We start from the raw sequence: 121,516 nt of genomic DNA, 5'->3' as shown, positions 1-121,516 counted from the left end.
CACAATGTAAAATGTGGATTTTATGATGTAATGTCCTTTATACCTTTCTATCCTGGGACCATTCCATTATCAACTCACCCACAGCAATTCTCCATAAATCTATTGCGCTTTATCCAGAATCCCATACCTTTACCACTGAGTGTATTAGACAATGTAAACACATGAATCTACCAGGAGGTGGCATAATATCTGTTTTATGCAGGAATTTAACAATTTAATTACACCGTTACATATATTCATGATTCATCTGATTACTTTTCTATTTTTCTATTGTACACGTTTGTAATAATTTTCCAGGAACTGTGTCCGAATAGGCCTTTTTAAAACACCGTTACTGCTGAAAGGCAGTTGAGACTCCCACAATTTAAACAAAGCATATACAGGTAGGCTCAAGTGAATGCTCTCACACAGTAGACAAAGGGAAATGTATACGACTATGATAATGCATATATGAAGTCATGTGACCGTTGAGCCCATAGGGCTCTATATCCTGAGCTGGGAGGGAGCAGGGCCCATATCCTGAGCTGGGAGGGAGCAGGGCCTATATCCTGAGCTGGGAGGGAGCAGGGCCCATATCCTGAGCTGGGAGGGAGCAGGGCCTATATCCTGAGCTGGGAGGGAGCAGGGCCTATATCCTGAGCTGGGAGGGAGCAGGGCCTATATCCTGTGCTGGGAGGGAGCAGGGCCCATATCCTGATCTGGGAGGGAGCAGGGCCTATATCCTGTGCTGGGAGGGAGCAGGGCCTATATCCTGTGCTGGGAGGGAGCAGGGCCCATATCCTGAGCTGGGAGGGAGCAGGGCCTATATCCTGAGCTGGGAGGGAGCAGGGCCTATATCCTGAGCTGGGAGGAAGCAGGGCCTATATCCTGTGCTGGGAGGGAGCAGGGACTACATCCTGTGCTGGGAGGGAGCAGGATCCATATCCTGTGTTACTTTACACCACTGCCTATATCCTGTGTTATGTGAAGAAGACAGAGACATATAGGATCATGTATGTAGGGCAGAGACTTTTGTTTCTCAATACACCACATAGATAGTTGGGTTTGTTGCTGGAAACTTATGCTATAAAACATTCATATCAACCACAGCAACCAACCTGCAATTGTCACTAACATTTCAAAACTGTCAGTGGAACGCACTACTCTGAGCAGACATAACCAAATGGTGACTGATGATATTATTGACCTTCCCTGTATTCACTGAGCGGGGACCAGGCAGTTTTGTTTAGTTGTTTGTCGGTTAATTTGTTTGTTTATTTATTTACTCTGAAACATCAAGCCAAAGGGAGAGCTGAAATCCCAGTGCCATAAGGAGGTTGCTAGGTTGTGAGAGAGAGATTGTGTGTTTAGACATAACCAGTCCCAGGGACCACCTTCTCCTCTCATATCCCCTTCTCCTCTCATCACATGCGAGTCACAGTCTCTAGATACTTTAGTCAATGCTCTTATGTAGGCTGGGGTAGTTACACTCTAATTATTTTGAATTTTTTAACCTTTATTTAACTAGGCAAGTCAGTTACGAACAAATTCTTATTTTCAATGACGTCCTAGGAACAGTGGGTTAACTGACTTGCTCAGGAGCAGAATGACAGATTTTTACTTTGTCAGCTCGGGGATTCGATGTTGCAACCTTTCGGTTACTAGTCCAACGCTCCAACCACTAGGCTACCTGCTGGTTACTAGTCCAACGCTCCAACCACTAGGCTACGTGCTGGTTACTAGTCGAACGCTCTAACCACTAGGCTACCTGCTGGTTACTAGTCCAACGCTCCAACCACTAGGCTACCTGCTGCCCCATTCAGAGGCAGTGTATAACATCCTCATAAGCACTGAATTATAAACGTTCATGAATATGTTATGAATATGATATAATGCTTGCACATGTGTTATGTACCCCTTCAATAGGTCTTACATATGTCCTAATGAAAGTGTTATCAAATCTCTGAATCTGGGAACACCTAAATGAAGCAGAACAAATGGGATTATTACGCACAGCTGATTGTAAGAGTGGATATCTCTGTTTCCCTTTGATTGAAGCCGAGTACGTAGAGAGATGTAAATGAAACGTAGATAATCAAATACGGGACATTTGTTAGTCTAGTTTTTGGGATGTTGATCTCAACTGGTGTGATTTTCATATCAGCCCTTTTGGGCTCCAACCTCACCTGCACATCGTTTTTACAGTTTTTTAAATTTATTTATCTGTATCGTTTTCTCTTTCACTTCTTTCCTTTGGTGTGAATAAATAAAACCTACAAACCTAATTTTGGTGAAACTACTACAGCACATACTAAGCCTGTATCTGTATGTACACAGCACGTGTATCTACATTCTGTACTCTACTGTATGTTCCTTTGAGTTTACATCCCCCAACGTACACAAGTAAATTAGAAGACAAAGCACAGTGAAATACCCTCAACCCTGAAACACTTTCTAATCTCCTATAGTGACTCAGTAAATCAATGCCCTCTCTCTCTCTCAATTCAATTTAATTTAAGGGCTTTATTGGCATGGGAAACATATGTTAACATTGCCAAAGCAAGTGAAGTAGATAAACAAAAGTGAAATAAACTCTCTCTCAATTACATTTTTCAATTTAAGGGGCTTTATTGGCATGGGAAACATGTTTACATTGCCAAAGCAAGTGAAATAGATAATTAACAATATCTCTCTCTGTGATTAATGACTGAGTAGTAACTAATAGTCAGAGCCTGCACCAGTACTGTAATGTGAGAGGTACCTACGGGCCGGGCAGGATAGCCCTGGTTGGTATGGTATGATTGACATTGGCTGTGTGCCAACCTGTGGCTGCAGTGCCATGGAAACCTCATCAAAACCAGCTATCTCTGTGTCTTATGTCTCTGCCACAGCACAGAAGCCCTTATTCCTTCATTATAAAACCATACCTGCTCTAATTCACTGACTGTTCCTAGGCCGTCATTGAAAATAAGAATTTGTTCTTAACTGACTTGCCTAGTTAAATAAAGGTAAAATAAAAAATAAAACAATTTATGATAGAAGTCCTTTCGGTGTAAGTTCAACTCATGCAGATCCTTAAAGAGGGGTTTGGATGGGCAGTGTGGGGTGATATTTGTTTAAATAGGTCATTAAGATTATATTATTCAGTCAACAGTAAAAAGATGCGCCCTCCAGTGTCCAACAGAAGTATTGTACTTTAATAAAGACCAAGTAACACGTTAGTAAGTTATTAGAAATATTTTTTATATGAGAATTAATTTTACAATTGAGAATATAAGGTAACAACATAAGGTGGTAAATATCAATACATTGCATACGCTATACTTGCCTAAATACAAGTGAACTACACTAAATTAAATATTTATGTGGAGACAAATATTTCCAAGGAGAATAAATGTCTAACAGATGTTGTAAGGCCACGAGACATAATAACAACATGAAATAACCAAACATACGACAAACAAATGCAAAAACTGAAATATTCATAATATATTGATGCTGAACTCTGCAACTGCCTGATGTCAGAGACCGTTGAAGAGTAAGCTTAACGAATAGATATATAGCAGGGGGTGGATTAGGGTGGCAAAATTCTGGGAACTTTCAATAAATTCCCAGGCTTTTCCCTGAAATCTCAGTTGGAGGATTCCCGGAATCAGGAAGGAATAAGCAGGAAATCTGGAATCCTCCAACAAGGATTTCTGGAAAACCAGGAAATGTATTGAAAGTTCCCGGAATTTTGCAACCATAGGGGTGATATATAATGTATACCCTTCCCTTTCTTTTATATCAACTTTGATACAAGGAACTTTATCAACATTTCAAGGCAGGCGCTTTGAAAACTTGACACCCATTATATTATAAATCAGCTTGGTGAAGCAAAAAGCATGAGAAAAGTTGCTAAATACAATTCAAAAGCAAAGCTAAATGTGAATACACCCAATACATATAACAGCTCCCTTTGATATGTGTAACTTCCTCTGCCTTATTGAGCTGAGAGAACTGAATCAGTGAGAGCAGTTTGGCAGGAGAGGCCCTCTAGTTGGCCGGGTTTAGTTTCTGCCATATTCCCCTCCCTGTCTTATCTTTTCATATGAGCAGAATTAGGAAATAGGTCAAGGGAAATAAAAGGTGGGCAGCCATATTGATTTAGCCTCAGATGCCTTTGAGGGAGGAGTCAAAGTGATGACGGGAGACTTCAGTGTCAAGGGGCCTTTACAACGGGAGGACCTGTCATGTTACTGTCAATCATAGACTGACATGGGACTAAATGGGAAGTTCCATTTGTCGAATATGCTGATGAACATGGTGGACTCGTGGGAAGTTCTACTTCCAGTCCCATGTCTATAGTAACCATGGTTACTACACTAGACTTCTAGGACCTACAGTGCCTAGTGAAAGTCTGCACACTCCTTCACATTAAAATGTTATCTAAAAATTGGATTACACATTTTTTCCTATTGATGTACACAACCTACGCCACGTTTTCAAATTGAAAAAAAAAAAATGATAGAAAATGTTCCTAATTAATTACAAATAAAAGAAAGATGTCTTGATTGCGTATGTCTTCACACCACAGAGTTGATCATTGTTGGAAGCACCTTTGCCAGCCATTAAAGCTGTGAATAATTTTGAATAAGACTCTACTATTAGGGCAACATACTGCATATCCATTGTTTTTGTCAAAATTGCTCAAGCACAGTACATTTGGTTGGGAATCATTGATGCGCAGCAATATTCAAATCTTGTTTCTGATTTGAGCAGATTTAAGTCAGGACTGAGACTGAACCATTCAGGACCACTCAACACCTATTGGAAAGGCATACTGGTGTGTCTTTGGCATTTGACTTTGTGTAATTGTCCGGCAGAAATGTAAAAATCTATCCCAGGGTTAGGTAAGAAGACTGAGGCTGGTTTTCCTCTAGATTTTTACCTGGGCTTTGCTCCTTTTATATTTATTTTGATCCTGACAAACTCCCCAGCCACTGCCATGACAAGCATACCCATAACATGATGCTACCACCACAATACTTGAAAATACAGAGGATCAACAACATTACATTCACTCCACATTACTGGCCTGTATGATAAGGTGAAAAGAAGGAAGCCTGTGTTAAAATATCCATTACAAATCATCAATTCTGGTTGCAACAAGGCTCTAAAGTAATACTGCAAGACAACACGGCAAATAAATCCCTTTTTGGCCTAAATAAAAAACTACAGGCTTTTGTCAAATCTAATCCAAACCGTCTGTATTTTCAAGTATTGTGGTGGAAGCATCATGTTATGGGTATGCTTGTCACTAGTAGGAACTGGGGAGTTTGTCAGGATCAAAAGAAAGATGAAAAGAGCAAAGGTAAAAAGTTAGAGGAAAACCCTGGAATAGAGTTTATTTTCAGCGGCACAGTTACTAAAATGTTAATGCCAAAGACACCAGAATGGCTTACCAATAGGTGCTGAGTGTTCTTGAGTGTTCCTTAGCCCTGACTTAAATTTGCTTGACAATCAGAGACAAGGTTTGAATATGGCTGCCGATCAATGATTCCTAAACAAATTTACAGACCTTAAGCAATTTTGACATAAACAATGAGTATATGTTTCTCTAAAAGTTGGTATAATCTTATTCAAAATAATTCACAGCTGTAATGATTATCAAAGGTGCTTCCACCGGGGCCTCCCAAGTGGTGCAGCGGTCTAAGGCACTGCATTGCAGTGGTGTCACTACAGCCTCGGTTTCGATCCCAGGCTGTGTCACAGCCGGCCGTGACCGGGAGACCCATGAAGCAGCGCACAATTTGCCTAGCGTCATCCAGGTTAGGGGAGGGTTTGGCCCAGCGTTGTCCGGGTTAGGAGAGGGTTTGGCCCAGCGTCGTCCGGGTTAGGAGAGGGTTTGGCCCAGCGTCGTCCGGGTTAGGGGAATGTTTGGCCGGCTGGGATTTCCTTGTCTCATCGTGCTCTACCGACTCCTTGAGACCGGCCGGGCACCTGCAAGCTGACATCGGTCGTCAGTTGGACGGTGTTTCCTCCGACACATTGGTGCAGCTGGCTTCCGGGTTAAGCGAGCAGTGTGTCAAGAAGCAGTGCGGCCTGGCAGGGTCGTGTTTGGAGGACGCATGGCTCTCAACCTTTGCCTTTCCCGAGTCCGTAGGGGAGTTGCAGCAACGAGACAAGATTATAACTACAAATTGGATACCACGAAATTGGGGAGAGAAACATTTTTTTTTAAAGTATTAAGTATTAACCCTCGGCTGCGAAGACATACGCAATCAAAACATCTTTGTTTTGTATTTCTTTTTTATACATTTTTCTTTCACTTTGAAAATGTGGAGTAGATTGTTTAGATCGGTAGGAAAAAAATGTGATGTAATCCCTTTTTAGATTTTAAGGTAGCAAAATGTGAAGACTGTGCAAGTGGTGTGTAGACTTTCACTTGCGACTGTATGTCTCCGGAGTGTCCTTAACATGCAGTACTAAGACCCACATTCCTCCACAAATGGTATTACGAACAAATAACTCAAGTAAAAAAATTACCACAAGTTAGCGTATGGCTCAGTGAAGTTTAGATAAAACAAAGAAACAACTAAAAATGGATTGAATACTATTGATATAGCATTATCAACGTACTATATCAGACTATTGTTAAATTGCAATGACATTTGGATACCAATAGCATTACAAGGAGTATAATCTGAAAGCACATAATTTGGTTCTTTATAGCCTACTCTGCAACCAATGCAGACATTTCAATGAAATACGTTGCTTTTTCCTCAGAAAGTCTATTTGTACACTGCTTCATTCATTCTTCAGAACAAGCAAACACAAACAGGAACACACCCATATACACACAGTCATATTCATCACAGCCATAACACACTCACATAATAAAAACAATAATATCTTTATAATAATATAGAGGCCATTTCTGTATTTACACTTCATTAGGGTTGCAAAATTCCAGGAACTTTCAATAAATTCCCTGGTTTTCCCTGGTTGGAGGATTCTGGATTTCCTGCTTATTCCCTCCTGATTCAAGGTATTCTCCAACCAGGATTTTGTGAAAATTAGGGAATTTATTGAAAGTTCATAGAATTTTGCAACCCTACACTCCATACATAAATTGAGGATGTTATGCCTTTATTTTTAATCTCTGAGTACAATATCAGTTTTTTGTATGTTTTTCCATGAGTTGAAACTTGAATGGTGTCCTGTCACCATCCAACTATAATGTAAGAAGAAACAAACGGAAAAAGAAATGAATACGGCCTGCTTCATTTATATATATATAAATCATTTTAGGAATTGGGCATGACTCTAAAAAGCCATTACAACACAAGCCAAATTCACCAGTGAGGATTCATACTTCATTCCTATCATTGAAGTTGTGACAGATACTGTTTTTCCACAGTAATAAAACCAAAGACAAGGCAACAACAAACAAAACAGAAGACAAAAAATAAAAAAGTTCCATGTAAAGTTGCTGCTTTTTGTTCCATTGCTGACAGAAGTGACAAGTGCTTAATCAAAAGAGTCCTTGTATTTCCTGCAAACACTGATATGGGGAGATGAATGGTGTGTTTGACGAGGAGATGGCTTGTCTTCACGACACCCTCCCTGAGACAGCTCTTAAGGCAGAGTGTTGTCTTTGAATGTGTACGGATGGATGGATGGATGGATGGATGGATGAATGAATAGATGCATGGATGGCTTCCTCCTCATTTGTCCATCATTTTTACACCGTAACATGTGACTCATGTTTAGAAGTCGCAATAGTTGGTTTGGTTGTGGTCTGTAAAGCACATGGTTCCATTGACAAGGGGGGCTGAGGAGAATGTTCCATTGACAAGTGGGGGTGAGGAGAATGTTCCATTGACAAGCGGGGGTGAGGAGAATGTTCCATTGCTGTCTACAACACAGAGGCTTGGAATCTGTTGGGGAAAAAGTATGACAAATAGAGCCTGGCTTGTTTCATAAAGTAACAATTATTAATATCAATAAATGACTTCATAACTAGTTAGGGCCCTGAGTTTTCCTAACCACGTGACATGACCAGTAGAACCAGGTTATGTGGTAAGGAAAAAGTAATTGCTCCATCCACAACAGAGAGAGGGGGCATAGTTACCTGTGTCTGTCCGACTCTGTTGCGTCCAGCCAGGTACTGCTGCATGGCCAGTAGGTTCTCAGGGGTGGTGATGTTGGCCACCAGCGGGCGAGACGGAAAGCTGATTCCGGTGTTGTCCTGGAAGATGGCTGACGTGCCCACCACTGGTTCACTGGGGCCCCACTGGAAGTAGCTCTGGTCCTGGGGGTCCACCATCCTCCTCTGGCATACAGACAAGGGGGGGGGCAGCCTGGTGCCATCTATGTGACTGTTTCCGTTGGGGAGGGGGGGTGAGACGTTCTTAAACATGCAGCTGCCGGTTGGAGCAGGCTGGCCGTTGGCCAATCGCCCCTGCTGGGGTTGGTGGTACAGTCCGTTGGTGTTCTGTGGCCAAAGGCCTGTGAGAGGGACTCTTTGGGTCTCTGTGGCTTGACTGTGACAGTCTGGGATGAATTGGTGTCCATTCTTCATTGTGCTGGCGGGGGGTGGTAGCTGATGCTGCTGGTTCTGGGGCCACTGCGGCGCTTTCTGGGTTTTTAGTGACTGAAATGGTGCACTGCAGGCAATCTGGGGTGAAACAAAGCCATTACTGGGAATCAAAGATGCCCAAGCATCCACCAGAATAGGTGGTAGATGGTTGGACTGTGGAACAGAGATCTCCGCTGGTCCGTTTGGTGCTATTGCAGCTGGCAAGCCATTATGAGGGAAACACTGTGGAGGTGGCTGGTTAGATTGGACCTGGCCAGCGATGATCTGAGGGCTTCCAATGTGGTTGTTTGGTGCATGAGCACAGGATCCAGACATGCTAGTGCTAAATGTGACAGACTCATTCTGGCCTGAGCTATGTGGGTTACTGAGCTCGGGGAGCTCCAGAGAGGGGGTGAAGATGTCGTTGAGCTGTAGCTGCTGCAGGATGGGGATGTTCAGGCCCGTCTGAGGAATCTGGGGGATCTGGGGGCCGAAGTGGGAGAGCCTCTGGGTGCTCTTGAACACCTGCTGAGGTCCTGCCTGGTTCTGTCCTGCCTGGATCTGTCCTGCCTGGTTCTGTCCTGCCTGGTTCTGTCCTGCCAAACCAACTGCTCTGTTGCCTGTTACCTGACTGTGGCTGATACCATTTAGATCATTCACTGCGGAGCCATTGTGGACAAAGCTGAATTTGTCAAGCAACCCGGGCTTGCACTGTCCGGCACCTGTAGGGCTGACCCCTCCTGTGAATGGTCCACCCTGGTTGTTGTTGTCAAGCACCGCTGTGAACAGGTTAGGGTTGTGGTTGATCATGGTGGAGCAGTTGGGCTGGTTACCGCTCCCCTCACTGCTCTCCTTGAACAAGGCTTCCTCCACGTAAGAGAAGATGTCGTTGGTCATGATGTCATCCAGGTCTAGCGAGGTGTCCCCGCTCCCGGTCCCATTGGAGTCCTGGCTCAGCCTGAGGAGGGTGCTCTCCCACTCCATCAGCTCCGCCGTACCCACGTCCATTCCCTGCAGTGCCGCACACAGGTCCCCATCCTGCGCCATCCTCTCCAGGGCATCGATCATGGCCACCAACGCCCCCTCCTGCTTGACCTCCCTGGGGCTATCACCATCATCATCCCCGTCGGGCCCCTGGGGCTCCATGCTAGTCTGCCAGGAGTTACAAGCCACGTTGGTGAGCGCTCGGCTGTCCATGAATACCTGGTCTATGGGTAGCTGAGGCTCCTGGGGCTGGGTGTAGATGGACTCATCCTGCTTTAGTAAAGAGCCCAGTAGAGACTGGGGGTCCAGAGACTCCACCTTGCAGATTTTTGGGGGGTTGGTTTGGAACTCAGTGGCATCCAGAGTGGGGCCAGTCTCATACAGCAGGGCCTCCCCGGTGGTGAAGCTGAAGGGTAGTTGCATCTTCCTCTGGCGTAGATTCTCCTCTCCCTCAGAATTACTAAAGGGATACAGAGAGAGAAAATCATATGAATGAATGAATGAATGAATGAATGAATGATACAATCATATATTTTGAGACACAACGAAATGACAGTCAATGATGATGCAGACAGATTGTACTTTCAGATATTAATTACTCACAGTAAAGCTCTCTGGCGTGCGATGATGAAGTCGGGCCTTCCTCCTTTGTAGACAAGCCTGGCATTGGCCTGGACCCAGACCCAGCACCCTGTCTTCTGCAGCAGTCTGAAAGTGGTCAGACCACTCTCTCCTGTCTTAATCACTGAGGGAAAAATATTCATATCATTAGATAAGCATACAAAAATAATGATCAAACAAATAATTGCTAGAGAGTTATTATGAACCCATTGTAAACGTACTTCTGACATGGTTATCTGCACAGTACATCATATCAGCTGCGTGGATGAACTGATACCCAGAGCCTCTCATACACAACTCAATCTCTGAGTATCCCAGGACAACCTTCCCCCTGTAGAGAGACAACAGGGCAAGCCACACCGTGTTAGCGTTAGTGGAAAGTACAGCACATTACACATAATGTTCACTTGTGAAGTCATCCCTCAAACATGTTGAATAGAAAAGTGAAATAGTGACATTTTAAAAACAGTTCCATTTTGATCAAGTCCTACATTTGATCAAGGCACTTAGATTAAATGTTAGCATACTTCCTTCCTAAATGTAAGCCTGCCAACTTTTTTTGAGACCCAGTGAGAATTAGTTTCAGGCCTTTAGAGTCACCTGGCATCGACACCTGTGGGGGTGAAGTCAAGCTTGTGTTTGGTCTGGAAGAAGATTGTCTTGGTTCTGATCTCCAATATGGACGGGGTGTGGACAGGGGTGGCGATGGTGAACAGGCCCAACCTGGGCTGGCTGCGCGTCCCGTCATCCCCCAGCATGCTCTGGCCATGGAGGAACTTCAGACGCCCCTGGAAGTTCAGAGCCTGGATATGAGGAGAACAAAGGTATGTTAGACTCTTAAACTTAGCTAGTGATTGATCTGAAACTTAGCTAGTGATTGATCTGAAATGTGGCTAGTGATTGATCTGAAACGTGGCTAGTGCTTGATCTGAAACGTGGCTAGTGATAGTGATTGATCTGAAACTTAGCCAGTGATTGATCTGAAATGTGGCTAGTGATTGATCTGAAACATGGCTAGTGATAGTGATTGATCTGAAACTTAGCTAGTGATTGATCTGAAATGTGGCTAGTGATTGATTGTATAAAAAGTTTTGCCAAACTTTGCCAAGATCCACCACTCACATCATACTGTCATATTCATCAACAGTGCTGGTGTGTGTTCTTTTGACACAATACATTGTACAAAGTACTTTCTGGTGACAATACAAAGTGGATGTTTTCTCTACAGCCCTATAGATGAGAGACTCACCAGGAAGCCAGAGGAGTTGTCCAGGAGGCAGCGGAAGCGACACACAAAGTTCCTCTCCAGGAAGGAGGAGTTCTCTGGTGGGAGCTGCTCAGGGTTATAGGTCACGATGTTCCTGGTGATGTCACTGCTGCTCGCCATGCCTGAACATAGAAATGTGGTGAAAGATCGTAAAATGAGAGCTTATCATCAAAAACATGGGCCAAATCTTAACTTGAAATAAACACACCTAGCTCGAACATGCTCCCATTGACATCAATCGATGACTTCCACTAAAATCCACTGAAAAAAAATGACCCAAACTGTCCACAACCTATTCCCTCCAGGTCACTCACCGTCTCCTCCCTGCTCTGGGTCAAAGGGCTTGGGGTTGAGGGCAAAGTGAAGCTGTCGTCTGAACGTGGCTCTGTCGTCTGTGTGGATTAGCTCAAACACACTCTGGTGGACCACGTCTGACTACAGACAGACAAAGAGAGAGGGAAAACTCAACGACTGAACTCCATCAAAGTTAAATCTAGTTTATGACTATGGCTGTAGCCTCCATTGTCATTGTAGAGGCATAATAATAATGGTGTCTACAAGCCGTATCAGGGCTTCTTAATGACATGGGTACTTCACTTGTAGTCTCCACTGGAATGGACAACTAATAGGACTTTAGTAGGACTTGCAACTGTGTTGCCCACCCCTGAAAAACTATACCGACAATGTAATGGACAATGTATGAAGTCTTACAAAAGCATGTCTGTTACTAAGCTAACAAACCCTGAAGCCACAAGTCTGAAGTGGGCAATGGACACTTTGTTCCTGGTTTCATGTGATTCACTTGTTACTTAGAAGTTTCTCTTAGAACAAAAGGAACTATGAGGTTTGTGGTCAAAGCCAAAGCGGACTCTTGGAAGTTGGAACCCGACAGAGTAACATCACATTGCCACATAGCCCATCAGTCAGACGGCACTCATACATTTTGCCTCGGTCAAACTGAATTAACTGAAACAATGCATTTCTACTGAAAAACGAATGTGAAAGGCTTTAAGCAAACCATAACCCTAACTATAATCCAACAACTATAAACACTGTTCGCCTTGTGATTTATGGCCTTAGTGGGAAACACAGTAAGCTCTGGGTGTGTCTGTTGTGCTGATCACCTGGTGGGGACAGTCCATGAGTGACAACTCATAAAGGGTCAAAGTAAACTACAAAGCAGGGTATTAAAGACACATTGAAAATACCCTATAGTGTATAACTATATCGTTGGGGAGAACAAATACTGATTATTCATCGTCTTTGATCTATTTTTGTTAAAAGACGTCGTCCCGGTTCTATGTACAGTATGTTTGGTTGCAAGTTACTTGGCTACTTAAGATTAGCCACATATTTTTCTAAATGTACGCCTCAGTACTGTGTTAAGGGTCTGGAATCATACTATATGGATCGTACTGTACGTACTATATATGTACTATATGCACACCTGCTACAGTAGATCATGTAGTTCAGTTTGGAGTGACCTAGTACATCCACAACAATGGCATCTCTCTTCCTCTGTGGAAGACAAGGTCATGACTACATAAGGAATTGTCAAACAATAATTACCTGGAGAAAGGCGAAGCGCAACTGCAAATTTGCTGCAAGACACTTCCTTCAACACCTTGCCTATTTTGGTTCGTTAACAGGTGGTTGAGTTGCACATTCGCTTTCTTTGATGATACATGGAAATGTGGATTCTTACCAAGTTATGCAGTGGGCTTAGCTCTCCACCAAAGATGGTGACTTGCCTTGCTCACACATGTTAACAACATGTTACTCTTGTCTCTCAGAAGGTTGATCTGGTTAACAACATGTTACTCTTGTCTCTCTGTCTCTTAGAAGGTTGATCTGGTTAACAACATGTTACTCTTGTCTCTCTGTCTCTTAGAAGGTTGATCTGGTTAACAACATGTTACTCTTGTCTCTCAGAAGGTTGATCTGGTTAACAACATGTTACTCTTGTCTCTCTGTCTCTTAGAAGGTTGATCTGGTTAACAACATTTTACTCTTGTCTCTCTGTCTCTTAGAAGGTTGATCTGGTTAACAACATGTTACTCTTGTCTCTCTGTCTCTTAGAAGGTTGATCTGGTTAACAACATGTTACTCTTGTCTCTCAGAAGGTTGATCTGGTTAACAACATGTTACTCTTGTCTCTCAGAAGGTTGATCTGGTTAACAACATGTTACTCTTGTCTCTCAGAAGGTTGATCTGGTTAACAACATGTTACTCTTGTCTCTCTGTCTCTTAGAAGGTTGATTCTCAAAAGGATTCAACTATCCAGAGCAGAGATTCAACAAAAGCCAATTTTATCCCCCTAATACCCAAATGTGCTGCTACGTTGTTCCCTGGTAATCTGTTTTCTCCATTCAAATGTCTTGTCTTTGTATCTCAATATCAATCTTCATGATGATTCTTTCTTTTTTCCAGCAGGGTTTTATTAAGAGAGATTATGCAGAGATGACGACCATGGTTTACAGATGTGATGTTGTTATACAGTGAGGGAAAAAAGTATTTGATCCCCTGCTGATTTTGTATGTTTGCCCACTGACAAAGAAATGATCAGTCTATAATTTTAATGGTAGGTCTATTTGAACAGTGAGAGACAGAATAACAACAAAAAAATCCAGAAAAACACATGTCAAAAATGTTATAAATTGATTTGCATTTTAATGAGGGAAATAAGTATTTGACCCCCTCTCAATCAGAAAGATTTCTGGCTCCCAGGTGTCTTTTATACAGGTAACGAGCTGAGATTAGGAGCATACTCTTAAAGGGAGTGCTCCTAATCTCAGCTTGTTACCTGTATAAAAGACACCTGTCCACAGAAGCAATCAATCAATCAGATTCCAAACTCTCCACCATGGCCAAGACCAAAGAGCTCTCCAAGGATGTCAGGGACAAGATTGTAGACCGACACAAGGCTGGAATGGGCTACAAGACCATCGCCAAGCAACTTGGTGAGAAGGTGACAACAGTTGGTGCGATTATTCGCAAATGGAAGAAACACAAAAGAACTGTTAACCTCCCTCGGCCTGGGGCTCCATGCAAGATCTCACCTCGTGGAGTTGCAATGATCATGAGAAGGGTGAGGAATCAGCCCAGAACTACACGGGAGGATCTTGTCAATGATCTCAAGGCAGCTGGGACCATAGTCACCAAGAACACAATTGGTAACACACTACGCCGTGAAGGACTGAAATCCTGCAGCGCCCGCAAGGTCCCCCTGCTCAAGAAAGCACATATACATGCCCGTCTGAAGTTTGCCAATGAACATCTGAATGATTCAGAGGACAACTGGGTGAAAGTGTTGTCGTCAGATGAGACCAATATAGAGCTCTTTGGCATCAACTCAACGTGTTTGGAGGAGGAGGAATGCTGCCTATGACCACAAGAACACCATCCCCACCGTCAAACATGGAGGTGGAAACATTATGCTTTGGGGTTGTTTTTCTACTGAGGGTACAGGACAACTTCACCGCATCAAAGGGACGATGGACGGGGCCATGTACCGTCAAAACTTGGGTGAGAACCTCCTTCCCTCAGCCAGGGCATTGAAAATGGGTCGTGGATGGGTGATCCAGCATGACAATGACCCAAAACACACGGCCAAGGCAACAAAGGAGTGGCTCAAGAAGAAGCACATTAAGGTCCTGGAGTGGCCTAGCCGGTCTCCAGACCTTAATCCCATAGAAAATCTGTGGAGCGAGCTGAAGGTTCGAGTTGCCAAACGTCAGCCTCGAAACCTTAATGACTTGGAGAAGATCTGCAAAGAGGAGTGGGACAAAATCCCTCCTGAAATGTGTGCAAACCTGGTGGCCAACTACAAGAAACGTCTGACCTCTGTGATTGCCAACAAGGGTTTTGCCACCAAGTACTAAGTCATGTTTTCCAGAGGGGTCAAATACTTATTTCCCTCATTAAAATGCAAATCAATTTATAAAATTTTTGACATGCGTTTTTCTGGATTTTTTTGTTGTTATTCTGTCTCTCACTGTTCAAGTAAACCTACCATTCAAATTATAGACTGATCATTTCTTTGTCAGTGGGCAAACGTACAAAATCAGCAGGGGATCAAATACTTTTTTCCCTCACTGTAGTTCTGTTATGTTACAAATGTGATGTTTCAGATGTGACGTGATGTTGTTATGTTACAGATATGATGTGATGTTACAGTGCCTTGCAAAATAATTCAACTCCTTGGCGTTTTTCCTATTTTGTTGCATTACAACCTGTAATTTAAATTTATTTTTATTTGGATTTTATGTAATGGACATACACAAAATAGTCTAAATTGGTGAAGTGAAATGAAAAAAACTACTTTTTTTCAAAAAATTTAAAATAAAAAATAAAAAAAGAGAAGTGGTGTGTGCATATGTATTCACCCCCTTTGCTATGAAGCCCCTAAATAAGATATGGTGCAACCAATTACCTTCGGAAGTCACATAATGTCATGTCCTGGCCAGTATAAGGGTTAATTGTTATTGTAGTTTGGTCAGGACGTGGCAGAGGGTATTTGTTTTATGTGGTTCAGGGTGGTGTTTTGAGAGAAGGGCGTTTGATTGAGTATTTCCGGGTTTTTGGGTTATGATCTATGTTTAGGTAATTCTATGTCTAGTCTAGGTAGTCTGTGTTTCTATGTTTGATTAATTGGGGTTGGGACTCTCAGTTGAAGGCAGGTGTTGTCTATCTGCCTTTGATTGAGAGTCCCATATATTAGGGTGTGTTTGTGTTTGGGATTTGTGGGAGATTGTTTTTGCATTGCGTGTTTTGTAGCCTGTAAAACTGTTGCACTATCGTTGTTTATTGTTTTGTTTTTTATCGTGTTCACGTTAGAGATTTATTAAATTCAAAGATGAACACGACCTCCGCTGCGTATTGGTCTACCTTTTCTGACGAGGACTTTTCTATTTCTTCTGAAGACGATGAATGCTGTGACAGAATCTCCCACCACTCCAGGACCAAGCAGCAGAGGAAGGAGCAGAGGGACTTCGAGTTGGACTGGCGGGAGAAGTGGACCTGGGAGGAAGTGCTGGACGGGGCCGGACCTTGGCACCAGGCTGGGGATTATTGCCGCCCGCAGTGGGAAATTGAGGCAGCCAAGGCAGAGACGCGGAGGTACGAGGCCATGGACGCGCTGAAGGAGAAGCACGAGAGGCACCCCCAATAATTTTTTGGGGGGGGGCACACGGGTAGTTTGGCTAGGCCTTGGAAGAGCCGGAAGCCAGCTACCTGTGGTTATATGGAGGAGCGTATGGGGTGGAGAGCGCCATGTTTCGCTGAGGAGCGCACTCTCTCACCCATACGCACGCACAGTCCGGTGCACGCTATTCCAGCCCCTCGCAGGTGCCGTGCTAGAGCGGGCATCCAGCCTGGTAGGAGGATGCCTGCGCAGCGCATCTGGTCGCCGGTACGCCTCCGAGGACCAGGCTACCCAACTCCCGCTCTACGCACGGCTACCATCAGGCCCCTGCACAGCCCAGTCTGCCCTGTACAAGCACCCCGCTCGTACAGGGCTTCTAGTTCCATCCAGCCAAGACGGGTTGTGCAGGAGGTAAGATCAAGACCGACTGTGCGCCTCCATAGCCCTGGGTTTCCAGCTCCTGTCTCTCGTGCGGACCCGGAAGTGCGTCAACCCAGTCCGACTCGTCCTGTTCCCGCTCCCCGCACTAGCCTTCAAGTGCGTAAACCCAGCCACACCAGTCAACAGTAGCCGGAGCTGCCAACCAGTCAACAGTCGCCGGAGCTGCCCACCAGTCAACAGTCGTCGGAGCTGCCGGAGCGGCCAGACTGCCCTGAACTGCCGGAGCGGCCAGACTGCCCTGAACTGCCGGAGCGGCCAGACTGCCCTGAACTGCCGGAGCGGCCAGACTGCCCTGAACTGCCGGAGCGGCCAGACTGCCCTGAACTGCCGGAGCGGCCAGACTGCCCAGACTGTCCCGAGTTGCCAGACTGTCCCGAGTTGCCAGACTGTCCCGAGTTGCCAGACTGCCCAGACTGTCCCGAGTTGCCAGACTGTCCCGAGTTGCCAGACTGTCCCGAGTTGCCAGACTGTCCCGAGTTGCCAGAATGCCCAGACTGTCCCGAGTTGCCAGACTGCCCAGACTGTCCCGAGTTGCCAGACTGCCCCGACTGTCCCGAGTTGCCAGACTGCCCCGACTGCCCCGAGTTGCCAGACTGTCCCGACTGCCCCGAGCTGCCAGACTGTCCCGACTGCCCCGAGCTGCCAGACTGTCCCGACTGCCCCGAGCTGCCAGACTGTCCCGACTGCCCCGAGCTGCCAGACTGCCCCGAGCTGCCAGACTGCCCCGAGCTGCCAGACTGCCCCGAGCTGCCAGACTGCCCCGAGCTGCCAGACTGCCCCGAGCTGCCAGACTGCCCCGAGCTGCCAGACTGCCCCGAGCTGCCAGACTGCCCCGAGCTGCCAGACTGCCCCGAGCTGCCAGACTGTCCCGAGCTGCCAGACTGTCCCGAGCTGCCCCGAGCTGCCAGACTGTCCCGACTGCCCCGAGCTGCCAGACTGTCCCGACTGCCCCGAGCTGCCAGACTGGCCAGACTGCCCCGACTGCCCTGAGCTGCCAGACTGGCCAGACTGCCCCGAACTGCCGGAGCGGCCAGACTGCCCTGAACTGCCGGAGCGGCCAGACTGCCCTGAACTGCCGGAGCGGCCAGACTGCCCTGAACTGCCGGAGCGGCCAGACTGCCCTGAACTGCCGGAGCGGCCAGACTGCCCTGAACTGCCGGAGCGGCCAGACTGCCCAGACTGTCCCGAGTTGCCAGACTGTCCCGAGTTGCCAGACTGTCCCGAGTTGCCAGACTGTCCCGAGTTGCCAGACTGCCCAGACTGTCCCGAGTTGCCAGACTGTCCCGAGTTGCCAGACTGTCCCGAGTTGCCAGAGCCCGCTGTCCCGAGTTGCCAGACTGCCCAGACTGTCCCGAGTTGCCAGACTGCCCAGACTGTCCCGAGTTGCCAGACTGTCCCGACTGCCCCGAGCTGCCAGACTGTCCCGACTGCCCCGAACTGCCAGACTGTCCCGAGCTGCCAGACTGTCCCGACTGCCCCGAGCTGCCAGACTGTCCCGACTGCCCCGAGCTGCCAGACTGTCCCGAGCTGCCAGACTGCCCCGAGCTGCCAGACTGCCCCGAGCTGCCAGACTGTCCCGAGCTGCCAGACTGTCCCGAGCTGCCCCGAGCTGCCAGACTGTCCCGAGCTGCCAGACTGTCCCGACTGCCCCGAGCTGCCAGACTGTCCCGACTGCCCCGAGCTGCCAGACTGTCCCGACTGCCCCGAGCTGCCAGACTGGCCAGACTGCCCCGACTGCCCCGAGCTGCCAGACTGGCCAGACTGCCCCGAGCTGCCAGAGTGGCCCGACTGCCTGGAACGGCCAGAACCGGAGCCACCTCCTGATATAGGTGGGTTGGGGAGGGGGGGTGTAGCACAGTGCCGTCGTTGACGGCAGCCACCCTCCCCCCCTCCCTTTAGTAGGGGGGAATTTTTCTGTTGGTGTTGTTTGGGGTTATTTTTGTTAAGGTGCTCCCGGGGTTAGCACCTTTAAGGGGGGGGTACTGTCACGTCCTGGCCAGTATAAGGGTTAATTGGTATTGTAGTTTGGTCAGGACGTGGCAGAGGGTATTTGTTTTATGTGGTTCAGGGTGAAGGGCGTTTGATTTAGTATTTCCGGGTTTTTGGGTTATGATCTATGTTTAGGTAATTCTATGTCTAGTCTAGGTAGTCTGTGTTTCTATGTTTGATTAATTGGGGTTGGGACTCTCAATTGAAGGCAGGTGTTTTCTCTTTGCCTTTGATTGAGAGTCCCATATATTAGGGTGTGTTTGTGTTTGGGATTTGTGGGAGATTGTTTTTGCATTGCGTGTTTTGTAGCCTGTAAAACTGTTGCACTATCGTTGTTTATTGTTTTTTTTTTTTATTGTGTTCACGTTAGAGATTTATTAAATTCAAAGATGAACACGACCTCCGCTGCGTATTGGTCTACCTTTTCTGACGAGGACTTTTCTATTTCTTCTGAAGACGATGAATGCTGTGACACTATGTTTATGTAATTCTATGTTTAGTCTAGGTAGTCTGTTTCTATGTAGAGTTAATTGGGGTGGCCTTCCAATTGAAGGCAGCTGTGTGGTGTTGCCTTTGATTGGAAGTCCTATATTAGTTGGGTGTGTTTGTCTGTGTGTTTGTGGGAGATTGTTCTGTGTTTAGCCTTGTGCCTTGCCAGACTGTCTGTTAATCGTTCGTTCTCTTGTTTTGTTATTTTGGTGTTCATTTTGGAAGTTAATAAACGTCAAGATGAGCTTACTGCGTTTTGGTCCTCCATAACCGACGAAAACCGTGACACATAATTAGTTAAATAAAGTCCACCTGTGTGCAATCTAAGTGTCACATGAGCTCAGTATACAGTTGAAGTCGGAAGTTTGCATACACTGAGGTTGGACTCATTAAAACTCATTTTTTGTTAACAAACTATAGTTTTGGAAAGTCGGTTAGGACATCTACTTTGTGCATGACAAGTAATTTTTCCAACAATTGTTTACAGACAGATTATTTCACTGTATCACAATTCCAGTGGGTCAGAGGTTTACATACACTAAATTGACTGTGCCTTTAAACAGCTTGTGAAATTCCAGAAAATTATGTCATGGCTTTAGAAGATTCTGATAGGCTAATTGACATAATTTGAGTCAATTGGAGGTGTACCTGTGGATGTATTTAAAGGCCTACCTTCAAACTCAGTGCCTCTTTGCTTGACATCATGGGAAAATCAAAATAAATCAGCCAAGACCTCAGAAAAACAATTGTAGACCTCCACAAGTTTGGTTCATCCTTGGGAGCAATTTCCAAACACCTAAAGTTACCACATTCATCTGTACAAACAATAGTACACAAGTATAAACACCATGGGCCACGTAGCCTTCATTCCGTTCAGGAAGGAGACGCGTTCTCTCTCCTAGAGATGAACGTACTTTGGTGTGAAAAGTGCAAATCAATCCCAGAACAACAGCAAAGGACCTTGTGAAGATGCTGGAGGAAACAGGTACAAAAGTATCTATATCCACAGTAAAACGAGTCCTATGTCGACATAAGCTGAAAGGCCGCTCAGCAAGGAAGAAGCCACTGCTACAAAACCGCCATAAAAAAGCCAGACAATGGTTTGCAACTGCACATGGGGACAAAGATAGTACTTTTTGGAGAAATGTCCTCTGTTCTGATGAAACAAAAATAAAACTGTTTGGCCATAATGACCATTGTTTGTTTGGAGGAAAAAGGAGGACGCTTGCAAGCTGAAGAACACCATCCCAACCGTGAAGTACGGGAGTGGCAGCATCATGTTGTGGGGGTGCTTTGCTGCAGGAGTGACTGGTGCACATCACAAAATAGATGTCATGAGGAGGGGAAAATGATGTGGATATATTGAAGCAACATCAAGACATCAGTCAGGAAGTTAAAGCTTGATGCAAATGGGTATTCCATATGGACAATGACCCCAAGCATACTGCCAAAGTTGTGGCAAAATGGCTTAAGGACAACAAAGTCAAGGTATTGGGGTGGCCATCACAAAGCCGACCTCAATCCTATAGAAAATTTGTGGGCAGAACTTAAAAAGCGTGTGCGAGCAAGGAGGCCTACAACCTGACTTAGTTACACCAGCTCTGTCAGGAGGAATGGGCCAAAATTCACCCAACTTATTGTGGGAAGCTTGTGGAAGGCTTCCCGAAACATTTGATACAAGTTAAACAATTTAAAGGCAATGCTACCAAATACTAATTGAGTGTATGTAAACTTCTGACCCACTGGGAATGTGATGAAGAAATAAAAGCTGAAATAGATAATTCTCTCTAGTATTATTCTGACATTTGACATTCTTAAAATAAAGTGGTGATCCTAACTGACCTAAGACAGGGAATTTCTACTCTGATTAAATGTCAGGAACTGTGAAGAACTTAGTTTAAATGTATTTGGCTAAGGTGTATGTAAACTTCCGACTTCAACTGTATATACACATGTTCTGAAAGGCCCCAGAGTCTGCAACACCACTAAGCAAGGGGGCACCACCAAGCAAGTGGCACTATGAAGACCAAGGAGCTCTCCAAACAGGTCAGGGACAAAGTTGTGGAGAACAGATTAGGGCTAGGTTATAAAAAAATATCAGAAACGTTGAACATCCCACAGAGCGCTATTAAATCCATTATTAAAATATTTAAAGAATATGGCACCACAACAAACCTGCCAAGAGAGTGCTGCCCACCAAAACTCACAGACCAGGCAAGAAGGGCATTAATCAGAGAGGCAACAAAGAGACCAAAGATAACCCTGAAAGCTCCACAGCAGAGATTGGAGTATCTGTCCATAGGACCACTTTAAGCTGTACACTCCACAGAGCTGGGATTTACGGAAGAGTGGCCAGAAAAAAGCCATTGCTTAAAGAAAAAAATAAGCAAACACATTCGGTGTTCGCCAAAAGGCACGTGGGAGACGTGCCTTTTGCTCAGTTGGTAGAGCATGGTGTTTGCAACGCCAGGGTTGTGGGTTCGATTCCCACGGGGGGCCAGCACAGAAAAAAAAAAAAAAAAAAAAAAAAAAATGTATGAAATTGTATGAAATGTATGCATTCACTACTGTAAGTCGCTCTGGATAAGAGCGTCTGCTAAATGACTAAAATGTAAAATGTAAAAAATGGAGACTCCCCAAACATATGGAAGAATGTACTCTGGTCAGATGAGACTAAAATTGAGCTTTTTGGCCATCAAGGAAAACGCTATGTCTGGTGCAAACCCAACATCTCCCATCACCCCGAGAACACCATCCGCAGCATCATGCTGTGGGGATGTTTTTCATCGGCAGGGACTGGGAAACTGGTCAGAATTGAAGGAATGATGGACGGCGCTAAATACGGAGAAATTCTTGAGAGTAAACTGTTTCAGTCTTCCAGAGATTTGAGACTGGGACGGAGGTTCACCTTCCAGCAGGACAATGACCCTAAGCATACTGCTAAAGCAACACTCGAGTGGTTTAAGGGGAAACATTTAAATGTCTTGGAATGGCCTAGTCAAATCCCAGGTCTCAATCCAATTGAGAATCTGTGGTATGACTTAAAGATTGCTGTACACCAGTGGAACCCATCCAACTTGAAGGAGCTGGAGCAGTTTTGCCTTGAAGAATGGGCAAAAATCCCAGTGGCTAGATGTGCCAAGTTTATAGAGACATACCCCAAGAAACTTGCAGCGGTAATTGCTGCAAAAGGTGGCTCTACAAAGTATTGACATGGGGGGGGGGGGGGGGGGGGTGAATAGTTATGTGCGCTCAAGTTCAGTTTTTTGGTTTTATTTCTTGTTTGTTTCACCCCCAAAAATATTTTGCATCTTCAAAGTGGTAGGCATGTTGTGTAAATCAAATGATACAAAATTCCAGGGTGCAAGGCAACAAAATAGGAAAAATGCCAAGGTGGTGAATACTTTCGCAAACCACTGTATGTTACAGATGCGATGTTGTTTTGTGTTATGTTACATATGTGATGTTGTTACAGTTGTGTTATGTTAGAGATGTGATGTTGTTACAGTTGTGATGTGATGTCCCATGTGGCTCAGTTGGTAGAGCATGGTGTTGGAGTTGGTAGAGCATGGAGCTGGGTTGTGGGTTCGATTCCCACAACCCTGGCGTATGCACTCACTACTAGTAGTTACCTGATGGAAGCCCAGGTAGTCTTGGATAGTAGGAGAGGCATAGAACACATGTCCCTCAGCTGTGACCACCAGCACAAAGCCATTCAGAGCCTGCAAGACCAGATACAGTGTTAATACAGTATACTCTCACTATATAACATTTCACCTTCACTGCTCCAGACGAGCTACAAAAACAAACGCATTAATGACAGGGTTGCATTAAAGAAGACATTTTGTTCATGTGGGGGTTTTATAATCTGGCAACCTGTTTACTACGGGGGTATTATAATCTGGCAACCTGTTTACTACGGGGTATTATAATCTGGCAACCTGTTTACGACGGGGGTATTATAATCTGACAACCTGTTTACTATGGGGGTATTATAATCTGGCAACCTGTTGACTACATGGGTATTATAATCTGGCAACCTGTTTACTATGGGGATATTATAATCTGGCAACCTGTTGACTACATGGGTATTATAATCTGGCAACCTGTTTACTATGGGGGTATTATAATCTGACAACCTGTTTACGACAGGGGTATTATAATCTGGCAACCTGTTATCTATGGGGTATTATAATCTGGCAACCTGTTTACTACAGGGGTATTGTAATCTGGCAACCTGTTTACTACAGGGGTATTGTAATCTGGCAACCTGTTTACTACAGGGGTATTGTAATCTGGCAACTGTTTACTATAGGGGGATTATAATCTAGCAACCTGTTTACTACAGGGGTATTGTAATCTGGCAACCTGTTTACTACAGGGGTATTATAATCTGGCAGCCTGTTTACTATGGGGGTATTATAATCTGGCAACCTGTTGACTACATGGGTATTATAATCTGGCAACCTGTTTACTATGGGGGTATTATAATCTGGCAACCTGTTATCTATGGGGTATTATAATCTGGCAACCTGTTTACTACAGGGGTATTGTAATCTGGCAACCTGTTTACTACAGGGGTATTGTAATCTGGCAACTGTTTACTATAGGGGGATTGTAATCTGGCAACCTGTTTACTACATGGGTATTGTAATCTGGCAACTTGTTTACTACAGGGGTATTGTAATCTGGCAACTGTTTACTATAGGGGGATTATAATCTAGCAACCTGTTTACTACAGGGGTATTGTAATCTGGCAACTGTTTACTATAGGGGGATTATAATCTAGCAACCTGTTTACTATAGGGGGATTGTAATCTAGCAACTTGTTTACTATGGGTGTCATGCCTGCTCCATCTCCCCGGCGCTTGAGGGTGCCAGGCTACCCAGCATTGTGCACTCCTGCCATCATCATTACACACACCTGCCTTCCCCCCGTCACGCGCATCAGTGAATATTGGACTCAATCACCTCTGTCATTACCTCCCCTATATCTGTCTGGTTCCCCTCTCTATTCCCTGCTTCTGCATTGACTGTCATGTGTCCTTGTTTACCCGTGTGCTGACGCTGTTCCTCATTAAAATGTTCAACTTCCCGTACCTGCTTCTCATCTCCGGCGTCGGTCCTTACAATGGGGGTATTATAATCTGGCAACCTGTTTACTGTCTATCACAGTTCCCTCTGCATTGACTGATGATCATACCAGCCTCCATCTTGAGAGAGGAATCCCAAACATGCCAGTAATCGCTGGTGTGAAAATGTACCTGACATCTGAGAATGAGAAAACAGCGTGCTAGAGCACTGGGGGAGCGTTCGCTTTGTTAAGCGTAGTAAACCGTGACCAGGCCTTGGCATGAAGTAACAGGAAAACCTATTTCACCTGTCAGACAACCTATTTCACCTGTCAAAACTTCCTGCGAAATGGATGGTCCTGGATTAAAACTCAATCCACCTGGATTAACAAACGCATGAACAATGTCTGGGTCTACCTACTCATCTGCCAGCCAGTAGTCTCTCATGACTTTTAACATTCAAAACTGGCCAGCGCCTGCAGAAGATTTGGTTCTGGGTGCTGAGATGTCTGTCAGTCAATCAAGACATTTAGACACTATGGGCCCATCCCAAACTGCTGTCTGTCTGTCTGTCTGTACGGTGCCATGTTGTACCTGGAGAAGTAGGTCCCCCTCGGAGAAGGTTGGGGTGTTCATCCCATTCATGTTCAGGCCACCCCCCCCAGGAAACAGGACACTGCTTTTCTTCATGGTTGCTGCAGACAGAGAGGGAAAACAACAAGCTCACATCAGCACGCTATCCTGAAAGCAATACAGGAATCTGGGGTCTGGATATTTGGAACTTTCACCTGCCCTCAGCCAACTCTTCTGAGTTTATGTTCCCATCTCTCTCTCTCACCCTTTTTCACTCTGTCTGCCCCTCATTCTGTCCTTCCACCATTCACTCACTCCCTCCCTCCCGAGAAACCTAGTCAGTTGCATAACTGAATGCATCTTCTGCATTTAACCCAATCCCTATGAACCAGAGAGGTGCGGGGGGCTGCCTTAATCCATGTCATCTGCACCCGGGAGCAGTTGTTGGGCTCACTCGCTCACTCACTCACTCACTCACTCACTCACTCACTCACTCACTCACTCACTCACTCACTCACTCACTCACTCACTCACTCACTCACTCACTCACTCACTCACTCACTCACTCACTCACTCACTCACTCACTCACTCACTCACTCACTCACTCACTCACTCACTCACTCTCTCTCTCTCACTCTCTCTCACTCTCTCTCACTGCCCAAACTCCCTCTCACTCACTCTCTCTCACTCACTCTCTCTCACTCTCTCTCACTGCCCAAACTCCCTCTCACTGCCCAAACTCCCTCTCACTGCCCAAACTCCCTCTCACTGCCCAAACTCCCTCTCACTGCCCAAACTCCCTCTAACCACTCCTCTCTCGCACTGCCAACTCCCTCTAACCACTCCTCTCTCTCACTGCCAACTCCCTCTCTCCCTCTCACTGCCCCAACTTCCTCTCTCCCTCCCTCTGCCCCAACTTCCTCTCTCCCTCCCTCCGGCCCAACTCCCTCTAACCACTCCTCCCTCTCACAATGTGCAAATGATTAAAGTACAAAAGAGAAAATAAATAAACAGAAATATGGGTTGTATCTACAATGGTGTTTGTTCTTCACTGCTTGCCCTTTTCTTGTGGCAACAGGTCACAAATGTTGCTGCTGTGATGGCACACTGTGGTATTTCACCCAGAAGATATGGGAGTTTATCAAAATCTGGTTTGTTTTCAAATTCTTTGTGGATCTGTGTAATCTGAGGGAAATATACTGCTCAAAAAAATAAAGGGAACACTTAAACAACACAATGTAACTCCAAGTCAATCACACTTCTGTGAAATCAAACTGTCCACTTGGGAAGCAACACTGATTGACAATACATTTCACATGCTGTTGTGCAAATGGAATAGACAACAGGTGGAAATTATAGGCAATTAGCAAGACACCCCCAATAAAGGAGTGGTTCTGCAGGTGGTAACCACAGACCACTTCTCAGTTCCTATGCTTCCTGGCTGATGTTTTGGTCACTTTTGAATGCTGGTGGTGCTTTCACTCTAGTGGTAGCATGAGACGGAGTCTACAACCCATACATGTGGCTCAGGTAGTGCAGCTCATCCAGGATGGCACATCAATGCGAGCTGTGGCAAGAAGGTTTGCTGTGTCTGTCAGCGTAGTGTCCAGAGCATGGAGGCGCTACCAGGAGACAGGCCAGTACATCAGGAGACGTGGAGGAGGCCGTAGGAGGGCAACAACCCAGCAGCAGGACCACTACCTCTGCCTTTGTGCAAGGAGGAGCAGGAGGAGCACTGCCAGAGCCCTGCAAAATGACCTCCAGCAGGCCACAAATGTGCATGTGTCTGCTCAAATGGTCAGAAACAGACTCCATGAGGGTGGTATGAGGGCCCGACATCCACAGGTGGGGGTTGTGCTTACAGCCCAACACCGTGCAGGACGTTTGGCATTTGGCAGAGAACACCAAGATTGGCAAATTCGCCACTAGCGCCCTGTGCTCTTCACAGATGAAAGCAAGTTTACACTGAGCACGTGACAGACGTGACAGAGTCTGGAGACGTCGTGGAGAACGTTCTGCTGCCTGCAACATCCTCCAGCATGACCGGTTTGGCGGTGTGTCAGTCATGGTGTGGGGTGGCATTTCTTTGGGGGGCCGCACAGCCCTCCATGTGCTCGCCAGAGGTAGCCTGACTGCCATTAGGTACCGAGATGAGATCCTCAGACCCCTTGTGAGACCATATGCTGGTGCGGTTGGCCCTGGGTTCCTCCTAATGCAAGACAATGCTAGACCTCATGTGGCTGGAGTGTGTCAGCAGTTCCTGCAAGAGGAAGGCAATGATGCTATGGACTGGCCCGCCCGTTCCCCAGACCTGAATCCAATTGAGCACATCTGGGACATCATGTCTCGCGCCATCCACCAACGCCACGTTGCACCACAGACTGTCCAGGAGTTGGCGGATGCTTTAGGGCAGGTCTGGGAGGAGATGCCTCAGGAGGCTATCCGCCACCTCATCAGGAGCATGCCCAGGCGTTGTAGGAAGGTCATACAGGCACGTGGAGGCCACACACACTACTGAGCCTCATTTTGACTTGTTTTAAGGACATTACATCAAAGTTGGATCAGCCTGTAGTGTGGTTTTCCACTTTAATTTTGAGTGTGACTCCAAATCCAGACCTCCATGGGTTGATACATTGGATTTCCATTGATTATTTTTGTGTGATTTTGTTGTCAGCACATTCAACTATGTAAAGAAAAAAGTATTTAATAAGATTATTTCATTCATTCAGATCTAGGATGTGTTATTTTAGTGTTCCCTTTATTTTATTGAGCAGTGTATGTGTCTTTAATATGGTCATACATTTGGCAGGAGGTTAGGAAGTGCAGCTCAGTTTCCACCTCATTGTGTGCACATAGCCTGTCTTCTCTTGAGAGCCATGTCTGCCTGTGGCAGCCTTTCTCAATAGCAAGGCTATGCTCACTGAGTCTGACCCAAACTTAAGGAGGCTTTGACTATGTACAGTCACAGTGGTCAGGTATTCTGCCACTGTGTACTCTCTGTTTAGGGCCAAATAGCATTCTAGTTTGCTATGTTTTTTTTGTTAATTCTTTCCAATGTGTCAAGAAATTATCTTTTTGTTTTCTCAGGAAATCATGCACAGAATGAGCAGTATGGCTGGTGGCATTGTCATGCTGGACAGTCATGTCAGGATGAGCCTGCAGGAAGGGTACCACATGTGGGAGGAGGATGTCTTCCCTGTAACGCACAGCGTTGAGATTGCCTGCAATGACAACAAGTTCAGTCCGATGACGCTGTGACACACCGCCCCAGACCATGACAAACCCTCCACCTCCAAATCGATCCCGTTCCAGAGTACAGGCCTCGGTTTAAAGGTCATTCCTTCGATGATAAACGCGAATCCGACCATCACCCATGGTGAGACAAAACCGTGACTCGTCAGTCTAGAGAACTTTTTGCCAGTCCTGTCTAGTCCAGCGACGGTGGGTATGTGCCCATAGGCGACGTTGTTGCGGTGATGTCTGGTGAGGACCTGCCTTACAACAGGCCTACAAGCCCTCAGTCCAGCCTCTCTCAGCCTATTGCGGACAGTCTGAGCACTGATGGAGGGATTGTGCATTCCTGGTGTAACTCGGGCAGTTGTTGTTGCCATCCTGTACCTGTCCCGCAGGTGTGATGTTTGGATGTACCGATCCTGTGCAGGTGTTGTTACACGTGGTCTGCCAATGTGACGACGATCAGCTGTCTGTCCTGTCTCCCTGTAGCGCTGTCTTAGGCGTCTCACAGTACGGACATTGCAATTTATTGCCCTGGCCACATCTGCAGTTCTCATGCCTCCTTGCAGCATGCCTTAGGCACGTTCACACAGATGAGCAGGGACCCTGGGCATCTTTCTTTTGGTGTTTTTCAGACTCAGTAGAAAGGCCTCTTTAGTGTCCTACGTTTCCATAACTGTGACCTTAATTGCCTACCGTCTGTAAGTCTTAATGACTGTTCCACAGGTGCATGTTCATAAATTGTTTATGGTTCATTGAACAAGCATGGGAAACAGTGTTTAAACACTTTACAATGAAGATCTGTGAAGTTATTTGTATTTTTACGAATTGTCTTTGAAAGACAGGGTCCTGAAAAAGGACGTTTCTTTTTTTGCTGAGTTTATATGTTTTTGCTGTTTGTTCTTTGTTATAGAGCCAAAAAGAGTGGAGAAGTGGTTTACCCATACATCTCCATTTTGGATAGATAATTCTTTGTGTTGTTGTTTGTTTAGTGTTTTCCAATCTTCCCAGAAGTGGTTAGAGTCTATGGATTCTTCAATTACATTGAGCTGATTTCTGACGTGCTGTTCCATATTTTTCCATAGTGTATTTCTGTATTGTTTTAGTGATTCACCATAGTGAAGGCGTAGACTCAGGTTTCCTGGCTCTATGTTTTTGGTTGGACAGGTTTCTCAATTCTTTCTTAGGTTTTTGCATTCTTCATCAAACCATTTGTCATTGTTGTTAATTTTCTTCAGTTTTCTGTTAGAATTTTTTTTATTTGATAGGGTAGCTGAGAGGTCAAATATACTGTTAAGATTTTCTACTGCCAAGTTTACACCTTCACTATTACAGTGGAACATTTTGTCCAGGAACTTGTCTAAAAAAGATTGAATTTGTTGTTGCCTAATTGTTTTTTTTTTTGGTAGGTTTCAACACTACATTCCTTCCATCTATAGCATTTCTTAATATTACTCAGTTCCTTTGGCTTTGATGCCTCATGATTGAGTTTTGCTCTGTTCAAGTAGACTGTGATTTTGCTGTGATCTGATAGGGGTGTCAGTGGGCTGACTCTGAACGCTCTGAGAGACTCTGGGTTGAGGTCAGTGATAAAGTAGTCTACAGTACTACTGCCAAGAGATGAGCTATAGGTGTACCTACCATAGGAGTCCCCTTGAAGCCTACCATTGACTATGTACATACCCAGCGTGCGACAGAGCTGCAGGAGTTGTGACCTGTTTTTGTTTGTTATGTTTTCATAGTTGTGCCTAGGGGAGCATATGGGGGAGGGAATGCTGTCACCTCCAGGCAGGTGTTTGTCCCCCTGTGTGCTGAGGATGTCAGGTTCTTGTCCGGTTCTGGCATTTAGGTCACCACAGACTAGTACATGTCCCTGGGCCTGGAACTGATCGATTTCCCCCTCCAGGTTGGAGAAGCTGTCTTCATTAAAGTATGGGGATTCTAGTGGGGGGGATATAGGTAGCACACAGGAGGACATTTTTTTCTGTTTAGATCATTTCCTTTTGAATTTCTAGCCAAATGTAAAACGTTCCTGTTTTGATTAATTTAATAGAGTGAGTTAGGTCTGCTCTATACAAAATTAGCATACCCCTGAGTCCCTTCCTTGTTTCACACCTGGTAGTTTGGTGGATGGGACTACCAGCTCTCTGTAACCTAGAGGGCAACCAGTGGGTCCGTCTCCTCTATACCATGTTTCTTGTAGGATGACAATGTCTCCATTTCCGATTTCTTTGATGAAGTCCAGGTTCCTGCTCTTTAGTCCAAAGGCAGATGACCTCAGGCCTTGGATATTCCAGGATGAGATAGTTAAGGCTTTGTGTTCCATAAAGTGTCCAATATTGTTGGTCGGGTGGTTTGGCCTCATGCCAGTAAGTGTGGGCAGAGCCTGCTGAGCATCTGGTACATTCCATTGGCTTGGGCTAGTGTAAGAGTAGGGGTTGGGCCTGTTTGCCCGCTCACAGCCTGGGAGTATGTGTAACTTTCATGTTGAGGCCCTCTTTGCGGGAGTAGGGGACATGGGGTGGGCAGGAGGGGCATAGGTATGATCTGCGGGGGCCTAAATCGGGTGTGGGCATGGTTGACTTGGGGGGGGTGTTGATTGGTTGGGGTGGGTGGGTGGACCTGGTCGTAAAGGCTGTTCAAGTCCAGGGTGGAGTGGTGGGCCAGGAAAACATTTGGTTTTGAGACAGAGTCGCGGGAAATACTTGCGTTTACCCGCTGTATGGTAGCAGGGTGGAAGTCTTTTCGTGGTAGCAGGGTGGAGATAACCACTTGTACATTGGGGAAAGTAGAATAAGCTTTTTCTTTCACCTACCTTGAGTGCTGTGCTCTCAGGTGGTTTGTGCCTGTGTGTATTATTATGTGGCTAGGTGAACCTAGTTGGTCCTCAGACAGAAGGTCTAGGGTGCGCTGGGTGAACCTAGTTGGTCCTCAGACAGAAGGTCTAGGGTGCGCTGGGTGAACCTAGTTGGTCCTCAGACAGAAGGTCTAGGGTGCGCTGGGTGAACTTAGTTGGTCCTCAGACAGAAGGTCTAGGGCACGCTGGGTGAACCTAGTTGGTCCTCAGACAGAAGGTCTAGGGTGCGCTGGGTGAACCTAGTTGGTCCTCAGACAGAAAGTCTAGGGCACGCTGGGTGAACCTAGTTGGTCCTCAGACAGAAGGTCTAGGATGCGCTGGGTGAACCTAGTTGGTCCTCAGACAGAAGGTCTAGGGTGCGCTGGGTGAACCTAGTTGGTCCTCAGACAGAAGGTCTAGGGCACGCTGGGTGTTTGGACACTAGAGTTTAGACACTCTCTGTGTTTGGGAAAAAGTGTTTTTTCTTGTATACATTTCCTGTTTGAGTCCATAAGGAGTACAATCTGTGTCTTCTGTATGTCCTCAGTGGGTGTGGGGGGGTTGTCAGGAGGGCTATCAGGGTGGCTGACAGGGGGGGTGCTCAGAGGGGGTGAGATCCCCTGGGCTTGGGGTTCTTCATTTGTCTGTACCAGCTGTGATTTTGAGGCTATGGTCAGGGGTGGTCTGTTCTGCTATGGTGTCGAGACTTTTGTCGGGAGTTGAGGTGGGCTGTTCTGCTGGCTTCTCTGTGGGGGTGGCCACCTCTCGAGTAGGTTGTTCTCTGTCACACGCCATCCCCCACACCCTCTCCTCCAACAGTCTGATCCTCTCCTGTAGTGCTCTGTTCTTCTCTTGCTCCCTGCTCTTTCTCCTGTTTATGTTGTCTCACTACAGTCCAGCGTGCAGATGTCTCTCTCCACCTCCAGCTCTCCAGGTCTGGTTAAGGGGGTGTTGTTGTGCTGGACTGTTGTCTGGGTCTGGTTAAGGGGGTGTTGTTGTGCTGGACTGTTGTCTGGGTCTGTGCTGACTGGAGTGTAATCACCTGCTGTTCCAGCTCCACCTGCCTTACCTCCAGCTGGGTGAATTTATCCTTCATTTCAATGAGGGGGTAGTATTCTGTGCTGGGAGGTTGACTTTCCGCTTGGGGTTGCTCGTCTGTGGGCTTATATAATGAAGAGGTCTGGTCTGACCTGCTCGGGGTGGGGGTATCTCTCTCAAGGGAGAGCTTCTCCTGCTGGGCTAATGCTTTGATTAGGTGAAAGTCCAAAACTGTTTGGGGTTGCCCTGTACCAATACTGTTCCAGACTTATAGAGATTTATATTTCTGACTCAGAGTCCTCATTGTGCAATATCCTGAGTTTCCACCCCTCGTTAACACCCCCCCTCTTAACATAGGGGTAGTGTGTTAATATAGCACTGTGCCACGCCAGGGGATGGTCTCTGTGGAAGATTAAGTTGCTTATGTTCCCATTTTTATAACAGTCAGCAAAAAGTGCCTCTTGATTTTCCATAAGGAGCTCCATTTTGTACTCTTTTCTTGTCTTATCATTTTTTTATATACAGAGGGTACAGTATTTGAATTACCCCTGAACAGCGGGGGGCAGCTTCTAAGCCCTCTGCATTTGGTTGGGGTAGCCTGTTTGATTCTCCTGCCATTGTTGGGCTAAAGGGCTCTGACACCTCTCACATGACACCTCTCACATGACACGTCAGTGCTAATTAAAGTTGTATCTCCTTGTCCTAGCAGGCTTGGTAGTCCAACTCAGCATTCAGTCCTCATAAAGTAAAATATATCATTGTAATGTATTTTTCTTCTTGGCTTTTGAATATAAAATCTAGCTTCAGACTAAACATTACTCACTCAGTTCCAGGTTGGATGGTGTTTTCAATTTGTTTGCCAGAGTATTTGCTGTATAGCTTGGGCCTTCCAGGTAATTCCATCCAAAATCAGGTTGTAGGTTTTGAGTTTTGATCTGGAGCGAAGGCTATGCTGTGGAGGGTAGAATCCTGTACATGACCCTGACAAAAAAATCCATGGTTTATCTAACTCCAAATCTATATTTTTCCAAGAACATGCTGAAAAATGCAGGAGCTCATCTGCTCATGACCTCTCTCCCTCTCTCTCTCACTGTCCAAACGCCCTCCCTCCCTCTCACTGGCCCAACTCCTCTCAACTATTCTACTGGTTTCCTTCCCCCTGTCATACCTGCTTCACTCGTCTGCCAATCATCTCTCTCTCTCATGGCCTGTTCTGTCCTCTTCTTGTCATTCTCTACTCTGTCATTACTCATTGATCCACCACACACCCCTATCTATGTCCTGTCCTCTACTGGACAGAAACACAGAGTTGGTCTCTAAGATGAGGCTTACGTGATTCTACAGGACACAATAATTCCTGTCTAGTATTGCTCTTCTGTCCCTGCAGTGTATTTTTTCATCCCATCCCTGTCCCACCCCGTCCCACCCTGTCCCTGTCCCCTCCCCTCCCCATCCCACCCCGTCCCATCCCCGTCCCAGTCCCTGTCCCACCCCATCCTTGTCCCTGTCCCCGTCCTACCCCTGTTCCAGTTCCTATCCCATCCCTGTCCCACCCCTGTCCCCGTCCCGTCCCACCCCATCCTTGTCCCTGTCCCACCCCTGTGCCAGTCCCTGTCCCATCCCTGTCCCCGTCCCACCCCATCCTTGTCCCTGTCCCATCCCTGTTTCCACCCCGTCCCAGCCTTGTCCTTGTCCCTGTCCCCGTCCCACCCCTGTTCCAGTTCCTATCCCATCCCTGTTCTAATCCCGTTCCCATCCCTGTTTCTATCCCTGTTCCCATCCCTGTTCCTCATCCCTGTTCCTACCCCTGTTCGTATCCCTGTTCCCATCCCTGTTCCCATCCCTGTTCTTATCCCTGTTCCTACCCCTGTTCGTATCCCTGTTCCCATCCCTGTTTCCATCCCTGTTCGTATCCCTGTTCCTACCCCTGTTCGTATCCCTGTTCCTATCCCTGTTCCCATCCCTGTTTCTATCCCTGTTCTCACCCCTGTTCGGAACCCTGTTTTCATCCCTGTTCTCATCCCGTTTTCATCCCTGTCCCATCCCTGTTCCTATCCCTGTTCACATCCCCGTGCCAGTCCCTGTTCCCATCCCATCCCCTTCCATCCCGTGCTAGTCCATGTCTCTGTCCCATCCCTGTCCCCATCCCAACCACGTCCCTGTCCCCGTCCCATCCCCGTCTCATCCCTGTCCCCGTTCTATCCCAGTCCCTGTTCCCGTCCCCTCCCTGTCCCACCCCTGTGCCAGTCCCTGTCCCCGTCCCTGTACCACAGCCAAACATTAGGAAACGCAGAGTGAAAACAACTGGCATGTGTAAGATTATGAGATGGTTCTGCTCTCACTCAATGGGTTTGAAGCCTTGCCACCGACTAAATCTACTTTTTGTGCTCTCCTCTAAATTACAATATTGGCTGCCAGTTCGTACCAAAAACATGGGCTATTTATGTTCAGTCTAACTCCTTGTTAAAAATACCTTGATCTTTTGGTTGAACAAGTCAACTCGCCAGGTTTTCACTGAAAAACAGATGGACACCAGCTTTAAGGAGAATGCCTCTCTTTACAATATTAATTATGAATATTTTGAAACAGGCTTTATGAACCGTGTAATATTGATGCAAGACAAAAACAGTTCATGATTTTATTGCAGCTTGCTTGTGGACATTATAGGCATAGTATCCCATTTGAAAGACAAGGCCAGACTGAAGAGTTTAATACTCCATATCAGATTAAAGCATAACTCATCACTGAAAAACTCGAGTTGATTGGAATGAATCCAATTCTATGAAAATCCTTTTCCATTATAGAAATGGAACTGTGAAGCATCTGCTGTTGCTACAAAACAACTACTCATATTTCTGGGGCTTCACAGATATGTTGACTTGCTTCTGGCAAAACATGTAACCCTATACAAACAACTTGTATTCTACGCAATGATGAAATGAAAGAGAACATACAGTAATAAACTGTAGAGAGGGTATTCCCAAGATCGCCAAACAGATATGGCATGTTTACATAGAGGCTAGCAGTTATAATGATTAACGTTGTGAATACTCTCTCTGTGTGAAAGAGTTCTTCTTTAGACAACATGAAACACAACCAGTCAAACCAGGAATTCTTCTCAGAGAACAATCGGTCACAAAAATAAAGCAGCAGATTCCCAACAGGAAAAATACTAACACATTAAACTGTATATCAGTGTTTGCAAGGGGTTAAATATGCGTAAAAAATATATTATTTGTATTTATTTACGTGACAATGAGAATGGTATGATGTGGGTTGACTGACTGTATGTGGCTCCTGGATGACCATTCCCTGGCTTTACCCTACCCTACCTGGGCAGACTTTCAGAAGAACGAGAACTAAACAGCCCAAATATGCCATTCGTTTGGTTAAAAAAGACATTAAGGGTTTCATGACATGGTCACCGGTCTGGCTGCAGTTTTACATTTAATCCTGAAAGGAAAAGCTTTCCACTGGTGTGAAATGTTGGAAGCGCTTCTTGCAATGGGAAAATCAAAAGCTATTGTACCTGGGGATATTGGGTAGTATCGTATAATCCAAGTCAAATATTTGAAAAATAAACCTTAAATGTCTTTTTTATTGTGTAGAATTAAAACTTTTATAGACAAATGTCTCAGATCGCTTTTATGAAAGCTGTCTACGACGTTCTATGCCATCTTTTTCACATAGTAATTTGAGGAGTCAGACTGTAGCAGTGTTTATCTGTGGGTACACATCGACTAACCTTCTAGGGGATTATCCAGACAGAATGTACCCCTCTTGAAACTGTAATCACTCTTCATTTAAACAACCAATGAGGTTGATTGACAGGTGATGTGAAATGGGAGTGATGCCACTGGTCTGTACCTGGAACACTGTGTGACATTGCCAAAGAGCTACGAAGCCTGTTTAGACAACCCCTTAGATTGAAGGGATTACAAAATACGTTTTTTGGCACAGCCCCAGTTGTAAAGGGAAGGCTGAGATCCCACTGCTTATGTTGCTAATGGTACACATAACGCCTGGGGCGAGAGGCAGCAGGGAGTGTGTAACTATTTTATTACTGCACAGCGCCTGACATTTATGGAGAAGAGAGAGAGAGACAGTCTGTGCCAGGCTCGTCTACTGGCATTTATGGAGAAGAGAGAGAGAGAGACAGTCTGTGCCAGGCTCGTCTACTGGCATTTATGGAGAAGAGAGAGAGAGACAGTCTGTGCCAGGCTTGTCTACTGGCATTTATGGAGAAGAGAGAGAGAGACAGTCTGTGCCAGGCTCGTCTACTGGCATTTATGGAGAAGAGAGAGAGAGAGAGACAGTCTGTGCCAGGCTCGTCTACTGGCATTTATGGAGAAGAGAGAGAGAGACAGTCTGTGCCAGGCTCGTCTACTGGCATTTATGGAGAAGAGAGAGAGAGAGAGACAGTCTGTGCCAGGCTCGTCTACTGGCATTTATGGAGAAGAGAGAGAGAGAGAGAGAGACAGTCTGTGTCAGGCTCATCTACTGGCATTTATGGAGAAGAGAGAGAGAGACAGTCTGTGCCAGGCTCGTCTACTGGCATTTATGGAGAAGAGAGAGAGAGAGAGACAGTCTGTGCCAGGCTCGTCTACTGGCATTTATGGAGAAGAGAGAGAGAGAGAGAGAGACAGTCTGTGTCAGGCTCATCTACTGGCATTTATGGAGAAGAGAGAGAGAGACAGTCTGTGCCAGGCTCGTCTACTGGCACTTAGCTTGTCTGTTTGCTTTGGCTGTGAGATTTATGGAGGAGCGAGATAGATGCCCCCTTTGCCAATGTGAGTGAAGCGCCCCATCAGGAAGTTGAAAAGCTCTCAGCAAGATGGTAGACCACTGAAATTTACCTCATTTTCAACCTTTGTTCTTTGAACGTCTGACTGTGGTATAATGCGGTGAAAGCTGTCGCTCCAATGTGTCACTTCATGTTATTGTTTCAAAGAAAATGAGACAGAAGCTCATTTTGTCTTAGCTCACTTTGTCTGTGGTTCCAACTTGTAATATTTTCTAGTCACATGTCCCCGTCTGCAAAGTGCATTGTCTGCAAAATAGACCCCAATCTCTTTCCGTCTTTCCCCTAAAAACATGCCCAATCCTAGTGACACACACACACACGTACTGTATGCACACACACACACACACACACACACACACACACACACACACACACACACACACACACACACACACACACACACACACCCCCCCTCAGCCCTCCCGAGCCCACCCAATCTGTGTGAGTTCAAAGCCAGTAAATCCCCACAGTTGAATGGAGTTTTGGTTTCTCCCCTGGTGTCTGAGTGGCGTGCATCATCAGTTGATAAGCAGGTTCTGACCTGCAGAACAGCTTTAGAGAGAGAGAGAGAAAAAAAAGGGGGAGTGTAAGAGAAATAGAGAGAGAAAAGGGGGGGAGAGAGAGAAAAGGGAGAGAGAGCGAGAGAGAGAGATCTAGCACTACTATGTGTGATATGAGTTGTAGTAATGTACTGTGTATTCATGAATCAGCATAGGAGTTGGAATAGGACAAGATCACGGTTTACTACAATGACTGTTTCCTTTCTGGGGAAGCATATTAAACCTTGTTTGTTTTTCTTTGAGGTGGTTTTTCCAGCATTAGGGCCTGCAGCGTTCTTGTGTAATCTAATCTACTGTAGATTTACTGATGTCCTGAAACATATGGGCCTTTGGACTCATACAGTATAATATTATCCAGCCTGGCACTGTTGGGTTCACTGGGGGCTAAACCTGGTCCTATTGGGTTCACTGGGGGACTAGCCTAGTCCTATTGGGTTCACAGGGGGACTAGCCTAGTCCTATTGGGTTCACAGGGGGACTAGCCTAGTCCTATTGGGTTCACTGGGGGACTAGCCTAGTCCTATTGGGTTCACAGGGGGACTAGCCTAGTCCTATTGGGTTCACAGGGGGACTAGCCTGGTCCTATTGGGTCTGGTTCACAGGCAGCTAGCCTGGTCCCATTGGGTTCACAGGGGGGCTAGCCTGGTCCTATTGGGTTAACTGGGGGGACTAGCCTGGTCCTATTGGGTTCACTGGGGGACTAGCCTGGTCCTATTGGGTTCACTGGGGGGGCTAGCCTGGTCCTATTGGGTTCACTGGGGGGCTAGCCTGGTCCTATTGGGTTCACTGGGGGGCTAGCCTGGTCCTATTGGGTTCACTGGGGGGCTAGCCTGGTCCTATTGGGTTCACTGGGGGGGCTAGCCTGGTCCCATTGGGTTCACTGGGGGGCTAGCCTGGTCCTATTGGGTTCTCTGGGGGGGCTAGCCTGGTCCTATTGGGTTCACTGGGGGGCTAGCCTGGTCCTATTGGGTTCACTGGGGGGCTAGCCTGGTCCCATTGGGTTCACTGGGGGACTAGCCTAGTCCTACTGGGTCTGGTTCACAGGCAGCTAGGCTGGTCCCATTGGGTTCACTGGGGGGCTAGCCTGGTCCCATTGGGTTCACTGGGGGGCTAGCCTGGTCCCATTGGGTTCACTAGGGGGCTAGCCTGGTCCCATTGGGTTCACTGGGGGGCTAGCCTGGTCCCATTGGGTCTGCTGGGTAATGGGATCCTTTCAGGCCTCTCCTCCTCAGCTGCATGAACACCACTGACCTCCCCAATCTGGCAGCCAAGTGACAACCCAGGAGAGCAGTAACCATACAGTACTACATGGTGACAACCCAGGAGAGCAGTAACCATACAGTACTACATGGTGACAACCCAGGAGAGCAGTAACCATACAGTACTACATGGTGACAACCCAGGAGGGCAGTAACCATACAGTACTACATGGTGACAACCCAGGAGAGCAGTAACCATACAGTACTACATGGTGACAACCCAGGAGAGCAGTAACCATACAGTACTACATGGTGACATCCCAGGAGAGCAGTAACCATACAGTACTACATTGTGACAACCCAGGAGAGCAGTAACCATACAGTACTACATGGTGACAACCCAGGAGAGCAGTAACCATACAGTACTACATGGTGACAACCCAGGAGGGCAGTAAAAATACAGTACTACATGGTGACAACCCAGGAGAGCAGTAACCATACAGTACTACACGGTGACAACCCAGGAGAGCAGTAAAAATACAGTACTACATGGTGACAACCCAGGAGAGCAGTAACCATACAGTACTACATGGTGACAACCCAGGAGAGCAGTAACCATACAGTACTACATGGTGACAACCCAGGAGAGCAGTAACCATACAGTACTACATGGTGACAACCCAGGAGAGCAGTAACCATACAGTACTACATTGTGACAACCCAGGAGAGCAGTAACCATACAGTACTACATGGTGACAACCCAGGAGGGCAGTAAAAATACAGTACGACATGGTGACAACCCAGGAGAGCAGTAACCATACAGTACTACATGGTAACAACCCAGGAGCGCAGTAACCATACAGTACTACATGGTGCACCGCCACACATAACAGTGCAATAAATGTTAGCAGTTAACAATAGAAACAAAATAAAGAACACAGAACCTAGAACACAGAACACAGAACACCAGTTGGAAAGAAAACCTGAGTCGAAACAAATTTTGGACTGGATTGGCCTGTCTTGCAGTGTGTGTTTTGGATACTCTAGATTTTGTCTTGGATTGGCCTGTCTTGCAGTGTGTGTTTTGGATACTCTAGATTTTGTCTTGGATTGGCCTGTCTTGCAGTGTGTGTTTTGGATGCTACAGATTTTGGTCTTGGATTGACCTGTCTTGCAGTGTGTGTTTTGGATGCTCTAGATTTTGTCTTGGATTGGCCTGTCTTGCAGTGTGTGTTTTGGATGCTCTAGATTTTGTCTTGGATTGACCTGTCTTGCAGCGTGTGTTTTGGATGCTCTAGATTTTGTATTGGATTGGCCTGTCTCGCAGTGTGTGTTTTGGATGCTCTAGATTTTGTCTTGGATTGACCTGTCTTGCAGCGTGTGTTTTGGATGCTCTAGATTTTGTATTGGATTGACCTGTCTTGCAGCGTGTGTTTTGGATGCTCTAGATTTTGTATTGGATTGGCCTGTCTCGCAGTGTGTGTTTTGGATGCTCTAGATTTTTCCTTGGATTGGCCTGTCTTGCAGTGTGTGTTTTGGAGAGTGTGCCTGTCAGAGAGAGGCAGTAGGGCTACACATTAGGTAGAGTGGAGTGTTTGTCATGCGGGCTGAGGTTTTGTCTGTTTGGTCGTTTGACACACTGCTTTTTTTGCCTGGGAGTTTGTTCAGAGACTTGAGCCTGAGCAGCGTCCAGTATGTGTGTGTGCTTGTTAATGTCTGTTTCTAGATGTGCATGACTTTGTGTGAGCGTGTTTACATTCACCTATGTGTGGTGTGTGTGTGTACTGTGTAGGCGCTTGCCAAGAGGAGTCAGGCAGGGGGGTGTGGGTTCCCCCTAAAAGCATTGCGTGACTAGAGTGGATGGACGGCCTGGGGAGAGGCCACATCCTGGGATTTTCCTGCGGCGGCTGCTCAGATAAGGGAATCGTTCTTGTCGGTATTGCTTACAAAAGCCCTAGGGGCCCATGCGTGTGTGTGTGTGTGTGTGTGTGTGTGTGTGTGTGTGTGTGTGTGTGTGTGTGTGTGTGTGGGTGTGTGTGTGTGTGTGTGAGCTGCTATATGCTTGCAATGAGAAAACCTGTCTTTGGAACAGACTCAAGGTTTAACACAATCAACACCCGACATTGCCAGATCGGCTGGACTGTTTTTGCAAGCATAATTTTGTGTGGTCTCACATGAACACTGCAAAGAAGTCTGGTGGTCATCCAGATAGTTCCAGAACCTCACAACTCCTACAATGTTCTCTCTGTATTTGTTCTTTCTCAGTTCAGCAGTCATTACAACATGATGTACTACAAATACATGGAGGAATGCAGGACATTTAAAACTTGTAGTGAATTTTGATGTTTCAAAAGGCTTCTTATGTTTGTAATTCCACTTCCACATTTCCCTTATGAAAAATGTATCAACTCCTACAAAAATGTCCATGAATTATAATCCACATAATAATTCACATTTTCTGTTGCTGTAGGATTATTTTCCTGCTGTAGCAAACTGGTTCAAATTAAGATCCTACATCTGTAAAAGACATGCAGTTTCATGCTGTAAAAGACCTGCATTGACTACTGATAGGACTCTTATCCTTCACACAGTCAGCTGCTTATGCAACACCTTCCCATAATACCAGCATTCTCTTTTACGATCACAGATGAGCCATGAAACAAAGACAAGCTCGCATCAATTTTCTCATGAAAACTTTGAACAAAAGCTACAGCTGATTTGAAGACAGAGGCTTTTCAAAGGGCCTGAATGGGCCTACATAAGGCCTCTATTATCTACTAGGAAAACCAAAAGACGTCTGTTCACAGTCCATTATATGTTTACTCAGCATACACCTCAATTCACAGCCCCTGGTTCATTCCTGTCAGCATACATTCATGCGTACAACCAGGTGATTCAGTTTAAATAACAGTAAGCAAATACATGATTAAGTTAAAGGTTTGGCAGCTGCTAGACACGACGGTACCGTAGAATAGCTAACAAATCAATCTCCCTTTCCGCCCTCCAAGTGTTACTAAAACAAGCAGCAGAAGTGTCTGATTTTAATCCGAATGTTTTATGAGTATATCTGATATCATCAACCACCCAATGACATTTGACTAGAGAGAATAGGATGTTTTGACCCTATTCTACCATGGCTGATTGTCCATCACAGTGTTTTTCAGTATGCCTGGCTATGAAACCCGACACCGTTCTGAGAGAGCCTTAACCAGCAGCCAACTGTGGCCTCCTCTGTCTGTCACAAACACCATTAGAGGATTCTAGAACTGTAGAACAAGAGTTTGATGTTTCCTCGATGTGATTCCCTCCAGGCAAGAGGAGTGACTTCCTTTCATTCAGAGTAGGAGGAACTGGCATAGCCCTTAAAGAAGTTGACATCTTTTCAACAGTATTTAATTAACTGAAAGAGGGGGAGGTAATACAGCTGGGTTGGCTATTTAGGAGAGCTTTGTCTACAGTATATTATGTACATGAAAGACATGACTTAATAGCCCATCAAGGTAGTGCATTGTGTTGCCTGAATACACTGAATTCATACTTAAATCTGCACCTCCGAGATAAGAGAGTAGATTTATGTAAGAGAGACGGTGCTAGACAGAAAGAGAGAGGACGCTAGCCAGAAAGAGAGACTGCGCTAGCCAGAAAGAGAGAGGGTGCTAGCCAGAAAGAGAGACTGCGCTAGCCAGAAAGAGAGACTGCGCTAGCCAGAAAGAGAGACTGCGCTAGCCAGAAAGAGAGACTGCGCTAGCCAGAAAGAGAGACTGCGCTAGCCAGAAAGAGAGACCGCGCTAGCCAGAAAGAGAGACCGCGCTAGCCAGAAAGAGAGACCGCGCTAGCCAGAAAGAGAGACCGCGCTAGCCAGAAAGAGAGAGGGTGCTAGCCAGAAAGAGAGACCGCGCTAGCCAGAAAAAGAGACCGCGCTAGCCAGAAAGAGAGACCGCGCTAGCCAGAAAGAGAGACCGCGCTAGCCAGAAAGAGAGACCGCGCTAGCCAGAGAGACCGTGCTAGCCAGAGAGACCGTGCTAGCCAGAGAGACCGTGCTAGCCAGAGAGACCGTGCTAGCCAGAGAGACCGTGCTAGCCAGAAAGAGAGACTGAGTACCAGCTCTTAAAAGACTGAAAGGAGCTCTAAAATAGAGAATAATAGAGAAAATGTTTAATGCAGTTGACGGTCAGATGAAAGTCAGATTCTGCAAGAAAGTGAGTTAATGAGTATAAAGGAAAGTGCAAGATGTTGTCATAGAGAGAGAGAGAGGGGCTGGGAGGGTAGTGGGGGGAGGGGGGTGGCAGCACAGCCTCAGAAAGAGGGAGAGAAATGAAACCATGCCAGCGATGCATACGGGAATATTATCTTGATTTGAAAACATTTAGTTCTAGCAGATCTAGAACACAGATCTCTATTCACACGCAGATGTGCAGGAAGGGGTGGGTATAACGACACAGAGAGAGCCAATGGTGTGAGCCAGCTTCCCTATAAGGCCATCCCTCAGTCAATCACTTGATTAATGTTCCTGTTACTTCCTGTTATGACTGGAGGGAAAGGAAACATCTTCTGTTACTTCCTGTTATGACCGGAGTGGAGGAAACATCTTCTGTTACTTCCTGTTATGACCGGAGGGAAAGGAAACCGATTCTATTACTTCCTGTTATGACAGGAGGGTAGGAAACATCTTATGTTACTTCCTATTATGACAGGAGGGAAAGGAAACATCTGTTACTTCCTGTTATGACCGTAGGGAAAGGAAACATCTTCTGCCTTTTATCACAGTGCAGTATAGTCCAAGTATTTTGGAGATTGGGAAATTGCTTTTCTTATAAGGCAAAAGTTTAATTGTTTGTCAGAATAAATTTGGCTGTCGTCTGAAGAAATGTTGTCAATTCGTTTTCATGACTTGTTAGAAGCACTGCATTATGGAGAACTGCACATGAAAGTCAACTAAGCCAACATGGATGAGGCGTTCATCTAGGTAAATAAGCAGTGTTTAGGCACCATTCATAACTCAATATGAGGGATGCATTGAACAATTTGAGTTATTCTCTGTCTGTTCACAGATATTGTGGGATGGGGGCACAACAAAGGATAGGAATCTTCCTCCTTGGCAAAAGTGATTACCATCTGGCATCTCAAACTAAGTAGCAGTTTCCATGCCTCACGTGTGCATGTAGTCTGTGCTTGGTGTCCTCTACATATCATACTACCACTCTGATCAATATCACCTTCAAGGCAGTTCAAAGCTGGGAGAAGGAGCCCATTGTGCCAGGACGTACGGGAATAGCTTGAAGACAAAAAAAAAAAAAAACACGCTGAAATTGGCCTACAGTGCCTTCGGAAAATATTAGACTCCTTGACTTTTTCCACATTTTGTTATGTTACAGTCTTATTCTAAAATGGATTTAAAAAAAATCCTCAGCAATCTACACACAATACCCCATAACGACATAGCAAAAACAGGTTTTCAATTTTTTTGCAAATGTATTAAAAATAAAAACGGAAATACCAGCAGTATTCAGACCGTTTGCTATGAGACTCGAAATTGAGCTCAGGTGCATCCTGTTTCCATTGATCATCCTTGAGATGTTTCTACAACTTGATTTGAGTCCACCTGTGGTAAATTCAATTGATTGGACATGATTTGGAAAGGCACACACCTGTCTATATAAGGTCCCACAGTTGACAGTGCATGTCAGTGCATGTCAGAGCAAAAACCAAGCCATGAGGTCGAAGGAATTAACTGTAGAACTCTGAGACAGGATTGTGTTGAGGAACAGATCTGGGGAAGGGTACCAAAACATTTCTGCAGCATTGAAGGTTCCCAAGAACACAGTGGCCTCCATCATTCTTAAATGGAAGAAGTTTGAAACTCCCAAGACTCTTCCTAGAGCTGGCCGCCCGGACAAACTGAGCAATCGTGGGACAAGGACCTTGGTCAGGGAGGTGACCAAGAACCCGATGGTCACTCTGACAGAGCTCCAGAGTTCCTCTGTGGAGATGTGGGAACCTTCCAGAAGGACAACCATCTCTGCAGCAGTCCACCAATCAGGCCTTTATGTTAGAGTGACCAGACGGAAGCCACTCTTCAGTAAAAGGCATATGACAGCCCGCTTTGAGTTTTCCAAAAGACATTGAAAGACTCTCAGACTATGAGAAACAAGATTGTCTGATCGGATGAAACCAAGATTGAACTTTTTGGACTGGAATGCCAAGTGTCACGTCTGGAGGAAACCTGGCACCATCCCTACGATGAAGCATGGTCGTGGCAGCATCATGCTGTGGAGATATTTTTCAGTGACAGAGAGACTAGTCAGGATGAGGAAAGGATGAACGGAGAAAAGTACAGAGAGATCCTAGAGGACGGCAGGTAGCTTAGTGGTTATAGTGTTGGGCCAGTAACCGAAAGGTTGCTAGATCGAATCCCTGAGCTGACAAGGTAAAAATCTGTCGTTCTGCCCCTGAACAAGGCAATTAACCCACTGTTCCTAGGCCATCATTGAAAATAAGAATTTGTTCTTAACTGACTTGCCTAGTAAAAATAAATAAAATACTGGTCTTGACCAGAAGAAGAAAAATAACTGTTGGGGGATGTTCTCTTCAGCACTGTTCAACCAATCCAGTAAATGTGGAGGTCGGAGTGTCGCCTTGATGGAGTGTCGCCTTGTTTAATGTCCATAAGCAGAAGTCAAGTCACAGGCCTATTTTCCATGAAAACCGGAACATCGGATTGTTGGTGACTCGGCAGATGCTACTGGCCCAACGCTCTTAACTGCTACGCTAACTCCGTGACCTCCATGGCACCCCCACAGCCACATCAGACAAAATATAACCCTTCTCCCGTTCTGTTGTTATGTCATGCTTGTTAGCATCACAAAATGTTGTTTGTTTTCTTCTGAATTCTTTGCTGTTCTAAAGGAGGGGGAATTGGTGTCATCTTTCCTAGCTTGTATTTTGTTGTTGATATTTCACAATTCTTCAATGCCCTGAGAGATATGACTCACAGAAAGACTAATGCATCCTCCATGTTTCTCATGGCCTGACAATTCTCTATAAAGCTCTGAATTGGGTCATGGTCTATTGATTATAGTTTTTTTTTTTAACTGAGTGATCATCGGTGGAATTTGTTAAATGTCAGAGTATAAACCATGGTAGCAGGCCAGCCTGGAAAGAGCAAAAAACAACACACAGGCAGACAATGAGAGGGTGAAGGAGGACAACGGCAGTGAGAGGGTGAAGGAGGACAACGGCAGTGGATCTACTGAAGGTTTGACCACCACCTGCCTCCCTAAGGTCAACCTTCCAACAAAAGATGACTAATCATAAACTATGCCCTTTCTACCTGTATGGTAGTTACCCAGGTTATACTTCAATCAAACTGGATTGTGTTTTAGGACCAACCTTAATGCCTGTGTCCTGGACAGAATGGTGTGCATGTTCCAACGTCTAACGTTCTTCGGATCAAAAAAAAAGGCAGAAAAGGGGGGTATGGTGTCAGCAGTGGGATCAGAACACCAAATTCGGTTAGTAGAAATGAAAACATAATTAAAACGATGGATTCTCACGCTATACTGAAAGGCAAACCACTGAGTGAGAGCAAACAGGCAATAAAAATAAAACATGTCACTTCAATAAAATGGCCTCCCTTGGATATGTTGATATTGGGTTGACAAGTAAATTACAACTTAAAGACTTTTACACAAATCAGCTTGGACTAATGATCAGTTAATCATGATTCAATAACAAACGACAAGACCTCTCCAAAACAAAGGCTCTTGTCTCTCCCAAGTAGCAGGCCTTTAGAGGTCACAGGTTCTTGCCTCGCCCAAGTAGCACATTTTGTTACGTTACAGCCTTATTTTGAAATGGATGCAATAATTTCCCCCCCCCCCCCCATCAATCTAGACACAATACTCCATAATGACTAAGCAAAAACAAGGTTTTTCAATTTTTTTGCAATTTATAAATAAAAGAGAAATACCTTATTAACATAGGTATTCCGACCCTTTGTATGAGACTCAAAATTGAGCTCAGGTACATCCTGCTTCCAGTGATCATCCTAGAGATGTTTCTACAACTTGGGAGTCCACCTGAGGTATATTCAACTGATTGGACATGACTTAGAAGAAAGGCACACACCTGTCTATATAAGGTCCCACAGTTGACAGTGCATGTCAGAGCAAAAACCAAGCCATGAGGTCGAAGGAATTGCCCATAGAGCCCCGAGACAGGATTGTGTAGAGGCACAAAACTGGGGAAGGGTACCAAAAAAATTCTGCTGCATTGAAGGTCCCCAAGAACACAGTGGCCTCCATTATTCTTAAATAGAATAAGTTCGGAACTACCAAGACTTTTCCTAGAGCTGTCCGCCCGGCCAAACTGAGCAATTGGGGGAGAAGGGCCTTGGTCAGGGAGGTGACCAAGAACCCAATGGTCACTCTGGCAGAGCTCCAGAGGTCCTCTGTGGAGATGGGAGAACCTTCCAGAACCATCTCTGCAGCACTCCACCAATCAGGCGTTTATGGTAGAGTGGCCAGAGGGAAATACACTCCTCAGTAAAAGGCACTTGACAGACCACTTGGAGACACCTAAAGGACTCTCAGACCATGAGAAACAAGATTCAGCCAAGACAACGCAGAAGTGGCTTCAGGACTCTGAATGTTCTTGAGTGGCCCAGCGTCATACCAAAGAAGACTTGAGGCTGTAATCGCTGCCAAAGGTGCTTCAAGAAAGTACTGAGTAAATGGTCTGAATACTTATGTAAATGTGATATTTCATTATTATTTTTTTATACATTTGGAAAATAATTCTAAAAAACAGTTTTTGCTATTATGGGGTATTGTGTGTAGATTGATGAGAGAAAAAAAAATATTTAATACATTTTAGAATAAGACTAACAACAAAATGAACTTTCTGTATGCACTGTATGTGGGTGAGTTGTGGACATTCCATTTACAGCTACAATGGCAAACAGACATAGAGGATGTTTACAATGAACTTAACAGGCGGTCCATTATTTTCTACGCTTTTTTAGTGACACACATCTAGCGTTTTCTCATGAAGTCAAGCTACAATGCCAGGACACACATGTTGTTTTCAAATCAGTTTGGGCCATATCAGCTCTTTAAACAAGCAGCTGACTAGAGAGAGCCCTATATAGGACTATATGTAGTGGTGCTGACTGGACGGAGACCTATAAAGGACTATCTATAGTGCTGCCAAGGAAAATACCCTCTGAAACCATGCAGCGCACTTGAACACTTGTTGTTGTGCGTCCACTCAGCCAATGGCATGGGAACCAACACATTTGGTTGATCTAAGAATGAAGATAAAGAACAGAGATACATATGTCCAGATCTCAGATGTTAATATGACCCAGTATATACATCTGTATACTACATGTATGTCTCACTATTGTGCTCCTGCGAGAATAAGATAAATATATTATATAATGTTGTATTATATAATGGTGTCGTGTGTAATGTTTTCACCAGAAAACATACAATGGAAACGGCTCATGATTCTTTTCGCTAGTGTTCTAAGTCCATACTCTTCTGTGATCGCTGACCCCTTTGAGATATCCAACTACACTACATAACACAGTACAATAACACGGTCTCTGGGAATTCAACCCGTCCGACGGAAACATTTGACAATGAACGACATCACAATGAATGATATCAAAGCTCTTTGGTTACTTCACAGTAGGGACCATAAGACAATGCGATGTGCGATTACATAATCTGATATTGCCAAGTGTATAAATGACCTTGCGTCCATTGTTCCCTCATATCAAATAAAGAATGAAAATCAATGCAACCGAGGCCCTTTGAGCTCTGATTAAAAGTTGACCAGCCTGGTCTTTAAAACACCATGTCATGCAAGGCTAAATTGGCATGGACACTATGCTCTTTAAACTTGTTGACCGGCTGGGGCTGAGACAGGTGTGCATGGATTCAGGTGCAGCATGTCCACAACGTGTGGATGCCATAGGAGGGTCAAAGTGTTAGGGGTAACATTGGCATGTGCTGTATGCTCATAAACATGCCACTCATAGTAGTATGGGAATGCCGCTGCATCGCTGCGGCGTCACCATCTGTCTGTTCCTCCAGCACATGATAATAACGGGGAAGTAGCCTCACAGTGTCAGGAGAAAAAAACCCTGACCGTTATATACGGGATGGGTCCAGTGCCCTTGAAGCTGCCATTGCACAAATGTGTGCTGACATTGGATGTGTGTGTGTGTGTGTGTGTGCTTATGTGTCTGTGTGTGTGTGTGCTGTAAAAGATCCCTCCTGTGGACGAAGGCACACAGTGCCAGTAGGAGTGTGTAGGGAGGCGTGGGTCACAGTGCCAGTAGGAGTGTGTAGGGAGGCGTTGGTAACACAGTGCCAGTAGGAGTGTGTCACACAGTGCCAGTAGGAGTGTGTAGGGAGGCGTGGGTAACACAGTGCCAGTAGGAGTGTGTAGGGAGGCGTGAGTAACACAGTGCCAGTAGGAGTGTGTAGGGAGGCGTGGGTCACACAGTGCCAGTAGGAGTGTGTAGGGAGGCGTGGGTCACACACTGCCAGTAGGAGTGTGTAGGGAGGCGTGGGTAACACAGTGCCAGTAGGAGTGTGTAGGGAGGCGTGGGTCACACACTGCCAGTAGGAGTGTGTAGGGAGGTGTGGGTCACACAGTGCCAGTAGGAGTGTGTAGGGAGGCGTGGGTCACACAGTGCCAGTAGGAGTGTGTAGGGAGGCGTTGGTCACACACTGCCAGTAGGAGTGTGTAGGGAGGCGTGGGTCACACACTGCCAGTAGGAGTGTGTAGGGAGGCGTGGGTCACACACTGCCAGTAGGAGTGTGTAGGGAGGCGTGGATCACACAGTGCCAGTAGGAGTGTGTAGGGAGGCGTGGGTAACACAGTGCCAGTAGGAGTGTGTAGGGAGGCGTTGGTAACACACTGCCAGTAGGAGTGTGTAGGGGGGCGTGGGTCACACAGTGCCAGTAGGCGTGTGTAGGGAGGCGTTGGTCACACAGTGCCAGTAGGCGTGTGTAGGGAGGCGTTGGTAACACACTGCCAGTAGGAGTGTGTAGGGAGGCGTGGGTCACACAGTGCCAGTAGGAGTGTGTAGGGAGGCGTGGGTCACACAGTGCCAGTAGGAGTGTGTAGGGAGGCGTGGGTCACACAGTGCCAGTAGGAGTGTGTAGGGAGGCGTGGATCACACAGTGCCAGCAGGAGTGTGTAGGGAGGCGTGGGTCACACACTGCCAGCAGGAGTGTGTAGGGAGGCGTGGGTCACACACTGCCAGTAGGAGTGTGTAGGGAGGCGTGGGTCACACAGTGCCAGTAGGAGTGTGTAGGGAGGCGTGGGTAACACACTGCCAGTAGGAGTGTGTAGGGAGGCGTGGGTCACACAGTGCCAGTAGGAGTGTGTAGGGAGGCGTGGGTCACACAGTGCCAGTAGGAGTGTGTAGGGAGGCGTGGATCACACAGTGCCAGTAGGAGTGTGTAGGGAGGTGTGGGTAACACAGTGCCAGTAGGAGTGTGTAGGGAGGCGTGGGTCACACAGTGCCAGTAGGAGTGTGTAGGGAGGCGTGGATCACACACTGCCAGTAGGAGTGTATGGGAGGCGTGGGTCACACACTGCCAGTAGGAGTGTGTAGGGAGGCGTGGGTAACACAGTGCCAGTAGGAGTGTGTAGGGAAGCGTGGGTCACACAGTGCCAGTAGGAGTGTATGGGAGGCGTGGGTCTTTCATCCAGTCACATTACTCTTTAGGGAATAGAGAGTGCAGGAGGAACCCACACAAACACATCTATCTTCGCATAACTGTGATTTGACAAAGAAATATCAGCTAGCTATCATTAGATAGCATAATAGCTAGCTGCAGCTGGCTAGCCTAACTAGCTGCTGTCAGCTTCGTAAACACAAGGTCAGCGCCGGCTTAACTTTCTGTTCACTTCTTCTTCTCTACTTTAGCCCACATATAACCGAATTAGCTATTGTTTGGTGTGATGGGATGGCAAAGACACACCCCAAAATACCACCCACATGAAACCACACCCCAAAGACAACTCTTGTTTGCCTTCAGTCATGGCCGCTAGCATCTTTTAAATTAGCACTGCTGAAAAACGAGGCCAAATCAGGAAGTGCAGTTCTACTTTAAAAAAGTGACAAAGAAATGACAGAGGAACAACACACCTCAGAGACAGACAGATAGTTTGAGAGACAGATAATGAAAATGTTTGAGAGACAGATAATGAAAAAGAGAGAGAGAAAGAGATAACGAGAAAGAATCACCAAGTCACACACTTACCCCACGCAAAGGTGAGATAAGAACTCGTCTCTGAGAATGAGCCTGTTGGCGTGCCTGTCTCTTGTGTGGGAGCGAAAGGGGTGAGAGGGCACTAAGACGTGTTAAAGTTACGTCAATTCAATTCTGGTATCAGAACAAAATAGTCAGCACATAGTAACTTCTGATTTACTTGTACTTTAAATAATGCAAACTCGTGTGTGGTAAATGTGTGGTTCGTATATATATACGGTCTCTCTGTGACACCTCGCAGGGCAAACAGAGAAGAGAACGACACCTCCTTTGTTCTCCCTTTTATACTCTGACAGAGATAGTTCCCGCTCAATGCTGGCCTGTCAGAGGGAGGAGGAGCGTGGTTTAAACTTGCTCCTCCTATCGTCGGCGTGCAGGCTGGTCCCAGCCTCGTGACGCACTTCCTGTCTCCGGGTGTAGTTCTTCTTGTCTTCAGCAGTTGATTTATCCGTAGTTCATATACTTGATATTGTTGCATAGCTTCCCCAGTATATTATATAAGTTATGCAAACAAATAGCCAGTTCAACCCTAACAGACGTAAGGGCAGGAGTCAACTATCTTTAGGAATGTAATCTCCTCTGGTTTAAGATTAACTGAGCTGCACTCGTTCAACACCAGCGACGCCTACCCATTCTTAACATCAGCAAAGCCTTGTGCTGTACACAGCCCAGGCATATTTCTGAGCTAAATACAGTGTAGGAAGAGAGGGATAGTTCTAACACCTCGTAAACCAATGCCCAGCCCCCTTCAGCACCTCATGTTGGTGCCTATGGCGGTAGAGGTTGAGTTACTGAGGATTCAATGAGAATGTGAATAAATAAGCCATTGGTTGTTTGTACAGATATAACTGCCCATATACACCATCGTCTAGGGTTCTGGGCAGGGTTGAGAGTGGAAAAGGACAAGGAGACTGAGAGGATATGGTGGCGGTGCCAGAGGCGCCAAGATAACTGACTCAGCAAGTCATCTGCCAACGCTCCGGCTTTGATGTCTGTTAACCCTTAATGGCTGACATGTTGAGGGTGTTGGAGTTGGTTTTTCAACGATGAGTCATCTTATGAGTCACTGGACATTGTTCTGTATAATTTAGAACCAAACATTTGGTTTATGTCAGTGTCTTGGTCCTAGTCACAGGATAAGTGTGTGTGTGTGTGTGGGGGGGGGGGGGGGGGGGTTCCAAAAGGGTTCTTCAGCTGTCCCCATAGGAGGACCCTTCTTGGTTCCAGGTAGAACCCTCTGTGGAAAGGAACCAAAAAGGGTACCAAAAATAGTTCTACAAAGGGTTCTCCTCTGGGGACAGAGGACTTTCTCCTATCGATTATCATCAACCACAACAACACATGGTAAAAAGAGTTAAAGATTTGATGATAGGAAATTCATAGAAATGGTTAGATAGATGGACCACTAAGACATGGTTAACCAAGACAGATGCTGATTGGAGTATTTTGCTATGATTTTAGGTTTTTTTTGGGGTTCTGGAATCATGTTCTCCACAGCCCGTTTATTTAACTATTTTTGTTGCCATGTTCCCCATCACAGCCATGACATATCACAGAGATTCACTGATGTACATAATCCATTTAAATGATACAGTATAATAAAAAGCATCCTATTATGTGGTCTACTAACCAAGTGCATTACTGGAGACAAGTTTGTTGTGGTATGATTTGAAAGTAAAAATGGACCCTGAGGCTCCAAACATTTGGGTGACACAGGTTAGACAACCAACATCTTGATTTATCCCTTGAGTTGTCTTATTAAGGGTAAAAAAATAACCCACCACTATGTGTAACAGCAGAGAAAAACCCCATAATAATATTTTTTCAACTTGAAATTTGAAGACTTTTCCTAGAGGGTTCCGCTAACACGGAACCCAAACCGGCTGCGCGCGTGCGCCATCGTGAATACATTTATTTTGTCCCCGCACACCAAACGCGATCACGACACGCATGTTAAAATATCAAAACAAACTCTGAACCAATTACATTAATTTGGGGACAGGTCGAAAAGCATTAAACCTTTATGGCAATTTAGCTAGCTAGCTTGCTGTTGCTAGCTAATTTGTCCTGGGATATAAACATTGTTATTTTACCTGAAATGCACAAGGTCCTCTACTCCGACAATTAATCCACACATATAACAGTCAACCGAATCATCTCTCGTCCTTCTAGGCCTTTTCTTCTCATGACTTTATATTGCGATTGGCAACTTTCATAAATTAGGTGCATTACCGCCATTGACCTCGTTCGTCTTTCAGTCACCCATGTGGGTATAACCAATGAGGAGATGGCACGTGGGTACCTGCTTCTATAAACCAATGAGGAGATGGGAGAGGCAGGACTTGCAGCGCGATCTATCTATTTTATCCCTTGGCAACGCAGATGCTCGTTGGCGCGCGCGAGCATTGTGGGTGCAATAATTGAATAATATAGATTTATACATTTATTTTGCAACGCTCGTGCACGCGACGTGAGCGGTGTAGTCAGCCTGTTAGGGTCATTTTTGACCCGGCAGTTATAAAATAATTTACACACCACAAAAACCACAAAGATACACACACACACACACAGGAAATTGAGATTGAAATCAGACCAAACTAATGTGCAGCATCTCCCCTCCACGACACCACACGACTCAAGTTCACAGACAAAATAAACAAAATGTCAGACAAAATAAACATTTATTGAAAGCATTGTTTACTAATGGGGAATGCAGTCAGAGACTATAAAGGTGCTGCAGATGATAGTTCCCCCCAGTCCCCCCTTTGCTGAAGCCATGAGTGCACGTTTCAGTGCCCAACCGGTCGTAGATCTGATTTTTTCAGATGTCCAGGAGGAACAAGAGGACAATGATTTCGAAGAGGAGGAGGTATCTGAAGAAGAAGATGGGGAAGAATACAACCCAGAGCACGATGCATCATCTTCAGATGAAGAAGAAATACCCTAAGCTGAAAGACAGATTTTTGAAAAAGAACAGCAAAATAACATGGTCCTTGTCACCATATGACAACCAGGGCAGGATGGCAGCACAAAATGTCATAAGGATGACCCCAAGGCCCACAAGACATGCATTTGCCCATGCCCAGGACATCGCCTCAACATTCTACATGTTCATCACACCAGCCATCGAAAAAAATCACACTGGAGATGACAAATTTGGAGGGTTTCCGTAAATATGGAGACAACTGGAAAAGGATGGATGAGATTAAGCTGCGTGCCTACATAGGGCTGCTAATCTTAGCGGGTATATAGGTCCCGAGGCGAGGCTACATGTAGTCTCTGGGATGCAGAGAGTGGATTTTCCATGCCACAATGTCACTGAGTCTTTCACCCTTTCTCAAGAATGCTACGATTTAATAACCGTGAGTCAAGACCTGCAAGACGTGTGAGAGACAAACTGGCTGCCATAAGAGAGGTCTGGGAGAAGTGGGTGGAGCGTCTGCCATACCTCTACAACCCTGGGCCTGAAGTAACAGTGGAGGAGCAACTGGTTCCATTCACAGGTACATTTTTATTTTCATATCTGTAATGCAAGTGATTTTCACTGCTAATTTTATTATATATTGCTGTAATATCATTGATTTATGTGATTGTTTTTTGTGACACGGATACTAATTACTGATAGTAATCTCTTTTGTCAAAAGGTCAAAAGAGATTCCTTTCCGGCAGTATATGCCCAGCAAGCCAGCAAAGTATTGCATCAAGATATGGGTGGCCTGTAACGCACAATCCAGCTACGCTTGGAAGATGCAAGTCTACACAGGGAAGCCGACCAGCGGAGGCCCGGAGAAGAATCAGGGGATGCGGGTTGTGCTTGATGTGACAGACGGACTGAGGGGGCACAATGTCACGTATGACAATTTCTTCACCTCTTATGAAGAGGAAGATCACCATGGTTGGCACAGTTAGAAAGAACAAGCCTGAGCTCCAACATGCACTCCTCGCAACAAGGGGGAGAGAGGCCTTCACAGCTGGGAAAGGCACTTTCAAAAAAAGGAGCGCCTTGCCTGCACAGCAGCCTCTACAACGCTTGTGAAAGCTATTCAGGGAGCTGAATCTTGTCCTTATCCACCTGAGGCTGCAGCTGGGGCATGCAAGAGGAGATGTCAATTCTGCCCCCCAAAGAAGGCCTGTAAAACAAACACTATGTGCTGCACATGTGAGGAATATATCTGCAAAGTCCATGCACACACACTTGTATACCGTCCTACATGTGCTAATTAGAGATGATTGATTTATGTTCTTCATGTTTTTGTTTTGTATCCATTATCTTATTTTATTCTTATTTATTGTTGTTGTTTATTAACCTTGTGGGTGGAGGCAATGGTTAAAAAAAATGTGGGAAGACTAGTATTTTGTAGTTGAATTCCTCATTGTACAGTATATAAGAATATATCACTATGTTGCCAAAAAAGTACAAGATTGTTATTGTTTCCCTTCAATAAAATGCATTCAAAACTACTTTTTGCAAGTTTCTGATACATTCTTAGGCTATACAAGTGCTATCTCTTGCCTAAAAATGTATGTTTACACCTATGCAGTACCTTTAGCAATAATAGTAATAATAATAAACCTCTAATTTAGGAAAGAAAACAATTATGACGGGTGTGTTGTAATAAAAACGAGTTGTGTCCACTGATTAAATGCAGTCTTTCTGCATTGTGAAGAGGGAAAACCCAGATATTTACAAAGTTTGTGATGAATGACAGGTTGTTTCTTCATGCAAAATAGATTTGGGGTTTAAAATTCAATTAAGCTGCTTTATTTTAGGGGTTTAGTGAAGGCGGGTCATTTTTTACCCTTAGGACAACGGGAGTATGCAGAATGTTAAGACTACACAAGGGTTATTAATGTCTGCGCTCTGTTGCTGTCCTGCTGCCAACCCACGGGGGGACCGTGCTCTGTGGCTGTCCCGCTGCCAACCCACGGGGGAGCGCACTCGGTTGCTGTCCTGCTGCCAACCTACGGGGGGACCGTGCTCTGTGGCTGTCCTGCTGCCAACCCACTAGGGGGACCGTGCTCTGTGGCTGTCCTGCTGCCAACCCACTGGGGGGACCGTGCTCTGTGGCTGTCCTGCCGCCAACCTACGGGGGGACCATGCTCTGTGGCTGTCCTGCTGCCAACCCACTGGGGGGACCGTGCTCTGTGGCTGTCCCGCTGCCAACCCACGGGGGGACCGTGCTCTGTGGCTGTCCTGCTGCCAACCTACGGGGGGACCGTGCTCTGTGGCTGTCCTGCTGCCAACCCACTGGGGGGACCGTGCTCTGTGGCTGTCCTGCTGCCAACCTACCGGGGGACCGTGCTCTGTGGCTGTCCTGCTGCCAACCTACGGGGGGACCGTGCTCTGTGGCTGTCCTGCTGCCAACCCACGGGGGGACCGTGCTCTGTGGCTGTCCTGCTGCCAACCCACTGGGGGGGTGCAGACTTTCAACAGTACATCAAAATAGTTCAATTCAATTCAAATGTGTTTACAAATGGCTAGAATCAGGGCCTAGCGTGCCATAGTAAGTTAGCTAGAATCAGGGCCTAGCGTGCCATAGTAAGTTAGCTAGAATCAGGGCCTAGCGTGCCATAGTAAGTTAGCTAGAATCAGGGCCTAGCGTGCCATAGTAAGTTAGCTAGAATCAGGGCCTAGCGTGCCATAGTAAGTTAGCTAGAATCAGGGCCTAGCATGTCATAGTAAGTTAGCTAGAATCAGGGCCTAGCGTGCCATAGTAAGTTAGCTAGAATCAGGGCCTAGCGTGCCATAGTAAGTTAGCTAGAATCAAGGCCTAGCGTGCCATAGTAAATAAGCTGGAATCAGGACCTAGCATGTCATAGTAAGTTAGCTAGAATGAGGCCATAGCATGCTATAGTAAGTTAGTTCTGAGAGCCAAAGGAAGGCCTGGTACTGCTGTGTATGCTGTGTTGGAGATTCTAGTGTCATTGTTGTCATGTTTACATGTCCTGGGTCAGCTGATGCTCTGCTAAATACTGTAGTCTACTACACAACATTTCCTCAAGAGGCTTTAGTTTCTTACTGCATCTGTCTATTCTCTTTGGGTTATTTTGACACTGACAGGACATACTGTACACAACACCATTTATTCACCAAGTTCTCTCCTTAACTGCTTTGTAATGCATAGACTGCACTGATCTTTGATGAGAATATAAGTTGTTAATTGTCTGCTTGATTAATTTGGTACTTGACTGGTACTTGATATGAAACTCACCTTTGAAGAAGCTCTTCACCTTCAGGTAGCCGACGCTGATGCGGAGCACAGAGAGTTTGTCCAGGCGAGAGCGCACATCCTCAGGGAATGGTAGGAGGCCTGTCAGCCTGTCCAGCTCCCCGTTCAACCGATCCCGGTGGCGTTTGGATGGGTTTGACTTGACCACATCTGGAGCAGGAGTTTTCTTGCTGTGGGGAAAGGAGACAAGATCATTATGGTTAGTTAGACCATAGGTACTTATTGTGCTGATTCTAAATTATTACAGTGTTCTCTGTGGAAGGAAATCTGATTGTAATCATTATTGTTGGGAGATGATGTACCACGTTGTAAAATGAATGTGTATACCAGCATTACAGGTAAACAATCTTTGGATGACAACACTTTACTGGACGACAACACAACAGCAACAAAGACTGGACAGATCATAACTTTAGACAGCTTAGCCACAATATGGGTCTAGGACATAATGCTATTATAGCTACATTTCATAAGCTTGTAACGCCTGGCAAGAGTGACATCCACTGAAATAAGAAGCCTGAAGCATGTAACAATGGAAGAATTTCCTAACACTGAAATAAGCAGAGGGGAACAGGAAGTTTTTAAAACCATGCTACAGAGGGTTAGTGCGTACAGCCCAGTACATCAATGGGGTCAAGCTTCCTGCCATCCAGGACCTATATACTAGGCGGTGTCAGAGAAAGGCCCCAAAAATTGTCAAAGACTCCAGTCACCCAAGTCATAAACTGTTCTTTCTGCTACCACACGCCAAGAGGTACCGGAGCCCCAAGTCTAGGTCCAAAAGGCTCCTTAACAGCTTCTACCCCCAAGCCATAAGACTGCTGAACAATTAACCAAATGGCCACCCGGACTATTTACATTGACCCCCCCCACTCTCAATTTTTTTAATTGCATTGTTGATTAAGGGCTTGTAAGTAAGCATTTCACGGTTGAATTTGGCCCATGTGACTAATAAAATTTGATTTGAACCAAGGCTGAATCACTTCAGTCACCCTGGCTAGCAGGCCCTGCATGAGCATGGCTTCCTCTGAGTTGGGTTTATGACACACGCTAATAAAAACATGAATAGTTTCGAAACCCAGTGAGCAATAGTGGTGCACCGCTTACAGTACTGAAACTCCAGCTTGAACGTAGGAAAGACGAGGCAACTCGTAAACATGACTAATAAACACAGTGAAGCACACTGTTTTCTAGGTGAATCATCATACATTATTAGCCTAAGGAGATAGGAATCAGTGGAGGCAGTTGCAGCACCTGAGGCCAGAGGGATTTCCTGCTTTGAGGAGCAAAGCGTACAAAGCGCTACAGTCCAGCTGCTAGCATATACTATACAAGAGGACACAGAGATCACTCCTCTCTACAGTTTTTCCAATACTAAAAACTTTCTGCAATATAAAAAGCCCGTATAGTGAAAAAAATATGTAAATAAAATGGACAGCTGTTAATGTCAACAAATAATGTCTGTAAACGTTCACATCTATAGAATAAACACAATGCTCTTTTGTAAATGTTCACTGTCAAAACTGAGTATTTTCAGGCACATCAGAGGCTATCAGAGGTCTTTGTTTGTTTTGCTCCCTGTGGTATTTCATTTCACAGGCAACTGGGTGATAATGTCTTGGGACAACTCTTGTTGAAGGCCAAAGTCAAGTTTATGAGTCTCGTGCAGACACATGTCATTAACTGCAAATCAGACACACGTGCTCAGGCTTAAGCCAAGCTTGCTGGGACTGTAGTCCGGAGGCTCTAACTCCCCTCGCACCCGCTGGAGCAAGAACAGAACCCAGGCTCATTTCTGAACTAAAGTGGATGACTTCAATACACCATTTCACTTTTTCAAATGTGGGTTAAGGGTTGGGGGACTGGCAGCTGCTATTTATCTCAAGGGCATTGTTTAAACGGCATCTGTTTCAAAGTTTAAAGTTTAAGTTTATTAGCAACATGCACAGGATACAACAGCTGTAAAACAGTATAGTGAAATGTTAACCTTGAGAGCTCATTCCCTACACTGCAGTGATAGTAATAATAATAAAATAGTACCGTAAATTCCGGACTATAAGCCGCAACTTTTTTCCCAGGCTTTGAACCTCGCGGCTTAAACAATGACGTGGCTAATATATGGATTTTACCCGCTTTCAATTTTATTTTTTTTTAAAAACACATTCTGTGACGTGCTCAGTTTTTTGGCGGCATGAAGCTTTCATTTAGACCAATGAAATTGCCGAACGGGTTGAGGTCAAACAACTTTTTTGTTTACTGTTTAGATTAAATCGAGCGCTCTCAAACTTCCCATCATTCTGATTACGGTAGTCATTTTGTCACCCTCATCATGGCAAAGACACGGAGAAATGCATATGATGCAGCTTTCAAGTTGAATGCGATTGATCTGGCTGTTGGAAAAGGAAATGGAGCTGCTGCACGGGAGCTTGGCATTGCTTGCTGTTTGGGGTTTTAGGCTGGGTTTCTGTACAGCACTTTGAGATATCAGCTGATGTACGAAGGGCTATATAAATAAATTTGATTTGATTTAATGAGTCGATGATAAGACGTTGGAAACAGCAGCGTGAGGAATTGACTCAGTGCAAAAAGACAACTAAAGCTTACTGCTAATTTTTATTTTTTGTTACAAGCCGTGTTTCGTTAAAGCCTATTTATTTTTGTTACAAGCCGTGTTTTGTTAAAGCCTATTTATTTTTGTTACAAGCCGTGTTTCGTTAAAGCCTGTGTAAAGTTCATTTGTTTCAATGTACCGGTAGGCACCTGCGGCTTATAGACGTGCGGCTTATTTATGTTCAAAATAATTTATTTTTTTTATTCAGTGGGTGCGGCTTATATTCAGGTGCGCTTAATAGTCTGGAAATTACGGTAATAGAAAAGATTATTAAAATAAAAACACACAACAAGTACGATATAAGGTGAAGGATCACAAGAATACAAGTATATACTGATCAGTGCCAGTACCTTATTCAATGTGCAGGGGTACTGGAGTGGTTGTATATACAGATCAGTGCCAGTACCTTATTCAATGTGCAGGGGTACTGGAGTGGTTGTATATACAGATCCGTACCAGTACCTTATTCAATGTGCAGGGGTACTGGAGTGGTTGTATATACAGATCCGTGCCAGTACCTTATTCAATGTGCAGGGGTACTGGAGTGGTTGTATATACAGGTCAGTGCCAGTACCTTATTCAATGTGCAGGGGTACTGGAGTGGTTGAGGTGGGTTTATTCATAAAAACCTGAGTAATAGTGACCGGTAGCAGGATAAATAGATTAGCTACTAATGGTAATGGCAAACAATAATCAATGAACAGCAGTGTAATGCTATTAATAGATCTAATCATCACTCATTATAACAGCAGCGTAGATGTGAGGTGGTGTAAGTGTGTGTGGTCAGTAATGAGTGTATGAGTGAGGGTGTATGCGAGTGTGTGTATGAGATATGTGTTTGCGTGTGAGTAAGAGTGACAGATAAAGTGTGTGTGTGTAGAGACCCGTGGATGGCATAGAGTCAGTGTGGACAGTTTGTGGGAGAGGGAGAGCAGTAGTTGTTAGCTATTTAACAATCTTATGGCCATGGGACAGAAGCTGTTTAGGAGTCTGTTGGTCTGAGCCTTGATGAATGGTACCGGCTGCCGGAAGGGAGCATGGAGAACACTCCATGTCTTGGGTGGCTGGAGTCTTTGGACATTTTGTCAGCCTCCTGAGGGGGAAGAGGGAGAAGAGTGCCATCTTCACAACTGTGCTGGTATGAGAGGACCAGGTTAAGTCCTCAGTTATGTGGACACTGAGGAACTTGAAGCTCTCGACCCTACAATACGGCTCCGTCGATGTGGATGAGGGTGTGGCTGAGGGTGTGCACCCCCCCTCCCTGTAGTCCACGATCAGCTCCTTCGTCTTGCTGATGTTGAGGGAGAGGTTGTTGTCCTGGCACCACAATGTCAGGTCTAGAGGTCGACCGATTATGATTTTTCAACGCCGATACCGATTATTGGAGGACCAGAAAAGCCGCTACCGATTAATCGGCCAATTCTTTTATTTATTTATTTATTTGTAATAATGACAATTACAACAATACTGAATTAACACTTATTTTAACTTAATATAATACATCAATAAAATCAATTTAGCCTCAAATAAATAATGAAACATGTTAAATTTGTGTTGGAGAAGAAAGTAAAAGTGCAATATGTGCAAAGTAAAAAAGCTAACGTTTAATTTCCTTGCTCAGAACATGAGAAAGCTAGTGGTTCCTTTTAACATGAGTCTTCAATATTCCCAGGTAAGAAGTTTTAGGTTGTCGTTATTATAGGAATTATAGGACTATTTCTCTCTATACGATTTGTATTTCATATACCTTTGACTATTGGATGTTCTTATAGGCACTTTAGTATTGCCAGTGTAACAGTATAGCTTCCGTCCCTCTCCTCGCTCCTACCTGGGCTTGAACCAGGAACACATCGACAACAGCCACCCTCGAAGCAGCGTTACCCATGCAGAGCAAGGGGAACAACCACTCCAAGTCTCACAGCGAGTGACGTTTGAAACGCTATTAGCGCGCACCCGACTAACTAGCTAGCCATTTCACATCGGTTACACCAGCCTCATCTTGGGAGTTGATAGGCTTGAAGTCATAAACAGCGCAATGCAATGCGAAGGGCTGCTGGCAAAACGCACGAAAGTGCTGTTTTGAATGAATGCTTACGAGCCTGCTGCTGCCTACCACCGCTCAGTCAGACTGCTCTATCAAATCGTAGACTTAATTATAACATAATAACACCCCGAAATACGAGCCTTAGGTCATTAATATGGTCGAATACGGAAACTATCATCTTGAAACAAAACGTTTTTCCTTTCAGTGAAATACGGAACCGTTCCGTATTTTATCTAACGGGTGGCATCCCTAAGTCTAAATATTCCTGTTACATTGCCCAACCTTCAATGTTATGTCATAACTACGTAAAATTCTGGCAAATTAGTTCGCAACGAGCCAGGCGGCCCAAACTGTTGCATATACCCTGACTCTGCGTGCAATGAATGCTAGAGATGTGACACAACTTCATGTTAGCAGGCAATATTAACTAAATATACAGGTTTAAAAATATATACTTGTTTATTGATTTTAAAGAAAGGCATTGATGTTTATGGTTAGGTACATTGGTGCAACGACAGTGCTTTTTTCGCAAATGCGCTTGTTAAATCAACACCCGTTTGGCGAAGTAGGCTGTGATTCAATGATAAATTAACAGGCACCGCATCGATTATATGCAACGCAGGACACGTTAGATAAACTAGTAATATCATCAACCTTGTGTAGTTAACTAGTGATTATGTTAAGATTGATAGTTTTTTATAAGGTAAGTTTAATGCTAGCTAGCAACTTACCTTGGCTTCTTGCTGCCCTCACGTAACAGGTAGTCAGCCTGCCATGCAGGCTCCTCGTGGAGTGCAATGTAAGGCAGGTGGTTAGAGCGTTGGACTAGTAACCGGAAGGTTGCAAAAACGAATCGCCGAATCCCCCCTGAACAAGGCAGTTAACACCCGTTCCTAGGTCGTCATTGAAAATAAGAATATGTTCTTAATCTGACTTGCCTAGTTAAATAAAGGTGTAAAAAAAATGTTTTTTTAAATATATATTTGTTTTTAATAAAAAATAAGAGGCAAATCGGTGGGCCAAAAATACCGATTACCGATTGTTATGAAAACTTGAAATCGGCCCTAATTAATCGGCCATTCCGATTAATCGGCCGACCTCTAATAAAAAGCCACTATAATGTCAAAACATTATTTTGTCATGAGTTCAGTACCATTTGCTTGATTTTGTGGACCTACGACTATGGAGTATCGTCATTACAAATATTTTTCTATAACTAACCGTCATTGTTCTATGTGGTCATTAGCTACCTATCGTTAGCATGCTAGTGTTAGCATGTTACAAACTCTGTGCTAGCTAGCTAGCCAGCATTAGCTACCTAGCTAGCCAGCCTAGTAAACTCTAGCCAGGGCCCAAATTCACAAAACCTTCTTAAGAAATGTATTCTTAAGTGCAATTTTTTTACTTCACTATTGACTTATGAAGAAAGTTCGTCAAAGTTGCTATTCCTCACAAAAGTTATTGGAAATGTTAGTGTTATTTCAAAAATAAAATAAAGCTCTTGGATTTGTTCTTGGAAATGTTCTTAATTCCAAGATAGCTGTACCCTTGTCTTAAACTCAGGGCAGTGAGAGAATAAGCTAATGAAAGCAATTTAACATATTTAATTCACTCACAAGCTTAATCTGAAATTTTCAGTGTTGATTATTTGAAACCAAAGAACATGTTCTTGAACAATAATCTCAGTATGAAATATGCTAACATGATTGCCATTGCTAGCTAGATAGCTAGCTAAATTGGCTGCCTAGCAACAACCATCTTAAGAGGATATTTAAGAAGTTTGTAAGAAGAAATGTAAGAAGTCCGTAAAAGTAATCATGAAATCTTAAGATATTGTTGAGGAATTGTACTTACAAACTATCTTATGAACTTCTTTTTGTGAATCTGGGCAATGATTGTAATAATTAGCTGGTTAATTACAACTGGAGTTGGAGTGAAAACCTACAGGAGGGTAGCTCTCCAGGAACATGGTTGGAGAGCCCTGTTCTAGTCCAATGGAAACTGATGCAACCCTAGCTAGAATATATGACCAGTGGTGACAGTGAGGTCCCTGTTGTGATATTTAAGGCTGTAATAAGTGCCATCCTGTAGAAATTGCAAAGAAAATACTGTTTGATGAGCTAGCTAAGTTAGGTATACCAGTTATCAAAGAGGACGCTATGAGCGAGCATGTTGTAAACTAGCTAGATAGCGACCTAGATAGAACGCTACTAACGTTAGCTAGACGTATCATCATCTCCATTAGCTATCCATCTTGCTATCGCATGAAAAATGCCTACAGCAAAATGTCTCTAAATACACTGCATATTACTCAACAATTTCTCAGACATTTGGCTCTTGGTTCTTGCACAGGAATGAAGTGGAAAAAGTTTTCAGGGACCTACCAGATCACAACAAACAGTGAACAGCGAGGGGGAGTTACGGAGAAATCATCTTATACACATACACTACCGTTCAAAAGTTTGGGGTCACTTAGAAATGTTCTTGCTTTTGAAAAAAAAGCAAATTTTGGTCCATTAAAATAACATCAAATTGATCAGAAATACAGTGTAGACATTAATGTTGTAAATGACTATTGTAGCTGGAAACGGCAGATTTTTAGTGGAATATCTACATAGGCGTACAGAGGCCCATTATCAGCAACCATCACTCCTGTGTTCCAATGGCACGTTGTGTTAGCTAATCCAAGTTTATCATTTTAAAAGGCTAATTGATCATTAGAAAACCCTTTTGCAATTATATTAGCACAGCTGAAAACTGCTGTTCTGATTAAAGAAGCAATAAAACTGGCCTTCTTTAGACTAGTTGAGTATCTGGAGCATCAGCATTTGTGGGTTCGATTACTGGCTCAAAATGGCCAGAAACAAAGACCTTTCTTCTGAAACTCGTCAGTCTATTCTTGTTCTGAGAAATTATGGCTATTCCATGCAAGAAATTGCAAAGAAACTGAAGATCTCGTAAAACGCTGTGTGCTACTCCCTTCAGAGAACAGCGCAAACTGGCTCTAACCAGAATAGAAAGAGGAGTGGGAGGCCCTGGTGCACAACTGAGCAAGACGACAAGTACATTAGAGTGTCTAGTTTGAGAAACAGATGCCTCACAAGTCCTCAACTGGCAGCTTCATTAAATAGTACCCGCAAAACACCAGTCTCAACGTCAACAGTGAAGAGGCGACTCCGGGATGCTGGCCTTCTAGGCAGAGTTGCAAAGAAAAAGCCATACCACCTACTGGCCAATAAAATGAAAAGATTAAGATGGGCAAAAGAACACAGACACTGGAGAGACGAATCTTGAGGTGTTCGGATCACAAAGAAGAACATTCGTGAGACGCAGAAAAAATTAAAATATGCTGGAGGAGTGCTTGACACCATCTGTCAAGCATGGTGGAAGCAATGTGATGGTCTGGGGGTGCTTTGGTGGTGGTAAAGTGGGAGATTTGTACAGGGTAAAAGGAATCTTGGAGAAGGAAGGCAATCACTCCATTTTGCAACGCCATGCCATACCCTATGGACGGCGCTTAATTGGAGCCAATTTCCTCGTACAACAGGACAAGGACCCAAAGCACAGCTCCAAATATGCAATAACTATTTAGAGAAGAAGCAGTCAGCTGGTATTCTGTCTATAATGGAGTAGCCAGCACAGTCCACAGATCTCAACCCTATTGAGCTGTTGTGGGAGCAGCTTGACCATATGGTATTTTATCGAAAAATATTTTTATTTTTTTATGAATTAGTATATTTCAGTTTAACCACAATATTTGTTGTATTATTTGTTCTGTCTTTTCAGGTGGATTAAACTGCAATTGCAACCAATTTTCTAAGGCTTGTTTAAAAAATTACGATATTTTGGAGATTATTACGTTTTCAAATAGCAGAAAGTGAGCCGTTGTAATCTGAATAAAGGGAAAAAGGCCATTCTTGAATATGGGGTGAGACATTCTTACTAATTTACTAGAGAACCATTTCAGATTTAAGTATAACTTTTGTATGACTGATGCCTTTAGCGAGAGGTCTAATGCTTTAATATTTAATCATTTCTGCCCTCCGAATTCATATTTGTTATATAAATAGGCGATTTTAATAAAATGGAATATTTTTTGATAATATCATTTAAAAAGCAGATGTAGGCAACACCATAAGCAAATAGGTAAACTGTGATATGCCTAAAGAGTTAATCAGGGTGATTTTTCCACAAATAGACAGATATTTTCCTTTACATGGTAGCAAGATCTTATCTATTTTTGCTAACTTCTATAAAAAAGAGATAATTTCTTTATTTCTTTCAGGACATGTATACCGAGTATGTCCACATCCCCGTCAGACCATTTTATTGGTAAACTACACGGTAATGTAAAAATTGTATTTTTTGTGATACAATACATAATATAGTACACTTATCATCATTTGGTTTTAATCTAGAGAGGTTTAAAAAAATATCTAGATCCTCTATGAGGCTGTGGAGGGATTCGAATTGTGGTTTTAAAAGAAAACATGAATCATCAGTGTACAATGACGCGTTTGTTTTTAAGCCATGGATTTCTAATCCCTTAATATTATTGTTGGATCTAATTTTAACAGCTAACATTTCGATGGTAATAATAAATAGATATGCCGATAGTGGACAACCTTGTTTTACTCATCTTGACAGTTTAAAACTTTCTGAGATGTAGCCATTATTTACTATTTTACACCTAGGGTTACTATACATAACTTTAACCCATTTTATAGAGATTCTCCAAAATGTAAATATTCCAGGCATTTATATATATACTCCAGTCGTACTTTATCAAAAGCCTTTTCAAAATCAGCTATGAAAACCAGGCCTGGTTTCCCCGATATTTCATGGTATTCTATTGTTTCCAGTACTTGTCTTATATTATCTCCAATGTATCGTCCATGTAAAAAACCTGTCTGATTAGGATTAATAATATCTGACAAAATCTTTTTAATTCTATGTGCCAACCATTTAGCTAGAATTTTTGCATCACTCCAATTTTTTTAAATGGACTGGATCTTTACATATACCACTTGGATCCTGTTTCAGTAATAATTAAATCAGACCTTCTTGTTTCGTGTCCGATAATCTACCGTTTATATAGGAGTGGTTAAAACGTGCTAATAATGGTCCTCTGAGTATATAAAAAAAGTTTGGTATACTTCCACTGGTATTCCATCCAGCCCTGGAGTTTTCCCGGACTTAAAGGCTTTAATTGCATCAATAAGTTCCTCCTCTGTAATTTGGCCTTCACATGAGTCGGTCTGTACAGATGTTAATTTAACATTATTAATAGGGGAAAAAATCCATACAATTAGCTTCGGTTAGTGGAGATGGAGGGGACTGAAACGAAAACATATTCTTAAAGTACTTTACTTCCTCTGTCAAAATATTGTTCGGTGAATCCTGAGTGACTCCATCATTTGTAACAAGTTTCAATACATTATTTTGGTAGCATTTCTATGTTGAAGATTGCAAAAGAATTTGGTGCATTTTCCTCCATATTCCATCCAGTTCACTTTATTATTTATAATATATTATACTGGATCTTTCTTGAATAAGTTCCTCCATTTCTTTTTGTTTTTCCTCTAACTTATTCTGTGCCTCTATGGTACCGTTTTTATTGCTATCCATCTGTACTGTTAGTCCTTGAATTTCCTTTGTTAATATGGACTCTTGAACTACATTTATTTTGTTTTATAGAGGAGTACTGAATGGCATGGCCACTAAAGGCACATTTAAAAGTGTCCCATACCATAACGGGATCTGCTGTACCTATGTTATATCAGAAAAAGTCCGTTAGAAATTCTTCTGTCCTAGTTAAAAAACATTTATCATCCAGTAGGCGTTGATAAAATTTTGAATATCCTCGCCCACGTGGAAATTCTGTAAGAGTAATATATATGTCAATTACGTGATGGTCTGACCGCATTCTGTCCCCTATCAATACTTTTTAAACTTTTGGTGCCAGAGAGAATTACTTTCTTATGTCATCAAGACGACTAGCTTGATTAAGCCTCCGCCATGTATATCTCACTAGGTCAGGGTATTTAAGTCTCCATATATCCACTAATTCCAATATATCCATGACATTCATGATTTCCTTAAGTGCCTGAAGGTGATAGTTTGTAGTGTGATTTCCTTTACGGTCCATCGCTCACTTTGTGACTGACAGGCAGGCGCCTCTCCTATCAATGGATCGCTAGAAGATGCAGATCGGTCATTCTAGCGGGAAATGGGCTCGACGGACCAGTGAATTTAAACTTTTAAATAAAAAACAGCCTAGTTAATATGGAGTGGAAAATGTAGCCGGCTGAAAATGACTCTGTAACCGGCTGATTAGCCGACAGCCGGCGCTAAATGTTAAACACGGATGATAATGAATTCTCAGGGGACAGAAATCATATACACACCAACTAGATAAAAAAACATGATAAGGGGAACCTGATAAGGGGAACCTGATAAGGTTTCAATTAATTTCAATACAACAGACCAATTTAATCCTAGAGACCCAACCCAACATACTGGTAGACTTTAGCTTAGTGAACAGTAGGGGCTAACAGCTGTTGGTCAAGATCAACAACCACAGAAACCACACCATTCCTCCCAGAGCTGTTTCTTCCATACTTTGTGACTTTCCCCATTACAGGCTTTCCCAATTGCTGATGATAATAGGCATTGTTTTTTTCCTCTTCCCTATTGAATTGCCTGCAGGGAATTCAGCCATAACTCAATTCCCGGCATTAGACCCAAGCAATAACTTCCCAGAAATAGAGCAAGACTGACCTCACTTTAAAAAAATGTCTGCGGAGACAAAAGCCAGTATTCAGACCCATTTTTTCCATCTTTGGTTGCAGTGCATCACAGAGCTTCATGCATGGACATCAGGGTAGTCATTGTTAGAGTTAGAACAAACTAGGTTTACCTCATCTCTCCCTCTTTCTCTCAGGGTCTGGCTGAACCCAAAGACCCTTCACTCTGATTCAAAGGGAATCAAGTTGCACTGAGTACGTTGTAATGCCATTGGCATGCTTTTGTCTGCTCAAAGTGGTTGGGGATCATGAAATGAAAAGAGTATTTTCAACAGGCCGAGAATACATCCAAAAATGTGTAGGCTACACCCTCAACTACAATCATATTGAACGACATTGAAACCATGGACTTATTCAGCCACATGGTGGACTGGACACACACTCAAACTGCACCAGTGGCTACTGAAACACCCTACTGAAGGATCGCCTACTACACTACAGAAAAACTGAAGGATAGCTTACTACCCTACTGAAAGACAGCTTACTACACTACTGAAAGACTGAAGGATAGCTTACTACCCTACTGAAAGACTGAAGGATAGCTTACTACACTACTGAAAAACTGAAGGATAGCTTACTACCCTACTGAAAGACTGAAGGATAGCTTACTACACTACTGAAAAACTGAAGGATAGCTTACTACCCTACTGAAAGACTGAAGGATAGCTTACTACCCTACTGAAAGAGTGAAGGATAGCTTACTACACTACTGAAAGACTGAAGGATAGCTTACTACCCTACTGAAAAACTGAAGGATATCTTGGTACACTACTGAAAGACTGAAGGATAGGCTGCACACACAGACCGAGAGCTCCTTTATTTCACAATATCCGTCTCTGTTTCTCTGTGTCCTGAGGTGAACTCTGAACATTCCTTCCACCTCAGCTCTCTTAGTCACGGCTGAAAATGGATTGATCTACTTCCTCTGCTCCGGCTCCACACCACCACCATACCATATGTACACCCCACTTCAAGGTCTCCTGCAGCCAGCCTGAAGGGCATCTCTCCTGGGCAAGGAAACTGAGTGAGCCCCCCTCCTCACACACCCCCAGGGGGCTGCAGCCTGATCCGCTGATTCCCACCACTGGACAGAATGACGGCTGCTGCCTATCTGAACAAGAAAGACTGGCTATGAAGGCTGGTATCACCATGATATCACCATCCATGTTACTCTGTTTAATAAAATGGTTTCTTGTCTCGAACTAAAACCCATTCCCCAGATTAGGCTGGGCAACCTAAAAGAGACAATGTAAATTTATAATTTTTTTGAGTTAAAAGTCCATTTTATTTTACCACATAAACAACAGTAGCACACTCAGGTACATTATTCCTTTACAAGTTTGTTCAAATCTGCCTTTGGTCTGACAACCACTTAGGGTACTGTTAGAATAAACTGATCTTAGTGCACTTGTATTGTAGCCAGAGTTCAGCTGAGAACACTGACTTGTTGAGGCTGTTGTGGAGGCCTAACCTGTAGAACACTGACTTGTTGAGGCTATTGTGGGGGCCTCCTTGTAGGACACAGACTTGTTGAGGCTGTTGTGGGGGCCTCCCTGTAGAACACTGACTTGTTGAGGTTGTTGTGGGGGCCTCCCTGTAGGACACAGACTTGTTGAGGCTGTTGTGGGGGCCTCCCTGTAGAACACTGACTTGTTGAGGTTGTTGTGGAGGCCTAACTTGTAGAACACTGACTTGTTGAGGTTGTTGTGGGGGCCTCCCTGTAGGACACAGACTTGTTGAGGCTGTTGTGGGGGCCTCCCTGTAGAACACTGACTTGTTGAGGCTGTTGTGGAGGCCTAACCTGTAGAACACTGACTTGTTGAGGCTGTTGTGGAGGCCTAACCTGTAGAACACTGACTTGTTGAGCATGTTGTGGAGGCCTAACCTGTACAACACTGACTTGTTGAGCCTGTTGTGGAGGCCTAACCTGTACAACACTGACTTGTTGAGGCTGTTGTGGAGGCCTAACCTGTACAACACTGACTTGTTTAGGCTGTTGTGGGGGCCTCCCTGTAGAACACTGACTTGTTTAGGCTGTTGTGGGGGCCTCCCTGTAGAACACTGACTTGTTTAGGCTGTTGTGGAGGCCTCCCTGTAGATGAGACAACTATAGAACAATGAACTACTATGTTGTTGTGTAGTATGTTTGTTTTGGCTTTGTGCCACGCCTCCATTAGCTACACTGTTTTGTTCTTCTATCCTCGTGGGGACCTAAAATGTATTTCCATTTCAAATCATATTTTCCCTAACCAATAAACCTAACCCTAACCCCTAAACCTAACCACTAAACCCTTACCCTAATTCTAACCCCAATTGTAACCCTAAACCTAACCCCTAAGCTTAAAATAACCTTTGTCCTCACGGGTACGTGGGAAATGTCTCCACAAGGGAGACTTTTCCTTTTATACTATCCTTGTAGGGACGTTTGGGAATTTTAGGTCCCCACAAGGATAGAAGAACCAACACACACACACTTCCCCTATTGTTAGCTAGTAGAGACATCCTAATCCCCCTACCTCACCATTGGCCAAAAATAATGTTGACACCAGCAGAACTGGTAAGCGCTCTCATAGTGAGCATTTTATCACTTTCTGAAATAAATTAACAACTAGAGTTGCACATTTTGGGGAATATTCAGAGGTGGAAACTTTCTGTGGGAATTAATGGGAATATATGGGAATTAACAGAAATATGTACAAATTAATATGAACACCATTTAAATGTAGATGTTTTTTGCATTGGATAAATTTACCATATCATATGGAGACAGAAACATAAACCTTTTACCTTATCATAAGTAGACATAATTGCAACTGATTAAATCCTTCCAATAATAAAAAAAAATAAATGTAGTTATGAAATTAAATTAATTAAATGAGTTGACTCTTCACATGGGATGATTTCACTGAACAACAAATGAAAGGGCACATTGAATGATCCCCAATGATCCATCGCATCTCCCAAAAATGTTTTCAACATACATCTGTAAAATGATAGTCTAGATACTTAAGCTTTGGTTGTCTTCCTCTCAGGCTTCCATGTCTTCTCCCTGGACCTCCTCAATGTCCACCTCTTGAACATCAGACTCTGAGGCCTCATTGTCATTGTCACTTTCCAACCTTGTTGAGGATGGCTCATTGTCAGGCTCAAAAAGCCTCAAATTTGCCCAGATGGCCACCAATTTTTCAACCCTTGTATTGGTCAGCCTGTTGCGCGCTTTGGTGTGTGTGTTCCCAAACAAGGACCAGTTGCGCTCTGAGGCGGCTGATGTTGGTGGGTTTTGGAGGATGGAGGCAACAGGGAAATGAGCCTCAGATCCACAAAGTCCCTTCCACCAGGTGGCTGATGAGATATGTTGGCATGACTGCCATATTGCATCTCCATCCCAAAGCCCTTGTACTTCGCCAGACTGCCAAGAACCTTGTCCTCATCCAGGCCAAGGTGGCGAGACACGGTAGTGATGACACCATAGGCCTTGTTGATCTCTGCACCAGACAGGTTGATCTTGCCAGCATACTTGGGGTCCAACATGTACGCTGCGGCGTGTATGGGCTTCAGGCAGAAGTCTTCACGCTTTTTAATGTATTTCAGAACTGCAGTTTCTTCCGCTTGGCGCAACAGCGAAGTGGGCAGGGAAGTACGGATTTCTTACATCTGCAAGCAGAGTCTACATCAGGCAGTATGGCATGGTCTCCCTCAATCCGTGCAATGGCTATTTCTATAGGTTTCAGGAGTTTCAGGCTGCTTACCACTCTCTCCGAAAATACATCATCAGGAGGATCCTCTTGTTGGGGCTGTCCATATTGGCAGACTGTGATATGGCCATTTCATGGAGAGACTCCTTCCCCTCCAAGAGACTGTCAAACATGACAACACCACCCCAACGGGTGTTGCTGGGCAGCTTCAATGTGGTGCTTTTATTCTTCTCACTTTGCTTGGTGAGGTAGATTGCTGCTAGAACTTGACCCTTCACATACCTAACCATTTCCTTGGCTCTCTTGTAAAGTGTATCCATTGTTTTCAGTGCCATGATGTCCTTGAACAGCAGATTCAATGCATGAGCAGCACAGCCAATGGGTGTGATGTGAGGGTATGACTCCTCCACTTCAGACCAAGCAGCCTTCATGTTCGCAGCATTGTCTGTCACCAGTGAAAATACCTTCTGTGGTCATTGATGACTGCCTTCAGCTCATCTGCAATGTAGTGACCGGTATGGCTGTGCTCTCGTAGAATACTGGTTGAGGGGTGGTGATAATGTAGTTAATTATTCCTTGCCCACGAAAATTCGACCACCCAGCAGAGATGATTGCAATACAGTCTGCTTTCTCTATGATTTGCTTGACCTTCACTTGAACTCTGTTGAACTCTGCATCCAGAAAATGAGGTAAAGCATGTCTGGTTGGAGGGGTGTATGCTGGGTGAAGAACATTCAAAAATCTCTTCCAATACACATTGTCTGTGAGCATCAGAGGTGAACCAGTTGCATACACAGCTCGAGCAAGACATTCATCAGCATTTATCTGACTACGTTCCTCCATTGAGTCAAAAAAACTTCTGATTCCAGGAGGACCATGAGCTGTTGCTATCGATAAGGTGTCTGATTCATAATTTTGACCTCGCATCGAGGTAGAGGGACTTTTGTCAGAGGTTGCTTGTTGTGAGCGCTGAGGGAACTTTATGCACTTGGACAGATGATTCTGCATCTTTATTGCATTCTTCACATATGATTTGGCACAGTATTTGCAAATGTACACAGCTTTTCCTTCTACATTAGCTGCAGTGAAATGTCTCCACACATCAGATAGTGCCTGTGGCATTTTCCTGTAAAGATCAGAAAAAAATGTGTAAAAGAAACCCAAATACAATTCCATGTACAAATAAATATTTAAGCAGTTAAAACAACTCATTTGTAAGATACATTTTTTATAAATGAAACGTGTATGGAAACAGGTGAATGAACACTCCTCAGTTAGAAGGCTCAAGCAAGCTAAAACCCACATGGTAGCAAAAACTAACTAGCAGAAATTGTTAAGTTAGAAATGATTTAAATGCACTTTGCTGTAGGCTACTATTTACTAGTTAACAAAAAAAGAATGTATGTCATATAAAATATATTCACCCCACCCAGTATTGTAATCAAAACTTACCAGAAAGCATGTAGTCATTGGCTCAGACAGTGTAGTAGTGTGGGCTCAATAGCATAGAAGAGAGTCGTGGCCAAAAGTTGAGAATGACACAAATATTAATTTCCACAAAGTTTGCTGCTTCAGTGTCTTTAGATATTTTTGTCAGCTATTACTATGGAATACTGAAGTATAATTACAAGCATTTCAAGTGTCAAAGGCTTGTATTGACAATTACATGAAGTTGATGCAAAGAGTCAATATTTGCAGTGTTGAGCCTTCTTTTTCAAGAACTCTGCAATCCACCCTGGCATGCTATCAATTAACTTCTGGGCCACATCCTGACTGATGGCGGCCCATTCTTGCATAATCAATGCTTGGAGTTTGTCAGAATTTGTGGGGTTTTGTTTGTCCATCCGCCTCTTGAGGATTTACCACAAGTTCTCAATGGGATTAAGGTCTGGGGAGTTTCCTGGCGATGGACCCAAAATATCGATGTTTTGTTCCCCGAGCCACTTAGTTATCACTTTTGCCTTAGGGCAAGGTGCTCCATCATGCTGGAAAAGGCACTGTTCGTCACCAAACTGTTCCTGGATGGTTGGGAGAAGTTGCTCTCGGAGGATGTGTTGGTACCATTCTTTATTCATGGCTGTGTTCTTAGGCAAAATTGTGAGCCCACTCCCTTGGCTGAGAAGCAATCCCACACATGAATGGTCTCAGGATGCTTTACTGTTGGTATGACACAGGACTGATGGTAGTGCTCACCTTGTCTTCTCCGGACAAACTTTTTTTCGGATGCCCCAAACAATCGGAAAGGGGATTCATCAGAGAAAAATACTTTACCCCGGTCCTCAGCAGTCCAATCCCTGTACCTTTTGCAGAATATCAGTCTGTCCCTGATGTTTTTCCCAGAGAGAAGTGGCTTCTTTGCTGCACTTCTTGACACCAGGCCATCCTCCAAAAGTCTTCGCCTCATTGTGCATGCAGATGCACTCACACCTGCCTACGTAATAATATTGGATGATAAATAACCTAGCACTGGCAGCTATTAGTCTACTATAGGGCGAGACGGCTTGGTTGGTTTCTGGCTCGTCTCTCACTCCATCCTCCCTGCTCCTTGTGTCACTCGCTCACACACAGTAGCCTTCACACACAGCACGCACGGCCCCTGCTAGAGCATCACCTCTATCTACGTCCTCTCCTTGGCGCTTTATCAGCTCCATTTAATAAAGTAGAATAGAAATGGTCTGGTGCTTCTTTCACTCTGATCGGGTCTGGATCCGATCAGGTCTATACAGAATGGGACTAGTTGTCCTCTGGTCCGTTTGGGACGAGTCTCTATATTATGCATATCGGGTCCGGATGGGAAAAGCCCGAGGTTCATTTCAGAACGTGAAGGCCTCTACTTTCCATACTTACTAAATGTTTGCACTTTTGGTGACTTGACCTACATTGCATACTCTATGAATATGAGCATAACACATTATTTATTACCTTTATTGGAGGGTGATTCTTATGATATTGCCAGCAGTAAGAGTTTAGTTAAATTTCAATTTACTGCCCCAAACTTGCCAGGCCCTAGACAGTGCCAAAAACAACTAATCAGAGTTTAACAGGTTAAATCTTAACCATGTGTAACTCTCTCACACTCATATACAAACAAACACAAACACACATGCATACATACTACTTAAGCATGGACGCATGCACCAACACACACCTTCCCACAATCTTTCCCACAAGGACTTTAATGACCCTTAGGAAATAATTAAGCCATATTTTCACACAGTTGGCTCTGGGAGTAATCACAACAAGATGTAGAAAAGTCTCAGATCTGTTAAACACTTAACATCAGGTCGGCAATTTAACTATGCAATTACAATATTACTAGCTACTGTGTAAGTTGTCTGTGTACTATTCAATTGTATATTTTATAGGCCTAACAGAAAATTGTTGAATTTATATGGAAAGAATAGTTACAGGTACTAAAAATAAAATAATCAGATACCCTTACTGTAATCCACATATTTGGACTAACATGATTAGGCCTATAACCACTTGTATAATGCTTTAACTTACTGCACACACGTGGGCAGAAACTTATGAAGGCATAGGCCTACCTGGGCTGACAGGTAGCCTAGTGGTTAAAAGCGTCGGGTCAGTGAACGAAAGGTTGCCCGTTTCAATCCCTGAGCCGGCTAGGTAAAAAATAAGCCTATGTGCCCTTGAGCAAAGGCACTTAACCCGAATTGCTCCTGTAAGTCACTCTGGATAAGAGCATCTGTTAAATTACTCAAATGTGAATGTGCATGAGCAAGAAGAAAAATAGAAGGAGATAATTAAATGGACAGAACCATATTGGAATGCTACGATGATGTCAGTCTCAATGGTCGTCATTGTAAATAAGAATTTGTTCTTAACTGACTTGCCTAGTTAAATAAATGTTAAATAAAATAAATGGTGCCTTGGCTATCCAGGAATCCTCAGAAACACAGAGAAGTATTTCTGCACAGACCTAAAGGTACTCCTTTTGTATTTGGGGATTTTTACTGGGAAAGGTATATTTGAGAAAGCTGTATATGATTTCATTCCAGTGGTGGTCGGTGCAGTTTAAGATGAGGTAGGACAATATATTTTTTTATAAGCATGAACTTATTTCTATTACAGTATATTGGATGACTGTCATTCATATTCCATTCACCCAGCTCAATGTAACATCGATAGGTTTAGGCAACTACATGATACTCAAATCTTCCCTATACCCATCATGATTGCTAGAACCTGGTCGATGAATGAACGTTTAAAATGTAGGTGCACAGATCGAGAGAAATGTTGAGTAATCAAGGTGACAGACAGTGACACATTCAATACAGCCCTGCACATTCTTGCCTGCATCTAGCTGATCTAGGGTGTAATCATTAGTCCAACAGTTGCAAATGAGAGATTCTATTGGATAAATTCAGGTGTGTTTATCCCCGATTCGTTCCGTTTGCTTCCATTTAAGAATCATTTTTCAAACAGAATCGGCGGAATGATTACACCCCTGATCAAACACAAACACAGTTCACTTTCATAGCAGCCACATACAAACAGCATGATCCCTTTAATCGTTGTATAATTAATTCTCGCATTTACCCTTTCCCTTCACTTGTGGACTTCAGTGGACAACACATCAGCTGTCTGTGACCAGGCGAAAAAAACATTTCAAGCCAAACCTTCAAATCATAACCGCTAACAGCTACATCATTGTCACCATATTAACGGCATTGTCAACATAACTACTAGAACTAACGCGTTAGTAAACCCTATACAATCATGCAGTACAGCAGTTCAGCAGTTATACCGGGTGGCCTGGCGCAATAAACTACTAACACCAAAAGCTTACATTGACTTGGAAGAGTTCCAGAGTTGGATAGCTATAGCCAGCTAGCTAACATAGCATCCCTCTCTGTTTGAGTAGGCTAAACTAGCTAGCTGCATTCGCTAGCTAAGTAAGTGAAAGTGAGAGTAATTTTTTTAATTAAATACTACAAAAATCTCTCTCTCGCTTGCTTCTTCTCCATTTTTGAAGAAATTAATTTGTTCAAAACTGTTTAACTATTGTCTTTCTCTCTTTTTGAGTCAACTCCTCATCACATTTTATACACTGCAGTGTTAGTTAGCTGTAGCTTGTGCTTTCAGTACTAGATTAATTCTCTGATCCTTTGATTGGGTGGACAACATGTCAGTTCATGCTGCAAGAGCTCTGATAGGTTGGAGGACATCCTTTGGAAGTTGTCATAATTATTGTTTAAGTCTATGGAAAGGGGTGAGAACCACGAGCCTCCTAGGTTTTGAATTGAAGTCAACGTACCCAGAGGAGGTCAGAAACTAGCTGTCCTCCAGCTATACCATGGTGCTATCCTACAGAGTTCTGTTGAGGCTACTGTAGACCTTCATTGCAAAACAGTGTGTTTTAATAAATTATTTGGTGATGTGAATATATTTAGTATAGTTTTATCTAAAAAGGATCACTTTTTGAATTGTATTTGTATGAAATTCACTGAGGATGGTCCTCCCCTTCCTCCTCCGAGGAGCCTCCACTGTTTCACTCACAGGGACAACATAAGACACATGCAAGCGCACAAACTGTACACACACACTGTACACACACACACAGCTGTTACATTCCATCAACTCTAGGTTGTTTACAGTGAACATATATTTTGTCTGGTTGCTTGACAAATCCTACATGTAGTGTAAAGAAAATGTATTTAGAATTAGAATGCATAAAAATAACTACATGAATATTGTTATAAACCGACATGAACCTGGTAATATCAGGTTTTTTTATTTAGAAAAGTATATATTATAGTAAGCAAATACTTATTATGGTCTTATTAATTATAAACGCATGTGACACATTCTCAATACTTTGATGGAATCCTTAAAATGTTTGTGGAAAAAAAACGTAAAAGTAATAGCATAGCATAGATTACAACAAACCCAAAACCATTGCACTACTTGAATTTCCTATAAAGAAAACGTTTACCTCAGCTATGCTATTAATAATTCTTACTTAGTTGTGAAAAACAGCATTACAAAATATATGTTTCTTTTGTAACTAGGTTGTGCAATAAAGTGAAAAAAGTAGGAAAGATGCAGAAGTGTGTTTTCATAATGAGAACCGTATCAGATTACAATAACATACCTCATGCCAGCAGTCCCCCGCGCGCCCCGCCCTCCTGTAAACTTCGCGTGAGAGTGCAGCCGACTCTCAAACTTGATTGTGATTAATGCACGAGTACTATTCCCTGCCAGACATAAACTATACACGAAGAGAGATTCTTAAGGTGACCGGGATAAAACGAAAGGGAGGCACGAGAACTTCTGGTTAGGCACAAATGTACAGCTACACTAAACATCAATACTGCACACATGCTCTTACGAGCAGTGCATGCGTACAATGAGACGTTGTCCTCTGTGCAGAAAGAAACCCAGTTACCCCAGAAGAAAGCAGGAGAAGCAAACTAGCAATAAATCAAAACTAATGACAATTTATGAAGAAAATAATCCAACGGCACGAAGTGAATGATTGCTTTTAGATGCCTTACATAAAGGATCAAATAGGCTGGGTTTATGTATAGCCAAGAATGCTCAACTCCATGATACCCGATGGAACTCGATATGCAGCACATTATCAAATCAAGCGCCATTCTGTATCCAGCTCATGCTAGACTTAAATCGAACTTCCCAAAACATTTATGGTCAGGTCAAACAGGTTTAAATTACATTCTTACGTTTTTTGAACGGGCTTCTTCCGCTTCTTGACAGCATAAACTCCAGTGTTACTCAACATGTTGACGCTTCTGCTGTATTAGTTGGTACAAAATGTTCAAAAACACGAACACAATAACATCCACTGTCTTCCTCCGAGATAGTCCTCAAATTAACAAGGGAGGTTAATATCCAGACATGCGTGAATCCCTTCAAATAGAGAGGTCTCTCCGTAACGCAGATCCCCCGCTACGTTAACTTGACAGACCCAAGCGGTCAAAGTCACTGGCAAAGTCGACCGTGATAGACGTGCGGCGTAAATCCAGAAGTGCTTGGGGGATGAAGCAAGTTTCGGAAAGTTCCCCCGATCAACAGAGTAAATAATATGTGCGTGATCACAGCAAACTTTCCTTCCTGTTCATTTTGTTCATGAGAAGTCTCTCTAGAGACCCTCAAACGAACAACAAAATACTTATTCTAAAGGGGTAGATTTCACAGTATAGAACACATCGCTCGGGAACAGTTTCGGTACTACTCTCTTGCAGCAGGTAAAATGTGCCTATCGTTCCTGGCATGGGGCGTTTTCAGGAAATCCGATAACCTATGAGCTGTTTTTTTTTAACCCTATCAGTCCCGAGTCCCAGCTTCTCATGCATCTGATTTTCATTTGTCTGCATATCCAGCAGCCCTTGTAAATAGCCTCACAATTAAGTGTTTTACAATTTTCTTTTCAGGATAACCAGAGCTACAAGTAGAACACCTAACTATTTGACATAAACATTTGCATTCAAATGTCAATTAAAAAAAATTAGGTCCAGAAAAGAAACAACAAATTATATGAATGCAAGTACAGAAATGGTTTGCTCAGTGGGGAACAAAACTAGTCAGTGACAACCTTGTGGAGTTTGGGGTTTGTGACAGTATTATAGACACTATGTAAATGTTTAAAACCATTTTTATTTTACCAGGTAAGTTGGTTTTGGTTGGTAAATGTTTTTCCTATGACCTTCTAACAACTCTTTTGTAGCGCGTGAGCATCATAGAGCAAAACATGATAGCTTTTAGTAATTTGTAGCTCAAAGCATTCTGAAACTAGACAATTTTGGTTTAAGACCTGGCCCGGTGCCCCTTCGGAATCTGCCCTTATTTCACAAACACCGCCCCTCTCGCCCAGCCCCTGTTAACCACACAGACTAATGGTCAGTACCAACAGATGCAAAAGAAACCCAGAAGTCTGTAGCTCAAACACACAATGTTTAAAATGCTTGTCATCCAATGCTTGTCTTCTAAGCCATTTCAGTTGGAGTTACTGTATCCAGGAAGTGATAATAGTTAGTGTATCAAGAATTTGGTAGGATTTAGTGTATCCAGGAGTTGGTGTATCGAGGTGCTCCAGCAGCATAATCATGGGTGACATGTCTGGCTAGGGGGAACCACAGCTTAGCTAGTAGAGTTCTTGCAGATGTTTTTGGTGGATCTGTGTCTGTATTTGTGAAATACAAGTATTAATAGTGTAATCGTATAGTATAAACATAGTAATAACATAATAATAGCAATAACAGTAATAATCTACCTACTGAATCACAATACATTAATTTCTGACTAGTGGGGTATTGATGGTGGGCTGAGGTATGTAACAGGATCAGCATCAGGTTGGTGCAAGCCTGATGTACAGGCCGGAGAGTGAGAAAGATTGATAAAAAGTTAAACTTAGCCCATTCAGAATCCTAATGGCTGTCTATATGTTGACTACAAAACCCTGTTACACTTCCTCATAGCAACCATCTGTCACCATGATCCCGTCATGTGCCCAAAGTATGCCCATAATTCGGACAGTGAACTCCATTCACCTCCTGCTCTATCAGTAAAAGTAGGCTACAACTGCCTTGCACAAACAAAAGACAAACAAACATTGCTCATGATCTCATAGCTACACTCGTGATCTACCACACAGGGTCATGATTGAGAGGTGATTGATGGGGCTCTAGCTGCATGTATGTCAATGGGAGAGGATACATTCTGCCCTAGGGCCATGTAAATTGTTTCCCTAACAACTAAACAAATGGTGAAGGGAGAGAAAAAAATAGGGCGAGAATTTGTGGTTGTGCCAAACGTCACGACGTACCAACAGTCACCTGCTTTTCAGGTCTGTCTTCTCTTTTACCAGTGCAGGCCCATTACCTGTTACCTGGATTCAAGCTGCCATTACAGAACATCACAGGGTGGTGGGAAACGACTGTATTAAACACAACCGTGAGAGTTGTAGACAAGTGAGTGTTTTTGTCAAATTTTATTTTTCCAACATTTAATCTTTTGTCAAACTCCTGTTGCCATAACGCTGCAGGCAAGCCAAGTATATCTCTCTCTGCTCTGCACTGTGGCCAGCCAGCTTGCCTCACATTTTAGCAGAAGTCCAGTGGTAATGAAGGTTTGACACATGCAGCAGATTAACAATTCAGACAGAGTTCTATTCAGACTGTGGGAGCTGAGCAACATGGTTGCTGTCCTCGCCACAGAATTCCGACCGTGGTGGTGGAAAGAGAACCATCATGCAGCTGTTCCCATGGACTTAATAGATTATGCGCGTTTGTTTATGCGGCCACGCTACATTCCTGCGTGACAGCCACCGGTGCAGGGCAATCACCGCCGTGGCAAAATGTCTTTATAGACAGATTCGGTCTGAAGCGAAGCTACATGGCTGGCTGACTGAGTTTTTGTGGACATGCAGACAACCTCACTCACTATATTTTATTACTGCTCCCACTCCACTGCTGCGCTCCCACTCCACTGCCGCTCCCACTCCACTGCTGCCCTCCCACTCCACTGCTGCCCTCCCACTCCATTGCTGCTCCACTCCACTGCTGTTCTACCACTCCACTGTTGTTGTTACTGACAATATGTTTGATATACAGTTCAGTATGTTTGATGTACAGTTCAGTATGTTTGATGGACAGTTCAGTATGTTTGATGTACAGTTCAGTATGTTTGATGTACAGTTCAGTATGTTTGATGTACAGTTCAGTATGTTTGATGTACAGTTCAGTATGTTTGATATACAGTTCAGTATGTTTGATGTACAGTTCAGTATGTTTGATGTACAGTTCAGTATGTTTGATATACAGTTCAGTATGTTTGATGTACAGTTCAGTATGTTTGATGTACAGTTCAGTATGTTTAATATACAGTTCAGTATGTTTGATGTACAGTTCAGTATGTTTGATATACAGTTCAGTATGTTTGATGTACAGTTCAGTATGTTTGATGTACAGTTCAGTATGTTTGATATACAGTTCAGTATGTTTGATGTACAGTTCAGTATGTTTGATATACAGTTCAGTATGTTTGATGTACAGTTCAGTATGTTTGATATACAGTTCAGTATGTTTGATGTACAGTTCAGTATGTTTGATGTACAGTTCAGTATGTTTAATATACAGTTCAGTATGTTTGATGTACAGTTCAGTATGTTTGATGTACAGTTCAGTATGTTTGATATACAGTTCAGTATGTTTAATATACAGTTCAGTATGTTTGATGTACAGTTCAGTATGTTTAATATACGGTTCAGTATGTTTGATGTACAGTTCAGTATGTTTGATATACAGTTCAGTATGTTTGATGTACAGTTCAGTATGTTTGATATAGAGTTCAGTATGTTTGATGTACAGTTCAGTATGTTTGATGTACAGTTCAGTGTGTTTGATATACAGTTCAGTATGTTTGATGTACAGTTCAGTGTGTTTGATATACAGTTCAGTATGTTTGATGTACAGTTCAGTATGTTTGATGTACAGTTCAGTGTGTTTGATATACAGTTCAGTATGTTTAATATACGGTTCAGTATGTTTGATGTACAGTTCAGTATGTTTGATATACAGTTCAGTATGTTTGATGTACAGTTCAGTATGTTTGATATACAGTTCAGTATGTTTGATGTACAGTTCAGTATGTTTGATATAGAGTTCAGTATGTTTGATGTACAGTTCAGTATGTTTGATGTACAGTTCAGTGTGTTTGATATACAGTTCAGTATGTTTGATGTACAGTTCAGTATGTTTGATGTACAGTTCATCAGACAGATATTATTATTTTACATTTTTTATTTAACCAGGCAAGTCAGTTAGGAAGAAATTCATATTTAAAATGACGGCCTACCCCGGCCAAACCCTAACCAGGACGACGCTGGGACAATTGTGCGCCGCCCTTTGGGACTCCCAATCACGGCTGGTTGTGATACAGCCTGGAATCGAACCAGGGTCTGTAGTGATGCCTCTTGCACTGAGATGCAGTGCCTTAGACCGCTGTGCCACTCGGGAGCCCCAGATATATATTATCCATATTATCTTAAGCACAGCAATGTTAAGTGCTGTATCTTGTAGTCAATTTAAGTATGACTTGGAAGCTTGGTTTTTCACAGGGGCGCAGGCTTCAACCACATGCATCACATCCAGGACTGATAAACTTGTTCTTCCAATTGCATACTGGTTTGAGTCTTATGAAGGCCTACAACTGGAATTGAATAGTAAAAGAAATGCAGGAATGCACAAGATTGCATGATGCATAAATGTACTGTACTGTGCTGCTGATGGAGAAATCTTTACTCCAGCCTCTGCACAATGCAGACTCGTATGGAAACCTAGTCTTTTCACACTGGGGGAAGCCGCAGAGAAAACATGATGCTAGCTAATCCTGTGGGAAGACAGTAGCATGTGAATGCTGCACATGCATTATAATAACACCTCAACTTGTGACTCAGTCTCATTATAGACTGTAAAACTGCTACTCCATTACCATCAGGTCATATAATGTGTCCAGGGAGTGTCATGGTTTCTACCCATTTCGACTGCAGCGGGCGAGCTGTAAAGGGTGATATTATTAGCTAATTATGGCAATTGCTTCTGTGTGTTCTGAGTTGGGGAGAAACCACAATGTCTGTCATGCAGGGAAGAGAGGACCATAATTGTTGTCCCATTTTTTGTGTTCTTTTCCCCGCCCCTCGGTGTTCAAGTCTTCCTCTGCTCTCTGGAGAAGAAACAGATTGTGGGGTCAACTACCAGCTCTACCTTCTCCTCTTGGTGAAATCTTTGATTTAGAACAAAAAATGTTCTATACTGAAAAAGGATCAAAAAGACTATGTTCTGTTTCATTAAACAGAAGCAAATGTACTATATCCTTTCCTATTATAGGTCAGCAATATAAATAGTATGAAATGAAAGCATGCAGATCGGTTACACAGATCAGATAAAAACAGCAATGCAATATTTGGCAAATGAATATAAATCGCTTCCATGAAGTATCTATTTTCAGTGAAAGTACCGGGTTGAACGCTAAAACCTACTTTTGTTGCCATGGATGTCCAGTTGTTTAATGATAAACAAAGCAGGCAAATTGCCTCCCTATTGGCACTGTAAAATCCACTGAGCTGCAGAAAAGTGAAATAAAACCTGCCATAAACTAGAGGAAATTCGTCAGAGATGCGTTGCCAAATGCCACAACTGGCCTCACAGGGTTTAAGCCGTGATACCTGAATATTGCGTATTGTTGTTTTACTGCGCTGTACTTTATTCACTAATTACCTTGGTTCCTGTAGATAAGTGTGTGTGTGTGTGTGGATGGATTGGGTGTGGTTGTGTGACCTTGGGTGCACTTATATGTGTCTATGTGGGGTTGTGGGTATTGATGAGCTGGGTGGATGGGTGTTTCTATGCTCTGTGTGTATCTTACATGTATGTGCATGTGCAACCTATCTTTAAACGGAAGCACAAATTGCACACTAGAAGTTTTGAAGTTCGCCCCTTTTGCATTGGCCTCAGCAACTGTCAGCCAGCATCTATGTTACTTTACCTTCAGCCCATCTTCATTCACAGCTTTCTGTGAACTATCTTTGATAAAGCATGGCCTAAACAAATATTAGTCTTCAATCTCTGTAATATGTGATGAGGTTTGCAATCTCTGTAAGACGTGATGAGGTTTGCAATCTCTGTAAGACGTGATGAGGTTTGCCATCTCTGTAATACGTGATGAGGTTTGCCATCTCTGTAATACGTGATGAGGTTTGCCATCTCTGTAATACGTGATGAGGTATGCAATCTCTGTAATACGTGATGAGGTTTGAAATGTCTGTAATACATGATGAGGTGTCTCTTGGTTACTGGAGGGTCCTTTACTTTAGTTTTTCCCAACCTTTTCTAACCAAGTCTTGGCCTTTTTTCTCTTTGTGTATTCTTTTTTCAGAAATTAAGTGAGAAATATTAGCTTGAAGTCGGAGGAATGATATATAGAAGGTTGAGGCTGACAGTAGTTCAAAATGTATGTTCAAAATTCATGGTCTCCAGGACAACAGGGGAAACAGCAGCCGAGTCACGACCTTGAGCTGACAGAAAGGAAGTGTAAAGCCCAGGAGGCTACAGGTGTTACCCCAAAGCAATAAGAGAGCTTTTGTATTCAAGGCTACAAATACTTAAATCAAATGTTTATTTGTCACATGCACCGAATACAACAGCTGTAGACCTTACAATGAAATGCTTACTTACAAGCCCTTAACCAACAATGCTTTAAGAAGTAAAAAAAATGAAATTAAAAAAGTTAAGTTAAAAATAGATAAGTACATTTTTTTCTTCTCCCTGGCAGATATGTTCTGTCCAGGATACGATACAGTAACAGTAAACATACAATGGATTCGAAACACATTCAGACCCACATTTTGATTTACGTTACAGCCTTATTCTAAAATGGATTAAATAAATGTTTTTCCTCATCAATCTACACACAAAACCCCATAATGACAAAGAGAAAACGGTTTTAGACATTTTTGCAAATGTATTAAACATTTTTACAAAAGTATTCAGACCCTTTGCTATTAGACTCAAAATTGAGCTCAGGTGCATTCTGTTTCTATGAATCATCCTTTAGATGTTTCTACAACTTGATTGGAGTCAACCTGTGGTAAATTCAACTGATTGGACATGATATGGAAAAGCACACACCTGTCTATGTAAGGTCCCACAGTTGATACTGCATGTCAGCGCAAAAATAAAGCCATGAGGTCGAAGGAATTATCTGTAGAGCTCCGAGACAGGATTGTGTCGAGGCACAGATCTGGGGAAAGGTACCAAAACATTTCTGCAGCATTGAAGGTCCCCAAGAACACAGTGGCCTCCATCATTCTTAAATGAAAGAAGTTTAAACCACCAAGACTCTTCATAGAGCTGTCCACCCGGCCAAACTGAGCAATCAAGGGAGAAGGGCCTTGGTCAGGGAGGTGACCAAGAACCTGATGGTTACTCTGGCAGAGCTTCAGAGTTCCTCTGTGGAGATGGAAGAACCTTCCAGAAGGACAACCATCTCTGCAGCACTCCACCAATCAGGCTTTATGGTAGAGTGGCCAGACTGAAGCCCCTCCTCAGTAAAAGTCACATGACAGCCCGCTTGGAGTTTGCCAAAAGGCACCTAAGGAAACAAGATTCTCTGGTCTGATGAAACTAAGATTGAACTCGTTGACCTGAATGCCAAGCATCGCATCTGGAGGAAACCTGGCACCATCCCTACGGTGAAGCATGGGGGTGGCAGCATCATGCTGTGGGGATGTTTTTCAGCGGCATGGACTAGTCAGGATTGACGGAAAAAAGAATGGACTAGTCAGGATTGAGGGAAAGATGAATGGAGCAAAGTACAGAGAGATCCTTGACGAAAACCTGCTCCAGAGTGCTCAGGACCTCAGACTGGGGCGAAGGTTCACCTTCCAACAGGACAACAACCCTAAGCACACGGACAAGACAATGCAGGAGTGGCTTCAGGACAAGTCTCTGAATGTCCTTGAGTGGCTCAGCCAGAGCCCGGACTTCAACCCAATCGAACATCTCTGGAGAGAGCTATAAATAGCTGTACAGCGACGCTCCCAATCCAATCTGACGTAGCTTGAGAAGATCTGCAGAGAAGAATGGGAGAAACTCCCCAAATAGGTGTGCCAAGCTTGTAGCCTCATACCCAAGAAGACTTGTGGCTGTAATCGCTGCCAAAGGTGCTACAACAAAGTAATGAGTAAAGGGTCTGAATACTTCTGTAAATGTGATATTTCCTTCTTTTTTTATACATTTGCAAAACAATTCGGTGTATATTGATGAGGCTAAAACACAATTAAATACATTTAAGAATAAGTCTGTAAAGTAACAACATTTTGAGAAAAAAATCAAGGGGTTTGAATATTTTCAGAATGCACTGTGTGGCATAAATGTAATCTATCCGTTTTTCAAATACGCCTAACTAATTTTCCCCAATTTTATATAGTCTACCGCAGCCCAATGTATCCAGTACAGTAGGTATTTGAAGCTACCGTGGCAGCATAATAGCCTACAGGGTCAGTTGGAACCATCTACTGGATTTAGAGTAGACCCTGTGTTGAATTCAACTCTTGAGGAGCAGGAGAACAAACAGTATTACAATGTAGATGGATATACTTAAAGTAACTGTCCACAGTGTCCATAGCTGCAGCAAGTAGGGGTGCTGAGAGTGCTGCAGCACCCCGTGAAAAACCGGAATAATACATTTTTTAAAAATCCAAAAAGTAAGTATTGGGCCTTTGCCAGTCCTGTATTAGCGGATCAATAAAGCAGTCTGTATCTTGGGCAAAAAAAAAGGCTATGACAGTGTCCAGTGAAAATCTGACTATTTAAAGTTAATATTCTGTTAAAGCTGCAATATGTAACTTCTTGGGCGACCTGACCAAATTCATATAGAAATGAGTGTTACAGATTTGTCATTCTCATTGTGTCATGACTTCCGCCGAAGTCGGGTCCTCTCCTTTTTTGGGCGGTGCTCGGCGGTCGGCGTCGCTGGTCTTCTAGCCATCATCGATCCACTTTTCATTTTCCATGTGTTTTGTCTTGTTTTTCCTCACACCTGGTTTCAATTCTCTCAATCACTTGTTGTGTATTTAACCCTCTGTTCCCCCCATGTGTTTGTGTGGGATTGTTTATTGTAAGTGCTTGTGCACGTGTTGATTGGTGCGCGACGGGTTTTTGTACCCATATCTTGTTTATTTTATGCCGTTGGTTTTGCTATTAAACTGCTCCGGCTATTACCAAGTTCTGCTCTCCTGCGTCTGACTTTCCTTCCACCGGTTACGCACCCCTTACAGAATCCCACACCAACTATATGGAGTCAGCAGGAGCAGGTGACCCTGGAATAAGGGTGGAGGAGCGATTCCGGGAGCATGCGGCGATGCTCCACCATGTCGGCGCCGCCATGGACCGAGTTGTCCAAATGATGGACCGCTGGGAGAGACAGGGAGTTCCTCCAGCGCCTCCACCAGCACAACCAGGGTCTCCACTACTCGACCCCCCTTCACCCGGTCCCAGTGGGATTCGTCTCGCCCTTCCCCGGGAGTATGACGGGACGCCTGCACGCTGCCAGGGTTTCCTTTTACAGCTCGACCTCTACCTGGCAACCGTCCACCCGGCTCCTTCAGGTCGTGAGAAGGTGTCCGCCCTCGTCTCGTGCCTCTCTGGGAAAGCCTTGGAGTGGGCCAACACCGTGTGGGGAGAAGGAGATGCGGCGCTGGACCATTTAGAGGATTTCACCCGCCGTTTCCTGGCTGTCTTCGACCATCCACCCGAGGGTAGAGCGGCAGGTGAACGTCTCTTCCATCTGAGGCAGGGGAGGAGGAGCACCCAGGAGTTCGCCATGGATTTTCGGACCACGGCCACCGGCGCGGGATGGAACGATAGGGCCCTGATCGACCACTATCGCTGCAGTTTGCGCGAGGACGTCTGTCGGGAGTTGGCCTGCAGGGACACCACCCTCACTTTCGACCAGCTGGTGGACCTGTCCATTCGGCTGGATAACCTGCTGGCCACCCGCAGACGTCCTAGATCGGGTTCTGTCGGTTCCATCCCCCAGCACCGCCGCTCCGGTACCCATGGAGCTGGGAGGTGCTGTGCATAGGGAGACTGGAGGAGGTTCCGGCTCGTGCACCATCTGTGGCCGCAGAGGTCACACTGCCGGTCGGTTCCGGGTTGGTTCCTCTAGGGATCGAGGCAGCAGGCAGGGCACTCTGGCGTCATCCCAGGTGAGCCGGCACCCTTCTCACCCAGAGCCCTCTGTTGCACACATGTTTTTGTATGTTTCTTTCCCTGAGTTTTCTCCACATTCCCAGCATAAGGCGCTCGTCGATTCAGGCGCGGCTGGGAATTTTATAGACAGATCGTTCACCCTTAGTTTAGGGATCCCCATTGTTCCCGTGGCTGTGCCCTTCCCCATTCACGCCTTAGACAGTCGACCATTAGGGTCAGGTTTGATTAGGGATGCCACCGCTCCTCTGGGTATGGTGACGCAGGGGGGGTCACAAGGAGTCTCTTCCTCATTGACTCTCCTGCATTTCCCGTGGTGCTAGGCCTACCCTGGTTAGCTTGTCATGACTCCACTGTTTCTTGGCAACGGAGGGCTCTCACGCGGTGATCGCGAGAGTGCTCGGGGAGGTGTTTAGGGGTTTCCGTTGGTGCTACTATGGTGGAAAGTCCAGACCAGGTCTTCACAGTGCGCATTCCCCCTGAATATGCCGATTTGGCTCTTGCCTTCTCCAAAAAGAAGGCGACTCAGTTACCACCCCATCGACGGGGCGATTGTGCAATAAATCTCCTGGTAGACGCTGCACTTCCCAGGAGTCGCGTGTATCCCCTCTCACAGGCGGAGATGGTGGCTATGGAAACATATGTCTCTGAATCCCTGCGTCAGGGGTACATTCGGTCCTCCACTTCACCCGCTTCATCTTTTTTGTGAAGAAGGAGGGAGGTCTGCGCCCATGTATTGACTACCGAGGCCTAAATCAGATCACGGTGAGGTACAGTTACCCGCTACCGCTTATCGCCGCGGCGATTGAGTCAATGCACAGGGCGCGCTTCTTCGCCAAACTAGATCTCAGGACTGCTTACAACCTGGTGCGTATCCGGGAGGGAGACGAGTGGAAGACGGCGTTCAGTACGACCTCAGGGCATTATGAGTACCTCGTCATGCCGTACGGGTTGATGATTGCTCCGTCAGTCTTCCAAGCCTTTGTAGACGAGATTTTCAGCGACCTGCACGGGCAGGGTGTAGTGGTGTATATTGATGACATTCTGACATACTCCGCTACACACGCCGAGCATGTGTCCCTGGTGCGCAGGGTGCTTGGTCGACTGTTGGAGCATTACCTGTATGTCAAGGCTGAGAAATGCCTGTTCTTCCAGCAGTCCGTCTCCTTCCTAGGGTACCGCATTTCCACCTCGGGCGTGAAGATGGAGAGGGACCGCATTTCAGCCGTGCGTAATTGGCCGACTCCCACCACGGTAAAGGAAGTGCAGCGGTTCCTAGGGTTTGCCAATTACTACCGGAGGTTTATCCGAGGTTTTGGTCAGGTAGCGGCTCCCATTACCTCACTGCTGAAGGGGGGCCCGGTACGTTTGCAGTGGTCGGCTGAGGTGGATAGGGCTTTTGGTCACCTGAGGGCTCTGTTTACCTCAGCTCCCGTGCTAGCCCATCCGGATCCCTCTTTGGCGTTCATAATGAAGGTGGACGCGTCCGAGGCTGGGATAGGAGCCGTGCTCTCTCAGCGCTCGGGTACGCCACCGAAGTTACGCCCCTGTGCCTTCTTCTCGAAGAAGCTCAGCCCGGCGGAGCGAAATTATGACGTGGGGGAAGGGGAGCTGTTGGCTGTCGTCAAGGCTCTGAAGGCGTGGAGACATTGGCTTGAGGGGGCTAAACACCCTTTTCTCATCTGGACTGACCACCGCAATCTGGAGTACATCCGGGCAGCGAGGAGACTGAACCCTCGCCAGGCAAGGTGGGCCATGTTTTTCACCCGTTTTGTTTTTTCCCTTTCCTACAGACCAGGTTCCCAAAATGTGAAAGCAGACGCACTGTCCCGACTGTATGACACAGAGGAGCGGCCCATGGATCCCACTCCCATACTCCCGGCATCCTGCCTGGTGGCGCCGGTAGTGTGGGAGCTGGACGCGGACATTGAGCGGGCGTTACGTGCAGAGTCCGCTCCCCTCCAGTGTCTCGCTGGACATCTGTACGTTCCGTCTGCTGTCCGTGACCGGTTGATCTACTGGGCCCACATGTCACCCTCCTCTGGTCATCCTGGGATCAGTCGGACGGTGCGCTGTTTTGTTGGGAAGTATTGGTGGCCTACCTTGGCCAAGGACATGAGGGTTTATGTTTCCTCCTGCTCGGTGTGCGCCCAGTGTAAGGCTCCTAGGCACCTGCCCAGACGGAAGCTATACCCCTTACCCATTCCACAGCGCCCTTGGTCGCAACTGTCGGTGGATTTTCTTACCGACCTCCCCCCCTCACAGGGAAACACCTAGATCCTGGTCGTTGTGGATCGGTTCTCTAAGTCCTGCCGTCTCCTCCCTCTGCCCAGTCTCCCTACGGCCCTACAGACTGCGGAAACCTTGTTTATGCATGTCTTCCGGCACTACGGGGCGCCTGAGGATATAGTGTCTGATCGAGGTCCCCAGTTCACTTCGAGGGTCTGGAAGGCTTTCATGGAACGTCTGGAGGTCTCGATCAGCCTTACCTCAGGGTTTCATCCCGAGAGTAATGGGCAGGTGTAGAGAGTGAACCAGGATGTGGGCAGGTTTCTGCGGTCATATTGCCAGGATCGGCCGGGGGAGTTGGCAGCGTCCGTGCCCTGGGCCGAGATGGCTCAGAACTTGCTCCACCACTAACCTCTCCCCCTTCCAGTGCGTACTGGGGTACCAGCCGGTTCTGGTACCCCAGTACCGGTTCTGGCATCAGAGTCAGACCGAGGCTCTGAGGTGGACGACTGGTTCAGGCGCGCGGAGGAGACATGGGACGCCGCCCATGTTCACCTCCAGCGGGCTGTGCTGCGCCAGAAAGCCAGCGCAGACTGTCACCGCAGTGACGCACCGGTGTTCGCACCGGGGGACCGGGTCTGGCTCTCGACCCGGAACCTGTCTCTCCGCCTGCCCTGCCCGAAGCTGGGTCCGCAGTTTGTGGGGCCATTTAGAGTCCTGAGGAGAGTGAACGAGGTTTGTTATAGGTTACAGCTTCCCCTTGATTACCGTATTAACACCTCGTTCCATGTGTCTCTCCTCAGGCCAGTGGTGGTTGGCCCGCTCCAGGAGTCTGAGGTGCGGGAGGTTCCTCCGCCCCCTCTGGACATCGAGGGGGCCACGGCGCCCTCCGTTCGTTCTATCCTGGATTCGAGGCATCGGGCGAGGGGCCTTCAGTACCTCATGGAGTGGGAGGGGTACGGTCCGGAGGAGAGGTGCTGGGTTCCGGTGGAGGACGTGTTGGACCCTTCAATGCTGCGGGAGTTCCACCATCTCCGTCGGGATCACCCTGCGCTTCGCCCTTCGGGTCGTCCCCGAGGCCGGCGTCGGCGCGCTGCTGGAGCCGCGCGTCAAGGGGGGGTACTGTCACGACTTCCGCCGAAGTCGGGTCCTCTCCTTGTTCGGGCGGCGCTTGGTGATCGGCGTCAACGGTCTTCTAGCCACCATCGATCCACTTTTAATTTTCTTTGTGTTTTGTCTTGTTTTTCCTCACACCTGGTTTCAATTCCTTCAATCACTTGTTGTGTATTTAACCCTCTGTTTCCCCCATGTCTTTGTGTGGGATTGTTTATTGTAAGTGCTTGTGCACGCGCACATGTTGATTGGTGCGCAACGTTTTTTTTTCTCGGCATAGTGCAGTTTCAACTCATACCAAAATAATGTTGTTGACTCATCCTATACTGGTATTTATGGTCAAAACATAAATTAGTGGGAAAAAAACACTTTAAAAAAAACCCGCCATCCGTGGAATGAGTTTTACACCCCTGGTTTGTTTAGAGCAAGCCTTAGGTTCTTAACAAAACTTCTCTGGTCAGAAGATACTGTAATCAAACAGCAGGGAGCAGGTCTCGAACCCTCGACCTTCTAGCCTGAAGTCCAGCGCGCTATCGACTGTGCCGCAAAAGCATGCTCAAGCGGCAGAGTCGATATCCGCGCATATAAACCCAGGGTCGTTACAATACTATCGTCAATAGGCGCTACAGTAGTTAGCGTCTATGGATGGTGTATCTTGATCACATCTGCTGAAATGTAAATTCTGTTTGTTTGAAGTACTGTTGTACTTATAGACCAACAGCAGTGGTGTAAAGTACTTAAGTACTTAAGTAGTTTTGGGGGGTATCTGTACTTCACTATTTATATTTTGGACAACTTTTCCTTTTACTTCACTACATTCCTAAAGAAAATAATGTACTTTTTACTCTACACATTTTCCCTGACACCCAAAATTACTCGTTACATTTTGAATGCTTAGCAGGACAGGAAAATGTTCCAATTCATGCACTTATCAAGCGAACATCCCTGGTCATCCTTACTGCCTCTGATCTGGCAGACTCACAAAACACAAATGCTTCATTTGTAAATTATGTCTGAGCATTGGTGTGCCCCTGGCTTTCCGTAATTAAAAAAAATATATAAGGAATTTTAAATTATTCATACTTTTACTTTTGATACTTAAGTATATTTTAACAATTACATTTACTTTTGATACTTAAGTATATTTAAAACCAAATACTTTAGTAGTATTTTACTGGGTGACTTTCACTTTTACTTGAGCCATTTACTATTAAGGTATCTTTACTTTTACTCAAGTATGACAATGGCTACTTTTTCCACCGCTGACCAACAGCATAACCTTGGTGTGTGCATAGTTGAAGTTAGAAAAGAGAAAGTAGCTTCTTCTTCTTCTTTGGTATCATGGTGTTCGCACGTTTTGTTTGTGCATGCCGCCACCTACCGGCAGTGTGTGTTCGATCACGTTACATTTGTGATACAAAAGTTAAAAGGAAGGGGGGCAAAAATAAGAAATTGCACCACCAACCATCCCTACACCCATATAACACTATTTCATCAAAATAAAAAATAAATAAAAAACATCTTATAACTCTTCTGCGGTAAAATATCGTACACCCGTAGTTCTCAGCTGCCACCTACGTTCATGAAAAACCCACAACTGACACCATTCCACTACTTTGATCCTATCTGCTCCTGCACCATGCCAACGGCCGGGGAGGACGGGATACCACCAGTTAACACACCCTGTAACTCTTCTAAACGAGACAGTAGGTAGATCATATTTAACATTTGAAATTCCTCTTTTTCTTTCAGGCAATTCAATTGCACACTATTGATGACGTCAATATGAAGCGACTAGGGGCAAGACCCCTCCCCCACTATTGAAAACGTAAATATTACGCGACCACGGGCAAGAACCCCCCCACTCCCACTGATAACGTCAATATTAAGCGACTACGGGCAACCCCCCTCCCGACCCGTTATTGTCGCGCCTCGAAGGACTATCAAATAGAGCGATTTTGGAGACGATTTGTGGTTGTGGTGGTAAATAACCATGGCGGTACGGGTGCTCCGGTTGGTCCTCCCCTCGGGGACAGCCGTGTTCAAAATAGGGACAACTATTCAGACGGTAAGGTTGTAAAACGAATTGCCAAAATGCTCTCTCGCGCAACGAAGGGCATCAAGTTCACAAGCTTTGGTACAAGGACACCAGAACAACAATCCTAATGCTAACAGATGGGTGTTTTGTGTCTGTCAACAACTATTCTGCAATAATGTATTGTAAATAATTAACAGCTAGCTTCATTTAACTCAAACAAGATGTCTCGCTAGCTAGCTAAATTAATTAATTAGCTAACGTTTGCTAGATGCGCTCAGAAGGTTGCCTGGTGGACCAGCCATTACCGGTTGATTTTAGCCAGGACAGAAGCATGACATTCACATGCCCATTCTATTAACACTGAGTACAATTCAATATTTGATTTGTGAACTACTGTTCATTGATAAACATATATTCTGTATTTTAGGCTGGAATTCACACAAGCTCAGTAAGGAACCTGCGGTACGGTTGGTGGGCATATGCACTGGGCGAGAGGACAACTCCAAGGTTCAAGGAGAACAGCAAGATAATCTCCATTGATGGCAACCTGGCCTCAGGAAAGGGGGCGCTGGCCCAGAATCTGGCTGAAAAGCTGGGTAATGATCAGGCTGTTGTCAATGCAGTTATTGATGTGTAAACTACTTGTTTGTTAGACTTTATAAGTTGGGAGGTTAGAAGTTGATAACGCCAATCATTAACATTTTTATGACTCATTTAAAGTGCATATCAATGTGTTGTAGTTATGGTGTTCTTTGGTAGAACCAAATTTTTCTTTTTTGATGTCTGTAGGGATGCTGTACATGCCCGAGCCTGACACGCACTACTTGGACAAGATGACAGCGGAGAAGGCGCCTCTGCCAACCGCCTTTAATGGTAACTGCAGCCTGGAGAAGTTCTACAGAGACCCCAAGGCTGCTGACGGGAACTCCTACCGGCTGCAGGCATGGATGTACCTCGTGAGGCTTCTTCAGTGGTCAGACGCCATGGAACACCTGCTCACCACAGGTATGGCTGGTTGGCTAAGGAATGCGCTCACATATCACAAAAGAAATTACAGCAAAATTGTGTTAGGCTATTGGGGAAAAACAACAGACATTTAGCTCTTGACCTTATGTGTTTCTGTAGTTAAATTAATGCCTATTTCTATTCTAAATGTCTGTTTGCATTTAGATCTTAAACAAACATTCTATTCATGTTCTTGTCATAAACTTTCTCTCGCTCCAGGCCAAGGTGTGGTCTTAGAGCGCTCCCCCTACAGTGACATGGTGTTTGTGGAGGCCATGTTCAAACAGGGTTACATCAGAAAGCAGTGTAAGTACTGAAATCCCTATAACAAGGGTGGAACAGATCTGAATAGTCTTTTTGTATTGTTATGAATCAGATCTGGTTTCACACCAACTTGACAATGCCATGATATTGAAAGGTCATTAGTGTTTTCAATAAATAAACAGGGTGAAGAAGCGTTGCTGTATGTCACCATAAATAACATGGGGGCATTTTACATTGCTGAGGATGATGAATCTTGTATGTTCTGCAATGCAGGTGTTGACCACTACAATGAAATCAAAGGTATCAGTATCTGTGAGTTCCTTCCCCCCCATTTGGTCATCTATGTGGACATGCCAGCAGAAGAAGTGCAGAAGAAGCTGAAGGCATCAGGCAAGGTAGTGAGAAGAAAAATATCAGCCATACTATCCTCTTCTTGGCATGTCGTCTGTCTGTGTGAAAGACCATTCATACTATCCTCTTCTTGGCATGTCGTCTGTCTGTGTGAAAGACCATTCATACTATACTCTTCTTGGCATGTCGTCTGTCTGTGTGAAAGACCATTCATACTATCCTTTTCTCGGCATATTGTCTGTCTGTGTGAAAGACCATCCGTTATGTAGAACCTGTGGAATTTGACAGACGGTTTGAATGTGACTGAATGGGTTTTATTCAAACGATTTTGAGACCTGTCCAAAAAGTATAGTAAATTGTGTGAATGCATGGCCTGCTTCATGCTTTTCATATATTGATTTACACTTCAATCCAATCAGAGACCCACAACTTTGGAAAACTGATCTAAAGTATGAATCAAATCACACAAGTTGAAAATAGCCTAGGTTTTAAGCACTGATGACTTGTCGTTAACACTACTCTGAGACTCCGTATGTAACTTGATTTGCACCGGATTCCTCCAACCTTCCGTGATTATCTTTAAAGAGGGGATTATTGCTGGGGCCTCAATGCTAATAACTACCAGGCTTTGTGAGGCCCGACTGCCTGCCTGCCAAGTGTGAGAGGTGCTAAATAGGCAGCGCATGCTGGAAAGCCACAACTCATTTCTGTAATTGTGACTGATTACCAGAGGCATTTGGCAAATTTACAAATTCAAATTAAGAACATTATTCTCCATTTGCGACAGGCTGAGCATAGTTTTTTTCTGTTTCTGAAATAGATCATAACCACTGTAGAGACTTTGAGACAAGTTTAAAATGCTTTTAGTTTAAAGCCCCAACAGCATCATATGTTCAGGCTAGAGGTAGACCGATTATGATTTTTCAATACCGATACCGATTATTGGAGGACCAAAAAAAGCTGATGCCAATTTTTATATATATTTGTAATAATGACAATTGCAACAATACTGAATGAACAATGAACCCTTTTATTTTAACTTAATATAATACATACAATCTATTTAGTCTAAAATAAATAATGAAACATGTTCAATTTGGTTTAAATAATGCAAAAACACTGTTGGAGAAGAAAGTAAAAGTAAAAAGCCAACATTTAAGTTCCTTGCTCAGAACATGAGAACATATGAAAGCTGGTGGTTCAATATTCCCAGTTTTACTTCGTAGTTATTATAGGATTGTAGTAATTATAGGAATTATGACATGTCGACTATTTCTCTCTCTATACCATTTGTATTTCATTTACCTTTGACTATTGGATGTTCTTATAGGCACTTTAATATTGCCAGCCTAATCTCAGGAGTTGATAAGCTTGAAGTCATAAAAACAGCGCTGTGCTTTAAGCATTGCTAAAAGCTGCTCGCAAACGCAGTAAAGTGCTGTTTGAATGAATGCTTACGAGCCTGCTGTTGCCTACCACCGCTCAGTCAGACTCCTATATCAAATCATAGACTTAATTATAATAAACAAACAGAAATACGAGCCTTTGGTCATTAATATGGTCAGATCCGGTAGCTATCATTTCAAAAATAAAACATTTATTCTTTCAGTGAAATATGGAACCATTACGTATTTTGGCGAACAGGTGGCAACCCTAAGTCTAAATATTGCTGTTACATTGCACAACCTTCAATGTTATGTCATAATTATGTGACATTCTGTCAAATTAATTATGGTCTTTGTTAGGAAGAAACAAAGTTCACAACAAGCCAGGCGACCCAAACTGTTGCATATACCCTGACTCTGCTTGCACTGAACGCAAGAGAAGTGCATTTATTTTAACTAAATATGCAGGTTAAAAATATATATATACTTCTGTGTATTGATTTTAAGAAAGGCATTGATGTTTATGGTTAGGTACATTTGTGCAACGGATGTGCTTTTTTTCGCGAATGTGCTTTTGTTAAATCGTCTCCCGTTTGGCTAAGTTGAAGTAGGCTGTGCTTCGATGATAAATTAACAGGCACTGCATTGATTATATGCAACGCAGGTCAAGCTAGTTAACTACACATGGTTGATGATATTACTAGGTTAACTAGTGATTATGTGAAGATAAGTTTAATGCTAGCTAGCAACTTACCTTGGCACGTTGCAGCCACATGGTCCTTTTTGATGCTGCGTTCGGGTAACAGGTGGTCAGCCTGCCATGCGGTTTCCTCATGGAATGCAATGTAATCGTCCATAATCAGCGTCCAAAAAGGCAGATTACCGATTTGTTATGAAAACTTGAAATCGGCCCTAATTAATCGACCATGCCGATTAATCGGTCGACCTCTAGTTCAGGCATCAGTTTTAAAGTTGTTAAAAAAGCAATTGTTAGTGGACGAGTAGCATTTTGGCACAAAACCATCTGTTAACCTCCTGTAGGGTTTAAGTGGCCAATACAGGAATGAAATCAAACTGAAGCCTGGATAAGAATACAAGCGTGGTCCTTGGCATAGATCTGTATCCGTTCCCACTGAACCGTTTGATAGTGTGTGCCAAGAGTATTCTCAAGTTAGGCCTCATTACCTTTCTGCTCTACAAATCAGATCATTGAAGGTGAGAATGTGTTTCAACGGCCGTTCCAAACCGATCTTCTGCTTGTTGACCACTTTGGGTGTTCCACTTGTTAACTTCAATCCATTTAAGGCACTTACACTAAGCCAGTGAATTGTGTTGAATGTGGTGTAGTTATTTTAACTTTTCAAATAGCCTATTTACTAATGTGTGTTGTTCCTGTCTTTATTCATCTATCCTGTCTTACCCTCAGGATGTGCCCCTACCCTATCTGAAGAGCATTGAGGACGCATACAAGAAGACCTACCTTCCCAAAATAAGGTTGGTGGACTACAAAGCTGTCTATTGAAGGGAATACAATGCTCGATACCTCTGCGATGACCCCATGGATGGCTCATCATGCTGTTTAACATTTAACCTTTTTGAGAGAGTTTTTCTGTATTTCAGTGAGAATGCAGAATTGCTTGCTTATGATGCAACGCAGGCACAAGACATCGAGAGGGTAAGAAAATACAATGTGTGACTAGAGGCTAGGGATCTCCATCTTTCCCTTGTCAAGATGACTTGATGTGTATCTATACTGAACAAAAATATGAATGCAACAATTTCAATGATTTTACTGAGTTACAGTTCATATAAGGAAATCAGGCAATTTAAATAAATTTCAATAGGCCCTAATCTATGGATTTCACATTTCTGGTCTTGGACGCTGCCATGGGTGGGCTTGAAAAGGCATAGTCCCACCCACTTGGGAGCCATGCCCCACCATTCAGAATGAGTTTTTCCCCACAAAAGGGCTTTATTACAGACCGAGATACTCCTCACTTTCATCAGCTGTCGGGGTGGCTGGTCTCAGACAATCCCGAGGGTGAAGAAGCCGGATGTGGAGGTCCTGGGCTGGCGTGGTCTACGGTTGAGGGCAGTTGTATGTACTGCCAAATTCTATGAAACGACATTGGAGGCAGCTTATGGTAGAGGGATGAACATTCAATTCTCTGGCAACAGCTCTGGTGGACATTCCTGCAGTCAGCATACCAATTGCACACTCCCTGAACTTGAGACATCTGTGGCATTGTGTTTTGTGACAAAATTGCACATTTTAGTGGCCTTTTATTGTCCCCCGCACAAGTGTAATGATCATGCCATTTAATCAGCTCCTTATTATGCCACACCTGTCAGGTGGATGGATTATCTTGGCAAAGGCTAAATGCTCACTAACGGGGATGTAAACAAATTTGTGCACAGAATTTGAGAGAAATAAGCTTTTTGTGTGTATGGAACATTTCTGGGATCTCTTATTTCAGCTCATCAAACATGGGACCAACTCTACATATTGCGTTTTATATTTTTGTTCAGTAATAGATACATGGGCTCTGATACGATACAGGAACGATACGATTTGGTTTGATTTTAGAGGAATCAATCGATGCGATACGATTCGATGCACTAACATTTGTTGCATAAACACATTCATTTTTCCATTCTAAGTTAACATCTGCTTCTGATTGAGCTCATGAGCTGGGGCTTCTCTGAGCTGGATCTCTCTATGGTGTGTGTGTAGTCACCTGAGCTGAGCCATAAGGGAAGCTGGGTGTCTAACACTATCAGTTAGGGGGGTTTTGCTTTTTGTCCTCCACTACTTTTGCTCTGAAATCACCATCTTGCAGGACAGGCACACAGATGCAAGCAATTAGTTCATGATTTAGTGGCGTCATTCCTTACAAAGCTGTCCCACAACTTCACCACAATATTGCATCGGCACCGAAGTATGGCGATAATATCGTATCGTTGAGGTCCCTGGCAATTCCCAGCCTTATTACATTGGTTGTCACTCAATAATATAATATTGCGTGAGCCATTTTGCCTACATTTGAATGCTGAAGGTGACCTGCAGATGTGCCAGATCAGGAATAGGCCTACCTCTCGTTGGTCAGTGCACACGAAGCTGCGCACAGCGTGCAGATTGACTATGCTACAAATATTGCCTGGGGTTGTTCGGCATGGAAAATGACTTGTAGATCAATGGCTGCCAACATAATTACACGCTTAGTTTAACACTGAAGGAGAGGACACAGTTGTCACAAAATATGAGGAATTTTCCGAAGATAGAGAGAAGGTAATTTGAGCATTTAAAAATAAATATTTTTTGCGATACATAACATTTTAATCGATTTTTCTGAACAATGCATGCTATATTTGGATCGGTTTGGGTTTACACAGACTGATGTGTCTTAAACATTTGAAATGGGACCGATACGAAGCGCTACATCCCTATTAGAGACATGAGAACACAAACATACTGTTGATGTTATTTTATAGGCCTACCTTATAGGCCTACAAAATCCTATTGTCAAAATAGACTTACATTTTTTAGTTTTTCTCATCTACAGATTGCAGAAGACATTGAGGACTTGAAGTTCGAGAAAGGACCTTGGGTAGAACAGGATGACGTCACATTACACTACATGAGAATGCTGTAAGTAGAACCACTTCATTTGTTCCCTAGATGTGTAGCCCTGAAACGAAGTGTTGTCGCTACATTCCTGTCACATTTAGTACATGGGTAGGCCTATATAGTATATTTTGGAGCTCTTCTCATCAGCCTGCTGTTTTCCTGCCTCTCTCTCCCCAGGGTGGAAGACAAGATGAGGGTGGCAGACCTGACCCTTGTACCCAACTTCCTCCCTGAGGTCACCATCGGAGCTCACGAGTATGACGCAGGCTACTACGCCTTCAAATCGGTAAGGGAGAAAAGCACTCTACTTATCTTATGATATACGATAACCAGACTACTTCTCTTTTTTTTTAAACCTTTATTTAACTCAGCAAGTCAGTTAAGAACACATTCTTATTTATAATGATGGCCTACCGGGGAACAGTGGGTTAACTGTTCAGAACGACATAATTTTTCCTTGGCAGCTCAGGGATTCGATCCAGCAGCCTTTCGGTTACTGGCCCAATGCTCTAACCACTAGGCTACCTGCCGCCCCTCTAATGACGGTGTGGTGCTAGATCACCTGATATATCTACACTATGAGAGAAGTGGAGAATAATGAGATTGGACCTTAACCGTGCTGGAGAATAATGAGGTTGGACCTTAACCGTGCTGGAGAATAATGAGGTTGGACCTTAACCGTGCTGGAGAATAATGAGGTTGGACCTTAACCGTGCTGGAGAATAATGAGGTTGGGCCTTAACCGTGCTGGAGAATAATGAGGTTGGGCCTTAACCGTGCTGGAGAATAATGAGGTTGGGCCTTAACCGTGCTGGAGAATAATGAGGTTGGGCCTTAACCGTGCTGGAGAATAATGAGGTTGGGCCTTAACCGTGCTGGAGAATAATGAGGTTGGGCCTTAACCGTGCTGGAGAATAATGAGGTTGGGCCTTAACCGTGCTGGAGAATAATGAGGTTGGGCCTTAACCGTGCTGGATAATAATGAGGTTGGGCCTTAACCGTGCTGGATAATAATGAGGTTGGGCCTTAACCGTGCTGGATAATAATGAGGTTGGGCCTTAACCGTGCTGGATAATGAGGTTGGGCCTTAACCGTGCTGGATAATGAGGTTGGGCCTTAACCGTGCTGGATAATGAGGTTGGGCCTAAACACTACTCCTTTTCACCCTTTTTATTTGAGTTTTTTTTTTGTGTAGTATTTTCCTTCTCTCTCTCTTTTGGGTTGTGTCCATCCACAATATTTTTTCCTCCATCATAAACTGAAATATATAGAAGTGGAATATTCTCCAAGTCATTGGCATCATCATTGTTGCAAGAAAACATTCTGTTCTGACCTTTAAAGTTTATTGACTGGAGATGAGTTGTCTGGCTGCTGCTGTAAAGTGGGAGTATATAATGTGCTACGGGATCTTTTGGGCTGACATTTTGCATGGTGTGCATTATCATACTAGAACAAGTGGGAGGATAAGCTTGGGGTTATATGAACTATGGCGAGTTTAGGTTGTCTGTTTTCTCCTCCGTACTTCTATGTTGACAAAGTTCACTTCTGCTGAAGTGCAGGGTAAGATTCTGTAACAGAGCATGTAATGTGTTTGACAAAACTAGGAACCGATAGGGGCTTGTCTGGGGATTAATTTAGGTTTCGCCAGGTAAATAAAGTTGAGTTGAACCGCAGATGCCAAGAACTCAAAGTAAAATAAAACTTGAATGCCTATCCAATATTGATATTTGCAATCAAACACCACTTCTCCAATCTTGAATTGTATTTGAAGCTGTAAATAAATATCTTTATTTTTAGCTTCTTTGGCTGTCTGATAACAGTACTGGATAAGAGAAGCAGTTGTAGGACTCTGTTAACACGACTCTTTTTATTTCTCATACTCACAACACTAATGGTGTAGCGTGGCCTGGGTGACAGAGAGCGGCTTGGCTGTATCACATTAGCACTAACGTATCACATTAGCGGTAACGTATCACATTAGCGGTAACGTATCACATTAGCGGTAACGTATCACATTAGCGGTAACGTATCACATTAGCGGTAACGTATCACATTAGCACTAACTCCTAACGTGCTGTTTTCCAAGTCTCTGGGGTGATGGATTGCAATGTCTCCCCCAGTGACACAAACACTTTGCTTTACCATTAGTCTTTACTATCATCCCATGTCCAAGGGATAGATGAGTCTTGAGTGGCTAGTTCTTCAAAGTTTAAGGGAATAAGTAGGCCCGGCTCCTTAAATCATAGAACTCTTAAACCTGCCCAAGTGTCCTGTGGAATCTCCCTTGTCTCTTCTTACCCAAGCAATTCCCACAACTGTTTTTGGACTTATGATTATTGAAACCCCTTGCTTTGGCTTAGTTTTAATGATTTGTTTTGTAAAGTGTATGCTATGACTTTCCCTCTCCTTCAGAGTGTTTCAGAACATGTCAACTATTACCCAATTGATTTAATTCCATGCTCAGTATTAAAGGGATACTTGCTCAGTATTAAAGGGATTTTGGCAATGAGGCCCTTTATCTACTTTCAAACGAGTCTGATGAACTCATGGACACCATTTTTATGTATTTGCCTGTGGTTTGAAGGAAGTTGCTAACTAGTACTGGTGCAATTGCAAGCTAACGTTAGCTAACGCTAGTTAGCATTGGCTCGCAAAACTACCTCTAACTTCCTTCATACTGAACACAGAGACAAAAAAAAATGGTATCCACAAGTTTATCTGACTCTGGGGAAGTGGATAAAGGGCCTCATTGCCAAAATCCTGAAGTATCCCTTTTAAGTTGTTTAATTTTAGCCAACCTGTCTGTTTCTCACTTACGTTTTCTTGCTATATATTTTGCCAACTATTCCAGTTAATACAGCCCAGATGTGTTAGCATGCCTAATAGGCTATTTCCCCAGTCACTTCTCTCCATATAATTAAATTCACAAATGTTTCTTTTCTCTCCAAAAGCTCCCGGGAAAGAAGTATGCTGCAGGTTATAACGCAGATATTGGAGATAAGAACATCTGGCTGAAGTGAAGGCGTGGACCTGACTACTCTGGAGCTGATTGGTGTAGATGAATGTTTCCTTCCTCATTCCCTCCCTCATGCACCTGCTCACCCCTCCCTATGGGCAGAGAAGTCTAAATATGGGCTCATCCATTTGATCCGATCAGCAACATTCTCTTCTGTCTATGTATCAATGAGAAATTGTACGCATTAAAAACTTTAAAAAAATTCTAAACTTTTCAAAATGGCAATGTTCCTTCATGTTTAAAATATGCATCTAGCTTTTTCAAGAAAGATAATAGCAATTGGGATGAAAGAGGAGATATTTCAGCTCATCCTAAATCATATTACTGACGTTTATTCAGGAAACTTTCAAGTTTGCTGTCCCAGTTTAAGCGACTTGCATCATTATAATGTGTCCTTTTAGTCTTTTCTTTAGCAGATGCTTCAGTGACTGAGTCAGTGCATATTGAGGTGTTACAACCCCATAGGGGCTCTGGAAGCAGGTAGCCAATTCGACAGGACTTCACAGTGTGCCTGTTGTACCGAACGTGTCTGTTGTACTGAAGTGGCTCACAAACCAATTGGCTTCCAGCTGTTCTATAGCAGCATATCAGACACAATGCATTTATAAATAACGTGTATAAAATCTGCCTCGGCAGTTATGATACGTGCCTTAAGGACAACATATACTTGTGCTTGCATTTCATGAATGGGAAGGATTGTGTTTCATTCAGATGATGGTTCAGGTGCTGCTCATTTCAGTCTCGTGGTATTGTTAGGTTCTTAAACAGAGTAAAAACTCACGGACGATTAGTAAAGCTCAAACCAAGTTTATTCACACACTGGGTCATACAGCTGCATACGACAAAGACCTGGTTCCACCAGCACACCATACCCCAATATTGGTGAAGTATCCTCCTTTCCTCTAAACATGACATCTTTATTGCTAGGCAGAACTTTAGTGATATCTGTTCTTCCTCACTTTATCTGACCTGACCTCAGCCCCAAATTCCTCACTTCTCCCAATAGGATCCCTGATGTCTACCGATAACATATTCTGACAGAATGTAAATGTTCTACATTCCCCTCGCTCCCTCAGTGACATGAATAGGGATACTTCATATTTTCAAGTTTAGAACTCATCAGTGTGGATCAGATATGGGGATTATCCAGAGGGCTTGACATGGTCAAATTGACTCAGCCAAAAACATATCTAAGTTCAGATGTATTGAACCAGAACATCAATTGTTATTTCTGGTTGTTTATCAAAGTTAGCTGGCTAAATAATTCATCCTGAGATATAGTATACCCCTCTGTTGTTCAGGTAAAAAAAAACAAGAACAATTCCTCTCTTTTCACAGATTGACTTTAAGAGCCTGATTGCTTTTAATTTACCACCAGCTGACTCTTCAGCATTTACTCCCCCCTATCTCTCTCTCTCACACACACACACCCAGCAGCATTTACACACCTACGCCACTGTAGCTCAGTGCAGACAGACGACAGGGAGCTGTTACTCTCTGACAGAGAGGAGCAGAGCCGTAGGCTGGGGAAATTCGACGCGCTCCTCTACCAAAGTGTTAATTGAACACATGACATTAAGAACGATTAAAGGATCCCTTGTCGACCTCACCTTAAAAGTGTCACTGTGAGTTAGTGAAGCTCTGCTGCTCTTTCCTGTGCAAATGGTTCTAGCAGGTGAAACATTTCAATGAACAAATGCCTCTCTCCCTTGAGTCCATTTTCACATGGGCCCCTTTGAAATCAATCGACAGTAGGCTAGTGATTTTCACAGCTCATGAGAGAAGCAAGAGTTGGGTAATTGCCATTATAAAATGAGTCTCATGACTTGTTATAGGATGTCACGGTCACAGTTGAAATCCGTTTTACAGAACTCTCTTATGGCGGCTCAGACGGATCATTTTACAAAGCTAGACACCAACCATGTGCAAGAATTGGAAAACACATTCAAAAGGGCAACTGGAGGACGAAGAGTAAGCTGCATCATGACTATAAAAAAGAAGTTAAACTTCTAGAAGGTTATGGCCTACTTCTTCAGTACAGTTTATCCGGGGCTATAAACCATTCAGCTGAAAATATATTTCATTAAGTCCAACTCTGAAAACTGAGCAGCACAGTTAATGTGGTAGTTCAGTTTGATCGTTTTGCCATATGATGCCATCTTCGGCCAGTCTGGACTCTGGAGTCAGTTTTTGTTCCCACTGGCTCGGTTGTCTAGGCCTGAACACACTGACCAAATCTCTAGAAATCGCTCTGGCTCTGCGAGAGAAGCAGTGAAAATGTCTCTTTATTTTGTCAGCTGGAGGAGCTAGTGTCTCGTAGCTCTCATCAACTCCTGATTGCCAGTACTGATACACAAAGGAGGCTGTGGGCCAGTGAGACAAGGGGAAGTTTCCAATTACGCACATCCTGCTGATAGATCCCAATAGCTATCTTGGGTCTTGGACTTCATATGATACTTTCTCCCAATTGAATTAGTGTAATCGACAGTTTGAATAGAAGAAAACAACGTTTCTTGGTCCAATGCTAAAATGCACTCTGGTTTCAATGGTTTCTATTTCAAAGTTTTCTTATGTCAGTAATTTCTTTGGATTTGTGAAACATGGAACTGCATTTTTCAAGTTTTTCTCGTCTTTTCAATGTCTTTGTCAGTTGACTGCGAGGGAGATGTAGGATTATGAAGCACAAACCAGATGAGGTGCTGTGGCCTCAGTAGAGATGGTTTGCAGTTGCACCGTAGGAGAGGAGGCTCAGTTTCAAAAGGGGGCACTATTGTGCCATGGCAACAGTACACTGTCTGTCTTTGATATGCATACTGTGGTGTGTCGTTTTTAGTCTCCGTGCTTTTGTCCTGGGTGCAGTTGATGTCAAGAAGCTTCTATTATGACATCAGTATTTTAAGAATATACATTTTTAATATCCTCAGAGGGACTTATCCAGCAGTTGTTGTTGGAGGTTCTTCAGTCTTTGATTTGAGAGAATATTCAGGATGCTAATATGTAATATAAATACTAATATGCCTGCTCCCAGTAAAAGTTGCTATTATAGCAGAGGCATATGATATTATCAGAAACTACAAATTGGTAATTAATGTAATAAACAATGCAATTAATTGAAAATTAATACAACATTGATTTAATTAACATCTGCCCAGAGCACTTAAATAAACAATATTTTCCATGATCATCCATCAACGCTCTTTAAAAAGCAAAATCATGCCGATAAATCAATGTTGGTGTTGTAGTTTAAGGATAAATACTACTTTCTTGGGCTCCACCAACGTGATTCTTCTGAATGGACTAAAATCTGTTAGTTGTGTAAGCCAGAATGAGTCAGTCATAATGCATGCACAAGCTTTACATCACAGCTGATATCAAACACCCAACAGATTTGTGCTCCCCCTCATTTAAAACAGCAGTCACACACAGCTCTAGAAATAACCCGATAAACCAGTCACATTGACAGTCTACGTCAACCTCAAGGAAATGTATTCGCCTGAGACCCCATATTCCTTCACTTCCAATTTGGATCCAAACAGACTCTATAGTATGTCTACAGTGCATTCGGAAAGTATTCAAACCCCTAGACTTTTACAAATTTTGTTACATTACAGCCTTTTTCAAAAATTCATTGAATTGTTTGTTTTCCTCATCAATCTACACACAATACCCCAATAATGACAAAGCAAAAACAGTTCTTTGTTGAAGCACCTTTGGCAGTGATTACAGCCTTGAGTCTTCTTGGTTATGACGCTACAAGCTTTGCACACCTGTATTTGGGGAGTTTCTCCCATTCTTCTCTGCAGATCCTCTCAAGCGCTGTCAGGTTGGATGGGGAGCATTGCTGCACAGCTATTTTCAGGTCTCTCCGGGCTCTGGCTGGGCCACGCAAGGACATTCAGAGACTTGTCCTGAAGCCATTCCTGCATTGTCTTGGCTGTGTGCTAAGGATCTCTCTGTACTTTGCTCCGTTCGTCTTTCCCTTGATCCTAACTAGCCTACCAGTTCCTGCCTTTGAAAAACATCCCCACAGCATGATGCTGCCACCACCATGCTTTACTGTAGGGATGGTGCCAGGTTTCCTCCAGACGTGACGCTTGGCATTCAGTCCAAAAAGTAAAATCTTACTTTCATCAGACTAGAGAATTTTGTTTCTCATGACCTGAGAGTCCTTTAAGTGCCTTTTGGCAAACTCCAAGCGGGCTGTCATGTGCCTTTTACTGAGAAGTGGCTTTAGTCTGACCACTCTACCATAAAGGCCTGATTGGTGGAGTGGAAGGTAACTGAATGATCACCAATAGGACAAGGGGAAGGGAACCGAGTGATCACCTCTAGGACAAGGGGAAGGGAACTGAGCGATCACCTCTAGGAGAGGGAGAAGGGAACTGAGTGATCACCTCTAGGAGAGGGAGAAGGGAACTGAGTGATCACCTCTAGGAGAGGGAGAAGGGAACTGAGCGATCACCTCTGGGAGAGGGAGAAGGGAACTGAGCGATCACCTCTAGGAGAGGGAGAAGGGAACTGAGCGATCACCTCTGGGAGAGGGAGAAGGGAACCGAGTGATCACCTCTAGGACAAGGGGAAGGGAACTGAGCGATCACCTCTGGGAGAGGGAGAAGGGAACTGAGCGATCACCTCTGGGAGAGGGAGAAGGGAACTGAGCGATCACCTCTAGGAGAGGGAGAAGGGAACCGAGTGATCACCTCTAGGACAAGGGGAAGGGAACTGAGCGATCACCTCTGGGAGAGGGAGAAGGGAACTGAGCGATCACCTCTAGGAGAGGGAGAAGGGAACTGAGTGATCACCTCTAGGAGAAGGAGAAGGGAACTGAGTGATCACCTCTAGGAGAGGGAGAAGGGAACTGAGTGATCACCTCTAGGAGAGGGAGAAGGGAACTGAGTGATCACCTCTAGGAGAGAGAGAAGGGAACTGAATGATCACCAATAGGACAAGGGGAAGGGAACTGAGCGATCACCTCTGGGAGAGGGAGAAGGGAACTGAGCGATCACCTCTAGGAGAGGGAGAAGGGAACTGAGCAATCACCTCTGGGAGAGGGAGAAGGGAACTGAGTGATCACCTCTAGGAGAAGGAGAAGGGAACTGAGTGATCACCTCTAGGAGAGGGAGAAGGGAACTGAGTGATCACCTCTAGGAGAGGGAGAAGGGAACCGAGTGATCACCTCTAGGAGAGGGAGAAGGGAACTGAATGATCACCAATAGGACAAGGGGAAGGGAACTGAGCGATCACCTCTAGGAGAGGGAGAAGGGAACTGAGCAATCACCTCTGGGAGAGGGAGAAGGGAACTGAGTGATCACCTCTAGGAGAGGGAGAAGGGAACTGAGCGATCACCTCTAGGACAAGGGGATTGGAACTGAGCGATCACCTCTAGGAAGGGGTTCTGAAGACAGAGGACAAGGTAGATGCAGGTCACCAGGGGTTGGAGAACATAATGAGCAGATCAAAGCATCTGACACAGCAGGGTAGCAGGGTAGCAGGGTGTCAGAAGAACAGTGTAGCAGGGTGTCAGAGGAACAGGGTAGCAGGGTGTCAGAGGAACAGGGTATCAGGGTGTCAGAGGAACAGTGTAACAGGGTGTCAGAGGAACAGGGTGGCAGGTTATCAGGGTGTCAGAGGAACAGGGTAGAAGGGTAGCAGTGTAGTAGGGTGGCAGAGGAACAGTGTAGCAGGGTAGCAGGGTGTCAGAGAACAGTGTAGCAGCGTAGCACGATAGCAGGGTGTCAGAGGAACAGTGTAGCAGGGTAGCACGATAGCAGGGTGTCAGAGGAACAGTGTAGCAGGGTAGCACGGTAGAAGGGTGTCAGAGGAACAGTAAGCAGGGTAGCACGATAGCAGGGTGTCAGAGGAACAGTGTAGCAGGGTAGCACGGTAGAAGGGTGTCAGAGGAACAGTGTAGCAGGGTAGCACGATAGCAGGGTGTCAGAGGAACAGTGTAGCAGGGTAGAACGGTAGCAGGGTGTCAGAGGAACAGTAAGCAGGGTAGAACGATAGCAGGGTGTCAGAGGAACAGTGTAGCAGGGTAGCATGGTAGCAGGGTGTCAGAGGAACAGTGTAGCAGGGTCGCACGATAGCAGGGTGTCAGAGGAACAGTGTAGCAGGGTAGAACAGTAGTAGGGTGTCAGAGGAACAGTGTATCATGGTAGAAAGGTAGCAGGGTGTCAGAGGAACAGTGTAGCAGGGTAACACGGTAGCAGGGTGTCAGAGAAACAGTGTATCATGGTACCAAGGTAGAAGAGTGTCAGAGTAACAGTGGAGCAGGGTAGCACGATAGCAGGGTGTCAGAGGAACAGTGTAGCAAGGTAGAACGGTAGTAGGGTGTCAGAGGCACAGTGTAGCAGCCAAAGAACCCTTTAGGAACCCTTTTTTCTAAGAGTGTAACAGCAGCAGGTAGGATATAGTCTCCACAGCTTCTATCCACTGAGCCTGGGGGATTTCCCTGGCTACCCAGTGTAGCAGGGTGTCAGAGGAGCAGGGTAGAGGTTTAGCAGTGTAGAAGTGTAGCAGGGTGTCAGAGGAACAGTGTAGCAGGGTAGAAGTGTAGTAGGGTGTCAGAGGAACAGAGGAGCAGTGTAGCAGGGTAGCAGTGTAACAGGGTGTAAGAGGAGCAGTGTAACAGGGTAGCAGGGTAACACGGTAGAAAGATGTCAGAGGAACAGTGTAACAGGGTACCAGTGTAGCAGGGTATCAGAGGAACAGTGTAGCAGGGTAGCAGGGTGTCAGAGGAGCAGTGTAACTGGGTGTCAAAGGTGCAGTACAGCTTAAATGTGAATGAGATCGACAGATGCCACCGCCGGGGCGGAGGACATGGGAGGTCTCAATGACAAGTCAATCATGAACCTTACACATTTCAAATGACATGCTCCCTCCACCTTTTACAGCCCCTCCTGCACTGATCGTTAGGGAAACGTCATCATTCAGGCTGGTTCTACTATATAAAGACTTGAAGAGAAGATTTACTCAACGCTTGTGGGTAGCACACATTGGCATACATGCACAGATCATCTTCTGAGAAGAGCTATTGTATATTCAGAGCCAGTTATTATTAGTAGCTATTTCTTTGAAATATGAGCAAAACATATTTGCTCATGAAGCAAAACAGGCTTAGTTATTCAATATTATCTACAAATCTCACTGTAGAGACAGTTCTATTTTATTGTTCCCTGTGTTTCACTTGTTTCGCACATCATTTCATCACATTGTATGTTTCCCCGGAGTATGGCAATGCTGACATATTTCATGTTTAATCGTGCTTGAAAATGTTCATGTACCAAAGGCTTCTCTCAGTCATTCACTGAAATTTTTATTTTGTTTTGATTCGATTTTGATTTTAATTGCATGGAATGGGATTGAAAGGTGACCATTTTAACGCCTATCTGCTCAATGTAAAAGAACGTCCAAACAAGAACTTATTTGTCTCCAACCTGATTCTTTACTTGTTTCAGACCTACACTCTTAGGGAAAAAAAGGTGCTATCTAGAACCTAAAAGGGTTATATGGCTGTCACAATAGTAGAACCCTTTGAAGAACCCTTCTTGGTTCCAGGTAGAACCCTTTTGGTTCCAAGTAGAACCGCTTTGGGTTCCATGTAGAACGCTTTCCACAGAGGGAAAGAAGAACCCTTCAGGAACCCTTTTTTCTAAGAGTGTAAACTTATTTTGTCTTCCTGTCCTTATCACAGCAGCAGGTAGCATACCGTCTCCACAACTTCTATCCACTGAGCCTGCGGGATTTGCCTGGCTACCCAGACTCCTTGCTCTGGCCAAATGCTACGCCACGCCACGGATGTTAGTTTCTTCTCCACAAAAACTCTGGATCTGAGTACCTCCCTGACTTTTCACTGAATGCGAACACATTCTGGGCCGTCTGATTGCTCCAGAAACCGATGGGTTGGGCCACTGCCAGAACGCACGGGTAAAGCAGCGGTTTGAAAACCCTGATTGGTTAGAGACAATCGAATTGCTGATGACTTGTTTTGTACAACACCTCTTGTCATCACAAACGCCTTCAACGATGGCAGTCTTAGACTAAAGTAAGTAGCGAAGACAGAGCATCGGAATCATTTAGTGTGTGTCCAGACTACTGTGGGATAGGATTTTCCCAGACACTTGAAAAGTGCCTCTGTCCTTTTCTCAACATCCCTTGTTTTTTTTCTTCATTTAATCTCATTCATGTTCAATGACTTTCTTGCTGTGGAAATGTGAATGACACACATGTTAGCCTAAAGGCAATATGAGTACATGTTCTTCTCAATTCAATGTCAGAAATGACAGACAGTAAAGAAATGACAGGGTAGCTACATCTTAACACCAGTGTTGTATTGTGCCTAGCTACATCTTAACACCAGTGTTGTACTGTGCTTATATCACAGTGTAGAGGGCTGCTGCAAGCCTCGGGATGCCTCTCGGTTTTTAACTCTGTTCATCTTCTAACTCTAACGCCCACTCTCTATGAGGAAGGAGTCTGATATGATTTAGCTTCATCACCCTGTGTATGTTTCACTGCCAACTTTAGCAGAAAAGCATATCAATCATTTAGGTTGCCAAATTGCATCCAGTAGAAATTTGTGCGGAAATGCATACACTATCTCAGTCAATGAAGAGCAATTTCTTCAGTCTGTGAAAAATATTCAGTCCCATCCTCACCAGCTGCGCTGTAATCTCAGTTGAAAGCTACATTTAGAAAAGGGAGAGTGGCTTTCAAAAACTTATTTGACTTCACAAGATAAATAGAGTGTTTGCCCCTGAATGTTTTGGCAACGGAGTCGTCTTGACAGCCGGTGAGTGGTGGACTCCACTGAAGTATGTGTGACTCTTTGAGGCCATATTTTGAAATGCAATCATGTCCAACACCATGTCATTTTCCACTTGAGATCTCGTTTATTTACCTGTTTGTCTCTCATTTCCCCCCAATACTCTATTATTTGCAGTGTGAAAAGGATTTCATTGGTTAATGTTATTGGACTAGGAAAATGAAGTGTGTAATGTACACCGTTGTCCCCAGTTATCTCTATGTTTGTTGTAAACATAGGCCTGCTTAGCATGGTGGAAACGGTGTTGAAAGACGATATTCAAAATGGCTTTTCCCATTACACTACTAATGCGCAATCCCTTTTCCTACAGAGACAATATCAGCTATCAGTCTCTTCCTAACAGTTGGGTTATTCCCCCAGGCCATGTAGCAATGGCTCAGGATGTTATCCACAATACAGGTTGCTGTGCCAGTTGGCGGGAAATACATGCATGTGACTCAACATCTCATTGCCGTGGAAATGGAGCAAAGCTAAGCCAATGGCGATGAGACAGCGCAGGCTGCCAGTGTTAGCATCTGCCCAGTCCTCTGCCCTGGGATGCTTACATAACGTAACACTTTTAACTCCTCTGTTTATAGAGCTAGAGATACTCTGAGCCAATGCAGATTTTAAGGCGCTCGCTCAAGGGTGTAAAATCGGCATCGCCTCAAAACAGGATTTGTAACTTCCTCCTGGCCATAACAACTCAACGTTGCCACCCAAGAAAATATTATTTTCCATAGAATATACACTGATATTTAGAACATTTGCAATAAAGGGCCTGGATTTGTTGGATAAACTGATGGAACAAGCTTTAAATATACAGTTTATTCAGAATTCCATGTGTAACACACATTGAGGGGGAAACTGAGGTGAAAAGAATTCACTTGAAATCCAGTTAATTTGTTCCCTGGCCAAAATTAAGCTGGCATCTTTCATAAATTACCATTTTATTAAGATTCAGAAGCAAAATATTTAAATATTCACGTGTTGTCTGGCACTCTAGACTCATCTCTGATTAGATTTTAATTACATGACTGTCTTAAACAAACGAGGGGCGGCAGCATAAAGGCCTATTTGTCTTAGCTGGTAATGAGTGCACCTGAAAGGTAGCTCTGCTGAAAGGAGCGTATCCTTCATGAGCAGGAACAGAAAACCCCCTCTGGCTCCTCTCTGTTGTTTACCTTCCACGGAATGTAATGAAACCCAGGCTCTCCAAAACCCAGACCCAGAGGACAACATTTCACACTTAGTCACCGAGTGTCAGAACCTATCCTCCCTCTCTCTTCACCTCTCTCCTCCCAGTTTTCTGTCCCTGTAACTTAAATGTCATTACTTTTCACAGCTCTATTCAACAGCTCGTAATCAACACCTTGCTCAGATGGAGTGATCAAGGCCAATTGTTGTTATTTTGTTGTGAGTTCTTGGCATGTTTGTTTTTGTAACTGAGTGTATTTTTATAATTTTTTTTAGTAACATTTATTTTTCCAGGTGAGTCAATTAAGAACAGAATCCGTATTTAAAACGGCGGCCTGGCTAACACGTGCACTTATGTGTGCACAGGTGCACAGTGCACGTGTGCACAGTGCACGTGGTGCGCGTGTGCACAGTGCACGTGTGTATGTCTGTAGATATATGAGGGGCTACTCTATGCAATCTCATCATTATGCGGTTGGATGCAGAACCTTTGCTTTCCCTCCTTGGCACGCTTGAGACCGAAGAACACCTCTCCTGCTTTAATACATTTGCTCTCTTCCAGGGGAGAGACACCATGATAACAAGTACTAGGTGACTGAGGAATGATGATTTTCCCCCAGTCTATGAGGCTTCCATCTGCCATGTTCCGCTACTCCTGTAACATGCCCCATAATCCCATTCCAGAGGTGCTGTAGAGGAAAGCATAGTGTTTCTAAATTGTAAAACGTGCAAATTGAACCATGTTCTATGAGTGTAGGTTCCTCTGTCATCTTTTGAGTCATAGTTTGAGCGCAATGCGAACCCGACTCCATAGCAACACATGCATATCAAATCAAAATGTTTTGGTCACATTTGCCGAATACAACAGACCTTACAGTGAAATGCTTACTTACACGCCCATAATCAACAATGATTTAAGTTGTTAAGAAAAAAAAAGTGTTAAGTAAAAAATAGATAAGTAAAAAATGTAAAATAAAAGTAACAAATAATTAAACAGCAGCAGTAAAATTACAGTAGCGCGGTTATATACAGTCGGTACCGGTACAGATTCAATGTGCGGGGGCACCCGTTAGTCGAGGTAATATGTACATGGCACTTCCTTATATTAACATATTGTGGTAAACCGTGGGGTGTTGGGTTGAGCGTGCAGAGATTGACACAGAGACAGGGAGGCTTTAGTCTGCAAAAACAACTCTACTAAGACAGAAAATAAACATAACTAAGAAAATCACTTCGGTTTGGCTCGGTCCTCTTCTCTACTGTGGCTTGGTGTCAGTCTCTCCCCGTTCTCTCTCGCGGTGTGCCATCGTGCTCCTTTTATTTGGCCTCCACGGCTGGTTGGCACTTTCCTCTAATTACCTCCACTTAGAGCTGTCTGTGTCGGAGAGCTCCCATATTCCCAGCAGAGGGAGCCAACGTCGCCTCACGTACCACGTACCTCCCCTCTATTACCATCCCCTGGGGTAGACCGCCTGGGATACACCCCCCCAGCCCTGACTGGGAGGGAGGCATGCTAAGGGATAGGTTTGCATCCCTCTGGGATAGGGCGTCCGCATTGCCGTGCTGGGCCCCCGACCTATGGATGACAGAGAAAGAGAATGCTGTAAGGACAGGAACCAGCGGGTGACACGGTCATTCGTGTCCTTACCTCTTGCCATCCAAACAAGGGGGGCATGGTCAGTAATCAGGGTGAATTTCCTCCCGAGGAGGTAATACTTGAGGGTGTCTAGTGCCCACTTCACGGCGAGGCACTCCTTCTCGACTATCGAGTATTTCTTCTCCCTCGGGAGGAGTTTCCTGCTGACATACATGATGGGGTGCTCCTCGCCTTCCTGCTCTTGGGACAAAATGGCCCCTACCCCTGTGTCAGAGGCGTCTGTCTGGACCAGGAGGTTTTTTGAGAAGTCTGGGGTGACGAGTACCAGGTGCGAACATAACGCATCTTTCAGGGCCTGGAACGCCACCTCTGTGTCCTCCGTCCATCGCACCGTCTGGGGTAGCCGTGCCTTTGTTAAATCTGTGAGGGGAGAAGCTATTGCGGCACAGTTAGGTACACATCTACTGTAGTAGCCTGCTAACCCCAGGAATGACTTCACCTGCCTCTTGGTTCAGGGGACCGGCCATCCCCTAATGGCAGCGATTTTTTTTCTTGTGGTTTCACATTTCCCCTCCCGATCTGATATCCCAGGTACTCCACCTCGGCGTAGCCCAGCTTGCACCTGTGGGGGTTCGCGGTCAGACCTGCATCCCTTAGGGCATCCACCACAACCTGTAACCTACAAAGATGTGACTCCCAACTGTCACTGTGCACAATTATGTCATCCAGATAAGCAGTGGCGTACTCACTGTGCGGCTGCAGGACGCGGCCCACTTCCCACTAATTACCTCCACTTAGAGCTGTCCGTGTCGGGGTGCCCAGCTCCCGTATTCCCAGCAGAGGGAGCCAACGTCGCCTCACGTACCTCCCCTCTATTACCATCCCCCGGGGTATACCTCCTGGGATACCACAATATGTATACTGTACATGCAATCTAAACTCAGCAAAAAAAGAAACATCCCTTTTTCAGGACCCTATCTTTCAAAGATAATTAATAAAAATCCAAATAACTTCACAGATCTTCATTGTAAAGGGTTTAAACACTGTTTCCCATGCTTGTTCAATGAAACATAAACAATTAATTAACATGCACCTGTGGAACGGTCATTAAGACACTAACAGCTTACAGATGGTGGGCAATTAAGGTCACAATTATGAAAACTTAGGACACAAACGAGGCCTTTCTACTGACTCTGAAAAACACCAAAAGAAAGATGCCCAGGGTCCCTGCTCATCTGCGTGAACGTGCCTTAGGCATGCTGCAAGGAGGCATGAGGACTGCAGATGTGGCCAGGGCAATAAATTGCAATGTCCGTACTGTGAGACGCCTAAGACAGCGCTACAGGACGGACAGCTGATCGTTCTCGCAGTGGCAGACCACGTGTAACAACACATGCATAGGATGGTACAGCCGAACATAACACCTGCGGGACAGGTACAGGATGGCAACAACAACTGCCTGAGTTACACCAGGAACGCACAATCCCTCCATCAGTGCTCAGACTGTCCGCAATAGGCTGAGAGAGGCTGGACTGAGGGCTTGTAGGCCTGTTGTAAGGCAGGTCCTCAAAAGACATCACCGGCAACAACGTTGTCTATGGGCACAAACCCACCGTCGCTGGACTAGACAGCACTGGCAAAAAGTGCTCTTCACTGACGAGTCTTTGTGACCAGGGGTGATGGTCGGATTCGCGTTTATCGTCGAAGGAATGAGCGTTACACCGAGGCATGTACTCTGGAGCGGGATCAATTTGGAGGTGGAGGGTCCGTCATGGTCTGGGGCAGTGTGTCACAGCATCATTGGACTGAGCTTGTTGTCATTGCAGGCAATCTCAGCGCTGTGCGTTACAGGGAAGACAGGCTCATCCTGACATGACCCTCCAGCATGACAATGCCACCAGCCATACTGCTCGTTCTGTGAGTGATTTCCTGCAAGACAGGAATGTCAGTGTTCTGCCATGGAGAAATATCCGGGAACTTGCAGGTGTCTTGGTGGAAGAGTGGGGTAACATCTCACAGCAAGAACTGGCAAATCTGGTGCAGTCCATGAGGAGGAGATGCACTGCAGTACTTAATGCAGCTGGTGGCCACACCAGATACCGACTGTTACTTTTGATTTTGACCCCCCTTTGTTCAGGGACACATTATTCCATTTCTGTTAGTCACATGTCTCTGGAACTTATTCAGTTTATGTCTCAGTTGTTGAATCTTGTTATGTTCATACAAATATTTACACATGTTAAGTTTGCTGAAAATAAACTCAGTTGACAGAGAGAGGATGTTTCTTTTATAGATGATATGAAATGGCATGGCAAACATTCAATGCAGTGATAGTATTCCACATGCAGGGGTCCCAACTGGGCACAGATGTCAGTTCAACGTCTAGTTTGGATTTACATTTTTGTTGAGTTGTCAACTAATGTGAATTCATCGTGAAATCAACACAAAATTTCACAATGTCATTGGATTTAGGTTAAAAAGGGGGTGAAAAAAAGACGAAATTCCCTTACGTTGATGACCTTTTTCAAATCCAATTGTTGATTCAACATCATCGCATTGACGTTTTTGGTTGAAATGACGTGGAAACAATGTTGATTCAACCAGTTTATGCTAAAAATGTAGAATATCTCATGTTTTTCTCCAGCATCAGATGTGTTGAGTCATTATTCTTCTTATGAGGGGGCATCTCACACACCATCTCCCTATATGCCTGTGGGAAGGGCAGTGTAATGATCCCCGATAATGATCTCTGTAAAATCAGGAAGCTGGGTTTTGCCCATGTAAGCAGCATGTGGTCCCTTATGAACCTGTCTAAGCTGGAGGACCGGCCTTACTAATTCATTTTGGCTAATAGCCCCAGAGTTGGGCTCCTACCTCCCTCCCTTCATCCACCCCTGCTCTTTCTTTTACCACTGTTCCATCCGCCAATTAGTGCCCAGTGATGAATGTTAATGAGGCGAGGTGTTTGAAAAGGGACTCTCAGACATGGCCAATTGGCCGGGGGCCCTGACATTACAAGACTCATAAGGTCTGCAGGCTTTATCCTATCCGCTTTCTGAGAGTCCTATGGTTCTGTCCTCTTTATTACCCTGTTTCCATTTTTATAGATAACTATTAGATTCACTGAGTGTGATTCAATGGATTCTCAAAGGATTTTGAAAAACTATGTAGATGACCTTGTGTTGATGTTCATTGTGAGACCTCGATTGTCTATTTAATCAATAAGGCCCGGGGAGGTGTGGTATATGGCCAATATACCACGGCTAAGGGCTGTTCTTATGCACGACGCTACGCGGAGTGTCTATTGGCAATATACCACAAACACCCGAGGTGCCTTATTGCTATTATAAACTGGTTACCAACGTAAGTAGAGCTGTAAAAATAGATGTTTGTCATACCCGTGGTATATGGTCTGATATTCCACAGCTGTCAGCCAATCAGCATTCAGGGCTTGGACCATCCAGTTTATAATCTACTGTAAATGACGGTTACTTCTGGTTCATGTGTGTATTATGACTCTCGACCTCTAGTGGTGAGGGGTGGAAACTGCAGTCCTATATTACCCCAAGGCAGAAAAGTCGATTTTGACCCACTCAGCATGGTAGCTAGCTGTCCATTCCCACCTCAAGGCTAACAACTTAATGGTACTCACCAGGGGCAACACCTGGAGCGAAACCCACTGTTGTTGTTGCTGTGAACATACCAATGTTTTCACTTCCAAAGCAATTAACCTTGTGAAGAATATATGCTACCTGCTGAGCTTTTCATTCTGAGGTCAGTTGCCTAACGATGTTTTTCAGTGAGTTCTTCATTGGTATCCGACTGTATTTGAGCACCATCTCCTCTATGAAAGAATGTACAGAAAATGAGTTCAGTATGAGCACAATAAATGTCAATGACCCACTTCTGATATATTAATGAACCATATTCAGATGTATGAATAATATTCCACTCGTATTAACATCGTAATCATGTCAATTAGTCACCAGGCACCAACCATCAAACACGCTCGGTGCACTGTAACGTCAACAGACAACTGCACCATTCTTTTGTCACTAGCCTGTTTGCTGAGTAACATTATCCATTGGGAGAGAGAAGACAGAAATAGCTGCTATACAGGATTATCTCATTAACAAGGACAATATTGTGCCATTAATATAATTTCAAGTCCTCATAGATCCCTATTCCCCAACTGAAAGCTGTTGCTGAAATGGGCCCTGGTTGTGATATAACCGTACCAGACAAATTAGGATAAATAAGCGCTTTTTTCTGATAATTGTGCCTTCAGGGGATTGATGGTTTGTGGATAATTGCCCCTCTGAAACACCCTGAGTCTGAGTGGGGCTGAATCAAGGCCTGAGTCAGCACTCAGACACTCAAGGCTGTGGGAGTCATTTCTACTGTTCTGGTTCCAGAAGTACAGTACATCTTAATTCCTTATTCTATAGTTCTACATTATGCAGTTATTGTTTGACTGGCTCTTTATACATCCAATTACATATCACCCCAGTTCTGTGAACTGTCTTACCATACAGCCTACTTGAAAATGTCATCAAACTGACTTTGACACTATGAAAAACCATAGTTCTCTAGGCCTAAAGAGGCTCAAAGAGAATCATCTTTGTGTCATGTTTACTCATGAAATATTTATATTTTGAATGGGCTTGAGAGCTGAAGCCCCTCCCAAAAAATATGCAAACGTAGAAGTTTTTTGCATTGCCTACACACCTCCCATGGCAAAAGTAATATTTCATTCAGCATGCAGAGGAAATCATGTACAAGAAAGGACTCCCCATCCTGCATAATTCTTCCATGTAGTACATCATTTACATCCTATGGTTTTGAATGAAAATAATGATTTCACATGCCTTTGAACTTCTTATGATAACTCCTCATGCTTTGACTCCTTTACCTTTAATGCCGGGGCACAAGGTACGGCTACACAAAAGGCTTGAGTAATAAGGCCATTGCCTCTAAGAGGACAAATTGTAGTCCTTTGTAGCGAATGTGATCCATTGTAATGAAATGAAGGCGAGTGGAACCGACACTGGTCACAGAGCCTTGAATCCAGAGCAGTAATGAAGACATCCTTTCAGATACAACAATGTGGCATCTCATTGCCTTTGAAGGTGGCCTGGGGAAGTAGATGTCATTTCAGAATAATTTCCTCTCCAATATGTCCCTGGTATAGATAGAAAAAAAGCCATGTAAGCAGTTTACAAAATGTTCTCTCTCTACCTCCCTCTCTTAATGAGTGAACACTGGGTTCAATGGTGCGTCGCCAGACTGCAGAATGCTTTATTATTTTGGCTGAGCCTCAAAAGACTATGACAATGGATACAGGGTGGTGAGAGGGTTAGGGTTAGACTATGAAGATGGATACAGGGGGGGTGAGAGGGTTAGGGTTAGACTATGAAGATGGATACAGGGGGGGTGAGAGGGTTAGGGTTAGACTATGAAGATGGATACAGGGGGGGTGAGAGGGTTAGGGTTAGACTATGAAGATGGATACAGGGGGGTGAGAGGGTTAGGGTTAGACTATGAAGATGGATACAGGGGGGTGAGAGGGTTAGGGTTAGACTATGAAGATGGATACAGGGGGGTGAGAGGGTTAGGGTTAGACTATGAAGATGGATACAAGGGGGTGAGAGGGTTAGGGTCAGA

The 121,516-nt window shown here is 44.4% G+C and overlaps 2 protein-coding genes across 2 annotated transcripts; one reads left to right on the top strand and one right to left on the bottom strand.

The window, feature by feature from the left end:
* Positions 1 to 7,233: 7,233 nt before the first annotated feature.
* ahr2a (aryl hydrocarbon receptor 2 alpha) lies at positions 7,234 to 79,424 on the bottom strand. Its single transcript, NM_001123684.1, is given in 11 exon segments — positions 7,234 to 7,901; positions 8,096 to 9,986; positions 10,130 to 10,271; positions 10,369 to 10,478; positions 10,748 to 10,950; positions 11,397 to 11,536; positions 11,729 to 11,849; positions 23,109 to 23,198; positions 25,143 to 25,243; positions 57,302 to 57,489; positions 79,183 to 79,424. Coding segments are annotated over 11 exon segments (3,216 nt in total). The 5' UTR covers positions 79,242 to 79,424; the 3' UTR covers positions 7,234 to 7,730.
* Positions 79,425 to 94,404: 14,980 nt separating this feature from the next.
* Positions 94,405 to 104,464, top strand: LOC106582434 (NADH dehydrogenase [ubiquinone] 1 alpha subcomplex subunit 10, mitochondrial). The gene is made up of 10 exons (XM_014165542.3): positions 94,405 to 94,636; positions 95,034 to 95,202; positions 95,396 to 95,611; positions 95,831 to 95,917; positions 96,149 to 96,270; positions 99,038 to 99,105; positions 99,232 to 99,286; positions 101,175 to 101,260; positions 101,417 to 101,525; positions 104,191 to 104,464. Exons 1-10 carry the CDS (start codon positions 94,562 to 94,564, stop codon positions 104,257 to 104,259), a joined length of 1,056 nt encoding a protein of 351 aa, XP_014021017.1. The 5' UTR covers positions 94,405 to 94,561; the 3' UTR covers positions 104,260 to 104,464.
* Positions 104,465 to 121,516: the final 17,052 nt, after the last annotated feature.

The sequence above is a fragment of the Salmo salar genome, chromosome 21 (genome assembly GCF_965601325.2).
Source record: "Salmo salar chromosome 21, fSalSal1, whole genome shotgun sequence".
NCBI lineage: Eukaryota > Metazoa > Chordata > Actinopteri > Salmoniformes > Salmonidae > Salmo > Salmo salar.
The sequence above is the reverse complement of the archived record's forward strand: the minus strand, read 5'-3'. Positions and strand labels throughout refer to the sequence as shown.

What these genes read in the sequence shown, in the direction of transcription:
- LOC106582434 (XM_014165542.3), top strand. Translation starts at nt 94,562, where the DNA reads ATGGCGGTACGGGTGCTCCGGTTGGTCCTCCCCTCGGGGACAGCCGTG. An exon ending in GAATCTGGCTGAAAAGCTGG is followed by an intron (nt 95,203 to 95,395) that starts GTAATGATCAGG and finishes TGATGTCTGTAG; the next exon opens with GGATGCTGTACATGCCCGAG. An exon ending in AGCTGAAGGCATCAGGCAAG is followed by an intron (nt 96,271 to 99,037) that starts GTAGTGAGAAGA and finishes TCTTACCCTCAG; the next exon opens with GATGTGCCCCTACCCTATCT.